Below are 128720 nucleotides of genomic sequence, written 5' to 3'. Positions count from 1 at the left end.
GGACACAAAACACATCAAGGATCAATAAATGATACAAGAGGATACCTTGAATATGAACAACAGAAAAGAAAACGAGCAAGGTACACCAACTTGATGTGGGGAAACATGATGTTTCCCCACATCAAGTTGGTGTACCTGCTCGCTTTCTTTTCTATGCTTACATAGCCACTGGTTTTACCATGAAATAGCCGGGCAAGGTTGTAACATGTTCCCACACAAAACCAGAGAGTAGATCACAAAAAAGGTACTGTCTATGTACGGGTTTCTCTGGCAAAATTTCCAGTATGTAAAAAGTTTTGTAGATTTTTAATTATTTTGCTGGTCCCACCTTACTCGAGCACAAGCATAGAAACCTGACCAAAATCCATGATCCAGGGGGTGGGGTGGTATTCTTACCTATCCGATATAAACCTGGGGCAGATCCAGGCAGAGGTGTAGCCAGGTTTTCGGAACCGGGGGAGGGGGGGTACAAACTTGTTAATGTACCGACGGAAGAAAAATTTCACAGCATGCAAAAATCATCTAATAATTAATCAATTTTTTTTGCTGTGGAGGTCCCCGCCCTTGTAATAAACACCTCATAAAAAGAAAGTCTCCACTTCCTTAAATATCATAATTTTCAACACAAGTAATTATGAGCAGTATGTAGACATGTCAAAATAATTAAAAAATAGTGAAATTGTAAACATATGAAGCATTTGCTAGCTCAATCCAGTGTGTACTTGTGCAAAAAGAACCTGAGAACTTTGATGTTTTTTGCACATACAGCAGATTCAGGATTAGAGGCCCTGCATGAAATTATCGATTGGCTCCAAACAAAGGATTTGAGCCGGTGTCCTTCACCGTAGTTATGGCGGAGTGCAGTCCATTCAATCAAATGTTGTCATCAACCTATTTGATTGTAGTGCAGAGTTATGTGTGTGAGACGAACTGTCACGGTAGATTGCAATCATGCTTTTGTTGAATGCATTTGAGTAGTCCGCCATATTTACGGGATGATACGTCACATGCAAGGCCTCTATATACATTCCAAGGGAAAACATTGCACTAACTTCATCATGCTTAACATCTTTCAGAAAGACACTAATCCTATTGATTTTAAATGTTTTATACAGTTTTCATAGCAGACCGTGACACACAATGGGAGATGTGGTGAGTCGCGGAAGATCAATTTTCAATGGAATGATAGGCCCCCCTCAGTAGCCTAGTGGATAATGTCATGCACTGTCAATCCAAGGGCATGGCTTGAATTCCTGTCAGCAGCATTTTTAATTTTTTTCGTCAATAGGTCTAGGGTAAGATTTTTAATGAAACTATAACACTGTTATTATTGTTATTTTTCTGTGATTTTCTTATCTGCATCTTATCTCTATTTGTCTACAACATGTTCATAAGCAATTATTTCTCAATTTAAAGCCATATTGTAACATTTCCATAATTTAATTTTGAGCCAAACAACTGAGGTATTAAAGCAAAGAAAATCATCAAATGTTACAATGGCTTTAAGCCAAATTAGCACGGAAAAACAGCATATATAAAATACACATTAATGTTTTAAGCCATATTATAACATTTCTGTGAAAATAGATTAGTATTTATTTTCCATAAAATGTTAGCTTTTACTGTCAGATATGTCCCTTTAATTTTGAGCCGAACAAGTGAGGTAAAGCATAGAAAATTGGAATTTACTACTAGCGCCCATGCATGTTAATCCTGCGGTTGTAATACGGTACGATCCTCGGGGTGTGTGTGTATGTGTATCCCGCACGCCGTGTACCTACCTGTGCATACGTGTTCGACTAATATTTCCATCATAATAATAAAACGCTGGTTTCATCGTTTTATTCAAAATCTAGGATTTTGATAAAACTACAGCACCTAAAGTCTTGATTTTTTGCAGAGTATCTTTATTGACTTTAAACATTACAATTGTGTAAAAACCAGAATTTAAGATTTTTTGAGGGCGTTCTCCTCAGCAAATGTTATAATATGGCTTTAAGTAATATTATTGTGGTTAGACCGTGCATTGCGCCACTCTTGTGTATAAAATTAAGTTCTTGCAAGTTGAGGTCTTGAGTTCGAGTCGCAGCATGCAGCATCATGTAAATTCACAGGAATTTGATCAACTGTCCCAACGATTTTCGCACAAAATTGTAGATTAGCTCAAGATACTCCATCTAAAAAATTACAAGTCTACATTTACAATCCAACATTTTCTTACAGACATTTTCTTACGGGACGTTGAAAAGTATTCTGAAGAAGATGAAGAATTAATAGGCCTTGCCTGAGGCTTTGGAGGCCAGTCGACTGCATATATCCGTCTTTACACGCTTTTCAATACGGAATAAATGCTAACCTCTCGTGACATCGTCAAAGCAGCAAAGTTCATTTCCCATTGAAAAGCGTGTAAAGACGCATATGCAGTTTACCGTTCTGTTTGTATAGATTCTGTAGTCTAGGCGCCTAGCCTGTTGAATTCTGCAACTTTTTTTAAGACTCATTCATCAATTGCACTCACGACGTACTGATGCAGGCCCGTCATCTCCAAAAATAGAACCAACGCATGGTATCGTCCTACAATTAAATATTCAACGCTCATTCTCAATTATAAATCAGGTCATTTATGAAGTCGGCCCATCGGAAATTCAGCACCGACCCAGAGCACCACAGCACCGAAATTTCACAAAATGCGGAAGTGAGAGTATAAATCCTTTACGCATGCGCGGGAATTTCCCATGCATGAATTTCTCAATCGAAAACATAAACAAAGAACAGTACTGATTGATTGCACCAGGCATTCTCTTTACCTGCATGCAATAAGAGTACTAATAAGTTCAGTGGGGGAATTTCCGGTGGGGGTGGGGTCTGGATTTATTTGACAATATAATTGATTTATTTTTTTTAAAAGTAAAATAAAAATTTATTTATTGAAAATAAAATAAAAATTTATTTATTGATGATAAAATAAAAATGTATTTATTTTATCTAATGATAAATAACAGATTGTTGTCACAAGTCTATGACGATAGAGAAAATAATAAAACGGCGGGATGACGCGATCGCGCGAAGATCATCTGAAAGATGAAGCAGGCTGAGATGAAGGTAATAATTTAGAGAATCTGCGAATATACCGGATTCAGGAAGGCGTCCCGGGGAAGGCGTGCCACGGGCCCATGGTTTAGGGTACCTTTTCAGTGATTTTGGGTTTTCTTTGGACCAATGCGCCAAATTAGGCGAATTTTGATCGCTCTTTTGTGAAAATTTTCAACGATAGAACAGGTTGCACTTAAGGGCTGGGGTATGAACGTTTGGACAGTATTTATTGTGGGACATTAGAGCACATCAGACATATCGAATTGCATTCTGAATACGAAGAATGTCATTCTGCTATCAAATAATTTTGATTTTTTGAAATTCGCAATTTAATACACATTTTATGGCAAATCATTAAAAATTGATATTTTTGGTATTTAACAGTACTTGAAGTAAACTTTATATATCTGATGATTTATACTTAAAGTGCATGTAGGTGGGATGAAAAGCCGACGATCAATTGAAAATTTTGACCTTTCGTATTGAAGATATGGATTTTTTTCCCCAAAACACCAAAAAAAATAGGTCTTTTTGGGGAAAAATCCATATCTTCAATATGAAAGGTCAAAATTTTCAATTGACCGTCGGCTTTTCCTCCTGCTACATACACTTTAAGAATATGTCATTAGATTTATATAATTTACTTCCAGGACTGTTATATATCAAAAATTTGAAAAATATCAAATTTTTATAATTTGTCATAAAATTTGTATTATATTGTGATTTTCAAAAATGAAAATTATTTGATATCAGAAAGACATGCTTCGTATTCAGAATGCAATTCGATAGGTCTGAGGTGCTCTCATGTCCCACAAAAAATACTGTCGAAACGGAATAAATATAATGCTCATTTTAGATCCCTTAAAGGTATAGAAAAGGAACCATCCGAAAGTATGCGTAGCACATCTCATTGCCGCTTTATTCATCGTAGATCCACTTAGACTTCTATGCCAATTGTGCATTGCATTATAGATTTTCCCGCATCCAATATTTTTACTGACCGATGTCTTAGTAAGTTTGCTGGCTCCCCAATTTTACCGTATATACAACATCGAAAAAAATTCTGAAAGAAAACGCCAATTTTCAACGACAAATAGTATTCAACCATTTTGCTATCTTCAGTAGACGAGAGTTTATTTTAAAAGCTTAAACTTTTATATTCCAATATATTATTGTGCCAACAAACCTACCTTTAAAAAACGAGGAAATTGCAAGTATGACTAGAACTGTCAGTAACCACATTATTTCCTATAGCTGCTGAACGTAGCATAGCAGTCACTCTCTCTCACTCTCGGACTGTCCTAGATACTACTGACATGTAGCCTATAGTCGTTGGGATCACCTATCATCAAAATTGTTTTTATACCGTCATTATATTCAGGGGATTCCCATACTAGTAAAGAAAGGTAAACTATGACTGAGGATTGAGAAATCAACAGGTACACAATTCCTAATTTAGTTATTTTGGTCACTGAATAATGACCGAAGGAAAAACCACCCAACCTTTTTATTTTTAACCTTGATTTGTATACATAGGTACGCTAATAGCCTGTACATATACGACGCAATGTATACAGTTGCCATGGATTTGTAAATAAAAATGAATCTTTGTTTGAACTTTCACCAAATTTAGACCAATTATATGGAGCTACCGAGGCCATACAGTAACATGTGCGCATGTGACTCTGACTGGAACCAGGAAAAGACGTAAAGATGCAGGAAGAGCGAACAAGGAAAAAGGAAAGATAAACAACAAGGAAAAGGATGGGCAAGGAGAAATTATAGGAAAACAAACAAAAAACAATTAAATTCTCACACCTCCGCATACACGAGGTTTATTCAAAAGGTTGTGCCTCACATTTTGTCCTGCCTTTGGTCATGTTGAAATATTTTTCCAGCCTCAGTCTTAAAAAAGAGGTAACCCGTTGGAAAGAAGATACCGTTTGGCATAAGATTTTGTTTTACATTTACAAAAATGAAAAATACATATGAGTGGTGGTCAAAATTCAGTTCTTTGTCAAAAACAAAAAACTAGACTTGTATACCCCCATAAGGCTAAGTACTCGAATTACTTTTGGACAGGGTGTGCCCTGGAACTCTGAAACCCTTACCCATGTTTTGGGATTTATTTACCTATACAAAATGGCTGATTTGACAGTTTTTGATAATTTATTTAAAATCCGGATCTATGTTTAGGGATTTGTTTCTCAAATCGGGACTCATGTTTAGGGTGGCACATCCCCGTAGTTATATATCCGCTTCCCCTCGGCGTATAACCTTGTTTCGTATACCCACTTCTGTTTACTTTTATTAGGCCTACACATGTGATGTTACATGTACCTGCAATTCAAATTTCCTATCAAACTCACTGACATTATAACATACTGTACACTGAATAAAAATAACTCAATATTGGGTAAAATGTTAGGGAACAGAAAAATGTAATCAATATTGAGGTTCATTTGACTCATTGCGTTGCCCTGTTTCCTTTTACTAAACATTGAGTAACTTGCTTAAAAAAAAGAGAAAGAAAAGAAGAAGAAGAATCATGGAGTAAAGGAGTCTTTATGCTTAAATCCTGGTTCATGATCCAAGCATTCTCTTTTTAAGACATTTTCAGTAGATATCCACGAATCGAATATTATAAGCTTATTCTTAGAGAAAATCTTGAGGGCAAAGGAAAAGAAAAAGGGCAAGGAGCCCCTTTTCTACCAAATTTCATTTCATAACGAAATTCAAATTTGGCGATATTTTTGCTATACGAACAGGCCCGGATTTACCTTTTTGGGGGCCCTGGGCCAGGCCAAAATTTGTAGGCCCCAAACGCATCGTGTAGAAGGCATTATGCACTAAAGTGGCCAAGTTTTGAGATTCTACTAGGATGTTTGCGCACGAATTGAAGGTGAATGTTGCTATATTACAGGCCAGTGCGCGCGAAGCGCGCAAAATTTTGCAATTTTTGTAGGCTATTTTGGCCCAAAACATGGTGTTTTTCGGCTAAAATGGAAGATGCACACTGCACATGGCAATTTTGGGGGCCCCCAAAATCTGGGGGCCCTGGGCCCGGGCCCATCTGGCCCTATGGTAAATCCGGCCCTGTATACGAACTAATCTGCAAGAACATTTTTTACATAAACTAATATTAATGTAGTCATGCAGAGGTTTCCAGTGTGGTAAACAAATCTCAACTTTTGTGGAGAAACGTGGGGAAATGAGGCTGTGGATCATGAAATGTTCTTTTAATTAAGAGGTGTACTTATCATGAGTAAAATAAAGTTGACAAAAATCACGATTGAGTGGAGATAAAGAATATAATTGCGTATAGTAAAAACATCGCGTCCATGAAATTAGGGTAAGAACAGTCACAATAAAAATTAATACCTTTGAAACCTACTCTATTCATGTGTAAAAGAGTGAAAAACTCACCCAAAAGCGTGAGGAGAGTAAAACCACTCCAAATGGAGTGGAAATCACTCCTACAAGAGTTAAAATCACTCTTTCAAGATATGATATAACTATAAGGGACATTCTTTTTCGAATACTGTCTATATCGTACCTTGAAAGGAGTGAAGAAGTTCTTTCAGAATGGTTTTACACTTCTCACTCTTTTGGAGAGTGAGTTTTTCACTTTAGGCCTATACGTTTTAACGGTCATAGGGTTGTCATGATAATAGGCCTACATACGGTTAGTGTTATTATAAGGGTAAGCCTACAGTGCTAAGAAGTAGCATTTGTGAGCTGACGGTCGAAACTGACCGAAACTAAGTATGAAGTAAAAAAAAGTGGTTTGGTGTCTGTCATTCACTAACTTTCAGGCTGTAGCAATCAAAATAAAAAAATACACTTTTTTAAATGATAAAATAACCGAAAAAAAAAGCTTAATTTTAAAGAAAGAAAAAACACCACCAACACCACCACCACCCAATGCCGACTGTTAAACGAGCCTGGGAAAACTAGTACTGACAAATGTTTGACCAAAATGTTTGTTATTATGTGTGTGAATATATTGGATCCAAAACATAATGTTACTAATGATAAAATTTGATGCTTTACGTCCAATATTTATTGGTCTCGCTGTGGGTTTTAAAATATTGGACTCGACGTAGCTCGATGGGCTCAATCGATCCAATTTTATATCAAAATTGTAATCCGAGGCCACAATGTTTCTCATTATTGAGTGTTTTGAATAAAATGCTATGTTTTAAATACAAATCGTCAAATTCTAATCTATTAATTAAACGTATTAACTTTGGCAGAAAATGTTTATTTCCTGCTATGTTTTTTAATGTATAAAAAGTAAGAGTAATAATTGCACAATATTAATTTGCATTGTTATGTGTAGAAGCATCCAAGCGAAAAACAGCTGACTGGAGGTTGAAATGAAATGGTTTCGAATAGATGATATCATTTCTATAAATTGAAAATAAAAACTAGTTTTGGAAGATTTTATGTATGAACAAGAAAAAGACAACGCGATTATATCATAATTGCAAAGAGTGCTCGGAACGCTGGTAAATTGTCTTGTGTGAGGAATAATGAGCAAGCAGTCAAATCGGTACACTCATCTAAAATGATAATTTCTATATAATTCTGAATACGAGGAATGTCCTTCTGATATCAAATAATTTTTTTTTAAATTCGCGATATAATACAAATTTTATGACAAATTATTAAAATTGGATGATTTTTAAAATTGTTGATATTTAAGTCCTCGAAGTAAACTTTCTAAATCTAATGATATGTAGGCCTACTTAAAGTGCTCTAATGTCCCACAAAAATACTGTCCAAACGTTCATACCCTGCACCTCTTTATAATGTTCCAAAACATTTTTGAAAACTTGATGCAAAACAATAATGGTATTTTTTAAAAGAGTTGACAAAATAAATTTGCCAAAAATATTTTAAAATAACATTTTGAAAACATTTTCAAAATGTTGTTGTAATATTTTTCATATAAACCGTTTTAAAAACGTTTTAATGACCTTTATATAACCAGACATTTACAGACCTGCCAACCTATACCAAAGTCAGGAAGAGGGACATTGAGGAACGTATACACAAACCAGGAACAGACAAATTCAAAGAGTTGAGGTGTGCGATACTTTCAGAATTGAGGGAAGGTTTTACAGGTCTACATTTATCAGAATAGACTAAAGAGTATGCTATACAGCAAAATTTTAAAGTGAAATTTGTATAATTTTTTGCTGTTCTTACGGAATTTGCCGTCAAAATAAAATTTTCAGACAGAAGGACTGTCCATCGTCTTCACTTTGGAAACCCCAAAAGAGGGTCAGTCCCTCCAAAAGAGGGACAGTGGGCAGGTATGCTGAAAAGTATTTGAAAACTTGAATAAAACCAACGCGTGTTTATAACACTTTTACAGCATTTTTGTGTTTGCTGGGTAAGCGAACTTATGTGCCCATTATTCTACCAAAGTAAAATACATGTTAAATTCTCAACCAATTCATCTAAAACCACCTTTCAACAAATTTTTTGTCGGTTACCACGGCACATTCCCTTAAGGGATTTTTGTATTCAGTAATAAGTATGTGAATCACAAAATATCTCAAACCATGCAGCATATATGCCCTAACTTCCAAATTACTCAAAGTAGGCCTATACGTAGGAATCATTATGAAGCACTTTTCTGAACCGAAATTAAATAGCAATCTAAACAATGGTAATATCTTAAAACAGTTTGAACCATACATAAGAAGGGATTTCCCATAGGCTCTAAAATGGACCCTTTTATCACGGGAAGAGGGTGTTGAGTTGATTCTATTCACCAATTTGAGTACAAAATCTACTGATACCTTATTTTACTTAGTCAAATCAGGGACAGTGTTCTATTACACTGTCCCTGGTCAAATCGACTTTTTTTCGAAGCAAAAAGACCACCACCAATTCACACAGCACTTTTATATATCAGATACAATTCAGGGGCAAGAATTTAACATGTAAACTGAATAGGCGTTTACCCACACAGTAAATAATTTTGCCATCCAAATAAATTAAACCTGCCCTTTGCCCCGAAATGCCTACCAGTAACTTATTTTGCCAAAATAGTCACCACACGGCCTAATTATCATAAAAATTAGTTAATTTTAAGTTAATTCAGGGAGTCTGCCCCCAGCAAGTTAATTCAAGGGAGTCAAGGAAAATGAGATGGGTTCTTCGGTTTGTGAGCATTGATCCTGTTTGACTTGACAATATGATATGCTTCTTTATACAATTAGAAATATCTTCAAAGGGTCCAAGTTTGGAGGAAATCACAAAAGGTCCATTTTCTTAAGGAGTCATAATAAGTAAAGCGAGCAGAATGAGCAGCAAAATGAGGAAATGAGCGACAGAATGAGGCGCAAAATGAGCAGAAAAGGCAACAAATATACCTATTACCATAACTACCATCCTAATTGCCCTTGACCGCCTGCTACTGCGCCTAATTTTCTGCCCAGTCCCTGACCATACCCATTAACACGGAACAGTCAAATCAGAGAGCCATACTTTGATGACTCATTCCTTATTAGCTTGCAATTGACCAATCAGAGGGCAGGATTTGTATTGGGACCATATCCAAATCTGCCCCTGAAACTTGCCCACTCTAAACAGACCTAAATCACTATCCCTTTCATTATTCGGCACTGATGCATAACTGACTGAATATGGAATTGAATAAGTTAAACAAGTTTGAGTTCTTCACTTGGTTCCAGAACACCAAATCAAAACACATACACACCATCCTAGGATTTCAGCATAATTTATTTCACATACTCTTTGCTCTAATGTCACTAGTAGAATAATGCACTTATTATGTTTCATTTGATTGCTTGCTTCTCTTTGAACTTTCATTAATTTTATAAATGTCATTATGGCCATTAAGAATATTCACAAATTTATCATTAGAAGTCTACTATTTCCTAACATGTTAGCACATCATAGGTTACAAAGCTATAAATGAGAAAGCCATATTTACAATTTTTGCAAGTGTATTATTTTAACCTCTTAATTGATCATTTCCTGACTCTGTGACAATCTTAGCCTGTTTTACATGATCACAAGTTGCATGAAAGATGATTTAACAGAATCACCCTCAGTCACCCATAGACTCTTGTGATATAAACAATTCTCTGTGAACAACTAAAGTCAGGACATTTTAACACTATCATCTCTTTCAATGGAAGGATGTTGTGGGGTCGTGGATAACTAAGAACCCCTTTATATTAAGCTAACTATTGAAAACGCTATGATTGCTATCTTTGGTAGATAAGAACTGACTCAATCAGTAGTTTACAACTATGATATACTAAAGTTTAAGCTTTAATACAAAGGATGCTATCTTCAGTAGATAGCAATATTCTTTTAGTAGTTAACATCTTACATGTTTTCAAACAAATTGGAATTAAATCAAATGACTAAATATGTACATTCTGATTTATACTTTCTTCATGCATGCTTGTTGGAATTAGTCAACAAAAACTTAAAAGTGAAAATTTCAAATGAATGAACAAAGGGCGCCATTTAAAGATATGCATAGGACTACTGCATCTACTGCGCATCCAATACGGGTCCACCGGTCCAGTAACATCCAAGTGGGTGCATTGACATGGTTGAGTGGCAGGAATGCAGGCATCAATCATGCTGCATTCATTTGAAATTCTTACTGTACGCATTATTAACACAATTTACAGATTGAACATCTATTTCACATGATACCTATGTTAGTAGCTTACAAAGTCATGATTCTTTCCTCTACACAAGAGTATTTAGCACAAAGAATTCAGTATACTAATAAGAGAACATGCATAAGTACTGATAACAATATTATTATGACTTACAAATACCTGACTATATATACTTCAGGCTTTTATATTTTTATACACTGACTACACTTCATGTTTCAGTAATATTACCGAAATATGTTCAGCATGCAATATGCATATGAGTATAATTACTCTATACACACACTTATATAATTGCAATGTGCAATACATAGTTGGTTTTTTGTATATCATACATTTCATGATTCATACCTGGAAGGAATGCAATACAACTTCAGTGCAAATGATCAATATACAGTGTACACAGTAAACACATTTTGAAATCTCTATCAAAGCCCATGTAATGATTACGGTGATGACTTTTACATTAGTATATTGCATTTGCGTTCATCTTCTAAAACTACACATTTATATTTATGTTGATAAAGGGAAATTTTCAAACTGCAGTCATTAAAATTAAAATTTAAAAACAATTTTTCCCAATATCATTTTCTTGATTACATTTGCAGTAATATTTACAGTAATATCATTCAACAATCATCATCATTATCGTTAAAACTGTGTACATATAATATAAATAAATGCAATATTTTTACAATAAAATCAAAGAATAAATTATGAATAAATTAAACATAAATGTAATACAGCACAAATTAGTTTACATTTATTATGTTTCATACTTGCGTTGGCACAGAGAAATGGACACAAAACATGAATTATATTCAAGCTAATAAGGCCTAAAAAATTGTTTGATTGGTGTAGCATAAGCTGTAAATTGCATATGAAAAAGGCCTTGCAACTTTTTATTTTTTTTAAATTTTAATATTTTTTTAAATTTTTTTAATTTTTTAGTGTAGTGTCTAGGGTCGGTCGGGTTACGCCAATCAAACAATTTTTTAGGCCTAAGTGCCCCTGTTACTTGATAAAGTCCATCATCTAGATATGGCTCATTGTCCAAAATTTTGAAAATCCACTAACCGGATGGACTAAAAATAACAATGAAAATAAATACACAAAATACTACTTACTACAAGTATAATAATTCAAGTTAAACTGCATTATAAATAAGTTATACATAATACTGTTTGGCAAGAATAAGCATCCAATCACATTGACACATACCACAGATTTGATAAATAATTTAGTTACATAATATTATTCAATTAATAGGTAATTTAAAGACATTTTTAAATGTCAATTTATACATAACTTGTTTATTTAATCCAGGTCCAAATCAAAGCACTTTTGCAGTTAATAAGTTTTAAGGAAGAAACATCCAAATGTTTTAAGGAAGAAATGTGCATTTGTAGCAACTGCACAAAAAGTTGAATCCAATTTGAAGCTTGATTTTGATTTTTTTAATTTGATAATTAATTTGTCTTTATCTTACTTTTTGAATACAATAAGGTAGAAGTTTTTAAAATAATGTGTCAAGTGGATGGTTTTTGTCCATATTAATATTGCACATACATACAATTGCAAAACTAAAATTCACTGAATGACTTTGTCACACAGATCTCATTTATGCCATATGATCCCCATTAGGAAAAAAAAAAAGAAGTTGTTTGTTTGTTTGTCCTCCACCGCCCGCTCCTCAGGTTAAGGCCTGAGGATTATTTTTTATAAAAATAAGTAACTTTTTTTTTTCCGATTTGGAGTATCTCTGGACCTAGCTAGACCTAAATGCTAAGATCTTTCATGGTTGAAAATTTAAAAAAGCCCCCCAAAAAACATTTTGTGTCTTCAATATGCAAAGTTATAGACCACTTGACATCACTGTTTATCAACAAAGGCGAGGGACTCGTCTGTCGATATGCTTGGACGAGCCGCTACACTGTTCAATGGCTTTCTTGTACTATATGAAATGTATGGCGATTTAAAATACATGTGCCCTTAGCAAACTACGATGCGTCACGCACACTGCAGGGCAAAGAACAATGGTAATTCCATAATTCACTGGCAAGATACTGCCGGGCAATGACGCACATGCCAAGTGGTCTATAACTTCATGTCGTAGTCTATCATTTTTAGTGACTTCAAAATACATTGGATTTGAAATCATTAAAAGACTATGACATGAACACAAATTATAACTTTAACTGCATATTAGCATATTAAAGAAACTAAAAGTTGGTTTTTTAAGTCACCATGAATGATTGTCGCTAAATCCGAAAAAAAAAAAATAAATAAAAAAAAAAAATCCGCCCACCAAGACGTTACCTTTTCAAAGCTGTGGAGGACAAACAAACAATTATTTTTTTTTTTTTTTTACTGGCTTTCAGAAAAGTCTCTTTGTTGCCCACAATTCATGTACACATTGTAAAAACACTGGAAGCTAGTAGATACCATACAGTTACCATACAGGTTGTTGCTAATCATGATATAAGCAGTTATTGCATTTTGCATCTGAACATTTCATATCCTCACTGGGCGGGGAAAACCTCATGTACTTTTGGCCCTAGAACATGAATAATGCCTTGTAGGTGTAGACTTTATATTGATGAGTTTGCTTCATCCATGTTCAAGGGCCAACGTACATGCAGGAAAAAACTCATATTTACTTTTGGCCCTTGAACATGGATAAAGCCTTGTAGGTGTAGACTTTATATTGAAGGGTTTCCTTCATCCATATTCAAGGGCCAAATGTACATACAAGGTTTTTCCCGCCCAGCGACGATATGTTATTCAACACTGTGTGGATATATGGCAAACTAAATGCTATACTGTTTGTATTTAAAAAAATGTATACATTTCTTCCCAACACGCAACAGGTTTTATTTTTAACTGTTTATATTTATAATATAGACTTTCACAGAACAAACCATAATGAAACTCTTCAAGTGAAGCCAGTGTTGGTATGGAGGGGTTAACAAGTTACAATTACCATAGGGCTTCATTGATTGTTTTGTTTCCTTACAGAGCAGTTGATACCACTGTTTGAAAGTGGCATAGTGTATTAAATATTTGTATGTAAAATAAGTTAAATTGACACAATTCACATAAAATATTCATGAACAGAAATTTGATAATTAGAACACATTATGAAACATATAATTAAAAAATCTGCATAATACTCTTTTTCCATTCAATACCCATTTTAAAACATTCAATACACAAAATAAATATACAAATATAATGAAATTTATCCTGAGGAGAAATTTGATGCCACTGGAAATAATAATTGTTTTAAATCCACACCAGGACGTTAATTTCCAGAGTAATAATTACTACAATTACATACAAAAATATAATTTTTTCACCCAATTCATCTGTGACAATATGCTGCAAAATTAAAGTTGGTGTTAACCCTGGAATTATGGACACTTTTGGGCCTTATAACTACTGAAGACTTGATGAATCCATCTGTGAGGTCAAATTTGGGCACAAAATTGTCAGTTTTTGTTGGGCCCAAATTTTTTCAGACAATGTAACAAAAAATGTCTATGTTAAAAACTGTTTAATATGTACAACAACATCCAAAATTTAGGTTTAAAAAGACAAAACAACCGGCGTTTCGGGAGCATAAAAACATCCCTTTTACAAGGTAAAAACAAGTAGCACTAGTAACTAGCACTGCAAAAGATTAAATGAGAAAGACAGCAAAAGAAAGTGACAATCATAAAATGGAAAGAAATTAGAATTATAATAAAAAGACATACACGGGAAAAAACAATTAGGTGAGAAAAACAGATGATGTGCAAGTATAAAAAGCCAACCAGGTCAAAAAGGGAAAAAACAAATCTGTGTTCAGCCATTCTAGTCAAAAGATCAACAAACAGCAAAATATAAAAAGGAAGGGAAAATTTTGAAAAGCCAAAGGCCTAACAAAAAAAATGGACCACTGTTAGTACCATCTGACACCCGAAACTGTACAGCCAGCCTAGGTGGGACATCCAGGACGTACCAACGTCTCCATGCGTTGGCTCCGCCTCCCAGACCATACAGCGGGGTACCAGAGATACCAAGGTGGTCCGATTTTGCAACAAACAAAAGATTAAAGCATAACAATAAGGGAGGACCAGAATAACTGACCAAAGAAAAAAAAATTAAAGAAAAAAATTAATTAAAGATGACCTTTAACTTTCATACCCAGAGGAGCAGAAGTCTGTAAAATTTCGATCCATTTAGACTCAAGAGCCAGTCTGTGGAAATAGTTAGTGCTACTGGGTCTGTCAATGGCCATGATCTGTATGTCATCACAAGTGTGGTTTGGTTTGTTGAAGTGCCTGGCCACCGGTTTATCTCTGCTGTGTTTTGTGTCCCCACAATGCTACAACAATCTTGTCTCGCCAAATAAATTGTTGCTCGCGCTTCTTACAATTAATGAGATAAACCATGTTGGTCGAATGACAATTCAGAGGGTGGTTGATGTTAAAATGTTGACCAGTAACATAGCTCGAAATATCTTGACTTGAGACTGTGTGCTGTGTAGAGCATGCATTGACAAACTTATCAAGTCTTTGCCATCCATGTATACTTTTATATACATTAGACCAACAATTTAGCAGTTATAAGGCAAAAAAATGTCCATACTTCCAGGGTTAAGACCAACCTTCAGATATAAGGTAGGTAGGTAGGTAGGTAGATAGTAAGATTGCAAATTACAGAAAACAAAGTGGTATTTCAGCCTGAGATAAAATACTGTGCAAGATTTCCAACCAAATGGGGGTGTATGGATTTCAACTGGAATAGCCCATTGATTTGAGGAAATGACAGGCTAGGTTGATTTGGCAATTTTTATGATCTCAAGTTTAGGAGTGACCTACAGAACTACAAGTACATTGCTAAAATTCAATTCATGGACAGATTCCCTTTACCATACAAATAGTCAAATTTGTTTCCTTATTTACTCCTGATGTCAAAAAAATACAGTACTATTTTTTTATTTATTTGCTGAAAATTACAAATCGCATTTTGTTCCGACACAAAAGAGATAGCTAAAGCATGGCCCTTTTAGTTAAGTAAATTAGTCTTTAGTAAGTTTAGTACTGCATTTTTCTGACATCAGTAATATAACAATTCTTTCAAAAGCTTAGAATGTGGCATGACGCTTTCAAAAATGAAACTTCCCTTCACCTGTAAAGTTGATTCCTGAATTGGTGCAGAATTTTGATTCACTGTGCACCAATACTGAATATAATGATTACTTGGTCGTTTGAATGTGTGTTTTTTTCCTTCTTTTTTTTCAAATGGACAGGTACAAAAAATACTATCAAATTTGGCAATACTACAACACATAGGACATTATATAATGTGATGTATAAATGGCAACTATGAATACTTCTGAAATAAATAATTAAATATATATATGAACAAAAATATGGAATATGTTTTGTATATAAACTCTACATAAGTACAAAATGCATACATCATTTCAAATTCATTTACAGCAGAATTGTGTGATTTAGTTTGCAGCATTATATACAAGCTCTAAGTTAAAGCTATTTCTAAATAGCTATTTTTAAACAGCTATTTAAAAAAATAATATTGAGATATGTACATACTAGATATTACTGTTTTTTTGGTACCGTTTCTTTCTTTTTCTTTTCAACTTTTGTAACCTCATTTTGGGTACTCAAAATAATAGGGTTTTTTTTCTTTCAAAAATTTTTCATTTGTTTTCTTTTTTGTTTGTTTGTTATCTTTTTTACATTAATTTTTTAGTTTTTCTTTTCAAAATTTCATTCAATTTTTTTTTGTGTGTGGCTGTTTTCAATTTCATTATAATTCATTTTTGATCATTTGAATCTTGAAATGCAACTACTGCATGAAATTCATTCAGCTAGCAAGATTATATATTGCACTACTCCCATGAAGAAGAGGCATAGAGCACTCTAGATTTGTTAGATTCTAGTTTTTGTCAATTTACAAAATCTTTCACGCAGGGATGCCTACGATCCTCTGCAACTACTTTGTTAGAATGCCCCTAAAATGGCAATTATGCACATGTTCTGGTTAGGAAAAAACTGAATATTAATGAATCAATCATCAAAAATATTTGGTTACTATAATGTCATTAAGCTTCTTCAGTAGAAGTATTAATGGCATTACTATCTGAAAACCTGTTTCAGCCGTTATTTTTCTTGCATCTTCTGCCTATCTTGGTGAATGCTTTACCTACCATCTCTTGATTAGTTTCCGTTATATAATCATCTGCTGACAACCGTAGCTTCCCATCACTCACAGCATTGTCAGTCATGATCAAAAATTCCTTCATCACATGTCCTTTCTTTTCACTTTTCTGTATCAGCCTGGCTACTGACTGACACTTGCATTCTCTGTTCACAATCACCTTGATATGTTTTTCATCCAAATAAGACAGCGTAGCTATATCTTTCACCTCATCCTGCCATTGGGTGGTACCCCTGTCCAGCCGAGTCATCCGTTGAGCTTCAAATATAAATTTACCATCTGTGCGTTTGACAGAGCTGAAGGCTGCTACGTACATAAATCGGGTGTCGCATACTTTTTCCTTCCAAAATATCTTGTTATGCCTTTCCCTGCAGATTCTGCAATCTGAGACGAGAATAAAACAAGGACATAGCTAATGAATTTGCTTCAATTTAAGTATTTCACAAGGGTGGAAATTTACAGAAGATGAGCATTGCTTTAAATAAATAACTACCATAAATGTTCCTATTGCTGATAAACTGTCACCTGGTGATGCTCTTGAAACTATATCAATTTGATTTGATGATAATAGATGCACTGATTCAATTCAAGTGAATGAAACTCCCTTTTGTCAATGAAATATGTTGTAAAAACTAATTATTTCAACCTTTTCATCACATATGTTTCTCACATACACAACTATACAAACTGTCTTTGTTTCTCAACTAAGTGTAACATAAGAATTATTTGGGGTCATAAAATTCTGCAGCAAATTAGAAGTCTAGTTCTGAAAATTGCTAACAACTGATGGATGCTGCATCACAAGATGGCTGCCTTCAGCTAAGATACAAAGTATTGAGCCTTTTGTTTCAAATTGTTTTCCCAGTACCTAAGCTGATCTCAAATAAGTTAGCAATGTGCATACTATACTAAAATATATATGTGACCCGTTCTGACAAAACCAAGAACATGTCGCATTTTTGACATTTTCATAATTTGCATAAAAATGTAATCACGAGACAATAAGCTTCAAAATGATACCAAAATTATATATATACATAGCATCAATACTTTTCAAGATATGGATAACTTTGTAAATGATACCTTGATATTTTTGTGAAATTGCTATTCTGAGTAATTAGGCTATTAGTTTCCTTCTGTACACAGGATTGAATAAGGATTATTGATTAGATAAACCTCTTTTTAATAAGTACTTTCAAGGATTTGAAAGTCGACTTAGTCCCAAGGTCAATGAAATTAGGAATTCCAAAATTTTTTTATGGGAATGTCATCTTTAAAGGCCTATATAACTCGACTTGTTCCGGGTTTTGTTGGAGTTGGTCACATATTCAGTACCCTACACAGCCCTAAAAAACTTTAAACATTTTGTCTTTACCTTTCTTGCAACATCTCCCTGTTTTTGGATGGAGAACTTTTCCAGGAGGACAGCAATGTGTTGTGTCAGTATCTTCGATCTTAGCAAGGTCAATCAGTTCACCTCTGCAGCACACTGCTTTAGCTTTATCATAGGGTTTTCCTTCACAACATTCCTCATGCACCCCAATTATATCACCCCCACAACATTTCGATTCTTTTAAGTTGATCACCACACCAGCACAGCATTCTTCCTTGCCATGCTTGAAAGTCTCGTTACTGCAGCACTGGTCACGTCCATTGCGTATACGATGGAAATATTCATTACAGCAAACGAAGGAGCTAGTTATATTACCCTCACCATAAATACCACAAGGCGTACCGTTTCGTATCCGCCTTATCTTTCCCCTCACGCACGTCTGATTACGGATGTCGTAGATGGAGTTACTGCAACAGTTTCTGAAGCCTTCAAACTTGGGTAGAATTTGGTTGTCGCAGCAGACAGACACCGTCTGATTGAATAGGATACCACCGCAGGACAATGATGGAGCTGTGAAGGGCAAAGAGGGAACAAACTCTGTGCCAACACTCAACTTGGTTGTAACAGGGATCAGTTCTGTGGTTGTGTGAGGGTATTTAGAAATTACAGTGCCGTTGTTGCAAGTGCTCTCCGAAGTGTCGTACACAATTCCATTACAACACTTGGAATGACTTTGATCTCGATACAGAATTTCATGTCCACAGCATGTCATCCTATCAACATTTTGTATGACTGTACCGCCACAACAAATGGAATTGCTGTATTCTTTTGTTTCTAGTCTTCCACCACAACACATCTCTGCGTTTGAATCTCGTACAACTTCAGTCCCACAACACTCGCCATCGACGATGCCGTGATGCAGAACTCCATCACAGCAGGTGTGCTGTGTGTCATCATAGCTGCCCTCTGAACAACATGATATCTCAGCGCGAGCCTTGGAATAGTTAAACTCCTGCCCACCTTGCACACAACATGTGGATGTGTTTGGATCAATGGCAATGTCGTTGCAACACTCTTTATCTTCAGCATTAGGATATAGACGAGTGCTTGCACAGCACAGTTGAGTTGGGTCACTTGTGTCATAAAGAAGGTTGCCACAACACTCATGGCTATCGGCTCTGGGATAGCTGTGAATGAGAAAAATTGGAGTAAATTGAATACCTTGACAAAAACAATGCATGTAAGATTTAAGATGAGTGTGTATAGTATACATTGTATACTCTCAAATCTAGGACATCTTGGGATGATCTTGAACTGATAATTAATATAACCATCATTCACAAAGGCAAATGTCAAAATCTTTGGTTCTATTTTGGAAAGATTACTTGGAAATTTACTTCTGGAAATTTACTTTTTGAAATTTACTTGCAGGAACTGCACAAATGAAAAAAAAAAACTTTGATCAGCTCAGTAATCGGGCGGGTCTTATAACATCGTGGATTAATATCAAAATATTTAATTTTGAGAATCTTCTTGTGACATAGACCCTCCCTCGGGTCCATGGAGAACGACTGGTAATGTAGATTACATAGCATTAAAATCAACCCAATACATGGACCCTCCCAGTCTGTAAGCAATTTGCCTTCAAGTTCCCACAAAATGCTGGGAGTTCACTTTTACGGATTTGGAGTCACGCAATCTTTCTATATACCACATCCATGTTTTCACTAAATAACGTTTGTGTAAGCGACTAAAACAACGATATTGTATCCGACCAATCAACGCAGCTTGGCAGCGTGGGGATATTTGAAAAGGCTTCCCTAGCTAAATAATGTGCAAACATTTGCAAACCGCACGCGATAATATACGCAATATGGACAATAGGCCTAAGTCCGAGTCGAGTGGTTGCCTTTTTATTATTTGCGCGTACCATGGGTCTATCAGACGCGTGCCACTTGAGCTCAATACCTCTCAGTTGTTGACAAGTGTCCCATCCGATCTTGCGCCACATCCCATGCATAGCTTTGTGCTACCATATTTGAATTGAAACTGGGGGGGCTTTCGTGAAGTGACATCGAAACAACGTGTTTCGTTGAACGAATATTTGGAAGGAGATCTCTAACAGATTGGACCAGTCTCGAATCAGCGCCTCAATGGACTTTCGCGTTCACTTATAATACGAGTATATTTCTATATTGCTGCATGGTTGACTGTGGTGGGTGTAATTAGTGGCGCCGATTTGTGGATGAAGAGGAATGGGTTTTTGGCATTGAAGAAAATAAGGGGGGGGGGGGGTTACAGGACTTTTCATATTTTTTTCATAGGGCATTATGTAATTATTTATTGTTACATTATCCAGAGATGGAACCGAACCGAGACTGGGGGCCAGTCTACTTGTGACATCATGCCAGAAGCATCACAAATTATCAATTCAAGTCCTATACTTTGTCTACTTTCTTTAACACACAAAATAAAGACCAGACAGGTCAACTAATAGCACTCTTAACATGGGTCTACTTTTCGGCGTAGTGGTAAAAGCCTAATATTTCCCACCTATTACGAGCTGATCATATACTATACATTATCATTACACTTACATGAGGTTTTGGCAACATATATCAGTGGTCATATCCATAACTTGGTTGCCACAGAGAGCCTCTTTATCAGATCTATGTGCTACTCTACCAGTACATACGGTATCAGGACCATCAGTGGGCCATAAGTTGTTATCGCAGCAGATCTGCTCACCATCATTGGGATTGAAGGCTCGATTGCCACAGCAGACTACGGCTACATGAACAAATACAACAAGATACATAATAGTATGATTTATTTTACTTACTGTGTTTCCCGTCACCTGTGTGCATCACCTTGAACAATATCATAAATTTCAAGTAAGCAAAGTCTCCTTCTGTTTCCATAATTATGATTTTTAAATTTCTCAAGCTCCAGCTTAAAATATGCAAATAATATATTGTTTGATTTCAGGGTTTTGCCAATAAATGCAGAGGTACACTATTATGACACCCATTATGTAATAATTATATATATGGTGGATTTACCAGAGTGTTGCACATAAGGCCTTAAAAGGACATTTCGTGATCCACAGCCTCATCCCCACTTTTCTCAAAAAAAGTTGAGATTTTTATATCACTGGAAACCTCTGGCTACATAATGTTTATGTACAAAATATTTCTTGCAGATTAATTCGTTTAGCAAAGATATCGTGAAATTTGAATTTCATTCTGGTGCACCAGAACGAAATTACAACGCATTGTCTATGGAGCAGTGTAATACACATAATCATGCATAACTCATGAACATAAAATCGGAATCAACTGAAATTTTGGGAATAGGTTTTTTCGTGGATATCTAATGAAAAATGACATAAATAGAGGATGCTTGGATCACGAAATACTCCTTTAAGTATAGACTATTTAATTAAATTTAGTCTGATCTGTTTGGAAATTGCAATTCTGTTTGAGGATTTTTCCACATGTATTCAAGTTTAAATTTGACTTTAATTTAAGTAAATTTTAGATTTTACCCAATTGTCTGCAATTAATTTTGAAATACTATTTTTCTCACCAATGAAGTTGTTTTAGTATCAAAGCTTCAACCAATAAAACAATATACAATCCAAATAGGAAACATCTGCTTCCAAGAAATTCTTTCCATATTAGCAAAAACAGGAGTTTGTCTCTGTTGCTTTTCAAGTGTAAAAAAACCCTGACCAATGACTTAAAATTATGTCAAAAAACACTTGTCAAAATAGAAAATCAACAGCTACATACCTTCGTTATTGGTGATATTATATAGCTCCCCATCACAGCACATGTGTGTGTGATCATTGTAGGCGATTCCGTTACAGCAACGGCCCTCTCCCAGCTCTGGGTCTGGTATTGGGAATACATAACCACTGCAGCATATCTCCCCTGGCCCGTACAACGCAAAGTGATCACAACACTGTTTCTCGGATGGGTTGTACCACAGTTCTTCACGATGACACAAACTAAAATCACCACAGAATTCTGGATAACGTTCAGCTTGTGTTTTATTGCGGACACACGTTCCTTCTTCACAGACTTGGGTTTCAGGATCATAGTGTTTATGTCGACCACAACTGAAAGTGACAATTGTACTTCCATGAACATACAATTTATACATGAATCGATTGAACAAACTAAATATTTGTTAAGCAAAACTAATTTCCATTTCTTTGACTATTCTTTCCTATTTAAAAGGTATCCACTAGTGGAGTAAAAGGGATCGGTCACTAAACTGGAATGGTTAGTAGACGGTGCAGATAGTAATCAGGTTAGTTCCTGTCATCAACTTGAAAAAAGCATGATGATATGAAAAACACTGACCTTTCCCTAAAATTAGCTAGCTGCAACTTGTGTGCAAAGTTTAATACAAACTTTATCTTTGTCCATTTTCTTATGTTTTTTGCCCTTTATTATTGCCTATCTCAATTTCATTATCGCTGACTTTGGTCTCATTGGATCAGATCAGACAAAGTTTTTACACAAAATTCACGGTCATATTGAACATAATTGTATCTTGCAAACAAAATCTTTCAGTGTGCAGTGTAAAAAAGCATCCAAACCACTTAATGATATAATTATGCATGGTATAAATAAATATTAAGAACTGAATGCATGTATTTATAACATTCCAAAATGCGACACGATCTGGTCCATGGAGGTCAAAGGAGGCATTTTTGAAAATTGAGTTACACCTTATATCTTATACAAACATTAAGCTATCATATAGATCACTTGACATCATTGTTTGTCAAATTTGCTGCCTTTGGTCTCCATGGACCAGATCGTACCACAAATAACCTTCATATAAAAATGGAGTCTGAAGGCAAATTTCCCACTTACAGTTCCAAGTCTGGTTCCAAGGCTGTCACTATATCAGCATTGCATTGATGTGTTGTTGGATTGTAGCTTTTGAAGCCACAACACTGTTGTTCAATACCACCTATAAACTTAGCATGTACCACACCATTACAACAAATCTGATTGATGGTGTTATATAGCCTCGATTGACATTGACTTTCAGTAGAATGCGGGGATTTCAGTGCCCCGTCGTCCATACATGCCTGGGAGAAAAACAAAAAGATATATAGAAAATAACCATTTGATAACTCAATGCTATGATATATTGAGAATTACAGAGTTCTCTCTATTGTTATGTCAAATATTCTTTAATACTTAAGACTTGAGAAAGTTCCTGCAATCTTATTGGTTCTTTGCTGTGTGATATGACACATTATAACATACTTTAGCTTGTGTGTATCGATGTGATACTTGTACGCGCTATTTGTACCAATTGGAGGTGCATAGCAATAACTGGACTGATCGATTCTAAGCCCTAGGTATATCCTTGTAAAATGTAGGGTTTAATTTGATTAAAATTTGGTATACTTATGATTAATATATTTATTTGAATTGAAGTGTTTAAGAATGAGAATAAAAGTATTGTTTTTATCAGCTGTCATGCATCTATTATCTCATATAACACGCAACATTATTATTTTTGGCCTAAAACAACATGGCTTTGCCTCGTTGTTTTACTTAAAATAATGATATCACCTGTGTTATATAAGACTTGATAGATTTGTGGATCTATGGTTAGCGTGTAGTGGGGACCAAATTCACACAAAATATTTGGTCCCCACTTATTATGGTTTGGCCAAATAAGGAGGGCACATATGTGTAGAGAAACAGGAAGGACTAACAATTACTATAAATACCTTTTGAGATGAGTCAAATGTTTGAATTCTGGATGTATCTGGTTCATACAAGTCTCCTCCGTAACACCAGCTATCATGATCTGGTCTTTCTTTGTCAACATTAATAATGGTAGTAAACATGAGTCTCCCCTTTCATGCAAAGCTGGTTATCATCCAGTAACTGCTCACCACAACACCTATAGCTTTGATTAGTGCCATTGTGAATAACCCCTGAAAAATACAAATAAAATGTTTTATACCATCAGGCACTTACAATAGTTGTGTGAACTACAATCTTGGAGGAAAAAAGTACTTGAAACGCTTGGTACACTCTATTGAAATTCCGTGCAGAATTCCTTACGATCATGGACATGACGTATATTGTGTGTACTCTCCCCCTTTCCCCATCAATAAATGTTGGATTACATTGGGAAACCGCTGAAGACATTGGCATTTCTCAACATTGCATGGGAGAGAGGGGGTGACAGTTTTCCCGTTCTTTACACCCAAGAATTCCAAGAATTATTTCCTAGATCCTTACATTAAAATATCCCCCTAGGCACAAATAGTTTAATGAACAATTTTCAACTTTTATCACACAATTTTCAAACTTTTATCACACAATTTTAAAGCCCTCTGGCTTGAAATACTGGAACAAACTTAACCAAAAGTTGTAATGTGGATCTTTCTATGGCCCAGTACTAATCCACAAATGACCACGATTTGATGCCATTAAAGCATTAAAATCACAATTTTTCCTATCCTTCGTACACACATGTGTACCAATCAAGACATGTTTAATAGTAGCCGGTCTGCAGGACGATTGGAAATGTTACCCCTGGCTTGTTGGGCTTGGTATTCCCCTGCTGTCTATCTGAAAATGGATTTGAATTCATTTAGGCCCATTATGTCTGTAGTTTTCTTTTCACACAACTTACCTTTCCTTTCTGTTGATGGCCAAATATTTCCTTCGCAACAGGTGGATTGTGTAGCGTCAAACGCACCAGCTAAACAACACTCCCCATTGGGAATATCAAAGACTCTTCCATTGCAGCAAGTCTGATGCAGAGTGTCATAGGTGGTAGACCCACAGCATGCATGATTGGCATTTGGTTTAGGAGTTGGTGTTTCTTCACAGCATAAATGTGTGGCCGTGTTTATTGGATCCGCTGTTAAAAAGTCAATGAAACTGAAAAAGAGATATGCCACATTTTAATATGTTCTTTGTTTGTGTCCATCCACTAAATAACATAGTACTCTGAAAAATAAAGTATGCTCACACTTTTTATTCTCATTTGTCATTAACCCTAACACTGACCCAGGTTTTTTGCTATCGGAAGTCACAGAAGATCCGAATTTTTCAAGAAGAAGAAGAATTTTGGATTTGGTACCCCCAGGATTCGAACCTTTGACCCCCGCATGCCAACGACCACGATCGTGGACCGGAGCTACACGGCTAATTGGCAAGAGTAATTGCTGCCCGCCCGCAATTCTGTGAGCATTTGACACTTAGGGTGATTGCGTCATCGCAGACCCTGGGATGCATGCATGCGCAGAATTTTTTCATTGTGGTATTCTGTGGGTTTTTTTTTGGGTGTAAGGGTTAATGACAATGAAGTAAATTCCAATACATGTAACAGAGAAGATGTGCTATATCATTGTGTGTAGTTGATTCAAATTACAAGGTGCTATCTAAAACTCTATACATCATTCTTCTGGCATGCTTGGGGTAAGTGGCTGTGACATCGTTAATCAAATGAAACAAGAATGAATTTACTTACATGTTCCACAACATCGCTCTACTATCCCTGGTGTCCTATTGTACAAAAATTGGTCATTGCAGCACATCTGATCCGATTTTAAGTAAGACTGAAGTCCACAACAGTCTTGGATTAACGGTAGGCTAGGTGTGTCATGGGAAATGGAATATGTCCTTGGAGGTGTGTTACAACAGGATGAAGATGTAGGGCTGAACACACCTTGGGTTGAGCAGGTGTCGCCATTTGCTATAATATAAAAATAGGCATCAAAATATAATTGCTTTTTATCATAAACTCACTTATATGCACAATATATGTGTCATAATTATAGGTTAATGAACATTACTTGTTGGGAGAGAAATTAGACAAAAATAATGCACACACGCTGATATGATGTTGATGTGTCTAATGCACGAGCCCCGATATTTAACCTATTTCATACACAAGAAGAAAAAACATGTGATTTTTGCTGTTTTTATAACAAAATTATCACTAAAAATAATATTGGAAAATAGAACCAAATATAAATGCATCAACCCGCCAAAAAATGAACCAAGCCTACGCGAACACATACAAAAGCACTGCGCCTAGTATGCAGAGTGCACATTATACACAATCAATGCATGGTTTGGATTTTTTTAACGCTTGCTCTGATTGGTTCTCGCTATCTAAGAGTGTATGAAAGTGCAAAAGTGCATACTTCAAGTTCAATCATTTTACATTTGTTGATAAAAGTATGGTGACATATTATACACATATTTACTGCTCATGAGGGATCTGGTGGAATCTATTGGTCCCCTCGGTGAACTGGAGACCGTGAGCCTACTATTTAGTAGTAGTAGGCTCACGGTCTCCAGTTCACCGAGGGGACCAATAGATTCCACCAGATCCCGAATTTAGAGCAATAAATATTTGTTTTATATTAATATATTCTTTGTTCATTTAAAACACAAGGCATAGACCTAGGCATAAATGTAGGCTAGGCCTAGTCAAGGCTACGCCGGCCTTGCTTTGTTTTGATTGAATGCACAAAGCACGCACACAGTTGAGTGGCTAAAGCTTACCATGAAAATGTTAACATGTTCCCTGTTATTTCACCATCAATATTAAGATACTGATCCTGATGTAACTCAGATTATGCCATTAAACCGCCATATTTTAGCTGCACTTCTGTCATGTCTGTGCTGCTTAATTGTGTGCCATGAAGACAAAACGATCTTTGCTACACATTAATACCCGGAGCCGGTACTGATAGCCCAGGTGATGTGGCGAGTTGCATTGACCACTAGTAACTGCGACGCGGTTATGAGGTCATACGCGCTCGGGACGGCGCTCAGAGGGAGATAGTAAAACTATTTCCCCGGAGATAGTACTTTGAATAGTACCCTGTTCCCTGATCAATCGGCTTGTTAACAATTTTGCAAAATAGCAAAATTATTTTTGGTCACATGATACTCGTTTAACCAATTAATGAACGAGAATATATTAATGAGGGATATAATTCTGGCTATATCTCGGTTTTGTATTTGCAGACATTAGCCTGAGTGGATTAAATCAGGTCACATAATTCACTTATTGATTGTGCTCCTTTATTCTTACCTATTGGATAAACTTTGCCACGAAAGCAAGTCTCCTGGTTAGGATTATAAGGAGTGGCCTGGTTGAGATAATACGGCATGGTGCGGCAGCACTCTGTTTTTCCATTCACTATAAGGATGTTTTCTCCAGTATACTCGCAGTAGAAGTGTGTCCTACTCCTAGTATCAATATAACTGCTTCCAAAACATTCATGATATGGAATCCTTTCAAAAGGAACCTAGAGTAAAAAAAATTTAAAAGACAATTTTTCAAAATGTGTTCAGAAAAACGCACAAAAATACTACATGTCGAGGGTACAGCAATCCGGTTCTAAACCATCGATGTGTATTATTTACTATGGGATTTGACATTGTTCAGTTCAACTTGTTGAAGAAATAAATTTTAATGAAACGACAACAATGATGTAAAATGCACAATGTAATTGTCAGCACATTACCTTGTGTGTAGATGGCACACACTGGCATCATTAAGCTTTTGTGACAGAAAACTTTTTATTTCAATGGTGCAACTGTATGCTTTAGCCAATACATGGTCATAATCAACTTTTATTAGGCCATACTTGTATGCTTCCTCGCTGACTACGACATATGTTAATTGTTATCTTAGCTTTAGTACTTCTAATAACATCTAATCTCATTTTCTTACCCCGTCACAACATTCCTGCTCCAGTCTGTTGTATGATTGCGAGCCACAACAGCCATAATGATTCTGCTGCCCCAATTCTACTGTCCGTATATCCAAGGCCACCACATTTGTATCGGGACAACATAGCTGTATTTTAGGGTCGAATACTTGCCGAGAACCACAGCATTCACCCCTGCCTTCCACAGCAATGCCACGGCAGCATGTGTGTGTCAATCTGTCTACCCATGTGGTACGGCCACAGCATTCTCCTGATGCTGAAGTAAGAGATAAACAGAGAGGAGTCATCAGTGAAAAATGTGGTATTCAAGAAAGCTTTTATATGATGGTCTGATATGCCACCATATTTAATCTTAAATTTTGAACATTTAAAAACTTAATTATACAGAAAATATGAAATATTTGAAAGCATATGAAGGTCTGAAATGCCACTATATTTAATCTTATATTTTGGACATTTAAAGACTTGATTGTACAGAAAATATGAAATATTTGAAAGCATATGAAGGTCTGAAATGCCACTATATTTATAGTAAGAATTCCAATTGAATGAACGCAGCTTTTAACAGCTGCACTCGATCCAACCGCGATCGTATATTGCGTATTTCAAACTATAACGCTTGACGCATACGACCTTGGATACAATGCTATCCAATCACGAAAGTGCGTTGGCATGGTTGAGTTCACTTCCGCGTTACTCACGCACAGTCGCACACGCTGTCGTACATCGCGCAGTGTACGCAAAAATTTGTCACGCTATTGAAAGCTGCGTTCATTCAATTAGAATTCAGGTTGTAATCTTATATTTTGAACATTTAAAGACTTGATTGTACAGAAAATATGAAATATTTGAAAGCATATGAAGGTCTGAAATGCCACCATGTTTCATCTTAAATTTTGAACATTTGTACAGATAAATATTTGAAAGCATGGGTAGTGCAGTCAGTGCTGACAGTTACAGCCATTGTTGATTTGAGACATTCCATCAATTGAATCCCAAAACCAGTAGAGAAGTGTGAAAAAATAAATTCATTCATTTACGTCAGTCAACATTCAGTTAAATTAAGAAAAAAACACCCAATGCACCCTTATAAAAAGCTTTTTGTTACTGCTGCCCTTTTACCCTTAACTAATTTGGATCTGCTTAAGATGCCATGACGGTGACACAGCATGCATGTTTCTGTATGCTTTCTGTTTTTCACTTTTTGTGGTAATCAAAAGATTTAGACTCAAATTTACAAACTAAATCAAAAGGTTTTATTTGAGTGTAATAACCTTAAATCCTAGCAATGATATCAATCTACTAATATTACGTACCTTTGTTGTGAATTTCTCTATTGCAGCACACACTGTCTTTAGTGTCATATATTTCTTCGCCTGTAATGGTATTGCAGCATGCTTCAGATTCGGTCCCCAAGTGGAAATCACGATTGCCTAATTCACAAACGAAATGGTCAAGAGAAAGTTTAGTACTCAAAATGGGTCAAAATACTAAAGTATCTTAAAGTAACAAAATATAACTCAAGTCAGACCCTGGATTTTACTTAAGTAATAAATCATGAGTCATCCCAACTCTGATCATTTTGCATATAGGCAAATTTCATCTTTTGATATAAACTTTTCTTTGCATGACTAACTTATAATAATCTTAAACTCCAACATAAATCTTTTTACAACCACACTGGAAGTCAATTATTTGATTTACTTAGGGACCAAACCAAAATATTGATGAAGCCCTATGTGTGTAAAACGACTTTCATTGCAAAAACTAACCCCTACTCCTGTACAATGCAACTGGAAGGTGGGCGAAAAATAATATTTTACGAGTTTGACAGAAATGGTAATTAATACTCTCCAACTCCCTCGTTCCCAAGCGAAACCTGTTTCATTCATAATTTTGTTTGTTCCTTTCAACTACATCATACTTACAGCACACCAGACCAGACCTGATTTTTTCTACCTGCCCATTGCAACACAACTCATCAGAACTATCATATGGCCGAGATGTCAAATCGTCTCTGTAACATTTTTCTGTCTGAATATCATCCCCTGGTAGGTTAGTTGCCAATACTGTAATAGATAAATAAAACACATCAATACAATCAGTCAATTGTTAACCTACTTCATAGGCCACATTTTTGTTGTTTTTGCTTGCCTTAAAATATTCACTGCAGAATACACCATGCAACATAATGTCCATTTTTTCCAGTGGCTATAGGTGCTCAAGTGGCCTACTTAACCTGGTGGGGGTGGGGGGGAGGGGGACACTTGCATTTCAAGTTGTATATCACCCACGTAGAAGCACTTTCAAAAAGCACCCAAAGCAAGTATTCTTCAATTGTGCAAAATGGACTCAAAGCAAGTACTATGCGGTTGTTTTCTTATTCTAAGCAAGTATATTAGTGTTATGAGTCACGATGAACACATCTAAAACTGCCGGTATCGATCAGGCAAGAGGCCTGAAGAAAAACAAATGAAAAAGCACACATTTTGAGGAGTTTATGAGTACAATTTCACCAAGGCTTTAACCTTCTATTCAACTGATTTTTGTCGGCATGCCAAATTTAGCTACCCCTTTTGAGTAATATCTGTGCCATTAAGGTAAGGTACCCTTTCTTCCGATTTTTGCTGTTTTAGGTACCTTAAATGAGATACTCGTGTAATCCGTGTATCGCCCCGGTCTGGAAAAAAGATTCTTTTATTTGCATGAAAATCCAGTCCAGTAACTGATCTTAAACCATAAGGTGTTTTCTTTACATCTCTGATAATGTATCCACATCAAAGCACTGTTGTTGTCTACAATCTGTAACTTTTTGTAGCAGTCTTGAAAATAAACCACAATTTGATTGACAACTAATTATGTGGTCAACTCAATCTTCTGTGGTCTAGATAAGACTTACAAAATTTGATCTGCTCCCATAAAATGAGCGTAAAGTTGCAAGTTGGGAATTTCGAGATGTTCCAACAGTTTCAGAGTTAATTTTATTTGAAGACACCTGTATAAGTCAGTGGTAAGTCATTTATGATGGGAACCAAGGGAGAACAGTGCCAGTGCATTGATTGGTCACCCCAGGTTAAATAAGAAATAAATAAATAAATAAATAAATATGATGTACTCTGTATTAAATTCTGTCCCCATTCACAAAGGGAGATATAATGCAGGTGTCTCCAAGCAAAGAACATCATCAACTCAACAGTTGATATACCCATTGAAATTCATGTACTGGTAGCTTATTTATACTGTTATAGTATTATAAATTACAGATTTATGTAAAATGTCTTCTTTTGCCTTTCATACATGCAGCCCTGATTTGGTAAAATGAACTAACTTGAAATTAAAATCGCTGTTTCGAGAAAAAGAGCTTTAAAGTTTGAACACTTGACGTTTTTCTTTTTGAATAAAATAAATTATTAAACAGATCTAATATCTTAGAAAATATAAAAATCTCATTATTTGGTGGCATGGTGGTTATTTTATGATGTCACCAAATGAAGGAGCGCTCTCACATTACCCATGATATGGATTTATCTCAAAATGTCCAAATTTCAAGTTAGATCGTTTTACCAAATCAGGGCCGAATGGCTTTTATACCCATCAAATGTGTGTCGTCGGCGCTCGGACTGTAAGAACCCATGCGGCCCCGATTTGGTAAAATGATCTAACTTGAAAATCGCTGTTTTGAGAAAAAGAACTTTTAAGTTTGAACACTTGACATTTTTCTTTTTGAATAAGATAAATTATTAAACATATCTAATATCTTGGAAAATATAAAAAACGTATTATTTGCAAAATTTTGGCTAATTTGGTTGAGTAATTTTGAAATAACAGCCATTTTTAGGGAGTTAGATTCTTTTACATTGTTTTTCCTCGTAACAAAAATAAACATAACGAGACTCATTAATTTGGTAAAATGATCTATCTTGAGATAGGTTGTTTTGCCATGTTATCATTACGTGTGAGGGTTTGTATGACGCTCTATAGAGGGTCTTGGCTAATGCGGTAAAATGATCTAACTTTGAGATAGCTCATTTTACCACATTAAATACACCAAAAGTGACAAAAAAGTGTCAAGATAGGTTCTGCTATTTTCAAAATGAAGCATGGTGGTGATTTGAGGATGTCACCAATGGAAAGAGCACCAATGGAAAGAGCATGGATTTATCTCAAAATGTCCAAATTTCAAGTTAGATCGTTTTACCAAATCAGGGCCGCATGGATTTGATTCATGTACATGGCTTTCGCCGTTTGGCTGAACTACTATAAGTTTTGCAGAATTCCTTTTACAAACTAAGCGTACTGCCAGGGTGTTAGCCAGGATCCAGAAACTGCCCGTCCAAAATTAATTTGTTAGTCGGGATCCCCATCAAAAATATTTTGGTCCAATATCGATTATACGCCATGATCGATCACATTTTTTTCAAAGTACATGTATACTGAATTTGGCAGGTCTGCATAGCTCCAATATTTTTATACATTAACTTTAAGTTGATTATAATATACCGTAACTAAAAGTATATGACAAACCACTGTTGCTTTAATAATTTGACTGCATGCTTGTACGCAGTCTGTTATCTTTTCATAATTTAATAAATAAATAAATAAATAAATAAATAAATAAATAAATAAATAATAAACACACCTTTTATACTGTCAGACAAGCTTTATTTTGTTCCAAAATTCCCATTTTTATAGCTATTTTTGACATAAAAGAGCTTGATGCAAATTTATGCAGTGATAGCACGAGCGCATGATGTACGCTCGTTTTTCATCTTTTTTACTGCGTGACTTAATTCTGCATTCAAGATGGTGAATTCCCATATTTCTCAAATTTTCTGCAACTTTTCACTCATCTGCAGTGGTCAATCTTTTCATGTGACGAAAGTGATGCTTATTTTATAAAGGTATGTTTCTTGCTTTTCTGATTATTTTAAAATTATTTTTCAAGAAAAACTCCCTAGAAAAATGGACATTTTCACTTGTTTTCAAAAACATGTTTTGACCTTGTTTTTTACCCCAAAATTTCCCTCATTTATCGAAGCACTGCCCTCCTTCCAATACATTATACTTTGACTCAAAAGTGTTTGGCAACTTTTTAACCATGATGCAAAAGTTATAATTTAGTCCTTATATTAATAGCGAGGGTGGTCTAAAAGTCAGGATCGCCATTATTTTGCTAATTCATTTACCTTTCTCGATTATCAACTTTCGGTGATGAATTAATTTAAAGCAATAATTAATCAATTTAATGACAGCAATGGATGTTCTAAAAATGTATTTTGTGGCCATTAGAATATTTTACTTGTCGTCTGCAATCGCTATCGCCGTGATATAAAGTATAAATTTATGCAAAAGCGACAAGCAATGCATCGCAAAATTCGGCGATTGCCCATCACTTTCCAAAAGTGGTGCATCGCAATCGCTCGGCGATCGAGTATAAATTCAAAAGTTGTATGCTTGTGTAAACGACAATGATCATTGCCATTGGTGATTCAGTATGTCTGATGATGAATAACCCATGGCGTATATATGGCAGAGTAGGGCCCGGATGTCCTATCTTGACAACATTAATTTTCTCAACGAGCACCGAGTCAGACATGTCAGAGATACAAACAGCGAACGTCTATATTTTAGCAACATTTTTGATGCGATCGCCCGTCGTGATCGGCTGTGTTTACTTCTGAACTCACGGTGTCATGCTTCAGCGATTCCGACTAGATTTTGAATGTAATGGTCTCTAGCCTCGAATGTGAAGCTACCGGTGAGCCCATCGGTGAGCAAATCCGTGACCGACTTCTCGAGCAAGGTGAATTAGGGGTTCATTCATATATTTTCATGACTAAACGGTTGTTTATGCCCGAGGGGCCGCTTGCGGCCCGAGGGCATAAACAACCGTTTAGTCATGAAAATATATGAATGAACCCCGTTCATACAACCAGAACATTTTGTGATTCTTATTTCATCAAAATAATAACAAAAAAGTTATTAAAATACACGATTTTCCTGCATTTTCCATACCCGGCGATCTAACATCCGGGACACAGGGCATAAACGCTGTTTATGCCCGGCTCTCGACCAATCACGCGCGCTGTTACATAGCGTGTATGTATGAACTATTATAATTATACTAGGCCTAAACATCCATGGTTGTCGAATTCTGTGGATATCGTATTTCAATATGCAATTTTCATCATGAAATGATTATTGGAAATAGAAATTTGCCATACGTGCAGAAAATTACCATTTATTATAATATCGACCACACGTTTAACTCACTTCTTAATTAATATCTGGGCAAAATGATAAAACTGGACTGTCTGGACTCGGTCTATAGATTTTCGTCTCAGATCTATTCAATATTGATGAACCAATGCGATGGACAGCGCACAGCGGTAAACAATTATTTCAATCAGGGAACTTCAATTCTTTGCATACAAGACCGCGCCAGACCCTGACTGGCACAGAAATTTTCAGTGCCGGTGCGCCCTCAGGCAGGAATTTCCAACATGACGAAATTATGGGGATTTCCCATTTCCTAATGAATCATCATCATGCAAAGAAATCTTATAAGAAAATCTAATGTAGTACATTGTATATAACGACATATGTTAGCTTTAGCTTTCGTCTCCGTTTTCCTACAAATATTTGGGTAAAAGGTAGGCTCTTATTTAAATACGTTACGTTATTTCTGTGCATAGACCAAATCTATGATATTTAGTCCAAATTTGCCATTTGGATTTATTGAAGTAAAAATATGAAAACAGAGTTTATACGTAGCTAGAATGCATTCAGACTGGGAAAGGTAAAAATAGTACCGTCAATTAAAACATCATTATACCTTCTGTTGGTGTGAAAATTATAAGTACACATAGCATCCATAAATTATTCATAGTTTACTGCACCGCAGAGTAGGCCTATTGCCTAAATAAGTTCCTTGTTGTATGGTAGTCAAAATTAATATGCCAGATATAACCATTTTTACAACGGGTAATTTCATTGAAGAAAAAATCCCAAATGCATATTATCAGAACGTGATACGCAGTAACAAAAAGAGTAAACATAAAATTCCCAGACTTAATAGTTAATACCTCAATGAATCGCGCAATCTGGGGTTTACCGGCGTAGTACCGTATTCTCGGGCCCAGGACTGCATACCGGTATCACATGCATGTGGTTGTTATAGGTATGGCGAGCATTAGGAAGACCGGCTGTGAAGGAGACTATTTTCATATAAATAAATAATAAGTTTATCGAGAATTTGATAACATGATATCGTTTTTTTTAATCTGTAAATGTTGTTCATTTGGAAAATCCTATATAGGCCTATCATGAGTTTGCACACTTTTTCTTTTAGCTGGATTTTTTTTTTTTTTAATTTCGGATCATAAATAGATACTGTCACGCATATAAATAGATAATGTCACGCTTGGCACGAGAATAAGAAATTCATACTATAAGAAAAAAAATCCCATGAATATCGCTAAGTCACACATAGCTTGAGAAAAAATAAAATTATTACATGTCGATAGTCTGATACCGGTAATAGATAGACCCAATACCCTAAACTTCACCCTTACCCTAAGCTATAAATCTAAGCCCTAATCATTACCTTAAACCTAACCAGAGGCTCCGGAAGATTTTTTTATATTGGGGGGCATCAATATGAGTGCCTCTCCGAGGAACGCTGAGCTAGGGGTGGGCGGGTTCATGCGGGAGAGCTTTTGAAATGCATGAATTTTACATGAATTGTATACCTTTAATCACGAATTACACCTTGAATAATAAATGTTACTTTAAAAATATGAATTTTACCCTAAAAATGAATTTGCCCTTAAATTATTGGGGGTCTAGGGCACCCTGCCCTCACCAAAATTATCGAGCCCCCCCCACCCACCCCCGTTTCAGAGCTACTGCTATTAAACCTTAAACATAACCCTGATTATACCCTAACTATAATCCTAGCCTATAACCATATCCCTAACTTCGGCCCTAACATTAACCCTATAACATTATAAGGTTAACCATATTCATTAACCCTAATTTTAAGCCTTTTTCGGACTAATGGCCCTTCGGACAATGGCTATTCAAAATATAATTATCTACAACGTACACATGTACGCGTATAGGCCTATACAGCATTTCTACTGCGTTTGCTGGAAATCCCCACGATGAGCTGGAAGTTCCAGCAAGTTGGTCTACCCCATAATAGGTATAGGCCTATTCATTGTGATACGGTACCGTATTTAATTGAAATTAATAATAAGCAGTTTATAATATGGTAAATACCAGTTTTGTGTTACACAACTAAGATTTCTACCTAAATCGTTCACCTTTATTGTTAATGTTGTTCGTTAATGTGTTATGACATTGTCACGCATCACTAAGCACGTTAGCATATACAAAAAACAGGTCTTTGAACTTCCCCATTAAAGTTTTAGGTACAGAATAAACGATATAGTAGGCCTAATGACTTGCTATTGCTAATAAAACTTATACCACTTTGATAGGTTGCAAATAAAGTTATAATACGTAATTGTAAATTGGCTTACGTCGGCCTACTGTAGATTGCAGGCCTACTCCCGATTCAAAATATGATAGGCTACCCCCGGTACTCACCCATAGTGCTGGTAAAACGTAATCCCAACATAATTCCATGCAACAATATAAATGACAATCGACTGTGTCCGTAATATAAATTATGAAGAAAACTGAGTTGAAGGTTCATTGGAAGACTGTTACTTTTATTATCCAACAAAATTATATTTCCGCTATTCTGGTCTGATGAGAAGGCAAGTTAGTTGTAAAAGTAACTTTTGAAAAATTACTGCTATAGTTGACATGTGTTCCGTAAAATATGACAGTTGTTTTCCTTAATTTTCCTGGTAAAACTTGAGTAATAAGCATCCAGTGTAATATCCCATGTACATTAATGATTTGATTCGTACGCTGATATGATTTCCAAGTAATATTATTTCATGTATTTTGGAGATACGCTCCCAATGAATTAAAATGTTTATCTGACCAAATCATGGCTTCAATTTTATATACTAGTAGTAGTAGTATAATAAGCTCTTGGAATTTTTCAATTTTATTATTTTGGAGTATTACCACTTTATGAGTCATTGTGAACCGGGATTGTGAACATGGTTGCGAAGGACGCTTGTACAGCACTGGCTGTCAGGTGTGAAAGTTGCGTAATTTGAGAAGACCAAGAACGCGAGCATTTTGTGTGATCATGAAATAAAATTTACCATGCATGCATGGACCATTTCGTCGATATCCGGTTACGGTTTGATCATCGAGATAAAAATATTTTTATCTCGATGGTTTGATCTACGAGGTTTTGGAGACAGTGTAGATGATTTCAATAATCAATAATTATTTCAATAATAATAATTTTATGATTATTTTATTCTGAAAGAGACATACCGTATGTAACTTTAAGTTTCCAATTACAAAAAGGGAAAGAGAGAGAGCAAACAAACAAAAGAAAGAAAGAAAGAAAGAAAGAAAGAAAGAAAGAAAGAAAGAAAGAATGAAAGAAGAAGGAAAGACAGGAAATAATGAAAAAAAAAAAGAAAAAGAAAGAAAGAAGGCAATAAAGAAAAAGGAAATAAAGAAAGGAATAGAGAAAGAGAGAAAGAAAGAAAGAAAGAAAGAAAGAAAGAAAGAAAGAAAGAAAAAAGAAAAGAAGAGAGAGATAGAGAATTAAGAAAGAAAGAAAGAAAGAAAGAAAGAAAGAAAGAAAGAAAGAAAGAAAGAAAGAAAGAAAGAAAGAAAGAAAGAAAGACAGAAAGAAAGAAAGAAAGAAAGAAAGAAAGAAAGAAAGAAAGAAAGAAAGAAAGAAAGAAAGACAGAAAGAAAGAAAGAAAGAAAGAAAGAAAGAAAGAAAGAAAGAAAGGAAGGAAGGAAGGGACAGAAAAAGAGAAAGAAAGAATTATTTTAAAACTTCAATCAATCAATTATTCCATATAGAATGAACAATTTGCTAGGAATTGGAAAGACGGAAGTAGTTTGATTGGTGACGGCAAAGCAAAACAAGGGATTTCAGTGCGGCGATCGCCCGGGCGATCGTCAACATGGCAGCATCATGAATCTTTGAACGCAATAATAGGCATGATATTTCATGAACTGAGGAACAAAAAAAATACCACCTACTTAAAAATTTCATCTCGAAAATACGTGTATATAAAACATGTAACAACGATAATACGCCATATATAATATAACCTATAAGGCAAAGAAAAAGTAAGTTTGTTTCCCGTTTTTTTATAGTCAGGGTTTATGATAAACACATGCCTCAAATCACGATTATTGAAAATTATGGATTGATTTTCGTAAGATTTTTACTTTAAAAAAATTTAACATTTTCATTTACCGGATTTCTCAAATCTCTTTAATTATCAATAGAAATGTAATCCTTCAAAAAAATCCTCACATCAAAAGCTGAGCTCCTAAAAACTTTTAAATGTTACTGAACAAACTGTTTCGTAATAAGCAGTTTCAACTGGCCATTTTTAACATCAAATATTATTAAGACACAATGTTATGACTTTCTTTTCTTTGTTCCGTATTTCTACATGGGTCTTAAGCAAATTAAGGTATACCTAATTTGTAACCTTTATCTTCAGACAATAAAGCATAGTAGCATACCACTTTTCATAATTCATCTCAATTTTCACTATAGTTTTCAAACAATGCACTCATCAACTACCAATTTATAATAATTACCGGGGTATACACCACATTATACTATACCCCTGCATGTTCCACATTAACAAAAATGTAATAAAATATAATTAATTATGTAATGCGTGGGTTTCCTTTCTCCTTACATTTCCATATTTATATATTTCCTTCTTCATCACCCACATTCCCCAGTCACCATACTGGCTGCGAACATAGGGTTCTGAAAAGAAACTCATAGGCCTATATAAACACGACCACGCGTGGTTTAAACCCATTCACCATACCATCACCCAACAACCTTACACACCAACCGCGTATGCCGAAAACCGCGCAACCCGAGAACCGCTTTAGTTTTATGTGTTACCCAATATATTTTCCAAGTATCCTTTATTTAAGGGTGGTCTTAACCCTGGAATTATGGAAACTTTGGGGACTCATAACTTCTTAATTGTTGGTCTAAAGCATATAAAAGTATACAAATTTAGAATGGAACTGACTTTAAAAAATCCATATGTGAGGCCAAATTTGGGCAAAAAATTCAGTTTTGGAGAAAATCTCAAAAAACGGGGTTTTTAGTCCACATTTTTTCGGTCACCGTAACAAAAAATGTATTGAGTAAAAATATATATGGTAAACCCTAACTATATATGCTTAATTATAGGCGACCCTAACCAAACCTATATAGCACTATATTCCTAAACACTATAGTCCTAACCAGACAACCCAAAAGTTCGACGAAACCCTTAAACGAAAGTCCTTTCGTTAGGGAGGGAGGGGGGTCAAAAAGTCCGATTACGTTTGTAAAGAAGTAGTTAAAACATCGGTCAAAGTTGATCTTTTTTTAAGGATTTAATATATAATTGTAAAAATTTTAGTATTTTTCTGAACTACAATATTGACATTTGACAGTGGTTGCTTCAAAATGATTTCAAATAAATATAGAGTGCAGTACTCGCAACCTGCAACTTGTAAGTGCATTTTTTAAAGCATCTGTACCGCACTTTAATGATTCTTTTTTATTTGAAAATCCAGCAAGTCCTAATTTTTTATGCAGAAAAATGTTTCAAAATAAAATAGAATTTATTGTTTCTTAAGGGGGTTGTAGTCCTTGCTCCTATAATATACATATCTTACATGTCACCAATGCGCTATAATTTTTGAGAAAAATGCAAGAAATAAGGCACAAAATTGGCCAGGGTGTAGTACCCCCTGAAACGTGATCAATATCCTAGCAATATCGCACACCTCCAGAACCCTGGACCTATCGACCATAGCGACGGCCCTGTGCCCATTGAATACGGGTTGGAATTTTCGATATTTGACATTTACGTTAGAGAGGAGAGGGGAGGGTATTCGCCACTTGCACGGTTCCGCCATTATGCACTATGTGCGGGGAGAGCCTCGAACTGGCAGCATACATGAATGGGAATTGAACCAGTCATATAACATTCTGTGTAAGGTTACGTAATTCTTCCTTTCATGTATGCTGCCAGTTCGAGGCTCTCCCGCATATAGTGCATAATGGCGGAACCGTGCAAGTGGCGAATAGCCTTCTAACGAAAGGACTTTCGTTTATAGGGCTTCATCGAACTTTTGGGTTGTTCCCTAACTCTAATCACAACCATTATGTACTGCATGCCTAGTCGAGTCCTAAAAGCCTTTGGACTAATGACCCTTCGGACAAACATGCTAGCCTGTGACCATCAAGAGTTATCAACATATTTTGTCAGTGGCTTCAACCACTGTGTGTGGGCTTCAGCAATGCTCCAGATGTGTCTTCAAATGAAATACCATACTTCTTCTTTTGAATATTCCCTCCAATTGCAGCAAATTTGTTGGAAGCATGCTAAATCAGCCTAATTCTACCCCATTCTACCCAATTTCAGCCTAATTTCAGCTTATCCTGGGTTCGCGGTTGAATCTTACCTTGCAATCCAAACGTAACAATAGATAATAATATGTAATATGTGGCAGCCATTAATTCTCTCTGTCAGTATAGAAGCTGAGTAAACCCTAGCCCATGGTATGAGTGTTCTTTAACAGACGACAACCTTCTATAAAATGTTCATTTGTTTTAATTAATCTGACTCGCAAAATGTCTTTATATTATTATTATTTTATTTTCCCATTCCCAAGCAATTTTAGCATGCCACACCTTATTCTGAGTATTTTCTTTTCATTCCGTTTTGCTGAAACATTTCAATATATCTGAGATTGCATCATCAGCACATCTGTTTCATGATATCTTGTTTCTGGTTTTCCCAAAGTCTGAGAATTTAACGTCACGTTAAAACACCGAGCGCCAAAATGAAAGTTGCTCAAGCGTCAACAATTTGGTGTGTTCAGGTTGTGCGACCTATCGTACATGCACTGTCCTGTCCTTATAATATCCAAAGTTCATTAATGGATTCTATATTGGTCCATGCATATGTAGTGTTTTCATTTTTAAAGAAAAAATATCCCAACAAAATATAGAAAAAATGGTTTTAAATATTGTTTTTTGTTTTTTTTAGTCAAAACAATTTCACTATATGGTCATGAAAACGTTTACGTTTGTACGAAAAAAATACATCATTTTACATTGTGAAAATGTTGTCAAAATGAAAAAGATTGTTGCAAAACATTATGTTACTTAGTAGATGATTTGCAGCAAGTTTTCAATAATTTTTAAATGTTATATTAAATTAAAAGAGTAATATATAGGGGACCTACCTCCCCCCCACTATTTTGGCGCTATCATGTCGCAGAAACTTTATCCAAAACCATTATACAGCCCGCCCGATAGAGAAGAATGTTTCTATTTCGTGATCAAATCTTGGAACGTCTAGGTTTAAAACTGTTTTTGGCAGGGGGAGTAATTTCACTAATTTGGTATACTTTTTAAAAGAATTGGGATAATTTTAAATTTTGACTCCCTGTTTGGCCTTAATTGACCCTTTGCTAAAAATGCATGACACTTTGGAGAAGGCAGCCCAAGCCGGATTTCAGGTCAGTGCCTTTCAGGCGCATAAAGTCTTTCAAACCTTTGTTCCAAGATTTGATCACGAAACATAATTTTAGCATTCTATGCATTCTACTGAACTTTGCATGCGCTATTGCCTAATTAAACTTACCTTGCTTAAAATAGCATTGCATTCCAATTAAGGCAAAGAGTATCGACATTATGCATTTGAGTGTCCTTGCTTGATTGTCCATCATACTGACATTTGAACGTCTAATTCTTCAATATGTTGTTCCTTAAATTTAGGCTATATATGCCTATACCAAACGAAAGACCTGGTATAGAACACCCACTCATCCACAATGCCCAGTCCATCTTTGACCCACTCATCTTATATATAAAGCATTTCTCCCCTTTTTCTTTTCTCATATTTCTGAAAAAATATAAGGGAAATACCTCAATAAGCATTTTCACGAAACTGACGTTCGCCATTATAAGGTGCGTGGATATAGAAAGTGGCGAAAGTTAACGTACATCCGTGTCATTCTCGTCAATTGTTACGCAACTGGAAGCACATGAGTCATGTAAGTCGACACCGTTGCGCGCGCTTTATAAAAGCCTAGAAATGATAGTGATATGAAAAGTTTAGGTCCCGGGTGTAGGTATTTAAGAGGTTAATTAAATGGTAAGCAAAGGTAGAAGAAATCATGTTTTGAAAAAAAATAATATTCGCCAGTTTGCTGCAATATATTCACAGATATTGAACACACTGTGATATCACATATAGGCCCACCAGTACTGAGCCAGAGGTGGGGGGGGGTGGGGTTGGGGGTAAAGGGCGGAAGCTTCCCTTGCACTTTCCAGCTCATTTAGACTATTTTCGTTCATTTTAACCCCCTTGGAAGTTGCCCTGTCCCCTCGCCCCCTTTTCCCCTGCCCTAGCAAAAAGACCTGGCTACGCCACTATATAGCCTATAATGCCGAAGTTACTGCTTTCTATATAGCTTGTTAATATTTTTTATTGTCGAATGTGGTTGGGCACTCAAATCAGATCTCAAACAATACAGTAGGCCATGGCCTGTTCATGTTCTCTCCGTCAGTAGAAACTTAAGTAAAGTAGACCCTTTATAGCCCGGATATGAACAGACGACAACGTTCTTTAAAATGTTCATTTATTTCAAATAATCTGAATCGCAAAATTAACATGTCATTATATTGTTATTTATTTTCCCATCAAAAACAATTTTAGCATGCCACATCTTATTCTGAGTATTTCTTTTCATTTTTACTGAAATGTTTTAATATACCTGAGATTACATCATTATAAAATTCATGTTTCCGGTTTTCCCAACGTAATATCGTATTTCTGAACTTGTGTATCGTATCAACCGTTTTATGTATACAGACCTGAGATCTGCACAATTTGCGGGACAATTTGGGTCTGTATCATTACAAGAGGTTGCGTGACATATCGTACCTTATATGATATCCAAAGTTCATTCTAAATTCGTGAAATTGATTTAAATGCCTTTATGTTATTATTTTCCCATCAAAAACAATTTTAGCATTCTGAGTATTTCTTTTCATATTTGATGAACTGTTTTATATTTGAGATTTTTTTTCATACTAATGCAATGTCTCGAACTCAAGATGACTCGACTCTACTCAAGACTCGAACCCTCGTTGACTCGACTCGACTCGAGACTGGAGTTAAGTGCGATGACTCGACTACAAGTCTGCAACCGAGTAGGCCTATTGTGTTTTTACACACATAAATATTTACTGATGTGTAAATGTTCAGAACATAGACATGATGATGTAGAATAAACCGATAAATGCAATAAAATCCAAGCACAAAAAAAAATATAGAAAAACAAAATGCATAGAGCTTTATCGTTAAGAAGTTATAGGGTACAGAAGGTCACTGGTCGATTTGCATGTTGTGTATGGGTCAAACGTGTCAAACTTTTCAAAGTTGCTCCAATGTTTGTAAAGGTTGAGGCAAATTGTTCGCCTAGCTTAGAGGTTTCAGAAAAAGAATAGTTTGCACTATCTGCGATGTCTAGTTAGCATGTTACACAGCAGTGAGTCAAACGATATGTAGGATATTTGCATAGGATTCAATGGAATTTGCATTTATTTATCATCTATCTTCTGAACTTGACATCGCAGATAGTAAAACTTCTTTTCTTTGAACTGAACTTACCTTGCTTAAAATAGCATTGTATTCCAATAAAGACAAAGAGTATCGACATTATGCATTTGAGTATCCTTGCTTGATTGTCCATCATACTGACATGTGATGTCTAATTCTCAAGTTAAATATATATATGTTCTTCCTTAAATTTAGGTTAGGCCTATAACAATAGACCTGCTACATTACACCCACTCATCCACAATGCTCAGTCCATCTTTTACCCACTCATCTTATATAGGCTATAGAGCATTTCTCCCCCTTTTTCTTTTCTCATATTTCTGAAAAAATATAAGGGAAATACCTCAATAAGCATTTTCACGAAACTGACGTTCGCCATTATTTAGGTGCGTGGATATAGAAAGTGGCGAAAGTTAACGTACATCCGTGACATTCGCGTCACTTGTTACGCAACTGGAAGCACAGAAGTCATGTAAGTCGACACCATTGCGCGCGGTATTATATGCCTAATACTTGATAGGCCTAAAATGATAGTGATATACAAAGTGACTATTTAGGGCCTCTATGGCAAAGTAAAAGCAACTTGAAACAAATATGGAAAATTTGCTCTTATACCAAATTTTATCGGAAAGGATAGGAATGAAGGAACAAAAAGTGAGAGGAGATGAACAAAAAGTTACTTAGCATAATCACCTCTCTCCGGGAATCGAACCTTATAGACCCATAGATCCGACTGGTAATTATGCCATTCTTTCGCTGGCCCGGTCAACGAAAGCGTGCCTATATTACTTAGGCTGTTTGTGTCATGACATCGTGTAAGATTTTAGGGGGCTATCATTTTCTTCGGAAGGATGGAGTGTCCCAAATATACGGGGGGGGGCATACATTTTGGAAAGAAAAATACTCCCCGGTGGGTCATAAAATTTTTGATGACCAAAATGTAGGGAGTGTTTATTTTATTCAAAAAGACTGATTTCAATACAATTTTACCTTGTGGGGGTAAGGTGTATCGGCGGTGGAGGGGGGGTCATACAATTTTTGTTGCCGAAATAGGGGGTCGCAATTTTATTGACGCTGACTATTTGTAAATTTGGGACCCCCTCCCCTTCGGAAGAAATTGATAGCGAAATTGTAACGAGTCATGACCGGAGACTCGACTTTTCAAAAATGGAATGACTCAACTCGGATTTTTCTGTGACTCGAGTCATTTGACTCGACTCGACTCGAGATATTGCAAGAAATGACTCGACTCGACCATGAAATGACTTGACTCGTTACAACTCTGCCCCTAGAGTTAGGGTTAAGCATGCCTCAATGAAGGAAAATATAGTTAGGCCAAATGCAGTGTTGACAAACAATTGCAGGAAACACTAGCTTATGGTAGGAACTGATTATCTCACTGTTAAAAGTTTCTATGTTGGTAAATTGTGATATTAATTATCAATTTTACCTGCATTAAGTACACGAACGAAAATGAAAGTTATACACTTTCATTGACGGGATATATAAAAAAGTCTCGCTACTACTTTTGAATGCTCATATTAAACTCTTATATTTATCCAACTGTATTTCGATTTGCCTAAATAAGAGGTAAATATTTCACTCTGATTAAGGCGAGTGGGAGGGAGGCAGGAGTCATAATTTTTCACGTTATAAAAACAGCAATTTAGCATAATACTTTTATTGAGAAATTGAAATTGAGTGTGACCCCCCCCCCTCCAGAAATCATGCACTTTGGGCGGAAATAACACCAATTAATTGTATCAAGCCTTGGGATATCGTGAATCCTGCATACTAGTCCTCTTGTGTGTCCGCTTTATTTGTTTCAATATTTGAGTGCAAGCACCGCTAGGTCATGTTCTAGACCCGCTTTTGAATTCGATTGAATATTAATCTGAATTGATGGATTTGTGTTGATATTTTTATGCCCCTCCCCCGGTTTACCCCTCTTCACTATCTTAAGAATCATTTCGTTTTGTTTCTTTTCAGCAAAAGTGGAAATATAGTAGAAAGCGGCGGTCATTATTTAAAGCTATTTAACTTTATCAATGGCTGTCTGTATAACCATATCATACGCCTATCAGAGATTCAAGATAAAAGATATACATCATCGGGATCATGCGTCACAGATATATTTGAGATATAGATACATAAATATTAGTATATCTATTTGATAGTGTGCCGGATGTGTAAATATATATTGCACATCAGTTCAAACTAAATAATTTATTTACCTATAATGACGTATTGCTTACTTACTTGCTTTAATGATGTATATTAAAAAATGATATATTTCTAAAGGTGATCTTGAGTTGGGTGAAACTTAACATTTTGTCGCTAAATATAGACATGATAAAACTTCAATTAAGCATATATACACTCTTAAAACAACGTGATCAAATTGTTAACCTTTTCATGCAGTGTCACGTTTATTTGACCATATTCGTGGTTGAAAAGGTTGAGGGTCATTTCCTGGATATAATGACCCCTTAAAATGGTCATTTTAAAATAACCCCAAGTCTAAGTGTGACCCAAAAGAGGTCATTTTCTTTATAATCGATCCCCATTTTAGCACAAAATGACACCAAAAAGTTATTTGTAGAGATTTGACCATAGGAAAGTGGGGAAATGCCCCCCCCCCCCCCAATATGATGACCCACGCTACGCCACTGATCGGACATCTGGTTAGGCATACCGAGTTATAAGCAATTTTATATGGCTGAAAACAACATAAAACAAAAGAATTTGAACACTGTTTTTGCCAATATCACAAAAAGACATCCGACTCATTCCCCTTGATCATGTCACCTACATGCCCCTGAAAAAAACCTATTACAGCACTAATTATTTGGGGTTAAAAATATATATAAAGTTCTGCCAAATAAAACATGGCTCAATTAATCATTCATTTTTAGCACTAAAAAGAAATAAAGTTCATTAATTTACAAATTTCTTGGAAAAAAGAACCCCAAAAAACATGCATTTCAGCATGTTTTTCGGACAATCGAGTCACAAAAATCAAAAGATTTAGTTTGAACAAGTCTGCAGACCTGATACTACTACAGGGTGAGTAAAAAAAAGTGCAATAGAGAAAAGAATCCATTTTTATTAAAGAACCGAGTTGAACCTTTTAGGTTTGAAAACATTTTATATATGATATAGTCATCAGCAACCTTGTGTGAAGAAATAAAGGAATTAATAGCATTTACCGTTTTGTTTTTATGACACATTTTATAGCGATACCCAATTTTAATGTTTGTCCAAGACAAGAGACATCTAAAATTTGAATGTCAGCGCACTCTGTGTAAGGTAGATTTGGAAGATTTTTTTAACCTCATTGGCATTGAAATTAAACGGATCACCCAAAGTGTTATTGCCCTTGGTCTTTTTTAAGGAAAAGAAACATTATTTGTTGTTATTTTCATTTTACCTTTACTTTAAAGATGTTTATTCTCAATCAAAAACATACACATTTGTAGGCGGGTTTTTTCAAATGTCAAAATAAAATGCGCGCAAATTGAAGTGGAGTGAATTACAAATTAGTTGGACATATTGGGATTAAAAAACTGGAGTTGGAGTCGAGTGAGGTATCAAGGACTTAAAGTAATGTTAGAAAGTTTGTTTGAACAGAAAAAAGAAATTAAAATAACGCAAAAATCAACCTTTTTTAAGTTGATGTCAGTTTCAGAGCTAATGCCTTTACCGCGCATTGCGTGCTCTCATTCAAAATACATGGTATCTCATGGACAAATAACGAAATTGGGTATCGCAGCAAAAGGACTTATAAAAATTAAACGGTAGTCGCGATTCACTTCATATTTTCACAGAAGCTGACGTTTGAGTGTGGCATTTATAAAAATTTTCAATAATGGGAAAGTTTGACTTGGTTCTTGCATAAATATCGATTCTTAATTTGCTCTATTGCACTTTTTTTTACTCACCCTGTACTATCAAGAATCCCCGGGTGCAAAGAAAAGTTCAGTGTCCTTTTATTAACGCTTCAATTTCGTTCTGGGTTGCCCTCGATCTGGCCATTATTCTGTTCCAGTGATTCAAACTCACGTGCGTGTTTTGTCACTACGATCGATTCTCGTATTATGCATGCGGGAAATTCCCAGTTTCTTGATGACTGCAGCGGTCTGACGGCTATTATTCAGTTCATCGAAGTTCAATCTGGAATTTTCGAGAATATATATATATATATATATATATTATTTTTATATATTATTTGCATATAAAGTCATGACTATTAAAATAAATGATCATTGAACGAGTGCACTGCACTGCAAATTGGCATTTGCAATGAATTAATTATTGAATCACAATCAAGAACTATCTTGAATAAAAGACATGTATTTACAGGAATTACAGGTCTATAGTAATGTACAGGTTGAAACTCTTATCATATAGCCTAACCCTAGACTTCACCCTAATGCTAACCTATAACCTAATCTTAACCCTAAACATAATCCCAACCCAAAACCTAACCATAACTCTAATCCTAACACTAAGCCTAACCGGTACCATATATCCTTACAATAACCCTATATGCTAATATCCCTAGTCTAAAATGCCCTAAACCCTAACTTTAACCCTTTTGAGACAAATGACCCTTCAAATTAATGGGCTGGACCCGATTTCCGGGGAGGGGGCACTTCAAATTTGGAGGTAACATGTATCATAGTTTGGTTTTTTCAGCATCCCCGTCACCGAGTGTCACCCAAAAGCCCAAGTTTTTGACATAGACAAACCCATGCTTTGTCATTCTGCCACCCAGACCTCTTATTTCTCCTTGAATCAGTCATCCAAATGACAAATTTTAGGGCACCCCAATAATAGTCCGAAGGGTTAAAGTTAGGGTTTAGGTATTTTAGGTTAGGATTAGGGTTAGGGATAAGGTTAGGGTTAGCATTAGTATTAGAGATAGGGTTAGGCTAGGGTTATAGGGTCGGATAACGATTAGAGTCAAGGCTATGTTTAAGGCTAGGGTTAGGATTAGGATTAGGATTAGGGCATATGTTTTGGGTAATTGAAAAGGAAAGTGGGTACTGCATTTCTACTTTTTAACTTTAGAAAGTCAGTTTTCATTTAAAAATTTACTTTCAAATACCAAACTTGAACGATGTGTGGCAAATATTCGTCTGTTCTCTTTGAGTCGGGTCTCTTTGGACTAAATTCAGATATTTCTTCACAAAACCAATATTAACCCTAAATCTTTTTCTGCTTTATGGCACAAGGGAAGATGAAGAGAAAAGTTGTTTTTTTGAACTACTGACCCATCAGCAGCATTAGACCAGGGATAGCAAACCATGATTGTTTACGCTGCCCTGTCAGAGTTTTTTTAGCGTGTAAGTATGCTCGGGTGATTGCGCAATAGGATCTTGTGGGATGCTTGCAGGTATTTGTGCTGTCGTATTTTGTAGTAGGCAGGGCAGTTAGGATGAAGTTAGGCCGCACCCATAACCCAGGGGTGTGAGTGACCTTTATTGAAAAAAGAGGAACTTTGTTCAAAAAAGAGGAAAAAAGAGGAAAAGCACTGAAATATGCTCAAAATGGGCTGAAAATGAAAGAAAAAGCTAAAATTTTGCCTCAAAAGAAATTTCCAAAAAAGAGGAATTCAGCTTAAAAGAGGAGATTTCACACCCCTGATAACCTTAACATTTCTTGAATACTTGACTTAAACAGAATAATTAGAATAACAGATGAAAGAAGACACTTTATTAAGTATTTGTTTTCCATTTATTTCTTTTAATGATACCTCTACCAAGAAGTTGTTATACAAAAGTTATTGCCTATGTATAATATGGACTTTTAAGGAACATAAATATGATAAACTTGTAAAAAACTTTCATATCTATACTGCTTGTTCAGAAGAAAAAATTTACAAAAGTTAACCCAGCAAACAATAAACGTTTTACAGAAAGCGTTTAAATGTTGGGTTATGTTAAAGCTATATAAAGGGTATAAAACGTTTTAATAACATTCAAAAAACATTTTGTAAAACTTGCTATGAAACATTCGATTCTAACACTATGTTATTTCAGTTTTGACAAAATATTTTGTAAAAATATTTTACAATAACATTTTGATAATAGTTTTAAATGTTGTAGCATTTTTGTTGTTGCATATAATGATGTATCATCATCATACGTATAACCTGACATATAAATGTTATTAAAACGTTTTGATTAAAACCAAAACATTTGTTTGTTTTAGCTGACACTGAATGCAGTATACTAGTAACTTTGTTTCAAAGCAATGTTTTGAATAATTTCTTGAACAGCTATCAGCTACCTTTTCCACTTTGTTAAAAAACCCTTTAAATTGATATCATGTCTGGAAGTGCAGTGAGCTTTTATAAATTTTCAAATTATCCTACAAGATGAAAATGATCAAAACTCAGAAATAAGAAAATGTAAATATTGTTAACCAATTTGAAATATTGTCTTTTATCTTTTGATATCTACTGCCAATAAAATAATACATTTCCTTCCTAGTTATAAGAATGGAGAAGGGAGGCAAAGCAGTATCTTCACATATCCCCTCTACTGTCGCTTCCTTGGTGTATCGTAATGTGGGTGTGATCCCCGGGTGTGATCCCCGGCCACACAACAGCATGGTTTAATGGCTCTAACCAGCGCACAAGCAAAGATATTGGCAATTGAGATCGCCGTCCATCATAGGGCAGGATAGCTCAGATGGTAGAGCACTGGTCTGGCAAACCAGAGGTCACCGGTTCGAATCCTGCTTCAGCCATATTTTCTTTGCTTCCCTTCCTTATTCTTTCTAATATTTGATTATGTGTTTGTTAAGAACATAATTTCTTATGTTATAAAATGCATTTTCTGTTTCAAGTAGGTTTACTGATTAGATAGGAAAATTAAACATTTGTGACCTGCTCTCACAAAATAAGCATAAAATTGACTCTCATATAATCCAGATTTGCAAATTCTTACTTCATAAGCTTTAAAAGTATACCAAACATGATGCTTTATTCCTCCTCCATAATGTCTTTTAAAATGCCCAAACAACTTTATGCTCATTTTGTGGGAACAGGTCACATATGGCTCTTCCATTTAAAATCCACACTACCTTATGGAAGATTTTGGAAATATCTCTTCCACAGGGGAGTATGAATTTCAAATGGAATTATCATATTAGGCAGCTCTATTTGAATTTCATACACCCTCTGTGGAAGATTCAACCTGAGGGAGGCTGAGTTTCAAAAAGATGTGTTACATGTGCTCATTCCGTTCAAAATTCATACTCCCCCTGTGGAAGATATTTTCAAAATCTTCCACAGGGATAGTGTGGATTTTCAATGGAAGAGCCAATTTTGTGTTAAGTTTCTACTGATTTTTCAAACTTATCTATATTTTGTTGGCTTTCTTGAATATTAACAAAAACAAAGCATTATTGCTGCAGAACCCGAATGCAATTTCCTTACATGAATCAAACATATTTCGACTGGTAGTGATCAGTGCCAGAAGTGAGTAAGTGCAATAGCTGCCCTGTGAACATGTGGCAATTCACACACAGTATATTGTACTTATCTACACATGGCAGCTATTGCACTTACCCACTTCTGGCACTGAGCAGTCAATTTTTTATGGTTTCGTTGAATGTGGAAATGAGCTATTCCATTTAAATCCACACTACCTCTGTTTTTGTAGCTAAAAGTCTTCCACAGAGGGAGTATGAGTTTTGAACAGAATAGACAATTGGATGACTTTCATTTGAAATACTCACACCAGTTGTGGAAGATATAGGTAAAGCCCGTATACAGGGGGAGTATGGGTTTCAAAATGATTAACCCTGATCAATTACATTTGAAAAACATACTCCCCCTGTGAAAGATATTTCCAAATTCTTCCACAGGGGTAGTGTGGATTTCAACTGGAATAGCCCAATGTAACCTAACAGAAAATCTTCATTATACACAATTAATTGTGAATAAACATATTTCATGTTTATACATGTACTCATGTAAATAAGAATATATTTATTTTACAATAAGAACATAATTTATGTTCATTCGACACAAACTTATATAAAAATATACACATTTTTAAATATAAAATAGTAAATTCACTGTTGCAAACTTTAAGTTGCATCTAATGAGGGTAGGCCTTGGGCCTAAATATTGTAAAATATCTCACATACCTTGTACATTGAGTAATTTACTCACACATAAATTTATACTTTTTCATATTTTGATTATAAACTACAACAATGTAACATTTTTAATGAATAATGTAATGTGTTCAAAATATATTTCATTTAAAGAGACTACTTAAGTACAAAATATTAATATTTCAATAATTTGTATTTCAATACTTACAAAATCATATTTCAATACTTGTTAAAGTGTTAAACAAGAACAAAATATTACAAAAATATAATAACAAATGCTGTAACGTTACTGCAAGAATATAATTATTTCAAGAATACAGAGGACATCTGCACTGGTTCCGTGTCTTATAAATACAGAGTTATATTATATTATTTTCTTCTTATGAGTCATGCACCTATTCTCTAACCCTAATACTAATTACTCCCCCCCATAAAACCACAAACTAACTCTAGGATTACATAGGCTTGAACAAAAGTTACTACATATCTCTACCTCCTGCAGATTAAATCCAATATTGGAAGTCTTTTTTTGGACCATCCCCCTTATCTATGCCTATGCATTTATAGTAAAATTAGCGACTGCCTGCGACTCAAATCTTAGTTTGTAAAATGGAAGGTATAAGCAATATTTGATAAAAAGCGATTATTATAGATGGCTGCATATTATATAGAAGCATAGGGGCACATGGCCCCAAGCACAAGTAAAACTGTTGAAAATTTCTCCTAAATGACTAATACTCTCTCAACCAGGCTCAGTGCCAAACAAATGATTCAGGTTATGTTGCTGATAACAGGATCCAGTGCTCAAACTACTTTAATCTAATATTTAGACTAATTCTGAACTGTTAATGGATAAGACTAGTACCAATATCATACATACATAGTACATAAATATAAATAAGTAATAATATATCTATCTGTAAAACAAATCTATATAATACTTTTACACTGTGATATATCTACAAACAAAACACATTTACTGCAATTTAAAGATGGAAGTACTGTTTCCTTTTATAAGCCTTTCTTTTATTTGGACCTATCATTTTTTGCACCCATACTGTTGCATCAGACACAGCACCTGACACTGCATCATATAACTTGGTATAACAACTTGGTTTGACATATGATGAAGTAGTGTCCACAACTGAATTTTTACAACAAATTTCTACTTCGGGGGAAAACGCTTGATTGCCACAACACTCTAGATTAGAAACCCCATCATATCTATCATGTACTTTGCCGTCACAACACATCTGTGTCACGTTTTGATAGTTTTTCATTCCACAACACTCTGTTGTGCCTACGTCAAACCTTCGGCGTATCACACCATTGCAACATATCGTTTTGTGTGAATTGTAGGCTCTATTTGTTTCTCCGCAGCATGCACCATTTCTTTTAAAACTTATTTCATTCCCACAGCAAACGGCACTTTGTGGATTATAAATTTGTCCATTACAACATCTGAGTTCTGTTTTACCATATAGCGTTGTCCCGCAACACCCTTCTTTAGCCTCATTATATGAGATGCCATTACACAGGGGACTTTCAGCCAGTGTAGTTTGACGTCTTTCCCTTGTACCAATCTTGCCTTCCTGGCAAACCTGATTCGCAGGATCAAAGATCTCCCTGGAGCAACAGCCATATTTACCCTTTGTGTATGCATTTTGATTGCAACACCCATACAAATTTGAATCGTGAAGTGTATTATTACAACATATTTGAGAATTAGAAAAACTGTATATTTCTGAACCACAACATGCCCCTCTATTTTTGGAAAATACTTGATTATTACAACACCCTTGTAATTGCTTCCGAATTCTTCTACCATTACAGCAGGTGTACACCCTAGAGTCTATAACTCCTTTACCACAACACATAGAGTGTGTTCCGTATTCTTTGGAGAATTTTGCACCATCGCAGCACATCTCAAGATCAGGATGTCTTATGACTGCGCTACCACAACAGTCGCCATCCTTGATGTTGAGATGGAGGTTTCCATGGCAACATGTATCTTGAGCGTTGTTTGAAGAGCAGCATGTATTTTGGTTTGTCTTGTATGCGTAAGGGATATCGCCTACGGTGCAACATTGTTTTTGGTGGATGTCGATGGCTTGATTCCCACAGCATTGCTTTCCCTGTGCATCATAATGAAGCGTTGATCCCTCACAGCAGATTGTTGACGTGTCACTTGGGATGTAGGGAAGGCTACCGCAGCACCGGGTATCTGGTGAAGACTTCGGGTATCTGTGGAGAAGTGATTTGGTAATTAACGAATTGTTGCTGTAGTTGCTTTGATTGTTTGTGTGGAATTTTATTCTGAGCAGATTGTTCCATGTGATTGTATTTTACATTTATCTTGTTTACTTTATTTTAGTAAGATTGAAAGAATTAAGGTGAGTTCTTCTTTTCAAACACCATTGGGCTATTCCAATTGAAATCAACACTACCCCTGTGGAAGATTTTGAAAGTATCCTCCACAGGGGGCGTATGTTTTTCAAATGTAATTGTTCAGACGTAATCATTTTGAAACCCATACTCCTTCTGTAGTATAGCTTTACCCATATCTTCCACAACTGGAGTGAGTATTACAAATGGTAGTTACCCAATTGTCTATTCTATTCAAAATTAATACTCCCTCTGTGGCTGACTTTAGCTAAATCTTCCACAGGGGTAGTGTGGATTTTAAATGGAATAGCCCAATTTGAAGCTCTATTCCCTTTTTGGATATTTATTTTGGATCATCAGCTTGTTGGTTGATTATTTCAAACCTATTATTGGGCTATATAAGCAACATGATTTAGCAAAAGCAAAATTTTGCTCAGCACAACCAGCACTTCTAGACATTTTCTAAGCACTTTTATATCATCAATCAACAGATGAAACAAATATACACCCCGAAAATACACAAAAATAAAACAAAACAAACAAGTAGACAATTCTTACACTTGCTCACTGCAACAAATTTCTTCCATCGGATCAAACAACTTCTTTCCACAGCAGTGCCCATGCCTTTGTTGATACCTGACACCATCACACACAGTCTCTCTATGTTTGTTGTATGCCATCTGACCACTGCAGTTGAGTCTATCACCATATGGAGATTGGATTGGTTGGAGGGACCCTTTGCAGCAGATGTCTTCAGAGGTAGTTGGGTCCCATAAGACATGACCACAACAAGTCACAGCTGAGAAAGAAATATGTAGAAGAAAATCAAGAAATTTAATTCTCATTAGCTTGAAAAGTCTACTGGAACATGTGAAATTGTGTTGTTGTTGAGTTTATTTTGGGGGGGGGGGGGTGAAATTGAGGTCTTTTGGTACAATTGTGGTCTTTTGGTAAAACTGAGGTCTCTTAGTAAAACTGTGGACTGGTCCTTTGGTGAAATGTCAGTCTTTTTGCAAAATTGGTCCTTTGATGAAACTGTGGTATTTTGGCAAAACTCCAGTCTTGGTGAAATGTGGTCTATTGGTGATCTGTAGTATTTGGGAAAACTGTGGTCCTTTAATGAAATTGCAGTCTTTTGATCAAGTTAAAGTCCTTGACTTAGTAAGAAAATGGAGTTTGAGGGTAAAAGCATTTGTATGTATAGACAATTAGACATGGTTAAATTCTAGCCATGGGACTTGTCAAGTTGTTGATATGTATTTTGATTATAATATTGTAAAACTGTATTAAATACCAGTAGACAAAATATAGCTCATCAAACAGCTTTGTCTGAATGCCTCGTATCATGTTTCTTACAATCATCAACCCACTTTGATAGGAATTTTTTCATCATCTTACCCGGACTGGCTTTGTACGCCAAATTTTCTCCGCAACAGATTTGCGTATCAGGATTGTACCCAATATACCCGCAACATCCACCTGCATTGATGCCATCTGTGCTGGTATTAAACTTGTATCCAAAACAACATGTCTCTCCCCAGCCAATAAGCACATCCCCACCACAGCAAGAGTGTTCATCAGGATGGTAGGGTTGGTATCCACACATGTTGGGATGGCGCTGCACTTCCTCTGTTGGTCTGATCAGGCCATTCTGATCGCATGTGTCGGTTCTGGTGTCATAGGGGTTATTTCTGCAACACCTATGTTATTCAAAACATACAGATGTTTGATTAGAATGTGTTTTATTGCTGATTTTTAATACCAGTACAATGGTAGGAACACTTGCAAGAAGAATCAATGTGTTCACTATTTTATGTTTGAAACATATAAGGTAAACCCTTAATCAATTTTTAAGTCTTTTTTATTTTGTCGATTCCACCATAATTATAGGCTAATCATCATAACTCAATTTGATAAGGCTGATGGGTGCATAGGCCCTTTAGCATGCAAGATCAAGAATTTGGTTTAAGTAGCTAGCATTGATCAGAAAAGTTGAGAACATTTCTTAACTTTCCTGTATAAATCAATGCAGTGAAGGTTTCAATTTGGGGGTGCATTTTTATAAAATGTTAGAGTCTTCACAGGAGAGCCTGAGTCAAGAGGTAAATACACATGAATAAAAAGAGGGCATTATATGAGACTCACTGTGTAGGAGACATAAATGTCATAAAATCACATGCATCATCTAACAGCATCGCTGATTGGCTAATACAAAGTTGGCACTGTGTGTTTGTGGCTAAACATACTGTCCTCCAGTGATGATGTTTAACACACTCACAGGATGAAATCCCATTTTGTGAAACCACACTAGGATCCACAACATGCCCATCTATCAGGGCACAGTTCTTTAACCCCAATACATTTGTACATTCATTGAATGACCTTTGAAAATGTGGGTACAAAAACTCATACTCTGCAACTTGAGGTCAAATTTTGCATTATTTCTGTTCAATGTTAGGCAATAGAAACAAATTAGTTCGATCTTTCGATCGCCCATCGATGCTTGGTCGATCCCTATTATTTATGAAATCAATTAATTTACTATTGTTAATTGTGATAAAATAGTAATTTGTGCCTGTAGGGATATTGACCAATATAAATTCAGCGTTAATTCTGATTAAATAATTGATAGTTCATTAATAACAAGCATCGAAGCAGCATTGACGGTCGATCCAAAGATCGAACATATTTGTTTCTGGTGCCTTATTGAACTATGCCATTGGGATGAGGCCATTGTGGTCCATAGTGCTACTTACCCAGCCACACTTGGATGTATATCAGCAACTCTTCCAGCACAGCATGTCTGTGATTCAATCATGTATGCCTGTATTCCTGGTTGACAGCAGACTTTAGTGTTACCAGTCAATTTATCATATTTGCTATGCACCATCCCTTGGCAGCATATATGAGTGTCTGTGTCATATAGACTTCCTCCACATATCTGTTGCTCTTGTCCTTTTAACATAACTGTGCCAAGACGTGTGCATACCTGTTGTAAAAGAATAATTTTTCAATAAGTATTGCTGAATAACTGTTTACAAGGCACCATTACACAAAGACTGTCCCCATTTTACATGCGCACCTTGTTTATTACATATAAACTAACTGGAGCATAGGATTTCCCAATGAGATGACAAGTTTCATGATCTTATCTACTTTTTACTTGGGGACAGTGACATGCGTAAGAGGGGACACAGCCGCCCCCCCACTTTTGTTGGTCATTCGGGGAATTTGGGGGACGGTGCAAAACATCAAAATTTGCCCCCCTCAAAATAGGATTCCTTGGCCTTTTAAAATGCTAAAACCCCAGAACCCCACCCGTGAGGGGCTTCGCGTCAAGCCGCTCGCAGTGTGGGCTACACCCGCACCTTACACTCCTAATCAGACTCCATTCGGGGAACTGAACAACCTGGCCCCGCCACTTTCAATGTGCTGCACACGCCACTGCTTGGGGAATGGGGAAAGGCTTGTTTTGATGCAAATTTCTTCCACCCTCCCCTGGCTGGGGTCTGCCATTGACAGGGGGCATGGGGGAATTTCCCCCAGTCAGAATTCTTGCCCTCCAGTAAAAACTCAAAATTACAAAATTTTCCAAATTAGTTGATTTTGCTTCCACCCCCACTGAAATTAACTTTCCCCTAATGTCCTCCTTGAAAAAAATGCTGGCGCCGCCACTGGCCACTGATCACACATACCTGATTGTTTGAATTGTAAGTAATATAATTCCTTGAGCCACGCGGACGACACACCTTGTCATCATCAGGATGGGTCTTATTAACAATACCATAGTAACCATCACACAGCTGATTGGAGAGCACAAGATACTGTCTACAGCATTGAGCATCGGATGTTGGTATGCCAGGATACAAACGCTCTGGTGTCAGGAAGATGGAGAAAAACAATGGAAGCCAAATTAAAACTCAATTGAATAGGCTGTTATTCAACTCTTTCTTTCATTCTCTTTCTCTCCTACTTTATCACATGTTTTCTCTTCTCTCACAGAAACAAATACTGAGAGAGATAAATCCAGTCACAGACACACAGAAAGACAAACAGTATGTATGATAGGCACACATTGTGCAGTCACACAGTCACTTGTCCCAAACAAAATTCTTACCGTAACCACGCCATGAGCAGCATACATCTTGCGTTGGATTGTATGCATCCACGCCCTCACTCTGATGACAGCATCTTCTTCCTAGACCAGCAAATCCCCTGTTGGCTGCCTCACAACAAGTCTCTGAGTTGGATTCGAACCCACCACTTCCACAGCACCGTGTGGCTGACGTTTTCCTGTCTACGATGCTGTCTTGTGCACAACACAGATGTGTGGTTGTGTTGTACATATCTGTTAGAAAAAAACACATTCTCCAGTAATTCTGAAATTTGTTAAGAATGGAATGGCAATTTTTCTAGTGATACTAACTTAGGGCAGTGATATCAATTGTGCTTCAAAAAAGAAAGCCATCCTGTATACAATGCATGACTTATCCCTCCCCATGTACAGTGTATATGGTTACAGATACACTGGTAAAAATATGGAACATGTTTCATGTACACAAGTAAGCCTACCCTTGTTCCTTATTTCAGGGATGGATCCAGGAATTGAGAAATAGGCTGATTTGTGCAATTTTCTGCAGATTTGACAGGGGGCTGGTGAACCTCCACTTCCCTTCCATCTCTTTAATGGTACACATTCTGAGATTTCTTCATCTGAATTCAGATTCTGCATATGAAGTGTCAACTCAATGTTTTTGCAAACTTACTTTTGCCACAGCAGTTCATATCTTTCTGTTGGTCACATAGCTCTCCATTGCAGCATATCTGTTGAGTCTCAAGATAGGATAAACCTCTGCAACATTTCTGCACACCCTCAATCTCTGGTATGCCATCATTGATGCGCTCATTACAGCAACTTGAATCACTTGGGTGATAAGCCTGATTACCACAACACTTTCCATTGGCTGAAAGTACAATATTATGCAAATTTAATATTCTGGTAATACCTGTCATTGGTCGAAAGTTATACATCATGAACACGTGATATTTTACTTCAATTTTCATTGAGTGAAAACCTTGGTAAAAGTAGTTCTAATTGGCTGATGTAAATCATTCAGTGATACTTAATATTATTTATCAAAAAATAATGTCCATCACTTGCAGAAATATTTTGTGTTCGCAATGCTCTCTTACCTAATGAACTAACTTTAAACAGGCAACACTGTTCAATGGTAGGATTAAAAGAGGTCTTGCCACAGCATTCAGTTTTCCCATCCACTATGTCCGAAACAATCCCATTGCAGCATACTTGATCAAGTATATTGTATGCTTGGTCACCACAACATGATGTATGGTCATCCTTGTCATGAACTACCTGAGAAACAGTAACAGACAGAGATAATGCAAACAATTTATAAAAAGATTTGATAGCAAAAACATTTGGCAAAATATCTGCATGCTATGTTTTTTTTTAAATGTAGGATACCTATTTATTATATTTTTGACCACTTTTTTGGCCACTTTGGTAAAATGTTTACATTTTGTCTTACAACAGAAAAAAGGGACCAAAATGGGTTGATTCCTGGTTTTTTGATTTGTGGTACCTGTGGTGCCAGGAATTATTTTGGGAGGGGGGGAGCAAAGTGAATTTCAGGGGGGTAAATGCAACAAATATTGCTCAAAATTGCGTAATTGTAATTTTGGGTTTTTCACTGAGGAGGGAACAGGGGGGCAAGAGTTCTGCCCCCATGCCCCCTGTGGCACCACCACTGAAAATTAACCAGCCTTACAAGGCAATTAACAATGTTAGTCTCTCTTCCCTCTAAAAATATAATTTTTCAATTCCTGCTCTTTCCTGTGATCTCTTAGACCTTCAATCTTGCTTTTAGTGCTCACAGAGAATTTGAAGTCTAAAATAGCCTCACTTCATTGCATCTTGTTCCAAGAAATGGAAGGGTTGACAGCATTAATAGTTCCCTCCTGTAATAAGCGATATTAATAGGCTTACCCCATTACAGCAGATTTCTGTAGAAGTGATATAAGTTTTGAGCCCACAGCATTCTATGCCATGTCTTTGACTTCGAGGGACATCATGCACTGCACTGCTCATCTGCGGTAGAAACCCAGTGTGACAGCATAGCTGTGTATGAGGCATGTACACTTTGTCGGCTCCACAGCAGTAACCATGACCATCTAGTCGTGCATAGGTTCTTGGACCAGTCTGACAACAGGTCTGCTCATGGCGATTCATCGGGTCCTGTCCACAGCATACTAAATTATCTGTGAATAAAAAAAATTAAATATTTGACTGAATATTTAAGTTCATGCAGTGTTATAGCATCAAAGGGGCACACAGGGATGGGCTGCCCCCCCCCAATATGAGTGAAATGTTTTAAGAATCCTGTTAAAAATTGTAACAAAAATAATGGCTGGTACCTACTCAGGTTTGGTGCCTACCAATCAAATGACTATTCAACACAGGCCCGTAACCAGGATTTATTGTTTGTGAGGGAGGGCTGTTTTTGAAAAAGTGGACCTTTTTTCAAAATTTGGGCCTTTTTGGACTAGGGGGTGGATTTTGAAAAAGTGGATCTTTTTTCAAAATTTGGAGTTTTTTTGATCAAAAAGGCATATAATAAAATGTTGGCTCGCTACAATCGCAAATAGAACTTATTGGGTCAAAAAGGGGACTTTTTGGGCCTTTGGCGATTTGGGAGAAACATTATAATGCAGTGGCATTTCAATATTGTCACTACTTGCAACTTGCTTGAGCCTGGTCCATCAGGACTGAAGCATGTTTCCACATAGAAAGATCATTTTCACAACATTTTTGACCCATTCTTCATCAAAAATTTCCATTGAAAGTGTGTATTATTTCAGTCAGTTTGACTAAACCGACACTGTAGCAAGTTAAAAAATACAGCAATATAACTTAAAATGAAATTCATTACTATGTATGTTTATTTCACTTGTAAGTTTACATAATTCAACTTCAAAGAATTTCATTGCAATTTTACTTACTAAAGCATTATAATATACAACTGTGAATTGTAATATTGCAAAAGAGATCAAATAACTGAAAATGGGTTACATTAGCCTATATATAATTATTTCACTTTGAAGTTCTTTAAAAAAACTTATTCATTTCATAATTTCAAAATAATTCAATTTCAGAGAATGTCATTACAGCTGTTCTTACTCAAATCAATGAAATATAATTGTGAATACTGTAACAGTTCACAGAAGGACAGCATTGAATAAAAACAAATATAGGATGATGAGTGGTTTTTGTTTGGTAAAAATTACCTTCTTGATTTCTATGGATGTCAGAGCCACAGCAAATATGTGTTGAGTCATTATATGTTTGTTGATGATTGCAACATTTCAATTCTGAATCTCTTGGCAGGATTTCATTCCCACAGCACGTATGAGTTTCTATGGCAAAAGGACCAGCCTCGCCACCTGATGCAGAACAAAAAGAGCGAAAGGAAGGGAGAAAGAGGGGGCGAGACAGAGAGGGGGAGAGAGAGAGGAGGAGGAAAAGAAAGAAAGAGGAAGGAAGGAAAGAAAGAAAGAAAGAAAAAAAAGAAAGAAAAAAACGAAAGAGGAAGGAAGGAAAGAAAGAAAGAAAGAAAGAAAGAAAGAAAGAAAGAAAGAAAGAAAGAAAGAAAGAAAGAAAGAAAGAAAGAAAGAAGAAAGAAAGAAAGAAGGAAAGAAGGAAAGAAAGAAAGAACGAATAAGAAAGAAAGGAAGAAAAAGAAAAAAGAAAGAAAAAAAAAAGAAAGAAAAAGAAAGAGGGAAGAAAGAAAGAAAGAAAGAAAGAAAGAAAGAAAGAAAGAAAGAAGGAAGGAAGGAAGGAAGGAAGGAAGGAAGGAAGGAAGGAAGGAAGGAAGGAAGGAAGGAAGGAAGGAAGGAAGGAAGGAAGGAAAAATTATTAGATTTAAATCACTCAATCAAAATCAATTCCATTATATTCTTACCTACATTCATTTCCTTCTGACTAATACTAGTTTGGTATTTGTATTAACCTGCTGTTTGTTTTTTGTGTGGATTTTAAAACTGTTTATATGGAATAATCATTTGAAATGTTTATGAAGTAATAGTATGTTTTTCCTTGTCTGCATTGGGGTGGGATTTGAGGGAGTACGGTCTTTTACTGTGGACACCCCACTGGCTGCAAACAGGGATGTAGGAGCAATGCAGGCCCTTTTAACAGCTGCCCTTTATCAGACCTTGAGGCCCTGACACCTCGGGCCCCTGGACTTGTGTCAACCCTACATGTATCCGCCTACTTGCTATGCCCCTGGTTGCAAAAAAGGATCATTCAATGACAATTTGCTCATAACATTGACAAATTATAAAATTAGCGGGCACATTTTTGTTTGAAAATGTCAAAAAGTGGTTAAAATTAATATTGTTTCACAAATATTGAAAATCATGCTAATTGAGAGAAAAACCCATGGCAGGTAATCAGAAACATGATCAAAATTCTCTGAAAATGTGAGTCAATGGGTGACAACTATATGAAAAAACCTATAGGGTCATTGGGTAAGGGGAGTTGACAAAAATGGGTCAATCTAACTTATAATGTTACTTATCACTTATTCTGACCTAACTTATTCTATCTTTGCTTATCATTCATTCTGATCATGGTTGTAGCTAGCCTGATTTTTATAGTGGTGGGCTCTAAATTCTTAAAGTCCATGTATATCATCCAGACTTTCTCAAAATTTGATGGGGAGGCCCTTATTATTTGATAATTTGTTACAAATTTACTCATGTCTGTGTAAAATTGCAATTGCAAAGGTTTTGTCAACACATCATAAAAACGGAGGAGGTCCCTTATATTTTGTTATTTCTCAAAAGCTCTACCTAGCTTGAAGAAAGTACCGTAAGTGTTTACAACATGTTTATAAATCATTGAATGAAAGAACTTGTGTTTTCATCATACCAAATAGAAACAAAGTAAGGGAGCAAATAAGAAAAACAACAAAAATATTTGAAAATTTCCAAAAATCTGTGAGGGCAGAAACGATAGATGTTATTCATTTTATTTGGCCTTATATCCATCCACATTATGTGACATGATCTGGTCCATGGGGGCCAAAGGAGGCATTTTTGGAAATTAAAGCCTTAATGTACGATCTTATAATATGAATTTGGTTAATTTTTTTCAAACCTGATTTTTTGGCATATTTGTAATGTTTACACATGTCCCAACTTGCACCTAAATGGAATCAGCCAAATTGTGTTGTGTTTGTAGGTAAACAGAGCAAAGTTCGACATAAAGTCATAATTCAAGAAATTATGACTTTATGTCCGCCCATAGAACCGCGTGTTAAATGGTCAAAATAACAAGCAGTGTTTCTTTCAGGTTACCTCATTATTTCAGCTCAAAATGGACAGAAACCATTCCCGATCATTATTACTAGTAATATTTCAGCATTTTGAGTATATAATGACAAATTTAAAATTTGAAGGAAATCGTACATTAAGCCTTTAAGTTACTGCAAAAATATTACATTAGGCCAAGAAAAAAAGAATCCGCGTGCATTGCTATGTGAAATCCAATTTAGCGCTTAGCGCTACGCTTTGGCCGTAATTTGTTTATTTTTATTTTTATTTTTTTTTCTTGCCATGTTCATATTTTAAATATTTTTCAGTATCGTATTGTCTTTTTTGCAGTTTAATTGTTGTTTTGTACACATTTCACCATGATTGTAAAAGAGACAAACAAAACTTATCATTGTGTATACATATTACTATGTTTCTGTATTTGAATATCAAAAAGAAAAAATATAAATATTGTGCCTTGACTGTAAAATTTTTTTTCGCATATCGCATAGCTCATTTTCTTAAAAAAATAAAAAAAAACGCATAGCACTTAGCTTTTTCACCAAATGTGTCTCAGACATAATTTCTTTTTTATGGCCTTATAGCCTACATGCAATAGTCTATCATTTACTGAAAACACCAAAGGTCTAGCATACTTGGTTCTAAAGTTATGAAGTTTTTTGATGTCTATTTTCTTATGTATTGTTTTTTACTCCATATTTTTACCTTTATCTCATTTTCAAATTTGCCGCCTTTGGCGCCCATGGACCAGATCGTGTCACATATTATCATATGTCCTAGTTATACCCGTACTAAATTGTTTCTATCAATCAATACATGTGCATCAAATTGATTCTAATTATTTATTACTCACAGCAGTCTTGATAGAAGTTTGGGTTCTTTTGGTAAATCTGCCCGTTGCAACATAGTTGTGTTTGAGTGTCGTATTCTGTGCTATCACCACCAGACCCAATGTTGACACATTGTGCACTGTAAACTGAAAAAAAGAAGACATATATTTACAATTACATGTATAATTAAGTTATACTAATTTCTGTAGGTCTGTAAGTCATTTAATTTTTTTAAAGGAGTATTTCGTGATCGTAACATCCTCTTTTTAATTTTATGACATTTTTCAGTAGATATCCACGAAAAATGATTATTCCCAAAATTTCAATTGATTCCGATTTTGCGCTTGCGAGTTTAGCATGATTATTGACAATATTTTTGCAAGAAATAATTCTGTACAGTGATGGCGCCACGGGAGGGGGTGCATGAGGGGTCAATCCCTGCCCCGCCTGTTTCCCCCCAGTAAAAAAACAAAATTATTGAAATTTCCATATTTTGCTGCAATTTTGTGCAAAATTTGGCGATCCCCCCCCCCCTGAAATTCACTTTGCCTCCTCAATGCCCCCAAAAAATTCCTGGTGCTGCCACTGTTTCTGTAAGAAATGTTTTGTACATAAACATAATTTATGTAGCCAGCTAGGTTTCCAGTGGTATAAAAATCTCTGTCAATTTTTTTTTTGTGAAAAGTGGGGGTGGGGTGGGGGTGAGGCTGTGGATCACAAAATGCCCCTTTAATGTTTTTTTTTTATCGCGCAAGTTGCAACCCATAAATAATAATAATTATAATAATGTGATACCTACCTTGAAAACCACAGTTGACCATATTGACAGTTGAAATGATTACTATAGCAACAGTAAACAAGTAATTCATACTTTTGTAATGTTTGGGATTTTTGGTAATTAGTAATTCTGTAGTATTTAGAATACTTCAAAGATCTACGGGTATGCACGTCTGAATGATTTGCGGTTAACTCACCTTATGCTCAATGGTTCACATATATCTCGTTGGACGGAATATCCCTATCATAGGGTACTATAAATAGATTTATGATGCTATCGGCATGATGGGGAAACCGTTTATAACCAGAAATAGAATGACTGGTACTTTCACGCTTCCGGAAACGTCATGCTCCAACCAGGCTCCAACTTGAAGATCAAGCAATCATATAAATCCAATTCACATGTATTATTCTGTTTGCCAAATAGTCGAACAATTCATGTAAATGTAGGCCTATTATAATACAATCATTTAGCTTGCAATGAGTTGCATAGAAAAATCTAGTCGGCTGAATGAATAGTGCCAATCACCAATGCATTGCATACCCATTAGTGTTGGGCAATATACTTAACGGCGCAGTGACTGCAAGGGTGTGACGTGTGAGTGGAAATGGGGGGGATGGGAGTGAAGAAGTTTAGGCTATACTAGTATAGCCCCCAAGGAGTAGCCCTTTGGCTATGAATTCTAAAGTTGTTGTTGCAGTTGTAGTTGTTGTTGTTGTTTGTTGTAGTTGTTGTAGTAGTAGCAGTAGTTGTTGTCATGTTAGTGATGATGATGATGATGATGATGATGACGACGCGATGCGCATGATAATCACGCTGTCGTGAAACAGCTTTTAAGAAAAAAGATAATGTCCTCAGAAAATGATGAAAAGATGGGACCAGAGTTTGATATTTTAGAAAGTGGATTCCAGCGGATGATGTTTATTAAAATTGAAATCTAATTTATGAACCCTGGGGGGAGGGTAAATTAGCAGGGCAAGAAATTTTTGGCGAGCCAAGAGTGGGGGGGGGAAGCGATTTTTGGCACACATTCATGGGGTGCATTTTAAATAAAACGCTCTAAAAAGGCCGCTTCTGAAAACAGTACAGAAAGGCTTTAATATGCAAATTTTCTTGCTCGCTGCGCTTGCAACATATATCTAGACCATATAGGTTAGCAAATTGGGATCCCAAAAATTTGCCATGTGCAAGAGGGGGGCAAACAATTTTTGGCAGGCCGAGGGGAGGGCAATCAATTTTTGGGAAATTTTACCCCCCTGGCTCATAATTATTGCACAGCCCCTAATGTGTTCAAACTAAAATTCCCAAGCGGCGTGCCAAAAGGGTTTTTCCCACCCTCTTGACTTGTCAAATATTGCTTGCCAAGTTGCCAGGCCTGGCCCCCTGCTCTCGCAGTCGCTCTGCCAAAATGTTGAGTGGCCCCGCTGGCCCGGCCCCTCCCTATTCGTCGGCCCCTCCCTATTTATTTTTCATAGGCCCCAACATTTATATTTGTAAATTTTGATTTTCAACTTTTTCATAATTTAGCACGGAATAAAGCAAACCTCGCTGAAAACTGAAAAACATTTTCTGACAAACCAATTGATTTTAGTTCATTTTATGCGTTGCAAATATGATTACGAAAAAAAATATAAATTGCAACTTGGAAATATCGCCCATCCCTTATTTTTCCTTTGGCGCACACAATCAATCAGTCATGGCCTCCACAGGAAATAATCATAATAGTCCACCCGAACAAAGCCAAAAGCAAGGTAAACAATATTATTTTGTTTTGAATGTATTTTGAGTAGCATTAATAATTTATTTAACAAAATCAGGAATGGCGTAACATATCGGAGCTATTGAAACGGGACCCTAGACTAGTCCACCCTACATTTGGCATTCATGCATTGCCATTGAAAAGCCTTGTTAAGGTTTTACCGTCGTTACTAAACCTATCGACGAAATTTTTTTTTTTTGACATATTTTGTACATTAATATGTGTAGATAATAAATCAGGAAAAAAAACAGGGGGTGCCGGACCTCACTTTTGAGCTACAGCCGTTTTAAAAGAGGTGTACATTTCCAAAATCTCTGTACACTTCAATGGCAAAATCAGCAATTTGCCCAAAATATATCACCTTTTATGTTGTATAAAAAAATTGTCGAGACAAAATTTTTAATTTTATATATGTTATGAAAAGAAAAAGCTCTGTAAAATCGCGCAAAAAAAATTGGGGGAACCGGACCTCATTTTAGCGTAAAATGAACAAAATAGGTCAAAAATGCATTTTTTCTGCGACACCATGCGTAGTTAATTGCGACGTGGATATTTTTGGTGCGTGTCAACGCGCTGGTATGAAGCACGATCTGATGCCTGATCAGCGTTCATTTACGCATATGGCCACAAAAAAGGAATTGTCTGTTTACGCAGGAAATTTTTCACTGTAAAAAAAGTTACCTAAGATACTTAGGCTAAAAAGTGTCCATAATTAGGAACAATTATAATGATAAATGACTATTAAGGCTCAGAATATCAAAAATTCTTAGCCTAATTCTAATTTGGTGTATTTTGGTCACAAACGGGTGTAAGAAAGACTCCCATTCTGCAAAGATATTGGGCCAAAGAGTTATCAAGTTACACAAAGTGAGTTATTTTCAGCTTTATGTTCACCTGACTCGAATGACCAAAAAGAGGATTTATTAAACATGTTGAAGCGAAGCGTTTGACTACAATTATTAAGGCATAGGCCTATATAGCATGCTTAATGCCTTTACCGAGAGGAAAACTTTTTGGTCACAAAACTATATGCCTACGAAATTATCTCGAGGTGGATTCATATCATCAATTGTTGCAGTTCAATTTAAAGCAAAATTAAACGCTGGGTTGCCTATAGCTGTAGAACGCTGGGTTGCCTATAGCTGTAGAAAAACGTTTGGCCAATTATGATATCATTTTTGTAAATGTAGGCCCTATGACACATTTTTTTTTAAACTGAATAGTTTTGATGGTGTTGTCTATATCGCATGCATTATGAAAATAACAATCAAAAACATTGAACACTTGCTGCAAAACATATTCTAAGTTGGAACAATGTTGCCAAAATAATATATGTCTACAATAACATTTTCACATGTTTTTAATTTTGTTGTAGCGTGTTTCATTATGAAGCGTTCTACAAACGTATATAAACTTTAATACGCCAATATACCGTAGTGCTTACCCAACATTTAGGCCAAAATGTTATTAAAACGAATTAACCAATTTAAACAACACTCGTTTAGGCCTAATATTTAAAAAAACCCTGATTCTGTGTTTGTTTGGTAGGCCTATAACTTCATACCATCTATTGGACCCTACTGTCGTAGGCCTACTTTGGGGAGGGGGTCCAGGTCCGTTATTACTGGAAGCACGCTGGCAAGATTTGGTTTGTACATGTTGTATTTAATATATTAGATTAGAAGCGACCACTTTTTTTTGCGCTCAGCAAACATTGTTTTCTTTATTTTTTGGCCCTAGTTATCGCCGGCGCGCAAAAATAGCATTGACACGCACAACACGCATCGTTCTCTGCGATGTCTGCAATAACGCTGAACACGACGCTGGCGCACGCACGCCTTTGAAAACAGGCGCAATAGTCAAGTCGAATCGGCTGACGACGGTAAAACCTTAAGCTTCCTTCACTCCATGCATGTTTACAGTCGGCAGCGCTCAGCATATTTTCATTATATTTTCTTATCTTTTTATTTTGATCTTTATTTTATTTGTTTTTGCGTGCTTATTTTGCTGGCGCAGATCGGCGGCACTAAAACGGTGCGTACGCGCAGCTATCACCGCAAATCGCGCAACCAAATGTTTTGTGTGAATAACGCGACGCTATAGAAAAATTATCAAATTCGTGGACATCATGGAACATACTCTTTGCGTGGCTGTGCGTAGTAAGCAGTTGTACGCAGATAGCCTCGCTAATATGGACGCGTAGAGTAGCGTTGTACGCGCGTGTAGTTAGCATGATTTATGATTAGTCGCGGAGTAACAAGCGTAGTTGAATGTTCCACGATCGATGTCCACGAATTTGATATTTTTCTATAATGTTCATGTGTTTTGTTTATGTCATGATATATATACTGAAATTTCTCCCATCGTGTATCAATGATTGCGTGGTCTAGCGGTAAGAATCTCGACTCCCACGCAGAGCCTCAGGGTCCCGAGATCAATTCCCACTCCCGGCTATAATTTTTTTTTTTTTCACATTCATTTTGAATCCAAAAATATTTATTTTCATGTGAAAATGTTTACATTGCACTAAGAAATGTATTTTGTGCATTTTTTTTCTGTAACTGGGCCAATAGAGGTAAAAACGCACCTCAGCACGGGGTGGAGTGAAGTTTAGGCTATACTAGTATAGCCCCCAAGGAGTAGCCCTTTGGCTATGAATTCTAAAGTTGTTGTTGCAGTTGTAGTTGTTGTTGTTGTTTGTTGTAGTTGTTGTAGTAGTAGCAGTAGTTGTTGTCATGTTAGTGATGATGATGATGATGACGACGATGACAAGATGATAATCACGCTGTCGTGAAACAGCTTTTAAGAAAAAAGATAATGTCCTCAGAAAATGATGAAAAGATGGGACCAGAGTTTGATATTTTAGAAAGTGGATTCCAGCGGATGATGTTTATTAAAATTGAAATCTAATTTATGAACCCTGGGGGGAGGGTAAAATTAGCAGGGCAAGAAATTTTTGGCGAGCCAAGAGTGGGGGGGGGGAAGCGATTTTTGGCACACATTCATGGGGTGCATTTTAAATAAAACGCTCTAAAAAGGCCGCTTCTGAAAACAGTACAGAAAGGCTTTAATATGCAAATTTTCTTGCTCGCTGCGCTTGCAACATATATCTAGACCATATAAGGTTAGCAAATTGGGATCCCAAAAATTTGCCATGTGCAAGAGGGGGGCAAACAATTTTTGGCAGGCCGAGGGGGGGGGGGGCAATCAATTTTTGGGAAATTTTACCCCCCTGGCTCATAATTATTGCACAGCCCCTAATGTGTTCAAACTAAAATTCCCAAACGGCGTGCCAAAAAGGGTTTTTCCCCACCCTCTTGACTTGTCAAATATTGCTTGCCAAGTTGCCAGGCCTGGCCCCCTGCTCTCGCAGTCGCTCTGCCAAAATGTTGAGTGGCCCCGCTGGCCCGGCCCCTCCCTATTCGTCGGCCCCTCCCTATTTATTTTTCATAGGCCCCAACATTTATATAATTTGTAAATTTTGATTTTCAACTTTTTCATAATTTAGCACGGAATAAAGCAAACCTCGCTGAAAACTGAAAAACATTTTCTGACAAACCAATTGATTTTAGTTCATTTTATGCGTTGCAAATATGATTACGAAAAAAAATATAAATTGCAACTTGGAAATATCGCCCATCCCTTGTTTTTCCTTTGGCGCACACAATCAATCAGTCATGGCCTCCACAGGAAATAATCATAATAGTCCACCCGAACAAAGCCAAAAGCAAGGTAAACAATATTATTTTGTTTTGAATGTATTTTGAGTAGCATTAATAATTTATTTAACAAAATCAGGAATGGCGTAACATATCGGAGCTATTGAAACGGGACCCTAGACTAGTCCACCCTACATTGGCATTGAAAAGCCTTGTTAAGCTTCCTTCACTCCATGCATGTTTACAGTCGGCAGCGCTCAGCATATTTTCATTATATTTTCTTATCTTTTTATTTTGATCTTTATTTTATTTGTTTTTGCGTGCTTATTTTGCTGGCGCAGATCGGCGGCACTAAAACGGTGCGTACGCGCAGCTATCACCGCAAATCGCGCAACCAAATGTTTTGTGTGAATAACGCACGCTATAGAAAAATTATCAAATTCGTGGACATCATGGAACATACTCTTTGCGTGGCTGTGCGTAGTAAGCAGTTGTACGCAGATAGCCTCGCTAATATGGACGCAGAGAGTAGCGTTGTATGCGCGTGTAGTTAGCATGATTTATGATTAGTCGCGGAGTAACAAGCGTAGTTGAATGTTCCACGATGTCCACAAATTTGATATTTTTTCTATAATGTTCATGTGTTTTGTTTATGTCATGATATATATACTGAAATTTCTCCCATCGTGTATCAATGATTGCGTGGTCTAGCGGTAAGAATCTCGACTCCCACGCAGAGCCTCAGGGTCCCGAGATCAATTCCCACTCCCGGCTATAATTGGGTTTTTTCACATTCATTTTGAATCCAAAAATATTTATTTTCATGTGAAAATGTTTACATTGCACTAAGAAATGTATTTTGTGCATTTTTTTTCTGTAACGGGGCCAATAGAGGTAAAACGCACCTCAGCACGGGGCGTCCAACGTACAGGCAGTGTTGCCGTCATATTGTAACAGGAAACAATATGTATATTATAACTCGTGTGAATCCAAAATGAAAGATATCATATGCGGTGTCCCTCAAGGTTCCATATTGGGACCTCTACTATTTATACTTTATATAAACGATATTGTTAACACATCTAACGTATTTAGCTTTATTCTGTTTGCAGCGACACCACAATACTATACTCGCATAAAGATATAAGAAGCAAATTTTGGTTAATTAACAATGAACTAAAGGAAGTCAGTAATTGGTTCAGAGCAAACAAATTATCAGTAAATGCCAGTAAAACCAATTATATGATTCTGGGAACACCACATATGACGTCCAAGAATTGGATAAATATTGATTCAACAACAACTGTCTGTAATGTAGATGTTAAGATAATTTTAGACGAAATCGTTCTAGGAAGGGTAGATAATACCAAATTCCTGGGAGTACTCATAGACGAAAACTTAACATGGAGGTGTCATATTAACTGTATAGCAAAAACTATTTCAAGGAATATTGGTGTAATGAACAAACTCAAATTCTTTTGTACCAGATCGCATTCTTTATACTCTATATTGTACCTTTATTCAACCTTATTTGAACTATGGAATATTAATTTGGGGAAACACATGTAAAACATATTTGGATAAAATTGTGAAACTCCAAAAATGGGCGATACGGACAGTTGCCAGTAGTCATTACAGAAGTCATACAGCCCCCTTGTTTGCCAAATATAACATTTTAGCAAACAATGACACCTATAAATTAGAATTGGGAGTTTTTATGTATAAGTACAGTATTAATGAATTACCGAGCTTATTTGACAGTTTATTTACCCTACGATCTAATATTCATGATTACCAAACAAGAAACGCTAATAACTATAACTTGACTAAAAATAGCAGGGTTTTCACCGATCACGCTGTCCGTACAGCTGGTCCTATATTATGGAACTCATTGCAAAAATCTTTAAGAGCGTCTTATTCAGTGAAACATTTCCGGAACGTGTACAAAAGACACTTAATTTCAAAATATGATTAATTGACGAGCATTGTAGTTTTGTTTTTTTGTTTCTTGTTTGTTTGTTTGTTGTTTTTAATTTTATTATTTGCTGTTGAATTTTCTGTTTGGTAACTTTTCTGTTAAAGGGATGGCTACCTCTGGCCTTACTGGCCTTTCGGCCATCTCCTCCATGATTCTTTGATGGTATTTTAATGCGTATTTTGTATTTCTATGTGAATTGTGGAAATAAATAAATGAATGAATGAATGAATGAATGAATGAATTGTCTGTTTTGTTTACGCTATTGGCTGTTGCCACATGAATAATGTCGGCCACCATCGTCTGTGCGATTTGGAAAAGAAAATCATTAAAATGTAGGTATGGGAAAAGGTGAATTCAAATTTGCCTTCAAACCATATCAAATTAAAGCCCTTGAGTAAACAAAGCCAAAACTGAAAACTGTTTTGTCATAGCACTTTCTGTAGCAAAGTTACATCTTGTCAAATGTTGGCTTTTGTCAAAAATGTTTAGCCAACTATTAATGCATCAAATTGATGCCATCAATTAAAAAACAAAACAGCATAGTCTCATTGTATAGCAGCAGTTATGTGGAACTGCTATCAAAATCCCTCTAAAATTCTATGTGCGATTATCTATTCAGAAAAATAAATCATATATTTGGGTCAAGTGAAGTGAAAGATCCGCCCAAACGTCATGACAACTGGTCGCCTTGCACGGAGCACTGCCTACAAATTGCCAGTCACCAATTGTAGGCCTACATGCAGAAGGCGATCGTACGTAATATTATCAAAACTTATATTTCGCCCTTCAAAAAGTCGAACAGGCTAAAACGGTCTTACCAATTACAGCACTGCGCAATCACGCCATGTGCAAATATGGTAGTTTGCGTGCGTGTGAAGTGTTCGCGCAACAGATGCGCACACACGGAAGTCATTGTACCGCATAAGCATACGCGGAGGTCATTGATGGATATCAATAACCTCCGCGCCGGTACACCGCGATGTGCGTAAATCATCTTAACGACCAATTTGATTGGGACGCACAAATGGTGTGATACGCGGAGGTTATGAATTTCTTTTAAATAATTGATCTCGTTAATTTGTCACGATTCTCAAAGCATCAAGTAGGCCTACTTATAATTGTTGAGAGATCGGCGATAGAGTCATCTGATACTCTGATTTTCGTATTTTGAGCGTGGGAACTTTCCATTCATCAGCTGAAATTATGTAAACAAAGGAACCCAGAATGATTTCTTAGCGATGCCTTATGAATAAACTAGTGACTTTTACCAGATGAATTGACTGGTTTTAATGATTTTAATTAACATCGTTACATTGCTGATAATTTCAGTGACAAAGTTAGAGTTATAAACTTGATACATGGATATTGTACATTCTACATACTATATATAATTGTGCATTTGACATTGACAACAAGGAGACTGGATAAACCAGCACAATTATAATACAGTTTTATATATTTTATCTATCTTGTCACAACTCACAATTATTTGTCTGATTTCTTGCATTAATTTCTAGTTACTTAAATTAATTCTTTGTCAATAAATTCAATGCACCACACAATCAAACCTACAACCTAATTAACAACTATATTATGCGATTCTGATCCGGACATTCATATTTCGGAACGATTGCCGAATAGGGTGCAACTCTACGAGTCTTCCCAAGACTGCCCTTATCCAACCCTAAACCCCATTTACCCTAACCCTAAACTCTGTAAACGAGGACTGGACTCAAGTCTAGCAAGTTACACCCTATTCGGTAATTGTACCCATATTTCTAATAAAAAAATAAGGAGTCCCTGGACGCGCAGACTCCCCGACCCTTTCCTGGGAAATAATACGTACAGAGAAAGGAAAATAAAGGAATGATAAGTAAATATAATGAGACTAAAACATATCTGCACTTGGGCTGGCAGCCATTCAATGATTTGCAGCCTTTATGTGTTACATAATTAAAATGCCCAGTCGGATCAAATTCACACCTACCAAACTCAAGTCACCCAATTTCAAAACCTGGACGTTGAATGTATACACTCTCATGAATATTGATTGGCAACATTTTCCAATATGTCAACTGTCAATGCTCTAACCGGACACAATAGAACAATAAACCCTGCAGTGTGTTGGTTTCAACCATGTACAGAAGAAAAATAGGACTCCGGCGTCGTCAAACAAATGCGAATGCCCACTATGTGATAGAAAATACTTGGTTTACCATACTAGTCTCCGGTTCCTTCCAGGGATGCCCCCTGTACAAAAAAAAAGTGTATGTAGTGAGGAAATTTATGTAAAGCTTTTAAATACATGTTCACTAAAAGTTTTCCTCATAATTCATTTTGTCTTTTTCAGAAAACCCCCTGCACATGTCATGGCATGACAGTGCAGGGATACCTCATCTGAATCAACACAATGTCATGGAATACTTTGCGGAGAGGAGCAACCCTTTCTACGACCGCACCTGTAACAATGAGATGGTCAAGATGCAGCGCTTGGATCCAGAACAAATGAAGTAAGCAATTAAAAATCAGTAAATCACACTTACAGTATGGTCAATTGGTCTATGTAAACCTTATAAAAAAGGTGTATTTCAGAATATTTTTATTTTTCATGTTAAGGGATCAGATAACAACGTTTGCGCAGTATTTTTTGTAGGACCAGAGAGCACATCAGACATATCGAATTGCATTCTGAATACGAGGAATGTCCTGATGATATTAAAAATAATTTTGATTTTTTGAAATTCACGATTTAATACAGATTTAAGGGCAAATTATTAAAAATTTATATTTTTAAAATTTTTGATATTTAACAGTCCTCAAAGTTAACTTTACAAATCTAAGGTGTATAGCTGGGAGGAAAAGCCAATCAGTTTCAGTTTACTTTCATACTATTTCAAGTGAAAGTTGTTACACATGGGGTTCATTTCGCAAAAATGTGCAAATTTACACTATTTTATACCCCAGTAAAGGGGTTTACCAAATGTGTACTTATTTAAACAGATCTAAGAACAAGGAATTTTTGTTCCTTTGAGTTGGGGACATCAAAGAAAGAACTTTAAGAAGGAAAAATTTAGTCTAATATTTTAGTCAGCTTCATCATGTGTATCTGGGTCCAGGGTCTTGTTCCTTTCCTTCAACCCTTCTGCTTCCGTCTTTTTCCTCAGTCTCCTGAAAGCCCTCTTTTTCCTTTCTGTCACTGGCGTACCAGATACCAGGGGTAAGACATCAGCAGGGTAGGCAAAGCTGGACTGTGCATATTGTTCATGCAAAACTTCTTATACTATATTAGCCTTCAATCAAGGTGAATTAAGGGTGGTCTTAACCCTGGAATTATGGAAACTTTCGGGCTTCATAACTGCTAAATTATTAGTCTAAAGAATATAAAAGTATACATTTTTAGACTGGAAATGACTTGCTAAATTCATCTGTGAGGTCCAATTTGGGCCAAAATTCTCATTTTTTGAGAAAATCCCAAAAAACGGGTTTTTGGCCCAAATTGTTAATCAACGTAACAAAAAAAAATTGTTTGGCCAAAAAATTTTTTTTATTAATTTTTAAAAACTAGATCAAAATATCTAGGGACCGTTTTTTTATTTTTTTGAATTTTGACCAACTTTGAAGTTTGAGAAATTTGCACCAAAAATGGTAAAAAATGCAAAATTTTCAAAAAAATCATAAAAAAGCCTGATTTTCACCCAAATTTCAAATATTTTTGGTGAAGTTGGTCAAAATTAAAAAATTAAAAAACGGTCCCTAGATATTTTTATCTAGTTTTTAAAATTAGTAAAAAAAAATTTTGGCCAAACAATTTTTTTGTTACGTTGCACGAAAAAATGTGGGCCAAAAACCTGTTTTTGGGATTTTCTCCAAAATGAGCATTTTGGCCCAAATTGGACCTCACAGATGAATTCATCAAGTCATTTCCATTCTAAAATGTATACTTTTATATTCTTTAGACTAATAATTTAGCAGTTATGAGGCCCGAAAGTTTTCATAATTCCAGGGTTCAGACCAACCTTAATGTGTAAAGGGTGAAGTGCAAAAAAATTTTGTACTATTTTATATTAGCCAAAAATCAAGGTATAATATTGAATATTCCCTGTATTTTTACAGTAAGCCTACTTAGACCAAGGAAGTTTTTGCCAAAACTTGGGGGGGGGGGGATGTTTGATATTGTGTCCCCCATCCCAAAATGGGGAGACATGCCCCCAGATTGATGCCCATGCATACATGTACATCTACAATGTATCAAATAAATTTCAAGTGAAATCAACACTATAAACTTTCTTAGTACAATGATCCCCATCAAATTTGATTTAATATGAGTGAACAATGTACATATGTCATGAATAGGACTTCCTTTTTGGTCATAAAGCAAAATAATCAAACCGTATTACTGAATTACGCACAAAAGGAGAAAATATGATTCATGTAAAAATTGCAGTAAGAATAGGTGAGTTGAAGTGTAGCAGTACCACCCTGTATTGACATACTTAGGATGCTTATTCTTCGTACTTCCTGCGTTTTATCACTTTTACAATTTAACTCTCTGTTTCATAAGTTAAGGGTTATTGCACCTTCAGTTGGCAATCTACATGTTTTGAAAACATATTAAAAAATATTTTAAAAACTGCTCAATGGTTTAAAGCAATATTGTACATTTCCATAAAAAATAGATTTTTACTATTTTTCCCCACATATAATTTTGAGCCCAACAAAGGTAAAACAAAGGAAATATCGATATTAAAACTAGATTTAAAAGAAAACTGCGGGAGCGGGAGTAGGGGGTACAAGTCACAGGATCAGGATGTTTGTTTGTTTTGCTTGCTTGCAAGTTCATTCAAAAGGAAATTTGATTTTAAAACCATTAATAGGTCTTTATCCAGAAGCAAAGAAACTCTTGGCCACATTGTAGGCACATGTATTTTATTCTTTTAAATGGTGAATGGGGTTAACATGAACTTTTTGGGAACTTTGTTTTATATTTTGGTATGGTTATACATGTATGATTGCCAACATCTAATGTTGAAATTAGCAGGATATTAAAATGTCACTACTGTGTGTCGTAATGTATCTAGTACGAGGTAGACAGTTTCTCAAGCTAACTGGATGTGGGGTGGGTAACAATGGACTGTTTTAGTTCCATTGTCTTTCACTTTCAATCTGTTGTGCAACTTTGGCTACATGTATGTGAACCGACCAGTGGTGAACTTATTCAGTTCAACAATATATTATGTTACAATCTGATAGCCTTTTGATGGAAGAAATTAGTGAGGCATGTTGGAATTTGTTGATGTTTTAGGAACATCATTCTGTGGGCATTATTTTCAGTTTCAGTTTATTTTTCAGTGCAAGGATGACCACAATACCCAGGGGAGGGGGTGGCACTCATATGGGTATGTGCCATGGCGACGACCACCTTTTTTAGCGCCGACAATGTTCCCTAGACCCCTAGATTTCAAGACCCCTTTATTAGCTGGCTGATCAGTTCCTAAGACCCCTTTTTTTCGCCAATCTAGTCAACTTAATTCAAAAAGACTGAAATCAAGTCAAAGGAAAGTAGGGAGATAGGCCCTTATATCCGATTTTTGTTGATCAGTTATTTTTTACCAGTCTTTTTGCCCAACTTCAACCAATCAAGATGATATTATTCTACTCCTTATAATGTGATATTACATGTACATGTATGTACGTCATCCACCAGTGGATTCTCTGCGCAGAAATGATCCACCGTTATTATAATAAGAAAATCTATTATTTTGCTTCCGAGCGCAGTTACTCCGACAGTGGATTCTCTGCGCCCCGAGCGCAGAACATCCACTACCGGAAGTTCTGCGGAGGGGCGCAGGAGCTCCACTGGTGGATCACGTACATAACTCAATATTAGTTACGGTACCAGACTACTACAGTGCAAGTAAATGAACGATTTAAAGAATCTTCTTTATACATGTAGGTTTAAAAAGGAGGTCAGAATTTATATAGGTCATACACTCTGCATTAAAGTCTGCAATGTTAAGGAAGAAAAAAAACCCAATACATTAAGGAAGTTGGTCATACCTTCCTGGTGTCATTAGTACAGTAGCAGGGAATTTGATGTCAATTTCATTTGATTGTTAATTGAGACTATAAAGTTACTTTACACTTACATAAATTCTGTGAAATTGAACAACTCGCAAAAAAAAAGTATGTGGATTCAAACTCCAGTCCTTCACAGGCATGGATCCAGGTCTGTGACCGCTCCCCCTTTTTGAGGGTCCTAAATATTTTGTTTACAATTTGTTTGGAAAAAAGGCGATCCTGACTTTTAGACCACCCGAGATATATAGGGTACAAATTGCAAATTTATCATATTAAACTTTCTCAACAAGGTCAAACATGTTTTTAACTGTACAAACATACCCTTTATTCCATCGAACAAGCTTTATTTTTTCCAAAATTCACGTTTTTATAGCTATTTTTGACGTATAAGAGCTGGTAACAAAACCCGTGATGCCAGCTCCGAAGTTTTCGCGTAGCACAGGCGCTTGATGTACGCTCGTTTTGACGGTAATTTACGATAGCGTATCATGCATTTTCAAGCGCGTTTGCATGTTTGACATCGTTTTACTGCGCCACGCAATTCTGCATTTATTCAAGATGGCGGAATTTCTCGAAAAACGTGATGTATTTTACCCCGTAATTTCCATCATTACTCAAAGCCCTGCCCTCTTTCACAATATTTTAGCTTCTTGGATATCATCGGAAACATAGATTAGTAATATTAGGTAGGTCACTGTATTTTTAAAGATTTTTAGATGATTTTTACGATGAAAAAATTGATGTTTTAAGCTTCTTTTCAAAAATTGGTTTTAGCTTTTTAAAAAACGGGTAAAAAATTGTTTTTAGCTTGTTGGATATTTTTGCTTAATAGTTTAAAGCTTGACTCCTTATATGAAACTTTTAGTTTAAGCTTGTTAGAATATTAAACCTTGATGAAATAGTAATATTTGAGCCCTATATAGCGCGGGTGGTCTAAAAGTCAGGATCGGCGGAAAAAATAAAACCCCTTGGATAAAGAAGTGTCTGTTTTACTTTTACATGTTTTACAGTTTTACGCAGTGGCAGATCCAGGCAGGGGCCGGGAGCAGGGGCCAATTAAAGCCAACTATTAACTATCCAATTCATCGTGTTTGATGTATTTGATTGTTATTGCAGGTCCATGACAGGATTAGAATATCGTCTGTTGCACGTCCAGGAACCCATCTTATATGTTGTCCGGAAGTTACATCGTCACAGCCCAACGCAAGAAACACCAATAGCAGACTATTATATTATAGCAGGCGTAGTATATCAAGCACCAGATCTATGCTCTGTCTTAAATGCTAGAATGGTAAGACACTGTAATAGCAGACTATTAAGTGGCATTGCCAGGAATTTTTCATGGGGGGAGGCAAGGCAACTTCAAGGGGCATAAATTGACAAAATGGTCTTTTGAAGTACAAAATGTCTTAAAATCTTAAATACAAGAGCCGCCAGCAATCAGCATCCCACCGGGGGCTTCTCGCAGAGGAAGCGCCACTGTTATTATTATAGCGGGCCTGATATATCAAGTACCAAATCTATACTGTCGTAAATGCTACAATGGTCAAACATTTCAATCATTTCCAAGGCTGATAGATTATTGGTCGATGATGCATTATTCGTTTTTAATCTTGCACAAACAAGGACTGTTTATAAGACGGTTAACTTGTTTTCTAATTTTAGGTTTTGCTTTATCATCTATTTTTGATTAATTTATCTTTTTTCTCCATTTTAGTTAACAGCTGTGCATAATATTCAGTCAGCATTTGATGAATCCATATCATATTCAAGGTATCATCCCAGTAAAGGCTACTGGTGGGAATTCAAAGACAAAGACCAAGAAAAAACAGGTAATTATTTCAAGATACTAAAATCTGAGTTATGATGAATATTTTGAGTTGGACCATATATCAAGGACACAGCAAGCTTCTGAATGAGCATATTAGTAAAATTATTTTGAAAGTATTTGATCAAATGTTTCACAATTTGTTCTATAATATAAGTACACTTTTGAATGTTACTGATTAGTTGCATTATTATGTTTTCAGGGTTATTAGGAGTTAAGAAAACCTAATAATGATAATATTGGATGGCTTATTTCGCATGATACCATAACATATCGGATTCGTCATACAAATATCGAACTCGCCGTTGGCTCGTCCGATATTTTTATGACTCATCCGATATGTTATGGTATCATGCTCAGCCATCCAATATTATATCATTATTGCCATTGTTCATACAGCAGGTGTTGTATTCGTGAGCTTATTATTGTCTAGAACAAAAACTTCAATGCCAACCAATATCTTCTTAGTTAGTAGTCATGTTCAGACGGTTATTAGATTCTGGAGGATCGGCGTGCTCGAGAATTGGAATTCCTAAGTCAATCCCCGAGTGTGTGTCCGCACGACTCAATTGAAGCCTGGAATCCTTGAACATCAGCTCTGGAATTTACAAACAGAAGCTTACTGTGACCCATCTAGTGGCATGCCCAATTGAGCCGTATTAAATATAATTAAACCACGGTCATAGGTTATGCTCAGCACTCGAAAATTGCAAAATGTATCGTTCACATGACAGTAGCACTCAAGGATCACTTGAGTGAAATCCCATAAATTTCTTGGGGATAAATTTGGGGGCAAACTTAGGGATTTGAATCCTAAAGACAGTTAATTCACATGGCAGATTTATCCAAGGTTTGCTCAAGAAATGTGGACATGCCTAGTGGGTCCTAGAGAATGCTTGGGACAGGAACCTTGGGTCTGTCTGTTTTGAAATATATGTATTAACATTTCAGTATTTTGATCTCTTGCATATGTCATGATCTGTGCTTCAGAATGAAATAAATGAACGGTGTCAGAATTTGAAATTTCAACATATCTGTTTTATCTTTGATCATAACTGTAAGACATTTCAACATTCACTTGTGTCAACAAAAAATTAGAACAAAAATATTTTGTATTTGTATAAACTATTGGACTTCGATCCAGAGTCCAGACGATGTGTAATACGAGTAACCTGATGTTCATTATCTGACTCCTGTTTGCCTTTCCTTTGATATAAGTCAATATTTACATGGAAATAACGCAAGACTTTTTGCTTTCATTTTAAACTTACAGATAAGAAAGCGGGTAAAAAGGAAAAGAAAGAACCTAGTTCTATATTCCAGAGACAGAGAGTGGATGTACTGCTGGGTGAACTAGCAAGAAAATTTCCTCCTAAGGTTATGCAGGTAATGCACAATATAGATTTTGTGAAATATGCTACTTTAATTGTGCTCTTTGTAAAAAAAGTCACAAAATATTCTGTGTAGGCCTACAGAGTACCAAATATTGTAAATAGTGAACATTCAATGTACCCACATGGACTTAGCATTCACAAGTTTGTTTGAATTAAAAAAAATAGTGATCAGATCAGATGATACTACTGTGAGATGTAATACAATCTTTGTTGAATTAGTTTCCATCAATTGAAATTCCATTTTGTCTATTTGCTGTCGTAGTGACGTAATAATGGGAGTAACGACCATAGCAATAGATGAATACAATTTTTTAATAGATCGCACTGCACTACAACGTTCATGCGGTACCTATGCATTGAACTATGTCTAAGAAATGCTGATCACTCGCACCTGTATAGGGAAGTTTGATGTACGCCACGGGTCACTAGCCCTGGAGGCACAACAACGATATTGGAGCACATGAAAATGAAATATCACCTACAGAGTGCTAGTATTCCTTAGAAAGCATGGGTTTCAATAACTCGCCAAAGATTCACAGAAGATGATAATAGTTTGTTTGTCCTCCAGCGTCACTCGACTGACTCCCAATGCAGGTCATTTTTATCAACCTATTAACCTTTCGTGCAAGCGCCCTATTAAAACTAGTATCTTTGAAAAGAGCGGTATTGTATTCAATACACAGGTGATGAGTGCAACCTGCTACTGCAGGGCGATCTATTCAAAAATTGTATTCATTGTATACAAATGGGGAAAAAAGCTTTATCTAACTATATCTCAACCAATAGATCACATGTATTGTAAGTAAAACAAAATAATATGTAAAAGTTTTGCTCTGTCAGATATAATTTATTGCCCAAGTTTTGATGTAAACAAATTATACCTGTTCATCAGGTCAATATTATTTGTAAATTTGATAAGTAGATCTATCCAGCCAAGTGTATTCATTCAGTAGCACTACACTTTGCTATCACAAAAGGTTGAACTGTGATCAATTTGGCTTTACAAAGGACTGACCTCGGTTACAAGGGTTTGTTAACCCCTGGTTTTTCCCACTCACCTAAAATAACCTTTTTCTCACTTGACTTAAATACAGTTTTCCCCACTCGCCCAAATTAGTGATGTTTACACATCCAAGTCCCAGTCGTTCATTTGAATACAATAGGATTGCAACATGTTTGTATGGATCTTTCATTTTCTTGTTCTCACACCCACTCCACTCTTCTTTGTTTTCTTCTTCCTTGTCAAAATGAAAATTCAAAACAAACATCTCAATCTTGTAATATTATTAGTGATACCATATTGTGTTTCCTTGGTTTGGATAACCATGCTAATAGTGCTAGGAGTTGGTGCAATAAGGTCCCTCAGCAATAGCTGCCAGGTGTCATTTATACAATATAAAATACAGATATTGTCAATGGCTAGATCAAGGTTAGATAAAGTGTCCTTGCATTTCAATGCAAACCCTCTATTTATGATGCGATCTGGTCCATGGAGGCCAATGGAGCAAGCCAGAATTTCTGAGGGCCATTTGGGCCCTTGATCTTAAATGTTTGAGGGCCCTCACAAATTTTTGTGGGCCCAAATTTGGGCCACAGGTTTTAACCTACGAACCCCACAAAAAAGTGAGCAAATTGCCACAAATTTTGCGGGCCAGATGTGTCTTTTGTGGGCCCTCACTGATTGTCAGAGGCCGAGGGCCCTTGGGCCCTCCTTATTTCGAGCCCTGCAAGGGAGGCATTTTTGAAAATTGAGTTATTATAATTATTATCAAATAAATACTGAAAACACCAAAGGTCTAGCATACTTAGTTTGTAAGTTATGAAGTTTTGTGATGTGTATTTTCTTATGTATTTTATTGTTTGCCTATACATCAATTCCAAATTTGCCGCCTTTGGCCTCTATGAACCAGATTATGTCACATTTACAGATTGCATTGATGGGTGACATTTTTTTTTTTTTTTTTTTCACCAGTTTCAAGAGGATATAAAGTTGAAATAAAAAAAGAACAATTTAAAACAATCTTATCCCCAAGCTGATGTAAAGTATATGATCATAAGCATATGAATCCATAATTGGTTTGAAATATATTTGTTGTAGGTTTTTGTATCAATGGGCTTTTCAAATAAAAAACAATTAATCTATTGAATTGAATTTTATTTAAAGGTAAAATCCTGGACAATGAGTCCCAGTGTTGTCTAAATAAATTAAAAATAAATAGCATTGTCTTTTATTTAATTTCCAGCCTAAACCAGGTGAGAAACCCGTTCCGGTTGAATCAGTGGACGGCGCATCTACTAATGGGACAATGCTTGGAGGGTCATCTAATGGCACGATGGTCGGAGGGCCATCTAATGGGACAATGCCTGGTGGTGGAGCCACCGTGAAGGAAGAAAAAGATGTGAAAGAAGAAGGACAATCGCAAGGCAATAGTGGTGCAATATTTTCCAGTGCTTATGCAAACAGCATGAAGCCGCCAATGGCGAAGAAGCGTAAAGTGATGAAATGAAGGATGATTATGTGGAGGAAACCAGCTACTAGAGATCAGATCGGAATGACTTCACATTCACATATAGTACTCCACTATTAGGCTGGAGTGGTTATGTAGGGCCAAACCTCAAAGATCATGACTTTGCATAGTCATATTGGTGGAACAGTGTTGCCTTGAGTGCTCCATTGGGGTTGGAATATCTCATAGGCAGTCAATGGTTGGGACTTGCGTAGTGGCTGTAGACCAGAGATGGAATGACCAACAGTGTTGCCAAAACTTTTCAGCACCAAGGCACAGCACATTGGCTCACCAGGCGCGGTAACGGAGTCTCAAATAGCCCAATTATTAAGTTTCCAAAAAAGCACCCAATACTGGATATTTGGGCAGATTTACTAGAATTTAGAACCCAAATTACCCAATTGGGTGGAAAACCACTTGACTTAAAAACTTATGGTTCTTAATGGGAAGTTACGGACCGATCAATAAATGATCGCAAAACCCTTTGTAATTGCAATTGGGAGCGACTGAAAACCCTAATAAATCGGCCAAATTGAAAGTAAAATCCATCAAACTACTGCCGCGACCAGACTCTTGCAAACTGAGCCCAATTTTAGACAAGTAGCTTCACGTTTTTTAAGTAATGGCAAGTGATTGCCAAATAGCCCAATTGTGCGCCTAAGACGCGGCGGCATTGGCATCACTGATGGCCAATGAGCTGTAGGCTTTATGTCAATCCTGTGGGGAATAGGAGACATGACCCGTTACTTTTCGGCCAAATGAGCCACTTTTTTGCCAAGTTCAGACCAGCTTGGGGATAAATTTGCAAATAGTTCTCCATGTGGAAATGCCTAATATTGACCAGCAACTCTTTCAGACTTTAGAATTAACACTACAAGTATTTGCGCTTGAAATACACAATTTTATTGTCTTCTAAGAGGAAGAGGAAGGTAATGGTTGAACTTACTGTGTAGAACCAGCACTCAAAGAGTCACATTAAAAGGTTCTTCTTGGCAAGATTTAGGCTTCTTGCATTTATGAATGAAGAATCAATCCATACAATTTAAGGTATAAATCTTGAATTTACATTGAAACTCGATGTGAAATATTCTATTTTATCTTTATTCTGTATGTAGAATTAGTTGAAAATCCTACAATAAGTGTTTGTGTCAAGATGAACCATTTGATATGACCGAATAATCATTTCCTTTATTATGAGATGTGAAAGATGAGATCATTTCACTTTTAATCGGGGTAAAATCAGGGTAAAATATGGAACGTTCCCTTTTATATTTCAAACAGTATAAATGTCTTAAAAATGATTAATACCAAAAGTAATAATACAAATCTTTTTTATAGTGTTCCTTTGTGTTTGTTCTATTTCCTGCTTAAAATGTCAAAATAAATAACTTTCCTGTTAAATGATGATAATAGATTATGTTGTAACATGAAAACTTGGAAGTAAAATGTATTATGAAAAGAAAAGTAGGAAGAGTTTTGAAACTTTCAATGCAGTCCATTGAAACAATGAATGTAGTAGCAAGAGGAAGTCTGTAAACATATTAATGTGAAAGTGGCAAAAAATGATGTGGCGGAGAGTTGAGTAATGTGCAACAATAGTATAAATGGTATTCATGGCACACAAATAAAGGTTAGTGGACCATATCTTAAAATTAAAAAAAGAAAAGATTGAGTGGGTTGAAATTCTTCCTTGTTTGTGTTTTATTTCTTATGATCTTATGATTGAAATGTAAAAAAGGGGACCAAATCCTGCAATAATGCAAATGATGCAATATTTCTTGAGAGTGAGATCAGTGTTAAAAATTAGACACAAAGTTCCCACTCTAACCTTGTCAGATACAATGTGGGTAAACATGTTTAAATTTTATTAGGCCAAGTAAAAAATAAAACATGTTTCACGTCTGAGTTTTCGAAAAAAAGGAGGAGGAGGGGGCTTTTTATTTTCTATTTTTTATCGCAAAATTGGTGTAAATACCCATAATTAGAGCTGTTTTAGTGTGTACAAGACGGCCTGGAAAAAGAAGGAGGCCCTTTTTTATTTGTTGTTCTGAGAGTTACACCCCCTCCAATGATCACAAAACCTTCCTAAAATGTTTCTTGTATCTTAACAAGGCTATAGAAAGCATTCCAACTTCCTAGACATATTTTTTGAAAAGTTATAAGTGAATTTCAAAAAATAAAAATATATTTGAGGAAACCTCAAAAAAGGAAGCGGGAGGGGACGTGAAACATGTTTATTTTTTTATTTTGCCTTAAGCAATGCAAGCAATTTTTTCTTTGCAACTAAATGAAGCAGAAATTGGTTATTGTGGAAACCTTGTATATACCGGTACATATATCAATGCAAATGGGTGATAATAAAAAGTTATGGCAAATGAACCCCCATTTGTAAGCAAATACAAATATTTACCTTGATAGGGCTTTTGTCCTAGCATCAGGCTACCCGGTCAGGCTTACTGCACTTGGCATGGACACCCTTGGAAGCAGATAGCTAAATGTGAGGTATGGTCTTGTGATCCTGTTGTCGCAATTACAGTCAAGTTTGACGTCATATTCCATTATTCTTAATTATGTTAGGTGATGACCCATAATAAATACCTTGATTGGGCTTTTGTCCTAGCATCGGCCTACCCGGTCAAGCTTACTATGCTTTGCTGGACGCCCATGGAAACAGATAGCTAGATTAGCAAATGATGTGTAAGGTGTGAGTCATGTGGTCATGTTGTCGCAATCACAGCCAAGTTTGACGTCAATTACCCATAATGTAATTGGGTGGAAGGACCACAATATAGACTGTCCTTGAACTAAATTTGCTTAAATTCAGTGAATGACAAAAAAATTGAAAGAACATGTATACAACTGATCTCATTAGTTACCAATGCTGGCAATTTTTGTTGATTGGTTACCTAGGTTTGGTTATCTTGGACATTTGTCTGCATTGTTTGTAATTTTCAATGAAAAATGATTTGGTTGGTTGATGATGAGACAAATTATTATGATGAAATTTTTGGGCAGATCACAAAATTATTTAATTTTAATACTTGACATTACGTGACATTCGTCATTGCAAAAATATGCTCCATAATTAAGGTTACCGTTGGTTGCAATTCCCTGGTAGAAAAAACATGGAATGGAGTATGCAGCAGAATGCCAAGTTAAAGTGTAATTGAAAATTGCAGTACCTTGCACATGTTGTATGTTGCTGCAGTTGGGTTTTGGCTGTATTTGAGGTCTGTTTGAGCTAATGCAAGTGAAGAATATAGTTGGGTTAGTAGCAATCCTGGCAAAAAGTCATGTATGCAAGTGAACTGTTCTTTGTGCTATCAGGGATAGGCACATAATAATTTATAGTATATAAATGCACATTGAAAATTTTTGGATTTGCCCCCGAAAATCTGGCTGCGCCACTCGTGATTATGATCATGATCTCAATAAAAATCTCCTTACATAGTGACATTAATAATTAGTTGGTTTGATTACATCACATACATGAACCATTGTAGTTCATTGACATAAATTGCATCACATGAGTGAACTTAAACTACTGTTAACAATGGTAAATGGCCATGGGGAAACCCAATTATGTTTCTGTTAATGGTTAACCTAAACACCATGCTGTAAATTAATTAGAGGACAAAATTGTATCAGTTGTCTCAACAAATGCCTTAGCATTCTAACTTTTCCTGATTTTGTCTACAAAAAAGGGAGAAAACAAAGAAAATTAGTATTTGGTTCTTATGAGCTTCTCAGTATTAATGGTATCCACCTCTATCAGTCACCATTTAGTAATGGGTAGCTGCTTTTAGTACCTTGAATGTGAAGACATAAAAGGCAGCTATTACATTGTAAACTTGTGTTCAGCCTCGGGCTCAAACCCCAGAGGGCAGCATTGATTAAGTGAGAACATTTATACATGACCACTTTTTAATAGGGTCTTTGGGTGACAGCCAAAACAGTCTCACAGAAGCCTCAAACATTGAATTTTTAGTTCTCAATGGCTTCAACTGGAAGCTAATTGGCTTTGAGTTTTCAAAATAAGTGAAAAAAATCAGTGATAAATGAAAGTTACTGTTGAAATTGAAAAGCAAGGACCTATGGGTGACAGATCAAATGGAAAAAGAAGGGGTCTTTGGATGACAGTGCATATTTACGGAAAAAAATATGGGGTCTTTGGGTGACAGCGGTGCTGAAAAAAGGTAGTTTTAACAGCCCTACATATAGATGAGAAGAAGAGGCGGCAAAAAGAAGGGCGGCAAAAAGAAGAAGGGGTGGCAAAAAGAATTAGTAAAGAAAAAAGGGCTAAAAAATTTGAAGAAGTTAAAAAATGGTACTATACATTGCTTTTAGGGTGCTAGCGCCTAAAATCCTTTTTGTTTTCACCGAAAAAAAAATTGGGTCAACCTTTTCAGGCTGTTGAGGAAGGGGCGGCAAAATGTGATATTCTTCAGCCCCCCGGGATAGGAGCGGCCACGGTACGCCACTGCGCATGATATTTTGTTCAGGGCTTGTATTTTTAAAACTCCTGAGTCCCGCCACATCACAATAAGGCTATTGAACAGTGTAGTGGTTGCACGGGAGTCACTCAAGCATATCGATATACCAGTCCCTTGCCTTTGTTGATATTGAGGTCAACTCATCTATATGTCACCTCCAAAGTGCCCCTGAGGCTCAAACACAGCTGATTTAATTTTTCATCATGAAGATTGCATATAGGCAAGTATAAGCCTGGGCACAGTGTGACTCAACAAGTTCATTTTCGCAATTCATTTGATCATGATTTGTTATTGTGTAACTGGAAATACCCACTTTCTAATTCTGTACAATAGCTTTACATGTCCTGTAGAACATGCTGAAGGAGTTATCAGGGAAACACAAACATGGTGCATTGTTATACACCCTCACAGGATATTACTTTGTTTCGAAAATATAATTGTTTCAGAGTGAGGGCAGCAGACCTGATCTGGTGATGATGAATGATGATGATCAAATCATGGTGAATTTATAGTTTTTACTTTTTAGACCATGACCAAACAATGTAGATCATCACAGAGGGCAGTTACCATAGGGTCATCGAGCGTAATTCAAGGGTCTTTCTTGGCTTTTTGGTTGATAATCGCCTGAAAATCCTCCCCCCCCCCCCGTGCCGAGAGCCCCCGTGAGAGCTATTACAGATTCGAGGAGTGGAGTATAATATTCACATGGGGCGATCAGCAATGACATGCAGGACTTTCATAAGTGGAGGGCAGCAGTGGTATAAATATTTTATGACACACGGTTTTGGGTAAAATTCTTAAACTTAGCGAATGTAGCGTCTTTCTTGGAACAAGTTCATTCCGCCGTAATAAAGCAAAGAAAAGACATTAATAATGAGCCTGTAGGGCTCATTATCGGGGTCAACATAAAAATTGGGGTCAACAATTACAGTTTCATATTTGCTATATAGGTGTCGTTTTAAATTTTGGTCAGCTTCGTCATTAACAATTAACATTTCTTTATAGCTTTGCATTTGGCTATTTTTTTCTAAGCGCGCGGCCAATTATAGCCGTTTTGCCCCGAGATTTTGCGTACTGAATCATTTAGATTTTGCGTACTGAATCATCATCTAGAACGCGTGTTACTGTTAGGCAATGTTTTTGGAACATTGTTATTTTGCATGTTTTTGCTTGCTTAAGTTGCTATAGCATTTAGGGCCTAGAAAGAAAAGAATTAATATAATACCTCTTTTTTTTTTTCTTTATTATGTTTCATGATTTTTTGTTATTATTATTATTTTGACTATCTACTGAAGATAGCAATTACGTCGGCTTTATATACGACAAAGGGTAATTTCTTGCGACCTGAATCATTGTTTTTTGTTTTGTTTCTTTGTTTGTTTTTGTTATTTTTTTCCTTCATGTTCCTGATAATCTCTTCTAAATAAGTGCCTTTTAACATTTTTGGTCAGCTTCGTCATTTTAACATTTCTTTATAGCTCTGCATTCGGCCTATATTGGCTATTGTTTTTTTTGTTTTTTTTAAGTGTGCGGCCAATTATAGCCGTTTTGCCCCGGGATTTTGCGTACTGAATCATTAGATTTTGCGTACTGAATCATTAGATTTTGCGTACTGAATCATCATCTAGAACGCGTGTTAGGCAATGCTTTCCTGGAACATTATTATTTTGCATGTTTTTGCTGTGCTAGATTTAGCATGAGACGAGTCAGAAATTTTATTTGGTATATTTTTTTGTTACATGTTTGTTTGTTATCTACTCAAGATAGCATTTACGGTGCGATTTGCAAATCATTATAGGCCATTTGCAACATGCATCATCTGCCGTCAAACACACGCGGGCAAAGCCCACTTACGATCTGCATCATTTTCTCGGAACGCGCAAACAGCTATCTTCTGAAGTTAGCATTGTGGGCCTAATAAAACAACAGAAAATATTTCAATGAATCGTTAGATTTTGTGTACTGAATCATCATCTAGAATGCTTTTTTGGAACATTATTATTTTGCATGTTTTTTTGCTTTGCTCGCTATCTTCTGTAGATAGCATTTGGAGACTACAAAGAAAATAATCAATACCTCTATTTTTTCTTCATGTTTAATGAGTTTTTTATGATTATTATTTTGACATCATGCATCACCTTCTGTGAACACACGCGAGCATAGCCCACTTTCGGCCTGCATCATTTTCTCAGAACGCGCAAACAGCTATCTTCTGAAGTTAGCATTGCGGGCCTAATAAAACAACAGAAAATATTTCACAAATTTAGAAAAGGTATGTTAGGAATGTTTGTTTTTGATGTTTTTTGTTTGTTTGTTTTTCCGCTATCTACTCAAGAAAGTATTTATTTATAAAATACAAAGAAATTAAGAAAGGTTGGAAATAATAGTTATCTACTGTTGATAGCATTTGGAAACTTATGAAATAATTTTTAAAAAATCGTAGATTTAGCATGAGACGAGTCAGAAATTTCATTTGGTATATTTTTTTGTTACATGTTTGTTTGTTATCTACTCAAGATAGCATTTACGGTGCGATTTGCAAATCATTATAGGCCATTTGCAACATGCATCATCTGCTGTCAAACATATGCGCGCAAAGCCCAAGTTTACGATCTGCATCATTTTCTCGGAAAGCGCAACCAGCTATCTTCTGAAGATAGCGTTGCGGGCCTAATAAAGCAACACAGAAAATATTTTCTTTGCTTGCTATCTTCTGTAGATAGCATTCAGGGCCTACAAAGAAAATAATTAATATCTCTATTTTTTTCTTTATGTTTAATGATTTTTTAATGATTATTATTTTGACTATCTACTGACGATAGCAATTACGGCGGGTTTATAAGACAAAAGGTAATTTCACAAGAAAATATTTCACAAATTTAGAAAAGATGTGTTACGAATGTTTGTATTTGATGTTTTTTGTTTGTTGTTTGTTTGTTTTTCCGCTATCTACTCAAGAAAGTATTTATTTATAAAATACAAAGAAATTAAGAAAGGTCGGAAATAATAGTTATCTACTGTTGATAGCATTTGGAAGCTTATGAAATAATTTTCTTTGTAGACCCGTAGATTTAGCATGAGACGAGTCAGAAATTTCATTTGGTATATATTTTTATTACACGTTTGTTTGTTGTCTACTCAAGATAGCATTTACGGTGTGATTTGCAAATCATTATAGGCCATTTGCAACATGCATCATCTGCTGTAAAACACACGCGCACAAAGCCCACTTACGATCTGCATCATTTCCTCGGAACGCGCAAACAGCTACCTTCTGAAGTTAGCATTGCGGGCCAAATAAAACAACACAGAAAATATTCTCCTTGTTTGCTATCTTCTGTAGATAGCATTTAGGGCCTACAAAGAAAATAATTAATACCTCTATTTTTTTCTTTATGTTTAATGATGTTTTGATGATTATTATTTTGACTATCTACTGACGATAGCAATTACGGCGGGTTTATATAAGACAAAAGGTAATTTCTTGCGAACTGAATCATCATTGGTTTTTGTACTTATTTTATTTATTTTGTTGTGTTTTTTTTTCGGGTTTTTTGTTTGTTTTTGTTTTGTTTTGTTTTTTGTTTTGTTTTTCCCTTTTTCCTTCATGTTCTGATAATCTCTGCTATAAGTGTCGTTTTACATTTTGGTTAGCTTCGTCATTTTAACATTTCTTTATAGCTTTGCATTTGGCCTATTGGCTATTTTTTCTAAGCGCGTGGCCAATTATAGCCGTTTTGCCCCGGGATTTTGCGTACTGAATCATAATCTAGAACGCGTATTAGGCAATGCTTTTTTGGAACATTATTATTTTGCATGTTTTTTGCTTTGCTTGTTATATCTTCTGTAGATAGCATTTGGAGCCTAAAAGAAAATAATTAATACCTTTATTTTTACTTCATGTTTAATGATTTTGATGATTATTATTTTGACATCATGCATCGTATTCTGTGAACACACGCAAGCATAGCCCACTTACGGCCTGCATCATTTTCTCGGAACGCGCAAACAGCTATCTTCTGAAGTTAGCATTGCGGGCCAAATAAACAGAAAATATTTCACAAATTTAGAAAAGGTCTGTTTGGAATGTTTGTTTTTGATGTTTTTTGTTTGTTTGTTTTCCGGTATCTACTCAAGAAAGTATTTATTTATAAAATACAAAGAAATTAAGAAAGGTCGGAAATAATAGTTATCCTACTGTTGATAGCATTTGGAAACTTATGAAATAATTTTTAAAAACCCGTAGATTTAGCATGAGACAAATCAGAAATTTCATTTGGTATAATTTTTTATTACACGTTTGTTTGTTGTCTACTCAAGATAGCATTTACGGTGCGATTTGCAAATCATTATAGGCCATTTGCAACATGCATCATCTGCTGTCAAACACACGCGCGCAAAGCCCACTTACGATCTGCATCATTTCCTCGGAACGCGCTAACAGCTATCTTCTGAAGATAGCGTTGCGGGCCAAATAAAACAACACAGAAAATATTTTCCTTGTTTGCTATCTTCTGTAGATAGCATTTAGGGCCTACAAAGAAAATAATTAATACCTCTATTTTTTTCTTTATGTTTAATGATTTTTTGATGATTATTATTTTGACTATCTACTGACGATAGCAATTACGGCGGGTTTATATAAGACAAAAGGTAATTTCTTGCGAACTGAATCATCATTGGTTTTGTATTTATTTATTTTGTTGTGTTTTTTTTTCGGGTTTTTTGTTTGTTTTTGTTTTGTTTTTCCCCTTTTTTCCTTCATGTTCTGATAATCTCTGCTATAAGTGTCGTTTTAAATTTGTTTTTCCGGTATCTACTCAAGAAAGTATTTATTTATAAAATACAAAGAAATTAAGAAAGGTTGGAAATAATAGTTATCTAGTGTTGATAGCATTTGGAAACTTATGAAATAATTTTAAAAAACCCGTAGATTTAGCATGAGGCGAGTCAGAAATTTCATTTGGTAGGCCTATATTTTTTTATTACACGTTTGTTTGTTGTCTACTCAAGATAGCATTTACGGTGCGATTTGCAAATCATTATAGGCCATTTGCAACATGCATCATCTGCTGTCAAACACACACGCACAAATCCCACTTACGATCTGCATCATTTCCTCGGAACTCGCAAACAGCTACAGGGTGTCCCAAAAACAGAGGCCCCTCATTGCGCCCTCTTTTTCTCCTATTTCTGAAAAATTGATCAAATGTATTTTGGTATGTAAAGAAACCTTAAATCGTAACCTCTATTTTTACTTCATGTTTAATGATTTTTTTATGATTATTATTTTGACATCATTCATCGTCTTCTGTGAACATACGCAAGCATAGCCCACTTACGGCCTGCATCAAACAATAAATTTTTTGGCCTTATGAATAACAGCACGTGATAAAAATCAATGCAACATGAATTGAGTACCTTCAGCTTATTTGTCCGATATTCAGTCAGTTTTTGAACGCTGAGAAACGTCATTTCTTTTCAAGCCTCTTTTACAGATACTACAACAAAGTACAAAAATATATCGCAATATACATATAAACACAGCTACTAATAGAATTAAAAACAGCCCTACATCAATCAGGTAATACTGTATGAAATTCAGTTCAAACACATGAGCACGTAGATGTTCGCCTCCAAATTTCAGCACATGTTCAATCCAGAAGATAGCTTGTTCTTTTGCTGGTGGTAAGTCACGAAGAATCGCAGAGTAGTGGGAAACTTTCTCCTGGTACCTATATAAAATGAATGAAAGAAAACACAGACGTGAATTAGTGTCATGTCGCATATCACCTCCAAAGCTCATAAAAAACAATGCAAACAGCGTCCAGGTAGTCCGTCAAGAAGGATCACGCTATCATTGTTTGAACGATAATCCATTCGAGCCGCCAGGTTCAAGTACTAGCGTTGTTGCGGCTCCCGTATGCATATGTACCGTAGATATTGATGAATAGACTTACGGTTAAAAGTCAATCAGCTGTAAAATTTGAAGTAGATTCACGTGCGTGACGCACCACGAATACAGGCTGATATCAATCAATAAATCCCACCGTTAAGTCTTTATAAATGTGACCCTGAAAGTTGTGCCTCATACATCAATAGAGGCCCTGCATGAAATTATCGATTGGCTCCAAACAAAGGATTTGAGCCGGTGTCCTTCACCGTAGTTATGGCGGAGTGCAGTCCATTCAATCAAATGTTGTCATCAACCTATTTGATCGTAGTCATGGTAGTGCAGGGTTATGTGTGAGTGAACTGTCACGGTAGATTGCAATCATGCTTTTGTTGAATGCATTTGAGTAGTCCGCCATATTTACGGGATGATACGTCACATGCAAGGCCTCTATTATAGAGCTGGGTGGGTGCTGTCCACTATATCTGTCAGGTTTCAAGGTTTGATAGACACTCATGGTGTTTGAATTGGTCAAACGTCCTCATTGCTCATAATAATTATTTTATTGATGGAATCGGGGCAAGTTTTTTTTAAAATATAAAATAGGGTGGTCCTTTGATGATAGTGATGAAATTGGGAACATCATCTAAATCTAATTCCACCCTTTTCCCCCTTCTCTCATCTCCGGCCGGGGCTTTCCCTCCCCCGCTCGCGATTATTTTTTTCGTACATCATATTTGAAAATTATTTCCGTTTTTGATAATCAAACACGGAATAAAGCAAAACTCTGAAAAATCAACTGATTTTACCCTGAGACTAGTATACTAGTCTCAGATTTTACCACATGCGTTACAAATATATAGGCCTAATTATGATGTACGAAAAAATAATCGCCCCGCTCCTATCCTGTCCTCGATTTCTTTTCTTCGCCTTTCCTCTCCTCTCCTCTCATCTCCACAGATGTCCGCATTTTTCTCAAATGTTCCTCAAAGCTTAAGTTTTTGGGTAGGCCTACACACCGTCAGTCCAACCCACTGTCAGTCCGAATTTTTAGGGTTTCTAACCCTAACCCTAACACTAACGCTAAACCTAACCCTAAACCTAACTCTAACCCGGACCATAAAAATTCGGACTGACGGTGGTTTGGTCAGCCCCCCCCCCCGCCAAATGGGTTGATCCCCCCTCCTGAAATTCACTTTGCCCATCTGCGGACTCTGCCATTGTAGTTGGTAACTTCAGTCAAAGGCGGTCAGCCTCCCCCCTCAGCCTAGAGGAAAAGAGGGTGTATGTGTGTGTTTCATGGAGTTGTGTGTGGAGAGAGAAGAAAGGGAGGGTGGGGTGAGAAAGGGACCGGGAGATGAGGGACAGGCGAAGAGGGGAAGGAAAAATTGGATCAAGTTCCCAATAGCGGCACCACTTTCACCAAAAGACCCTTGAAGTTTTATTAACTGAACTAATAATATCGAGTTGGTTCAAATAGTGATAATAATTATTATTATTATGAGAGAGGGGCGCCTGACCACTTCCAATGACAGTATAATAAGCCCTCTGCTGAATTCTATTTAAAAAGATAAATTAATGAGCAAATCTTTGTTAAAGAAGCCAAGTTATAAATCAACTCACATAATCTCTTCGGTTTTCGTTTGGTAAAATACACAAACAGAAATTGAGTTAAAATAGTGATTATAATATTACATGTATTATGATGAGCGTTTGATCACTTAAAAGATAATTAACCCTACATACCGTCGTTTTATCTTTTCAGTTTCTGTTTCCGTAACCGTAATAGTTTTTGTAAGTCATTGTTATTCTGAAGTGGTAGTCTCCCAGGTGTGACCAGTCTTTTATTCTAGCCTTTTGTTAGTTACTGAAAATTTGAAGCTCGTGAATTTCAGTTTTCGTTTTGGTAAGTTATATTGATTTTTTACATAAATCCTTGAGATGTGCGGTTGGGTGCTAATCTAGACAAAAGAAGAGTCTAAATTTTACGGTTCTAAATTCGCGGGAAATTGTACGTCTTCAATTGACTTGTGTTTGGTGTATATGCACTTACGCCTAGGCGTAAGTGGCTCTTAAAAATAGTCTTGCAGTGAAATATATACTAACCATGTTGCCAAGTTATAAGCAAATTGGCGATGAAACGAGCGTCTAAAATAGTCAAATATCTCCCAATGAGGCGCGTACAAGTGGTGATTTGGTAATCATGTTTGATATTGAAATGCGATACAAAAGAAATGCATTGGAGCAAAGATAATGTATTCTATTCATTCGTACCAATGGCAAGCTAATCTGATAATTGGTTGGGTCTATATGCAAGGCTCGGGTTTATTTTTAATGTTTATTTTTGCAGAGCTTATTTTCAGTCATGGATCATACTGATAAATTTCGCAAGGAAGGGGGGAGGGAGGGAGGGATACTTGAGACTGAACAAGTAAGAGTAGGAGGGGGTGAGGAAGAAAGAGAGGAGAGGGATAGACGGAAAGACAAGAAAGAGAAGAACTCGAGAGGAGAGAGAAGGGACCGGGTAGAGAGTGGGGAGACTGATCATTCGGGGGGGGGATGAAGCAAAATAGGGAGATAGACATTGATACGAGGGCAGGGCGAAACTGCGGCCCTGCACAGGTGCATTGGGGTGCGACATGCTTATAAGCCGACCTTTTGTGATTTTCAACGTTTTTACAGAAAAAGGTGCACCTTTTCATTCGGATTGGCATTTTGTCATAATCATGATAATAATGTGAATCAATTTTTAAATTGATAAAGAGTGTCAAACACGAGAGGGCGCTAGACCATTAAAACACCGGTCAGACATCGGTTTTCCATACTCTTTTATCTACACTCCAGCCTTTTAATATTGACACAGGCAATCATCTCTATTGAAATAAGCTGATTGGTACTTCAGAGTTAACAATGAAATCAGATCACAGTAAACTTACTGAATCCCTTGCGTTTTCGTATCTGAACAATAGAGTTACGGAAACTGAAAAGATAAAAAGACCCATATCTATCGGTATTTGGCAGCATGCTTAAGGGATCTAAAATGAGCGTTTATTGCGTTTCGACAGTATTTTTTGTGGGACATGAGAGCACCTCGGACCTATCGAATTGCATTTTGAATACGAAGCATGTCTTTCTGATATCAAATAATTTTCATTTTTGAAAATCACAATATAATACAAATTTTATGACAAATTATAAAAATTTGATATTTTTCAAATTTTTGAAATTCGCAATTTAATACACATTTATGGCAAATCATTAAAAATTGATATTTTTGATATTTAACAGTACTTGAAGTAAATTATATAAATCTAATGATATATTCTTAAAGTGTATGTAGCAGGGAGGAAAAGCCGACAGTCAATTGAAAATTTTGACCTTTCATATTGAAGATATGGATTTTTTCCTCAAAAGACCTAATTTTTTTTGGTGTTTTGGGGAAAAAATCCATATCTTCAATACGAAAGGTCAAAATTTTCAATTGATCGTCGGCTTTTCATCCCACCTACATACACTTTAAGTATAAATCATCAGATTTATAAAGTTTACTTCAAGTACTGTTAAATATCAAAATATCAATTTTAATGATTTGCCATAAATGTGTATTAAATTGCGAATTTCAAAAATCAAAATTATTTGATATCAGAATGACATTCTTCGTATTCAGAATGTAATTCGATATGTCTGATGTGCTCTGATGTCCCAAAATAAATACTGTCCAAACGTTCATACCCCAGCCCTTAATTGTATTTAAAAAGATAAATTGATGTTCAAATCTTGTTTAAAGAAAGAAGCCAAGTTATAAATCAACTCACATAAACCCACAATAAAGAACCAGAAATTGAGATAAAAAAGACCTTTTGCTCCAATTTTGCGCAAAATGGGTTGATTCACCACCCTGAAATTCACTTCGCCCCTCCCCACCCTTGTACCCCCGAAAATGCCTGCCGCCGCCACTGCCCCCCCATCCACCACCTCCCCACCACACCATGGTTAGTTTGCGTAAGGGATTAGAGAGACTGCTCAACTGCACAAGCCCGCTCAGTGTTATGCTAATTCTCTTCATTGTTTTACCCGCAAGTTAGACACTTTAGGTAAAGGTTTACACCCAGTCGCCTTTGGAACAGCGGTTTTATTCAATAAAAGTCAATCAATCGTCGCGATAACGTAGCGACTGAGTTTAAACCTTTACCTAAGGTGAGTAACCTCTTCCGTAACAAACAATGAAGAGAATTAGCATAACACTGAGCGGGTTTGCGCTCTCTAATCCCTTAACAATGAAGGAACGGAGTAGTCATGGTTCCGGTCATATCCTTTATCCAGAACAATCAAATGTACGGTATCTAACAAAGGAGAATTAGCATATTAACAAAGGATGTACCTAGTAGCCATGGTACCCGTGATGCATAACAATGAAGGTACCGAGTAGTCATGGTTCCGGTCACATCCTTTATCCAGAACAATCAAACGTACGGTAACTAACAAAGGAGAATTAGCATACTAACAAAGGAGGCACATAGTAGCCATGGTACCCGTGATACATAACAATGAAGGCACGGAGTAGCCATGGTTCCGGTCATATCCTTTATCCAGAACAATCAAACGTACGGTAGAAGAATTAGCATACCAACAAAGGAGGCACCTTAGCGGTCATTCACCTAATCCCAGAGAAGTGGGTGTGTTTACGTAGGCCTACTTGCAAGTTCACTCCCGGGAGAGGAGCGAGTGGAGGTGAGAGGAATGAGAGAAACGGGGTGGGTGGATTGGGGCCATATGTGGGAGAGAGAAGAAAGGGAGAGAGAGCAGATAAGGAAAGGGGATGGACTGGGAGAGGAGGAAGAATTAATGTTACAGGAGGGAAGCGGACTCTGCCATTGTAGTTGGTAACTTCAATCAAAGGCGGTCAGCCCCCCCGCCCCCGCCTAGAGTGAAAGAGGGTGTGTGTGTGTGTATTTCATGGAGTTGTGTGTGGAGAGACTGAGAAGAAAGGGAGGGTGGGGTGAGAAAGGGACCGGGAGATGAGGGACAGATGAAGAGGGAAGGAAAATTGGATTAAGTTCCCAATTGCGGCACCACTTTCACTAAAATACCTTTGAAGTTTTGTTAACTGAACTCATAATATTGAATTGGTTCAAATAGTGATACCCCGGTAATAATAATTATTATTATCAGGAGAGAGAGAGAGAGAGAGAGAGAGAGAGATCAGTGGCGTACCGTGGCCGCCCCTACCCCGGGGGCTGAAGAAAATTAAATTTTGGCGTCCTTCCTCAAACAGCCCGAAAAGGAGGTCTGAAAAAGTGAAGAGCAAAAAAAAAAAAGAAAAAAGAAAAAGCGTTAGCTTTTAGCGCCCTAAAACAAAATGTATAGTACCATTTTGTCAAAATTTTTTATACTTTGCACAGTTTTGCCGCCCTTTTTTCTTTACTAATTCTTTTTGCCGCCCTTCTTCTTTTGCTGTCCCTTCTTCCGCCGCCCCTTCTTTTTGGCCGCCCTACCTTGACCCCGGGGGCTGGCGCCCCAAAAGCCGCCCCCCCAAATACTCGCATGGAGAGAGGAAAGAGAGGGGCGCCTGACCACTTCCAATGACAGTATAATAAGCCCTATATATCAGTATTTGGCAGCATGCTGAATTCTATTTAAAAAGATAAATTGATGTGCAAATCAATCTTGTTTAAAGAAGCCAAATTATAAATCAACTCACATAACCCCGTTTGTTTTCGTTTGGTACAATAAACAACCAGAAAGTGAGATAAGAAAAACTTTTGGCTCCAATTTTGCGCAAAATGGGTTAATTCTACCCACCCCTGAAATTTACTTTTGCCCCCTCCCCACCCTTGTACCCCCGAAAAATGCCTGTCGCCGCCACTGCCCCCCCCCCCAACATTCCCCACCTCCCCCACCCCACCACTTATATGGTTAATTTGCGTAAGAGATTAGATAGACTGCTCAGCTGCGCAAGCCCGCTCAGTGTTATGCTAATTCTCTTCATTGTTTTACCCTACAGGTTAGACACTTTAGGTAAAGGTTTACACCCAGTCGCCTTTGGAACAGCGATTTTATTCAATAAAAGTCAATCAATCGTCGCGATAGCGTAGCGACTGAGTTTAAACCTTTACCTAAGGTGAGTAACCTGTTTCGTAACAAACAATGAAGAGAATTAGCATAACAAGCGGCTTGCGCTCTCTAATCCTTTACGGAAACTAACAATGAAGGCACGGAGTAGCCATGGTTCCGGTGTTATCCTTTATCCAGAACAATCAAATGTACGGTATCTAACAAGGAGAATTAGCATATTAACAAAGGATGTACCTAGTAGCCATGGTACCCGTGATACATAACAATGAAGGTACCGAGTAGTCATGGTTCCGGTCATATCCTTTATCCAGAACAATCAAACGTACGGTAACTAACAAAGGAGAATTAGCATACTAACAAAGGAGGCACATAGTAGCCATGGTACCCGTGATACATAACAATGAAGGCACGGAGTAGTCATGGTTCCGGTCATATCCTTTATCCAGAACAATCAAACGTACGGTAACTAACAAAGGAAAATTAGCATACTAACAAAGGAGGACCTTAGCGGTCATTCACCTAATCCCATAGAAGTGGGTGTGTTTACATGTTCGTTTAATTTCGAAAGTAACTTGCGAGTGTGTCCACACAAGACGTTGGCCTACTTGTAAGTTCACTCCCGGGAGAGGAGAGAGTGGAGGTGAGAGGGAATGAGAGAGACGGGGTGGGTGGGTTGGGGCCACGTGTGGGAGAGAGAATAAAGGGAGAGAGAGCAGATAAGGAAAGGGGATGGACTGGGAGAGGAGGAAGAGTTAATGTTACGGGAGGAAGGGGACTCTGTACTACATCCCTTCGGTTTTTATTTAGTACAATAGAAATCGAGATAAAAAAAATACCTAATTTACCTAATACCTAAAATACCAAATACATATAGGCGGCGCATGGGGGGGGCATGGGAGAAAATTAGTTGATTTAGCCCCTCCCTATGCCCCCGAAAAAAATCCTGGCCCGCCATTGTTTATGACATAGTACACAAAAAATTATGCAAATGTAAACTTGTGGCGCCAATTTTGAGCAAAAGTTGTCTACCCCACCCCAGACATTCACTTTGCCCCTATCCCCGAAAGAGAAATTCATGCCGCCCCCACTACCCCCCCCCCCCTCTTCTTGAGAGGAGCCTGAGAGAGGGTGAGATATTAGACCTACTATTATATATGTATCGATGCACAAACCACAAACCCTCTCATTGTTATGTGTATATATGGTCAATTCCAGCCAAAGCGGGCCAAAATTCTCTCTGGGGGCCATTTTGAAAATGTTTTCCTTTTCAATTCTAGACTTATCAAATGAGACGATCATGTCTAGTGAATCATCAGGTGGAAGTGCCATCGGATTGAAAAATAACTTTTCTTGCTAGACCAAATAAAGTGTTAAATGCGCATATGCATGTTACCAACGAATTCAAGCATTTTTCACCTGTTGTACGCCATAAAATTTCACTTTCTTTAATATCTTTCAATATTTTATGTGTGACTCATATACACTAGAAACCGGTGAAGACTTTGAACGTAAAATAGAATTTTATTACATATATCTACAAAGAAATATTTTGGTTATTACAAATTTTAAGAAAGAACCAGGTGTACAGTTAAGATTGTGTCAATTCTTCGAACTCTTTCCAAAGTGGCTGTCATTTAACATTACTGTATTATTTCGAAAGATTAGAATAAATGCTTCATATAAATATAAAGTTAGATTTTGTATCTCGTCGCAGGATGAGGATCTCGGATGGATTCGTGGGTAACAGCGTCTGGAAAATAGCAATTCCTATTAATTTTTTTTAATAAAAAAAACAAACTTTTCCGTATGTCAATAATTCAGGCTGCAATGGCACTAAAATGAATTTTAATCAAAATACAGACTACATGGAATATTTAGAATGGATCATTATGGCATTTTGGGTATAAAAGTTTTGAGAATAATGAAGTTGCCAAATTCAAATAGACAGAGCAAACAGTTTTATATTATTATTTTAGTAAAATCATTCCATATTTTCATGCAGCAATATTCTATTAACTCGTGTTTGACAGTTCCTATGAACTAAAACACTATCAATACATTGTTAACTATAATTTAAGTAGGGATTCGTGGGTAACCAAAATGTTCGTGGGTAACACATATTTGAAGGTATGTATTGGTAAGCGGCAAAATAGAAACTATTACAGAAGGTTGGAAACCACCATGCGGTTATTCCTCCATTGTGTTTCAATGATTCCCGTTTCTCTAACTAATTGCATTTACCCAAAAATGGTAATTTAGGATAATCAATCAAAACTTCATGATGCAGCTTCAGTATACCTTCAAGAGGACGCTATTAAACAGGACTGTTTTGGAACCTATTTCGCATGTTTTCAAAATGTTAAGATGCATAAGAAACATATAATTTACGAGTAAATCCTTGGATTCGTGGGTAACGCCGAATTCGTGGGTAAAGCTATAAGTACTATAGTACCGTTTGGGGTTTGCGTTTCTTAGGTGTATAAACTGTAAGTACTGTCAAAATTATAGCATACCCATGGCTTGAATATGTGCTGATTTAAACTTAAAATAAACAATCTCCTGATTTTTCAAGGTTAGCATCTATTCGGGATTCGTGGGTAACAAAAGTTTAAACCGTCGTAGATTCTTTTTTAAAGCGGTGAACGTATTTTTACGATTTACAATTTTAAGCGCTTGTCAAACTAAATTCAGTGTCCAAAGTCATTAAATGTTAATTTAAGTTATGGCGATTATATTTGATGGACTCGTGGGTAACAGTTGATACGTGGGTAACGTCAAATTTGATTTTATGGAATTTTATGGGTAAAACGTATTTGCATAAAATAATCACTTGGACCTCAGAATTATAGAACGAAACTTCGTTTCATGATATAGTCATTTATGGCATATTCACTTAACATTTTTCAGAACGATCATTTTATTTTTGATACGCGGGTAACAAAATTATTAGCCAAATTGACTTAATAGCCTCTATAGTCCACAAGCTTTGGTGGAATTCAATCGTTTTACATATGATGAGAGATCATGCAAACGTCTTTCTAACGGTAATAATTTCATTTTGATTGAAGGACATTCAATGACATATATGGTGCTTTATCTTTGAATTCGTGGGTAACGCCAAATCATTTAAGCTATCATAACTTGTCCCTGGTATGACTTGCTAGTAAAGGCCTATATGCACAAAGAGAGCACATTGGACGTGACATGATATGCTCCATCAATAACGTGATTTCCTTTATTAATGACATTTTAAAGTGGAAAGTTAACATAGAGAGAATTTTGTCCTGCTTTCGCTGGAATTGACCAAATACTTTGGATTCGATTTCAAGTGGGATTTATTGATTGATATCAGCACGCTCTTCGTGGTGTGTCACGCATATTGAGTACTTCAAATCATACAGCTGATTGACTTTTAACCGTAAGTCTATTCATCAAAATCTACGGTGCATATGCATACGGGAGCCGCAACAACGCTAGTAACTCATACTGCAGTTACTGTCCGTTTTCCTATACACAATACACAGTGCTCTCACCATTGACGCGTGACCTCTACAAATAGTGTGTGTTAGAAGTATAGGCAATTGCCTAGTTAACGTCAATGTGTGAAAAATAACCGGCCAATATTTAAAGTACTCTTCTGAAATTCTAGAAAATATAGTTTTGTAACATGTCCTAAATTTTTAGCTAATTCATTTAGATGTTTGGAAATATTCGCACTTTGGTGTTTTAGTGTATGTTATAGGTAATAGGACGTTGCCTTGTTAACGTCACTGTGTGAAAAATAACCGGCCAATATTTAAAATACTCTTCTGAAATTCTAGAAAATATAGTTTTGTAACATGTCCTAAATTTTTAGCTAATTTGGGTGTTTGGAAATATTCACACTTTGGTGTTTTAGGAAGGATATGTAAACGACAGACAACACCAAAAAAATATGAAGAAATTATTTTCAAACCGTGTTACGGTCCACAGCCATTATGTTTCTCATTTTAAAGAATGTTGATTAACAATATGCACACTATTGTCTCATTTCGTGAACAAAGGCCCACACAGTATTGCTACCTTGCGTTTGCTTTATAATCGTTCACCCAACTGAAACTATAATACCAGCTCATTGCACAGGTAAAACAGAAACATGTGTAGTGTGGATTTAACCAGAGAAGATCTGATGTAACATAGTTGAGCTGTTTTCAATGAGTGTTATCTTGGTTTAATAGCTTTTAATGGGGTTTAAGTCCTGCAAAGGTCGTGGTGAATTCTACTGTAGACATGCATCATGTCCGGGAGAAACTTAACGTGTAAACTTATCATAAAATACCCGAAAACAATTCGCTCCCCCATAATACATGTAATATTAGGCACAATTAATGGAAGTAAAATGTTGACAAAGGGATGCGCAGAGGCATTTGTAAACTGAAAAGTTTCATGTACATGTACGGATGAACTCGCAACCGTAACAGGTTGAAAACTATTAAACTCAGTGGGCCATTTTCTTTTACACCAAAATTTGCCTCATCACTAGCGCAATCCGCAATAACATATTCTCAAATAGCTGTTATAAGTTCATGTGCTGTAGGTGAGGTAGCTAGTATTATGTTTAAAGATTGACCTGATCTTCCATTATCAGCAGTGTGGTCAGAATTTGGCAAACATCAACTTTTTTTGATATTTGAATGAATTTTAAAATGGGATTTAAATAGGCTTATACTGTGCGGTTTCAAAGATTAACTGTAGAGATATAATTTTTTTCTTTATATCACCCTTACCGTTTGTTACTTAAAACTTCAGATATTGCTTCAAACAAATTTTCCTCTGTAATCATTTTGGAATCCAGCTGTAAACCCATTCCTTTTGACACAACTCGTGCTGCATTATCCCACTGATCAGGTGCTATTAATGGAATTAAAATCATGGGAACTTCGTGGTAGAGGGCTTCGTAAACACCGTTCGTACCTCCGTGTCCTATGAAAAGGCGCGTCTTAGAATGGGCTATTGACAAAATAAGAGACAAATAAGAAAAAGGATGGATCAGAAGAGGAAGGATTGGTATCATAGAAGAACAAGTTGAAACAGGTAAAAAAGGATAGGAGAAGAAGGAGGGTAAGCATGGTAAGAGAGGGAGGAAACAGATTTTAAAAAGGCACATAAATACAACTTCGTCTTATTACCAGCGTAGCAAAAGAGCTTTTAAATATGCAGTCAGTCTTAGGTATTTACTAAAAGGGGCTGTGTTCGTTTTACGAATCACCGATGGTCAGAAAGAAGACATAAACTATTGCATGTATTGTTTCCAAATTCCTTACCCCCGGGTTATACCCTTCTCAATTCCGTGAGGACTATTAAGGAAAAGATATCGAGTTTCCTGTCCCGGTAGTGCCGTGTTATCAACATACCGTTTCACATCTTACCTAATAAGTCATTCTGTGAAATCCATTTCATAATTTTGGTATTATTTCCTAGGTTGGTAGGTTGGTCACCATCATGTCTCCAAATAACTCGCTGTGGCAATCTGCTGAATGCTTTGGCAAATATTTCCGTCATTTGGGTATCGCCAAGAGTATCAATTTTACTTCCTAGCGAAAAAACAATAACTCCGTGGTTATCCGAACCTTGGACGAATTCTTCAAGCTCCTGTGGATTTTTTGATGATAATAATAATAATAATAATAATAATAATAATAATAATAATAATAATAATAATAATAATAATAATAACACTAATAATAATAATAATAATAATAATAATAATAATAATAATAATAATAATAATAATAATAATAATAATAATAATAATAATTTCTAGATATAAGAGAGCAAGATTGGCAAAGTATTATTCGGGACGTAACAGAGCTGGCTGGACATGATTATTGGAAAAATCAAAATTGTTGGTGCCAAGCTACTTGACCATGCAAGTGCAAAGGGCATGCAAGTCCAAAGGTTATCACCATTGGATAGCTTAGCAAAAGACCTAAACTAAGTTACAAAGGAGTGTAATATATTTTATAATATTATTATAGGCTATTTCATATCGAGTGTGCTCACCTCGAAATATGATTGGACGTGACAAAATTGATAACGGAAAAATGCGGGTATACCTTCAAGTTTCAAGGCAGCACAAAGTTTTTAATTTTGAAATCAATTACATACATTTTTAACCAATACTCTTTGGGGAATACATGTCTGAATTTATTTTGTCCAAAACAGGATAAAAAATATATTTGGTCCTTTTTTACAGACACGGGGCGGTATTACCGGAAAACGAATTTTATTTTATCTTGCACCTTGTCAATGCTCACATTTACTGCTGATATCAGCTAGTGTATTAATGATCACATCTCCTGTCGATATCAAGTATATACCCAGCAAACACAAAAACGTTTTAAATAAGATATATTTTGGCTTTTGGTATAGGTAAAAACGTTTTAATAACATTAAAATGTCGGGTTATATAAAAGTCATGATAACGTTTAAAACGTTTTCTATATAAACACACTACAACAATATTTTCAAATGTTTTCAAAAAATGTTATTGTAAATTATTTTTGCAAACATTTGTGCTAAATATTGTGTCAATACTTAAATAACATGGTAAAATATTTGAACCCAGCAAACACAGAAATGTTCTTAAAATGTTTTTTCAAAACCTTTTAATAACATTTAAATGTTGGGTTATATAAAGGTCATGAAAACGTTTTTAAAACGTTTTTGAAAATATTTTGGGCAAACATTTTTTGCAAAATATTTTTTCAACCCCAAAATAACATTCTGTTTAGAATGTTTTGTATCAAGTTTTCAAGAATGTTTTTGGAATGTTATAATTAAACGTTTTTATACCCTTTATATAACCCGACATTTAAACGTTTTCTGTAAAACATTTTTATTTGCTGCGCAGTAGATTATCAAAAAATGTTTTTTAAGGTTATGAAAACGTTTTATACTCTCAATATACCCTTTATATAACCCGACATTTAAACGTTTTCTGACAACCTTTTATAACCCTTTGCGAATGATGTTGAAAACGTTTTGTGTTTGCTGGGTAGTTTATCAATGCTCATATCTTCTACTGATATCAGCTAGTGAAACAATGTTCACATCTACTGCTGATATCAGGTAATATAATGCTCACATCTTTTACTGATATCAGCTAGTGTATCAATGCTCACATCTATTGCTAATATCAAGTAGATTATCAAGGCGCACATCTGCTACTGATATCAGCTATTGTATCAATGCTCACATCTACTGCTGATAGCAAATAGTTTACCAATGCTCACATCTGCTGATATCAACTAGCGTGCCAATGCTCACATCTAATGCTGATTTCAAGCAGTTTATCAATGCTTACATCTACTACTGATATCTGCCAGTGTTCACATCTACTGCTGATATCGCATAGTGTATCAATGCTCACATCTACTGCTGATATCAAGTAGTGTATCAATGCTCACATCTGCTGCTGATATCAGGTAATGGATCAATGCTCACATCTACTGAAGTAGTTTATCAATGCTCACATCTACTGCTGATATCAGTTACTTTATCAATGTTCACATCTACACTGCTGATATCAGCTAGTGTGTAAATGCCCACATCTACTACTGATATCAGGTAGTTTATCAATGCTCACATCTACTGCTGATATCAGCTAGTGTATCAATGCTTACATCTACTGCTGATATCAGGTAGTTTATCAATGTCCACATCTACTGCTGATATCAGGTACTTTATCAATGTTCACGCTACTGCTGATATCAGCTAGTGTGTAAATGCCCACATCTACTAGTACTACTGATATCGTGAGGTACCGGTAGTTTAGCAATGCTCACATCTACTGCTGATCAGCTAGTGTATCAATGCTCACATATACTGCTGATATCAGGTAGTTTATCAATGTCCACATCTACTGCTGAATGCTGATATCAGGTACTTTATCAATGTTCACATCTACTGCTGATATCAGCTAGTGTGTAAATGCCCACATCTACTACTGATATCAGGTAGTTTATCAATGCCCACATCTACTACTGTTATCAACTAGTGTGTCATCATAGCCTAATAGCTGTAGGCCTAGCCTAGTTCAGATAATGACAAGTTTGACTTGAATAAGCCATGGAAGAGCAATTATATCATACCAACTTTAAACAGCACCAGGAACGTCAAAATGAGCTACTTACCGTATCAAGTGCTTTAGCTGCGCTTAAGGCCATCCCACCGACAGGAACATAATTCGGCATACTTGGATGTGGATAATCTAAAGATAAGTCCGAATAGCTTAACCACAATACTGCTTTGCCCATCATACATGTCAAATAAGAATCGGGATTTATGTCAAAGTCTTTCTGTATCTGAACAAAATCTCGCAAGAGAATTGGAGGTAGGACATGAGAAAACAGGAAATGTTGAAATACATTCTGAACTCGTTGCATAAAAGTCATTTTGTCAGTTGCACCAAAGAAGCTTTCGGGAACGTAGGACAACTCTGCTGGATAACCGTAGAGACTCTTTCTAAAGACAGGATATTCGTGTGTAGTTGTTACACCGATAAACGGTATATTAAGATAGTGAGCTAGAAGTACATCGCATGGGAAAAATATATCACTTATCATCAAATCATATGCTTCATTTTTTAAGCGTGCAAGAGTGGCTGTATCTGTGAACAACGATCTGCAATCGTCACTGGCAAGTTTCTGTGAGCGCAAAATCATGCCAGGCCCGACGCCAGACTTGCTTGCTTCTTGTATTTTGGCTTCTTCTTTGAGAACATCTTCTGCTGTAAATGGCGATTTATAATAAATAACATCCGATGCTTTGAAACTAGCAATCAATTTATCATCTCGGGGCAAAGTATTCGCAAGTAAATGCAAAACATGACCTTTATCAGCCACCCCTGATCCTATGGTTGCTAACTGTTGATCATGGCTCCCTCCGGGCCACGTAAACATTGGTATAAGAATTTTGCTAGGCGATTTCCCAAGTTGAGGTAACTCCTCATTTGCGCCATCGCTAGTTTGATCTGCAGATTCAACCGATTCAACGATAGGCGTGTAAGTAAGAAGTTGAAAAACTAAGAGTAAAACAAAAACCGTTACAGCCAGAACGTTAGCCATGTTGGTTTCAACCTTTGACCGAAAGCAGGCCTCACGCTTGGACGACTTCAAGATCAAAACATTGAATGGGGGCGCACGTGCACTGAGATTGGCCCGTCGTCTGCTAGTTCATACTGCAGTTACTGTCCGTTTTCCTATACACAATACACAGTGCTCTCACCATTGACGCGTGACCTGTACAAATGATGTATGTTGGGAGAATGGACACTTGCCTAGTTAACATCACTGTGTGAAAAATAACCAGCCAATATTTTATTTATTCTCCAAAACTTCTAGCAAATATATTTCTCTAACATGACCTAAAATTACAGCTAGGTTAGATGTTCAGAAATGGTCGCACTTTTGTAAAATATGAGTGAGGGCAAGGCATAGCTAGCCAACTCCCCGTGTTAATTGAATGGAGATTTGACCGAAAATATTGGTATCGGACCGCTCACTTCTGAAGGATGCCACAAAAACCGGTAAAAGCTACATTTAAATTATTCTAAATAGGTTCTAGAAAATAAAGTTTTGTAACATGTCCTAAATTTTTAGCTAATTTAGATGTTTGGAGAGGGTCGCACTTTTGTGTTTTAGGAAGGATATGTAAACGACAGATAACACCAAAAATATGAAAAAATTATTTCCAAATCGTGTTAAGTCAACAATCATTATGTTGCTCATTTTGAAGAATGCTGGTTAACAAAAAGCAGGTCTTTGTCTCATTTCGTGAACAAAAGTACACATACCATTGTTTCCTTTCGTTTCCTTTATAATCGGTTACCCAACTGAAGCTGTAATACGCAAACTTTATTGCGATATCGCACATGAAAACAGTCACATGTGCACAGCCAGAGAAGATCCGATTTAATCAGTTGAGCTGTTTCAATGAGTGTTATCTTGGTTTAAGGTTACACAAAGAGACGTATAAAAAACGTATAAAAGACGTATAAAGTTGTTCTCTAAAACAGAGTTTTCTCAGTAATCAAATATCGCAGCGAGTGAAATGTTGGTGCATTGGATGTAGCTTAACATTTTTTGTGTGTGTTATATACAAATTATTAGAATAAATTTTAAAATCCTTCGTTTAAAGCATTTTACCCACCATGTTCACAAGATCAAAAACACGTTCCATGAGGTTTTTTCAAATGTGCGCTCCGTATAAATCCACACCGAGCGATTGTTTTCTTCTTTTTCGTATTGTATTACAAATCGATCAAAGAAATAATGTTGCCATGGGGAAGAACCAAATACAGTACCGATTAAATTTTAAAAGCCCGTTTTGGGGGAAAATTTTGGAGAATTTGCTTGAGAAAAAGCTGGTTTGTGAAATTATCGATATCTTGATTACGAGACGTTAATTTAGACATCTGAATACCTACATTATTTCTCAACATTCTGCCAATTGCTATTCCATTTGATTTTCACTCCAAATTGAAGCTAGTTTTGCAAAAACGAGGTTTTCCTCCATCAGTTCGTTCAAAATTTCAGCGCCGACATGCGTGTTTATTCTAAGAGCCATAATGCGGACGCGATTGTAATCATATGTAATTGCATCCAATTATAGTTATATGATCCGCTTTGAGAACAGTCAATTTGTGTAAGTTGATCTGGTGGCCGAGTGGATAGAGCGTTGGACTGGGAATCTAATATGAACTATTTTTGTGGGTTCGAGTCTCCGTGTGGCTGAATTTTCTTTCTTTTTTCTCTTTTCTCATTTTTACTTCCTTTCTTTCCTCTTTTCTTTCTCCCTTTCTTTTATCATTTCTTTTTCTTTCATTTCTTTCTTTCTTTCTTTCTTTTTCATTCATTTTCTTTCTCTCTCTTTCTCTTTTCACTATTTCTTTATTCTTTCTTGCTCCTTTCTTTTTAGTTTTATTTGATTGATTCGCTGAGTGCAGTGAATCGTGATTGATTGTTTTTCACTTTGTAGGCCTGCTAAGTCTGTCTTGTTGATTGGGCTATTCCAGATAAAGTATGCACACCCCCCATAGAGGATATGGAAACTTGATGCTCTAAAAATCTGGAAATCCTCACACTAAGAGCAAAAAAAGTCTGGAAATCCAGATAGCAAGTGTGTTCAAGGTGGTTGAGGAAAAAGATTTTGATCAAAAAAAAACTGGATTTCCATTAGCCATCCCAAAAAAAATTCTGGAATTCCAGCAGTTAGGAGCAAAAAAGTCTGGAAATCCAGTTAACAATATTGTGTTCAAGGGGGTTGAGGAATAAGATTTTGATCGGAAAAAAAACTGGATTTCCATTAGCCACCCCCAAACATTTCTGGAAATCCAGGAGTGAGGAGCAAAAAAATCTGGAATTCCGGATTTCTACCAAAAACTTATAAAAGTGTTGCAAAATGCAAAAAAAAAATTGAAATTCCAATTAGCCATAGAGGAATTGTGTTTAAGATGACCAAAAAAAACATTGAAAGCATTATAAATGGGGGAGGAACCTGTAATTCCAATAGGGCATAGCTGAAAAACTGTTAAAAACAGTCCTGATTTCAGTTTGCGTATGAATGTGTATCCGATCGTCTATAAAGTGACCCAAAAATAAAACAAATTAACGAAACAGCCACCAAAATATATGAATTTCTGTTAAGCAATTTTGGACTAAAATTTAGCTTATTTGGTATCAAAAAATGTTCTAAGTTCTTATTAGCCTATAAAAATTGAGCCAATATTCCCAATTTTGAGCAAAGTCTGAAATGCCTCCCCCCTTTTTGTAAATGAAAACAAGTTCACTTGTTATGAGCAGAGAATATTGGCTCAATTTTTATAGGCTAATAAAAACTTGGAACATTTTTTGATACCAAATAAGCTAAATTTTAGTCCAAAATTGCTCTCTCAGAGAAGATCTCTGGTAGGAGTGATGAGTTGCAAGACCTATTGGGGTTCACTGACCTTTTAGGGCCTACATTTAACAAGTTCAACAAAAGTCAATAATATTACGTAATTGTTCATGGTACATGGCACACACACACAAAGGGAAAATCAATATTGTATTTCTTGGTCATAAACCTTGCCTCCTGCAGTAGCCCTGTTTATGTTTCCTATCATCTGTTTAAAATTTACTGGTGCGCTTTTAGAATATTTTAGGATAGCTGAGAGAACTTTCTTAATTCAAATCTACCTATCGTGGCTTGGGGTTTTAATAACAGGCTTGATTTCCGGAGTTGATTGGTTTTCAATGATGGATACAAATTTTAAGTTTAGCATCAGTTTTTGTTATTTAGTTAGGTTTTATATTGTTACAAAAAAATAAAAATAATAATAATAGTATTAAAGGCTACGAAAAAAACCTTCTATACGGGCCCAAAAGTGACAGCTCGTGACCTGAATTTGTGTTTTTGATAATTGTTTTAAAACATTTATTTTGCTTAAAGGAGGATTTCGTGATTCTAGCATCCTCTTTTTATGACATTTTCAGTGGATATCCACGTAAAAGCTTATTCCCAAAATGTCAGTTGATTCCGATTTTGCGTTTGCGAGATATGCATGATGCATTACAATGCTCCATAAGATCAGTGTTGTAATTTCGTTCTGGTATCGGGTCTGGTATACCAGAACGAAATTCAAATTTGACGATATTTTTGCTAAAAACGAATTAATCAGCAATTTTTGGTACATAAACATTTAATATGTAGCCAGAGGTTTCCAGTTTTGAAAAAAGTGGGGGATGTGGCTTCAGATTTTGATGATATTTTAGGGTAATTTTAGCCTCCCCCCTCAAAAAAAAAAGCACACAAAACAAACCACCCGACCCTACTTGAACTTTCATCCGCCCGTATAAAAATGGTGTGGTTTCTTCGTCGCCTAAAATACTTTTAGATTAATAAATAACATGACACAAAAAACTGAAATTTTGACAATAATAGTTTTTTTCTGATCATTTTAATGTAAATTTTGACCAAGTATCAGCAAATTCATATAGCGATGAAATACATAGATTACACATAACTATATAACATTTGAAAGAGGGACTCTAAAATTTAATATACATTTAAAAATCCAAAAGCAAAAATCAAGAAGTGCATATTAAAATTAATTTATATTTTAAAATGAAAAATCCGGACATTGATTTTGGTTTTTTTACATGTTTTGTATCTGTACAATGCCACATTACAAACCAAATGTCAGAGGAATCCGTCTCTTTGATAGCATTTAAAAAAGGGACTATGAATCCAATATCATATTAAAATTCTCATCAATATTAACTGTATACTAGCTAAAAGTAAAACTACCGTTCTTTGAATGGTACAAAATGCAGATGTTCAATCGAAATATAGACCTGTCTGGAATTTTTAGGTTGGTAAGGGAGTGTTCATAAATACTTTGGCGGGGGGTTGGAAAATATTGGGGGGGGGGGCAAAAAAAATGTGGGTCCTAAAAGGGGGATCAATAAAAAAATCAGTCCTTAAGGGGGGGGGTCAAAAATATTTGAGGGTAAAATTCCGGGGTAAAATGTACGAGAAGGCATGTACATTCCAAAAATTTGAATGTTAAATATTCAATTTTGTAATTCCAAGCTACAAATCAACAAAATGTGCGCACTTTACAATTTGTGTGTAAGACTATGACTCCAATGAGTAATAACTCCAAACGGTAATTTTTAGCTCGAGTTAATGACCATAGGGGTAGATCCCGGGGGTGGGGGATAAATCTCCCCAATATTTTGTTAGGGGCAATGGTCCATACAATCATCCCCCCAATGTTGACGCCTGTATATGGATTTCTAACCAAAATTAACCCCATATTTGGTTATTTTAAAATAAAAAGTGCCAATTTTTTTGCGCTTCGTGCAAATTAATTCCAGTTTTGTACTATTATTTTACCAGTTTAGCTCCAATATGGCAAATTTTTTTGCGCGCTTTGTGCGCATTTGTACCATAAACTTATTTTGTCAGCAAAAGGTGCTGGATTCACTGGACTTCAAGAAATTTTCACCAACCCATATGTCAAAAAGAAATCTATGCCACTGTTATTAATGATGTATATTTTTGGCTTCTTTTTAAGACATGAAGGGGGGGATCAAACAAATTTTAGACCATAAAAGGGGGGTAAAAAATCCACCCTTTTAGGGGGGATCAAAAAATTTTGACGTCCGAGGTTCCAACTTTTCCAACCCCCCACCAAAGTATTTATGAACACTCCCTAATGTATGAAACAAATAAATATCCACATCATTACCATTTGTTTCCCAATTTCAAAACAAGTTATGTTTTAGAAAAGGAAAACAAAACATGTATACAAGAACAAAATAAATCACAATTTAGACCAAAAACTATGTTTTTGACATTCGTTCATGATCTTTTCATTTTACCTGGCTGACATTTCTGAAAAGTGACGTGGGCTGAGATACTCATACTTGAGTTGAAAAAATGCATTTTTTTTGTGATTCAGTTATTTTGTGTATTACGAAACCCAACAATATGATGGGTTGGGGGAAATGGCGATTTTTGCTGACAAGGTTGCTGATTAAGATTAATTACGGGAGATTTTTATGCTGTTACTTGTGAAAAATATTATGGAGCCTGACACATATACACAAAATAATATTTATATAATTATTGATCAAGTTTCAGCTTGTATGGATTTTGGCAATTTTGTCCTCAAATTTCAGAATTCTGCACACATGACTGCAGAAATAAAATCCACAAAACTTTTCAGTTCAGTTTACTATTTGATGCATATTAACCCAATAACATTTAAATTTTGTTGTGAAAAAAAATTACCTGGACTATTGATCTTGTGCCATGTCGGCAAATTCTAAAAGCATGATGATTTCAGTGCCTCGATTTGAAAAAAAAAATTGATATGTTATTGACCTATAAAGTGCCATTTCATTAAAAAAAAACTTTGACACTTTCACAATATGCATATGACACAGTTTCAGATTTGAAGCAGGTTTGACTGCCAAAAATGGCAAAATATAAAGTTTCAAAAAATATTGTTTTAAATATGTTTTCTAGACTGAAATTGTGTGCAGAATTCATTTCTGAAGTCAGAAATGCACAATCTGTCATTGTTTTTCTGATATGAGCATTACATTAGAGGCATATGCTTTTGACGGAAATAAAAATATGAGATCCATAAGTGACAACATCATCACAACATATTTGAACTCTATTGGCACACTTATAAACATGATAAAGGCTCTGCAAGGCTCACTTCATGTTGTAGCACTTGCAAGTCTGACATCTGATTAGTGCACACACATTGAATATAGGTCACATGATTGCACAATATTACAGGTACTAATTGTTCCCGATTTTGCTCAAAAATGGGGTGGCGAGTCAATTTGATAAAAAAATTAGAACTAAAAAAATATGCATTTTAGCACAAATTTGATACTATATCCCTGCAGTACTGTATCATGGGAATAACTGATTAGTTTTTCTGAAGTCAGAAATGCAAAATCTGTCATTGTTTTCCTGATGAGCATTACAGTAGAGGCATATGCTTTTGACGGAAATAAAAATATGAGATCCATAAGTGACAACATCATCACCAGTGGCGTAGATTTCTTTTTGACATTTGGGGGGATGAAGTTGGAAAAAAATCTTGAAGTATAGTCAACCCAGCACCCTTTGGCGACAGAATTAGTTTATGATATAAATGCGCGCGAAGCGCGCGAAAATTTTTGCTACTTTGAAGCTAAACTGATGAAATATGGTGTTAAAGTAGATTAAATGCGCGCGAAGCGCGCGAAAATTTGCACGTTTGGGGCTAAAATGGGCAAATATGAGGTTAATTTGGTCAGAAACCCATTATCAGGCGTCAACATTGGGGGATGATTGTATGGACCATCCCCCCTGGCAAAATATTGGGGGGGATAAATCTACGCCTATGATCATCACAACATATTGGCACACTTAGAAAGGCTCTGCAAGGCTCATATCATGTTGTAGTGCAAGTCTGACATCTGATTGGTGCACACACATTGAATATAGGTCACATGATTGCGCAATATTACAGGTACTAATTGTTCCTGATTTTGCTCAAAAATGGGGTGGTGAGTCAATTTGTTAAAAAATTAGAACTCAAAAATATGCATTTTAGCACAAGTTTGGTACCATATCCCTGTAGTACTGTATCATGGGAATAACTGATTAGTTTTTTACACATGTCGCCCTCATATTTTGTTTTTTGCGATTTTTCAAAATGCCAAATTTTACGTAATTTACAGATGTCACAAATTGTTTAAAAAAATAGAAAAGAAAATTGAGAAGGAATGTAAAGATATTAATGTTATACCCAAGTAGGAACTTATACTGTGCATAACTGATTAGTTTTTCAAGCCTATAGCTCTTGTAGTTTTCTTGTAATCCCGATTTTTATAAATGGCGGGAATTTTTACACATATCAAAATTTTAAGGGGTAGGGGAAACATTTTTACATTTTGCAAGTCTTTTCCTTAGATAAAATGAACAAAGTTAGGTATCAAATAAAAGCCCATTCCACACTGCATAGACTAGTAGGTCAACCATCACTGTAGCACCTTCCTATCAAGAGTTATGGTTTTTCAAATCAATTTTTTTGCTGAAAACTGCTTATTTTGGCATGTCAATTGTCACAAGGCATGTCATATTTGAATGATTCTGGCGCGCAAATGATTAAGTCAATCACAAAACAAATGCCTGAATCCATCAAATAGTGTTTTCCGGGCAAAATCGGCCACAAATCAACATTTTGTAGCAAAACGATGTACGATGCACGCGTTTTGACAAAAAAATCATGTTCTACAAACAATTTTACCCTAGAAAAGACACCTTAGAAATTAAACATAGCTATTTTCACTCTGGGGTGAATTTTTACACACTCTTTGGCAGTGAAACCTGCTTCAAATCTGAGACCATGTCATATGTATGAAAAGGTAAATATATAGCCTACTTATGTCAATAAAAATAACAATTCAAAAAAAGTCATACATTAAAATGCGTAAAAGGCAGTCCCAATTTGCAACAAAATTTCACAGAAAGTCCTAATGTCTACTGCAGTGGGGCTCATATGGATCACTAAATGTATAAATTATGACAAACACTCATTGGCTTTAGAAGATTTTTAACATGGGGGTGGGACAGACTGACAATTTAAAAAATATTTTGTGGGGCATTCTGGGGGTGCCCGAGTGGGGTTCTCTCCCCCCCTTAAAGTCAGAAAATTTTGCAAAATATAGGTCACAAACACCCATTCTCACTCTATTTTGTCACAATTTTTAAATTTCACCTAAGATTTTTTTTTTTTTGGAGGGGGGGGCTGAAAGGTATTCCAGAGACCCCCCAGCCCCTGGTTCCTAAGCCTATGACACTGCTTTTATAAAAACTTGGAAAATAACAAAGCCATTTGGAGCAATTTGGAACTAGTAATTCAAGACTGGAGGTTTCATGTGGCATGTATACGGGCGTTGAAACTTTAAAAAGTATAACAGTCCCCAAAGAATTTTTGACAGTCCCCAATCAGGGAATTCCCTTTTAACAAAGGAGCACCTGCGTAGTACCAAGGTAAGCACCATCGGCGTGACATGATCGGACTCGTTCTACTTGCTGTGGCTTCAAAAAGTAACAGTCCCCAAAGAATTTAATAAGCTTTTTGACAGTCCCCAATCAGGGAATTCCCTTTTAACAAAGGAGCACCTGCGTAGTACCAAGGTAAGCACCATCGGCGTGACATGATCCCACTCCAAAAAAACTTTAAAAAGTAACAGTCCGCAAATGTTGTTGTCATGTAGTTGAAATGAAGAAGGGGACTGGTGGTTATCTCGATGTATCTTTCTCCACCCACCAGTTCCAAGTACAGGGCAATAAAAACAGAAGTACAAAAAAAAAAAAGAATTTATATAATAAACTTTTGACAGTCCCCAATCAGGGAATTCCCTTTTAACAAAGGAGCACCTGCGTAGTACCAAGGTAAGCACCATCGGCGTGACATGCTCGTACTCGTTCTACTTGCTGTGGCTTCATGTATTTATCATGTAGCCTGTATATAATATATTTATTTCATTCCAATACAGGTATATTTAATATAAAAACGACATTTGAGGCTTTAGGTATTTTAGTCTCCGCTCAAACCAAAGTAAGAAAGTTTGAATTCTTTAATACGTACATCCATTGACAATAGGCTACAACAAATCAACAATATTCGAGTTGAAAGGTAGAAAAAACAGATCTAGGCTTCAAGAAAGAAAGAACAGGATTAAATAAAGAATAATTAAGGACATAAAGATAGAACTTTGCCCTAAAAATGAATTTTTAGCAAAAACTGAAGCAAGAAGCTGAGTTTCACAATCCAATCCTTTCATGTTGGAAATGTGTGCTGCCGACAGAGTATGCTTCCCTTTGCGTGGTTCAGTTCATGGACCTAAAACTCGGTTTAACAAAATATTGCTATGCATTGAGAAAGCAACATGATTACCTCGTTCCCTTCATGTAAGGCCTAAAAAAATTGTTTGATTGGCGTAACAATAAAAAAAAATAGGTTAGGTCGGCCGGCAATTAAAAAAAAAATGTACATACATTTAAAGCTGTAAATTGCGTAAATTGGAACTTTTAAACATTTTTTTTAATTTCAATTTTTTTAAATATAAGAAAAAAAGTCTAGGGTCGGGCCTATTTTTAAGGTCGGTCGGGTTACACCAATCAAACAATTTTTTAGGCCTAAGTAACTATTGCAAAATGGGGCCGTAAAATAAACATCGACATAAAATTAATCTTGATGTGACAAAATTATTTTAATAAATTGTGACCAGTTTTCCTAAATGAATATGGTTTAATATAAGTTATCATATCAGAACAATGGGAAACAGTCATGGCAATTTGAAGCAGAAAAGACCTTAGAAAATAACATGGAATTTCCGACTTTTTTGGTGGTCAACTGATAAAATTCCAACTTTTATTTTATTTTATTTTTATTTGTGTAATTTTAGAAACCCTCTATGGAGTTCCAGATTTTTGGTAGTCAACTGAAAAATTCCAACTTTTTTATTTTATTTTATTTTTATTTGTGTAATTTTAGAAACCCTCTATACCCTCTATGGAATTCCAGACTTTTTTGGTAGTCAATTTAACAATTCCATCTTTTAACTGGTGTAATTTTAGAAACCCTTTATACCCATCCATGTAATTCCAGACTTTTATTGCTATTCCAACTTTTTATTTGGGCATTTTAAAACCCACTATACCTCTGTGGAATTCCAGATTTTTTGGTTAGTCAATTGAAAAATGTTTCTTCCTCAAGTATGTTTTGGAATACATTTTATTTGCCCTCTAGGGGTGCATGTTTTATCTGGAATAGCCCCCCCCCCCCCAGCTTGCCAAAAAAATATCAGCCTCAGCAATCGCGGGTCATATCATCAAAAAGTCACCTAATTATTTCCTTAGCTATTAGTTTCAGTGGGATACTATACCTACTGAAGATCGCGTGCACCAATGTTGAAAAGTCGCCCCTTTCCCCCTTTATGGAATGTTCAGGAAAATGTGGAAACTGACAATGCATTGAAAATCTCCAAATTTCGACCAATTGGGCTGCTATTGAATCGCGGGTTTAGCAACCCCCTTTGAACCAAACGATAAAATCCAGTAGGCCTACAACTCTTTTCTAAAACTTTTCTTGGCATAGGGACTACGATGAATGAACATAGGCCTATCGATTTACGCACGAAATCTGGGCTATAAATAATGATAGACTTTTTTTAAAAACATGTTTAGCCAGTGGCTCGGGATGGAACCGGAAGAATTTTGGTAGGCCCCAAGCTGAGACGAATTCGTCTCAGCCCTCAAGTAGCCTACCATGGGGCCCAAATAGGCCCTAATTTAAGGTAAATTAATTTTAGGGTAAATTTCACAATTTAAGGTAAAATATATAATTCGTAAAATTCATCATATGAAGTACATGCCGATTTCAAAACCTTCTGTGCCCACCCACCACCTTAGCGTTTCGTGCTTTGGCCAGTTGCTAGTAATCCAAAGTACATAAAAGTGTTTTGAAAATTAAATGAGTCAAAGAATCCTATATTGGTAACATCAGATTCAGTTTTTGAGAGAATAAAATGTCAATTTTTTTTGGGTGACGACATTAACCTACAAAAAAAACCCATTTCGGAGTGAACTCTAAGAAAATGGATGTTTTAATTAGTACTGAAAAAGGTATTGTGTAAAAATCTGAATTTCATGACGTCAAAGGTCAAAGCTGGAAGTCCTGTCGGGGGGGGGGGGCTGGATTTCTTACTCCTCTATGGGTCTCGTTTTTAAGGAGCTCAATTGCTCCAGAGCTCCTACAGCTAAAAAAAAGGAAGGTTTTATTTCAAACTCTAATGGTGACCCGGAGGTCAAATTGCTAGAATTGTACATTAAACACACCTAAACAGACACAATGCAATTTGCAGGCAGCAGCTAAATCAGCGCCAATATTGCAACATTGAAACAAACAACTATACAAACATCCAATCCAACCCAACAACATCCCCAGTTAGGCAATGAGGATAAAGTGCCTTGCCCAAGGACACAACACGTTGGCACGAGCGGGGCTCGAACTCACAACCTATGCATTATGAGTCGGGCGCCTAATCCACTCGGCCACACGTGCTCCCACTCCCACTCTCCTTAACAGCATCACAGGAGTGTGATTTGTAGAGCCCCTTAGAAATAAAGATCTGCTTAATAGTACTTGAAAAGCATGTTGTACAGTAGGGAAAAAACTGGAATTCCAGTCCATAATTATGTAAAAAAACCTGGATTTCCGATATCCTCTATGGGTCCCACATTTGTTTATTGTGTGTTGACTTAAAATTAGCTGGAAATCCTGGTTCAGTAGGGGAAAAGACTGGAATTCCTGTCCATAATTTTGTAAAAAAAACCTGGAAATCCGATATCCTCTATGGGTCCCACGGTTGGTAAATTGTGTAATGACTTAAAATTACCTGGAAATCCTGTGTACAGTAGGGAAAAAAACTGGAATTCCAGTCCATAATAATGTAAAAAAAACCTGGAAATCCGAGTTCCTCTATGGGGGGTGGGCATGATTTATCTGGAATAGCCCATTTTCATCCCAAATTCGATTTACAAATAATTGCTTTTTGATATTGTTGTTGTTGCCTACCCTTACATTGTAATCAGGGGAATAGCAGCATTGATTTCATCAAAGATATCAAGGCTATAAATTCAAAATCAACACATTTTCCAGGGCGTAGCTTGACGAAGTGCCCCAATCAATTTTAAAATTTATAAAATCCTTGTGAAAATTGCCGAAAATGGCTTATGCCATCCCCCCGGCATCCGAGCTCCGGGCACGAGCTAAGCCAAGTTTCATAGCCTTTTCATGTCTTGACCGTGGATCGATATTCTATTGTAAGTAGGCCTACGTCCCGGTGCTGCGTGCAAAACCACATACCTTTGCAAAATATGATATTTTGCATATGCAAAATTACATACTTTCCAAAAGTATGTAGTTTTGCATATGCAAAATTACATACTTTCCAAAAGTATGTAGTTTTGCATATGCAAACTACATACTTCGGCAAAATATGTAGTTTTGCATATGCAAAATATCATACTTTACGGTCACTATGAAAAAATACAAGTTTTGCTGGGAAACCCCGTGCAGTTCGTGTTTGTGAATAAGGGCGCATGTCACAATGATTGGTAACTTATATTTTAAAAGGCAAAATATAGCGGACTGTGTATGTAACAAATGAATTAGCAATATCTGTATCTGTCTCCACAATCCTAAAGTATTAGGCTACATATAATATAAATTATTCTTTGAAAGTAGAGAATATTAGAACAGTGACCGTATGGATCCATTCTGCCCCTAAAGCGGCCGATACCGAACAACACATAGGGCCTACACGGCCTTGACCTGCGGTTGTCTAAATTCTGAGGGATTTGCATGCTGGTCATAGAAGATAAATAACAGGGCAGAGTGACCTTCAGCTTCTCCGTGTTTGGTCAGACCTACTGTATAGGCGTAGGCTGCATGGGGTGTATCCTGCATAAATTAGTGTTCTTGATCAAACCTGGGAGTAGTATCATAGGGCCTACCTCAGGTTCAAACATGTTTCACATTGGGGTGTACGCTGCATGACTGTATGTTTCTGTTTTCAGGGATGATTATCCTAATGTCTAATAAATGATGAGGGACATTAATTTGGTGGTATGCACCCTTACAACACACATCGCGCGGTGTTTCTTTATGCAAAATAAAAGTTATGCAAAACATCATACTTTGTTAGTATGTAGATATGAATGCTATACCGGTACGCTTGTTCATTTTCTGCATGGCTGTTTCTGTTATGAACTTACGCCCCTCTGAAATCAAGCGCATGAAAAACTCTCGGCTAACCTTAATAGCTTTTAATGGGGTTAAGTCCGGGGGGTACTCAGTACAAATGGCCATACGGGGATGTGCCGCAAACATGGGTCGCATTTTCGGCCGCTTGGTATATCAATGACCCCTTATTTTTTCCGTTTTTTTTTTATACGCATGGGTAGTAAGTTAAAATTGGTATTCAAATGGGGTCTAAATCAGATTTTGGTATATCAATGGGTCGAAAATCTTTAAACTCACTTGCATAAATTTCACGAAAATAAATTGTCTGATCGTCTCCAAATAAGGTACATCGCTATCCAAATAAGGCAAATCAGAACCATAAATTCAGAGCTGGGCAAATCAATTGATAGTCCGATTAGCAAACGTTGAGTTGTCATTGCAAACAGATGGCGACATTCTTCCGGTGTAGTATATGCGAGCCCAGCACTACTTCTGTTTACCCCGGCCAGTTTTGATAAATCACTGAAATTAATCGGTATCGAAGTTGCAACAGCAATTTTTTCATCGCTGTTTTTTAAGTCAGTTTTGCCTCTCAGAACTCGGGATCGCGAAACTAAAGTAAATTAACTGCCGATTTTTAAATGCATCGAATCATATAAATAGGGTTTTTCAACAATCGGGTAAGTTTTAGTGTAAAGTTGAGTATTATTTTGGTGCCGAATTCAGCTGACATGACACTGCCAAAATCATACACGATCGATGTGCATGGGTCAAATTGATGTTGTTTTGGTTCGATAATTCAATGATAATTGCAATTGCGTTGAACAAATATTAAATTCGTTTAAAATTTCATTAAATCATGAGTAGAAAGAAAAAAGGTACCGTACAAAAAAATATAAATAAAAAAAAAATTTCTTCTTGATTTTTTATTTTTAATATTTTTCCGTTCTTCTTTCACCATGCAGGGTACAAATTTTATGATTGCTCATCCAATTTTTTTCACAGACATCTTCCGTCAATCGACTTACTTGCATGAACCAAAGGCCATGATGAGCGGGGGGACACTGGCTGCGCCACTGTTTCGTGGTTTTTGTATGTTGTTAAATAAAATATAAATAAGTGCAAGAATCATCTTTCCCTACACAATACTTGTTACAAACTAGGCTAGATATCGGCCCCTACAAGACAAACGAACATAAATTGGGAAACTGAGAAAACAAAACAACAATAAATATATTTTGGATTTGTATGAGTTCATTACAAAATAAGGGCCGGTGCAACAATTGTGTACGCGGGGTGGTGAATTCTCAAAATGTTCTGCCAAAAATCGCTCCCCCCCCCCCCTTTTGGCCTGCCAAAAAATCTTTGCCCCTATAATTCACCACCCGGGGGTACACATAATTAACGCCCCTAACAAACAAAATAATAATAATCAATAAATGATAGACCCTTGATAAATAGAATAAAAAAATACAAAATAGGCCTACTGTGACGGGGCGTTAATGTAGTTTGGGGAAATTAGCGAAGAGGTAAACACGGAGTCCAATGTTGAGGGATCGACCCAAAGTTGAAGTTTATTAAGATGCTACATGTTGTCAGTATCAAGTGTCAACTGTTTAGTATCGTGTTAACTGTCTTAGTCCTACAAAAGTATCAATCTTATATTTTGGAGAGGAAATACAAGTCCAACCTCCTTATTAATATTTCATCCAATAGTAAGTTATCTTGAACGATGATGTAATGGTCAGTCTAACAATTTAACATGAATTAACATAATTGAATATTAATAATTACTTCCTGTGCACATGATGATGATGATGCAAGAAATGTATGGGATGACACACCTACATAATCTTGAGACAAAGGGCCTTTACAATTGTTGGTCATAAAATGTTACTTGGAAATAAAACAATAGTTATTATGTTAAAAGTATCAGTAAATACCTGGTCCTTAAAGAAGTAATGACAAACTCTTCTGACGTCACTAACCATCATAATTCTCTTATTATGAAGGGAACATTTCAATAGGCTTATTGTACATGTTTATGAATGGATGGATAGTGCATTCACTGATCACTGGCCTTCACACCTTTGTCTCTCTATCTACTACTACTACTAAGTACTTCTAAATATTACTTTAATACAAAACATTTGTTAATCATCTTTGGTGTACATAATTAGCTTGGTCACACTACAGTAAACAAATTAAAAACGTGATCTGAAAATTTTTTACGGTATTCTAAAAGTATAGTGGTATATGGATGGGTCAGTATATGGGGTTGGTATATCAATGGGTGGTATTTTTGTTTTTTTTTCTGTTATAGTCATGGGTGTCTATTCTATGTTGGTATATGCATCGGTAGTAAAAATCGGGTTTGAAGTGGTATAGACATGGGTACTACTTCAAAATCTTCGGAGGCACACCCTACCCAAAAAAATTTGAGTACCCCCCGGGGTTAAGTCCTGCAAAGGTCGAGATGAATTCTACTGTAGACATGACTGCATCATGTTAGGTAAGTAGACGACTGGAGCTGACATACTACATGCACTAGTAGATAATAACCAGAGTACAAACCTAGAACTAGCCCCGTTCTCAAACCGCGACGCCTCTCGAACAGCGAGCGAAGCGATCAGCGAGAAAATCTTTAGATCATCATACAGGTATCAGAGTACAGCACAGAAGCCTCAAGCGTGAACTGGTGACTAAGGTAGTGGCGTATTCAATACAAAATGAAAATTACCCTCGAAATCACCATGTTGATTATATTATAAAATCCCAGGCATGAGCCTAGGTCTCGTAAACCTGAGGTCCTGGGTCAGAATCCCAGACGTCATCATTTTCTCCCGGCATTTTCTGTTTGTCTCCTTTAGAATTTGCGACGGCGAATTTGGTGAAAATAATGTAGGCTAAAGCAGTGCTTTTTAAATTAACAGAAAACGGGCCCTGGAAGGAACCTGTCCTAGGCGAATGTGGAAAGACGAAGAAGGAGAAGGAGTAGGACTTTGAGAAAATATATCCCTGCACATACAGACACGCCACCCCACCCCACCAAACCCACAGTTGTGTTAACTACATGGACTAACACACGCAGGCGTTTGATCGCTAACGCACATCAGTACATTTACATGTAGCTACATGTATCACGTATGGTATCGCCCTCCCACCCACCCATCCTCCACATACCCTCACATCCATACTTCCCACCCGCACCAACTCCAACCCACCCAATGGTGTATTTTACACAGTGGAATTTGCTTACGCAATTATGCAAAGCCTATGTCGAAATGAAGTGCAAACAGTATGATGATAAAGACTTCGAACATTTGCACAATGTATTATTCTGATGCAGACCTACAACTTACCTCCACCAATTAATTGTACACCTTTTTCCTACAAAGTGCATGGATTTTATAATCAACATGGTGATTGTCGTTTTACTGTTGGTTTTTCAACTTATTGCCTGCATGCCAATCGGTGAATCTGCAGATCAAACTAGCGATGGGTCCGTTAAGGAGTTACCTCATCTTGGGAAATTGCCCGGAAAAATCCTTGTGCCAATGTTTATTGTTCCCGGAGGAAGCCATGATCAACAGTTAGCAACCATAGGATCAGGACTGGCTGATAAAGGTCATGTTTTGCATTTACTTGCGAATGCTCTGCCCCGAGATGAGAAATTGATTTCTAGTTTCAAAGCATCGGATGTTATTTATTATAAATCAGCGTTTACGGAAGAAGATGTTCTCAAAGAAGAAGCCAAAATGCGGTCTAAAGCAAACGAGGATTGCATCGGAGTTGACGGGTTTGACATATTATTCAATGCCATGAAGTTCGGTAGTGAAGATTGTAGAGCGTTGTTCACAGATACAGCCACTCTTGCACGATTAAAAAATGAAGCATATGATTTGATGATAACTGATATCTTTTTCCCATGCGATGTACTTTTAGCTCACTATCTTAATATACCGTTCATCGGCCTAACAACTTCACGAGAATACCCCGTCTTTAGAAAGAGTCTCTATGGTTAGTATGGTTATCCAGCAGAGTTGTCCTATAATCCCGAAACCTTCTTTGGTGCAACTGACAAAATGACTTTTATGCAACGAGTTCTCAATGTATTCCAACATTTCCTGTTTTCTCATATCCTACCACCAAATTTATTTGAAGACTTTATTAAAATACAGAGAGACTTCAACATAAATCCTGATACTTATTTACCGTATATGATGGGCAAAGCAGTATTGTGGTTAAGCTATTCGGACCTATCTTTAGATTATCCACAACCAAGTATGCCGAATTATGTTCCTGTCGGTGGGATGGCATTAAGAGCTGCTAAAGTACTTGACACAGTAAGTACAGTATAAGATCATTTTGTCGTTTCTGGTGCTTTTGATGTCATTGTTTAAATAAAGTAGTAGTAGTAGTAGTAGTAGTAGTAGTAGTAGTAGTAGTAGTAGTGGTAGTGGTAGTGGTAGTGGTAGTGGTAGTGGTAGTGGTAGTGGTAGTGGTAGTGGTAGTGGTGGTGGTGGTGGTGGTGGTGGTGGTTGTTGTTGTTGTTGTTGTTGTTGTTGTTGTTGTTGTTGTTGTTATTTATTATTATTATTTATTTTGCGATCATCATTATCATCATTAACCCACAGGAGCTAGAAGAATTTGTCCAAGGTTCGAATGACCACGGAGTCATTGTTTTTTCTCTAGGAAGTAAAATTGGTACTCTTGGCAATTCTCAAATGACGGAAAGCCTAGCTAAAGTATTTAGCAGATTGCAACAGCGAGTAATTTGGAGACATGATGGTGATGAACCTATAAACCTAGGGAGTAACACGAAAATTATGAAATGGATTCCACAGAATGATTTATTAGGTAAGATGTGAAACCTGATTTTGTTAACTTCCTAGACTCATAGACAACAATTACAACTAATACCCACAACTTCTTTAGTTCACAAAAGGAAACCATCGGAAGGGTATAAGAAATTGGATTCAATAGTTTACTAGTATTTGGTTTCTAACAAACATTGATTCGCAAAATTTACCCAGAAAGTAAGAGACTATAGAGCAAAATTGTACAAATGAATTGTTGGGAGTGGCCTTTAATTCTTTTCCTTGCTATTTTTTTGAATCCTGTTTCTTTTCTCTTCATACAGGCCAGCATGCTTAAATAAGCTTTTAAGGTTTGGCTCAAACATTTTGCTTGAGCCTGGTCCCATCAGGACCCAAGCGTGTGTCCGCCCGAACCGTCCTGTTGAACAAGCAAGCAAGCAAACAAACAAACAAATAATTAGGATTCTTTTTGTTTGCTATCATCTTCTTCATCATCTCCTCTTCTCCTTCTCTTTCCTTCCTCCTTCCGTTTCTCACGGTCT

The 128720-nt window shown here is 36.2% G+C and overlaps 5 protein-coding genes, 1 long non-coding RNA gene and 1 other non-coding gene across 9 annotated transcripts in view; 3 read left to right on the top strand and 4 right to left on the bottom strand.

Moving 5' to 3' along the window:
* LOC140152230 (uncharacterized) overlaps positions 1–4384 on the bottom strand; it is a 22068-nt gene extending 17684 nt beyond the window's left edge. Inside the window, exon 1 of the mRNA XM_072174532.1 lies at positions 4284–4384. Coding sequence (XP_072030633.1) covers positions 4284–4335 — 52 coding nt within the window. The 5' untranslated portion in view covers positions 4336–4384. The remainder of the gene's footprint in view (positions 1–4283) is intronic.
* An 18953-nt stretch (positions 4385–23337) lies between these two features.
* On the bottom strand, positions 23338–65524 carry LOC140152229 (uncharacterized). Its single transcript, XM_072174531.1, has 18 exons — positions 65365–65524; positions 64589–64711; positions 61687–61842; positions 60389–60660; positions 59575–59755; positions 59148–59345; positions 58499–58729; positions 58077–58255; positions 57138–57370; positions 55752–56081; positions 54940–55239; positions 52988–54240; positions 28084–28337; positions 27439–27655; positions 25861–26085; positions 25018–25248; positions 24101–24310; positions 23338–23446 (listed from the first exon to the last, which is right to left on the bottom strand). The coding sequence occupies exons 1-17, from the start codon at positions 65432–65434 to the stop codon at positions 24201–24203; spliced, it is 4563 nt and encodes a 1520-aa protein (XP_072030632.1). The 5' UTR covers positions 65435–65524; the 3' UTR covers positions 23338–23446; positions 24101–24200.
* Positions 29405–36938, bottom strand: LOC140153212 (uncharacterized). The gene is made up of 3 exons (XR_011859079.1): positions 36695–36938; positions 30010–30150; positions 29405–29514 (listed from the first exon to the last, which is right to left on the bottom strand). It is a non-coding gene; the product is annotated as an uncharacterized lncRNA (long non-coding RNA).
* LOC140153211 (mediator of RNA polymerase II transcription subunit 6-like) lies at positions 34715–86203 on the top strand. 2 transcript variants are annotated; one of them, XM_072175896.1, is made up of 6 exons: positions 34715–34734; positions 75090–75249; positions 79934–80108; positions 80535–80649; positions 81919–82031; positions 84283–86203. In XM_072175896.1, the coding sequence occupies exons 2-6, from the start codon at positions 75104–75106 to the stop codon at positions 84544–84546; spliced, it is 813 nt and encodes a 270-aa protein (XP_072031997.1). In that variant the 5' UTR covers positions 34715–34734; positions 75090–75103; the 3' UTR covers positions 84547–86203. The 2 variants fall into 2 exon arrangements, with proteins under 2 accessions (XP_072031997.1, XP_072031996.1); XM_072175895.1 differs by lacking the exon at positions 34715–34734 and adding an exon at positions 70761–70834.
* On the top strand, positions 50547–50619 carry Trnaa-ggc (transfer RNA alanine (anticodon GGC)). Its single transcript has one exon. It is a non-coding gene; the product is annotated as a tRNA-Ala (tRNA).
* Positions 86204–92609: 6406 nt separating the features above from the next.
* Positions 92610–110120, bottom strand: LOC140153210 (UDP-glucuronosyltransferase 2C1-like). 2 transcript variants are annotated; one of them, XR_011859078.1, is made up of 5 exons: positions 109182–110120; positions 106416–106638; positions 105774–105996; positions 94286–94774; positions 92610–92924 (listed from the first exon to the last, which is right to left on the bottom strand). XR_011859078.1 is itself a non-coding variant. In XM_072175893.1 (4 exons), exons 1-4 carry the CDS (start codon positions 110112–110114, stop codon positions 94483–94485), a joined length of 1671 nt encoding a protein of 556 aa, XP_072031994.1. In that variant the 5' UTR covers positions 110115–110120; the 3' UTR covers positions 93840–94482. The 2 variants fall into 2 exon arrangements, 1 of the variants encoding a protein (XP_072031994.1); XM_072175893.1 differs by lacking the exon at positions 92610–92924 and having other exon boundaries at positions 93840–94774.
* A 16810-nt stretch (positions 110121–126930) lies between these two features.
* The window catches only part of LOC140152228 (UDP-glucuronosyltransferase 2C1-like), a 4260-nt gene continuing 2470 nt past the window's right edge, over positions 126931–128720 (top strand). The window contains exons 1-3 of the mRNA XM_072174530.1: positions 126931–127369; positions 127400–127704; positions 127996–128218. Of these exons, the coding sequence (XP_072030631.1) occupies positions 127117–127369; positions 127400–127704; positions 127996–128218 (781 nt within the window). The 5' untranslated portion in view covers positions 126931–127116. The remainder of the gene's footprint in view (positions 127370–127399; positions 127705–127995; positions 128219–128720) is intronic.

This window comes from Amphiura filiformis, chromosome 5 (genome assembly GCF_039555335.1).
Source record: "Amphiura filiformis chromosome 5, Afil_fr2py, whole genome shotgun sequence".
Lineage (NCBI taxonomy): Eukaryota > Metazoa > Echinodermata > Ophiuroidea > Amphilepidida > Amphiuridae > Amphiura > Amphiura filiformis.
The sequence above is the reverse complement of the archived record's forward strand: the minus strand, read 5'-3'. Positions and strand labels throughout refer to the sequence as shown.

Excerpts from the sequence above, each read along its gene's own strand:
- LOC140152229 (XM_072174531.1), bottom strand. The coding sequence starts at position 65,434 with ATGAATTACTTGTTTACTGTTGCTATAGTAATCATTTCAACTGTCAAT. Across the intron at positions 60,661-61,686 it reads CATCCATAGAAATCAAGAAG|ATAATTTAGTATGCTGTGGA; the intron begins GTAATTTTTACC and ends TTTTATTCACAG. Across the intron at positions 25,249-25,860 it reads AGAGCGATGTTGTGGAACAT|CGGATCCAATAAACACGGCC; the intron begins GTAAGTAAATTC and ends ACTTTTTAACAG.
- LOC140153211 (XM_072175895.1), top strand. The coding sequence starts at position 70,780 with ATGGCCTCCACAGGAAATAATCATAATAGTCCACCCGAACAAAGCCAA. Across the intron at positions 70,835-75,089 it reads CGAACAAAGCCAAAAGCAAG|AAAACCCCCTGCACATGTCA; the intron begins GTAAACAATATT and ends TGTCTTTTTCAG. Across the intron at positions 80,109-80,534 it reads CTGTCTTAAATGCTAGAATG|TTAACAGCTGTGCATAATAT; the intron begins GTAAGACACTGT and ends TCTCCATTTTAG.
- LOC140153210 (XM_072175893.1), bottom strand. The coding sequence starts at position 110,114 with ATGGCTAACGTTCTGGCTGTAACGGTTTTTGTTTTACTCTTAGTTTTT. Across the intron at positions 106,639-109,181 it reads CAGCTAAAGCACTTGATACG|GAGCTTGAAGAATTCGTCCA; the intron begins GTAAGTAGCTCA and ends AAAAATCCACAG. Across the intron at positions 105,997-106,415 it reads TTCACAGAATGACTTATTAG|CCCATTCTAAGACGCGCCTT; the intron begins GTAAGATGTGAA and ends TTTTGTCAATAG.